Raw genomic sequence first — 143,370 nt, 5'->3', positions numbered from 1 at the left:
TAGATACACCTATATTATTAAAAAAAAAAAAAAGGAAAACCATATCACATAAAGGAAAATTAAGCATTACAGAGACCCGTGTCAACCCCCTGAGCCCTTGGACATGCTCAGAAGCCCCCTTCAGATCCCCTCTGGAGCCTCCATCTGCCAGCTCATTCTCATTAATTAAACGTGCTTTTCTCTAGCATCAGCACTCATAACAAATGATGACAGGGTTTCGGATCCCAAATCTTTTTTATTTATCATCCATGGTTGTAAGTCTTGCTTTCTGTTTTTTCATTTCAAAAATTCAGCATTTCCACTATATGACACATTAAATAAACATCTCTTAGCCTGGGAATTTGACAATTGAAAATTCCACTACCCTTTTCTCCACATGGGTAAAAAATGTGCTAAGTTCTAAACTGATTTACAAATGAATTTTTGGACCATAACCTATCTGTAAGCTATTTGGCGTATCTGTGTGTAACCACATATTTGTATGCGAATTTGCTTACCTCAAGTGGGGTTTTTTCCTCTCTTTCTTTTTCTTTGCTTCCATCCTTCCTCCCTCCCTTCCTCCCTCCCTCCCTCCCTCCCTCCCTCCCTCCCTCCTTCCTTCCACATGCAGCATCCGCTCATCTTGCTTCTTCTTCTTCTTCTTTTTTTTTTTTTAATTTTTGAGACAGAGTTTCATTCTTGTTGACCAGGCTGGAGTGCGATCTCGGCTCACCACAACCTCTGCCTCCTGGGTTCAAGCGATTCTCTGCCTTAGCCTCCTGAGTAGCTGGGATTTCAGGCATGCGCCACCAAGCCTGGCTAATTTTTTTGTATTTTTAGTAAAGACGGGGTTTCACCATGTTGGTCAGGCTGGTTTCGAACTCCTGACCTCAGGTGATCAGCCTCCCAAAGTGCTGGGATGACAGGCATGAGCCACCACACCCAGCCTCATCTTCCTTCTTATAATGCATCCCAATTTTGGTTTGAGGGCACTATCCCTTGCCTACTCAAAGTCCATGCAGTTGGGTGGTGTTGATCCAGTCACAAGTGTTGTGTGGGCCCAGGTCCAGCCCATCAATGCATCACATTTCTTTATGTCACTTTTGAGCCAAGTCAGGCCAGCTAGGGACAGTAGAACTCAATTAGTTGTTGGACTTATTGTACTTACCTTTTCCCTTTTCCTGCGAGAGGGTAAGGTTTGGAGCTATGGCCACCATCTTGCAATGACAGGAAAGTGAAACCATTGTGCAGCAGAGCAGAGAGGGGAAGAAGAGACTTGATTCTTTGATGAAGCTGCCCCTGAAGATTGACTTTACTCTTAGGCTTGTCTGCTTTATGAGTGAATAAGTCCACTTTTTGCTTTAACCAAAAAAGTTTGGGTTGGATTTTCTGTCACTTGCAACCAAAAGAGCTCTCACTGGTTCTCTCTCTACTCCTGCATTAGTGAGTCCCATGGCAGACTCATGGATCCCCTGCTGTTGACCTAAATACCCTGCTCTTCTCCTCCTCTTTGGAAAATGAGCACTGCACACATGTCCTGCTGAAAGAAAAGGAACTGTTTTTAAACAGTCTGAGCTCCAGTCTTTTCTGTACCTCCAAATAGGCAAGTCACATATGTTCTCAGAGTTCTAGCAGACACTGTAGCTGTCATCTGGCACCATCCTGAAACTCAGAGCAGTTCTCCTGCGGGGAAACGTAGCCAGCCCCAGGTAGAACCAAAGTGACAGCGAATTCAGAGTGTTCTGAGTCTCCTGATGGCCAAATTGACCAAACCTGCCTCTCCTGGCCGATCTCCAGAGGCACGGAGAATTCATGTCATGTTTGAAAGAATAGTAAACCTGGCAGGCAAGGTGGGGAGAGAAGTGGTTAAAGACAAGGGCATAGGCATCAGCCAGACCTGGGTCTAAATCCTCATCTCATCACTCACAAGCTGGGTGCTGGTGGCAAGTTACTGAGCCTCCTGGGCCTCAGTTATCTCATCTGTAAAATGGGGATAGCAGCATCTACTTCACAAAGCATTTGCAAGGACTGACTGACATAATGAGGCGACAATGCCTGCAGTAAGTGCTCAAAATATGGGAAAAAACAACAATATTATTGTCATTCGATAGCTCCAAGCCTGGCATAACTTACAAGCATGCTAAAGCTTCTTGTTTCCTGGAAGGATCCTAAAATGGAGAGGGCAAAAGCTAGCTATGGCTTGGGTACCCCTCAGTCAGAACCATGGCATGAAGGACACAGGCTTTAGCTTCAGGTAGACTTAGGTTCAAGTCAGGCTGTCACTTATAAGTTGTGTGACCTTGAACAAGCCAGGAGAGACCTTCTGAGCCGTTATTGCTCCATCTGTAAAGTAGGCAAATGAAAACTGACTTCAGAGATTTGTGGTGAGAATGTCATGATGTTAAAAGCTCAGTAAGTGGGCGAGCCGCAGTGGCTCACATCTGTAATCTCGACACTTTGGAAAGCTGAGGCGGGTGGATCACTAGGTCAGGAGTTCAAGATCAGCCTGGCCAACATGGTGAAACTCCGTCTCTACTGGAAGTATTTTCTCTACTGAAAAATTAGCCGGGTGTGATGGCGGGTGCCTGTAATCCCAGGTACTCGGGAGGCTGAGGCAAGAGAATCATTTGAACCCAGGAGGCGGAGGTTGCAGTGAGCCAAGATTGCGCCACTGCACTCCAGCCTGGGCGATAGAGTGAGACTCCGTCTCAGAAAAAAAAAAAAAGCTCAGTAAATGGTGGGTATGCCCTGGGTGTGTCCATGGCTGGCTGTGCAAGTGATGGCCCTCAATTAGCTGAGTGCAGGGGTGAGGCTGCTGTTATCTTTATTTAAGCAGAATTAATGTATTCCTTAGGCAAGCGATATAATTTATGGTGAGAGAAGAGGAAGAGGAAGAAAAAAGAGGAAGAATAATGAGCAAACGACATGTGCTACCGAGGAAGAGCTATGTGGAATGACATTGTCTTGAGATCTTTATGCACAGATGGTTTGCCACTCTGGGAGCCTTGCAATATGAGGGCAGGGCATTGGCAGTGGTGTCAGAAGAGCTGGGTTCTCCCTGGGAGGCGGAGGTTGCGGTGAGCCAAGATCATGCCACTGCACTTCAGCCTGGGTGACAAAGCGGGACCCTGTCTCCAATAAAAAATAAAAATAGGCCAGGCGCGGTGGCTCATGCCTGTAATCCCAGCACTTTGGAAAGCCGAGGCAAGTGGATCACCTAGGGTTAGGAGTTCGAGACCAGCCTGGCCAACACGGTGAAACGCTGTCTCTACTAAAAATACAAAAAATTAGCTGGGTGTGGTGGCAGGCTCCTGTAATCCCAGCTACCTGGGAGGCTGAGGCAGGAGAATCATTTGAACCTGGGAGGCAGAGGTTGCAGTGAGCCGAGATTGCACCATTGCACTCCAGCCTTGGCAACGAGAATTAAACTCTGTCTCAAAAAATATATAAATAAATACAAACAAAAGTAAAAAGAAGAGCTGGGTTCTCATCAGTAACTCTGAGCCACCCAGAAACTCACGCCCCTTTAGTTCTGGCTGAGCTGCTTTCCTTACCTGTGTGACCTCAGACCTGTGACAGCTTCTCTGAGCCTTGTGTCCTATTTGTAAAGTGGAACTATTAACACTTACATCTTTCCCAGGATGGATGTGGAGGTTAAATAAAACACAGACTGTGGAAACACTTTAAAAACTGTCTAGAATCTCCAGGCGCAGTGGCTCACGCCTATAATCCCAGCACTTTGGGAGGCCAAGGTGGGCAGATCACCTGAGATCAGGAGTTCGAGACCAGCCTGGCCAACTTGGTGAAACCCCGTCTCTACTAAAAATACAAAAACAAAAAAAAATTAGCCAGGCGTGGTGGCGCATGCCTGTAATCCCAGCTACTCATGAGACTGAGGAAGGAGAATCACTTGAACCTGGGAGGCGGAGGCTGCAGTGAGCCAAGATTGTGCCATTGTACTCCAGCCTGGGCAACAAGAGCAAGACTCAGTCTCAAAACAAAAACAAAAACAAAAACAAACAAACAAACAAACCAAAAAACTGTCTCGAATCCTCTTCTGGCCCTAGATAGCCTTAAGGATCTATGGTTTGGGTCCTGCAACTTTATAATATACATGACATATTTCCTTTTTTAAAAATTTAAAATATTTTATATATTTTTAAAAATAAAATTTAAAATAATTAAAATAATTTTTAACTTAAGACTGGGTCTCACTGCATTGCCCAGGCTGGTCTCAAACTCCTGGACTCAAATGATTCTCCTGCCTCAGCCTCCCAAAGTGCTGGGATTACAGGCATGAGCCACTGCACCTGGCCACATGATACATTTTCAGTGTACTTTTCCTATGTCGGTTTCATGCCCTGAAGGATGGACAGGGTAGGGACAGAGCAGGGAGGGTAGCAACACAGAATTTGGCATGGGCTGGCCTCCCTGATGGAGGAGGTGGTTGGGGTAGGGCTGTTAAATGGGGCAGAAATGAGGCGGCAGAAAGGCAGACAGCCTAGATGACCTGAACCTGAATCCTGGCCTCCAGCTGGGAGACCTTGCACAGGTCACTTATAAACTCTCCAGCCTCCCTTAATTCTTGAGGATGAGAATGTTATTGTGAGGATTAAAAAGAAATATGTTTAAAGCACTTAGCATGGTCCCGGACATGTTTTCAATCTCCATGAGTTTTATTTAATTATTAAATAGGAGAAACCAATTAGAAACTCAGGAATACCTGAATACAGTCTGGGTTCATTCAGAAATGAACATTTGATCCACTAAGGGAGTGTCTGATTTTCAAATGACTTGTCTTCATTTAATAATATTTAATTGGCTTAGAATGGCAGAGTATGGATTCTCTAGGTTGGAAAGGACATTAGGCAGGGCTTGCAGTGTGGCCCCAGGCTCAGCAGAGCTGCCTCAGTGCCAGGAAGGCCCAGTGGGCAGAGTTTCAGGGATTTGCCCCTGAAAGAAGTTTGTAAACCCCACAGTTCAATGCATAAACCCATTCTGATGTTCCTGGTACGAGACTGAGGCCCTTCTTTGAACAATTCTGTAACATTAGACATCACTACCTTTCTTTATTGGAACAGGAATCTACTGCCCTGTTATGGCCATCTGTGTCCAGCTTCTAGATCTGATTTCTAGAATTCTCTATTCTTTTTTATTTTAACTTTATTTTTTTGTAGCAATGGGGTCTTCCTATGTTGTCCAGGCTGATCTCAAACTCCTGGGCTCAAGCACTCCTCCTGCCACAGCCTCCCAAAGTGTTGGGATTACAGGCATGAGCCACCACACTTGGCTGAATTCTTCATTCTTAAGGAACAGCTTCCAGCATAACCCACAGGAACTGCAGGGCTCTGCCCCATGGGCCCTCCTGAGGAAGCTGGGGGACTGACGGCTCCTGCTGAGCCTCAGAAGAAGGAAGGAGCCCAGCATCCTTGAGAATCCATTTTTAGGCCAAGGTGGGTGGATCACTCAAGGCCAGGAGTTTGAGACCAGCCTAGCCAACATGGTGAAACCCTGTCTCTACTAAAAATACACAACTTAGCCAGGTGTAGTGGCACATGCCTGTAATCCCAGGTACTCTCAGGAGGCTGAGGCATGAGAATTTCTTGAACCCGGGAGGCAGAGGGTGCAGTGAGCTCAGATCATGCCACTGCACTCCAGCCTGGACAACGGAGGGAGACCCTGTCTCAAAAAAAGGGGGAAGTCAATTTTTTTTTAGAAATTCATATTGAAGTCCAATAACTCAGGGGCCAGAGGCCTTTGAGACAGTGAGCTCTGTCCTCTGTGAAACCATAGCTTGTTATACAACAGGCTGTAATTAATATCACCAGGAGTCTGAAAGACACCCCATCACTAATAAAAAATGAAAGCCATCTGGGCCCAGTGCCCAGAGCCTGCAGACTCATGCCAGGCCAGGATCCTCCAGCAGAGAGCGCTCACAGGGACAGGACACGTCAACCATGCCCCTACAGTCCCAGCCTCCAAATTGCAGAACACAGCCCTGCCCCATCTGGTTTTGCCCAGCCAGAGCAGGGCAGGCACCAGAAGACCTGCTTTTTCAAGGTGTGAGCCACTCAGAGGAGAGACGTGGGTGTGTTGGGGTCAGGTAGGGGAAGGGAGAACGGGGCACCTGCTTCAGGAGTGGATTTCCTTTGATTCCCAATTTGCACATCTGTTTGTTGCCCATTTTGCAAGGATTGGGCTTCCGCTCTGGTGTAGGGCACAAACTGCTGCTAGATTCACTTGCTGGAAACCCCTCTCAAATCACACCACTCTTTTGCTCAAGAACCTGTAACGACTCCCCATGTCCATGGTATCAGGTGGACTTCTCTGACTGGTGTCAAGGCCTTTGGTAATTTGCCTGCTCTGTTCCAATCTGCATCGTCTCTACATAGGCAGGCTGGTCTCCCTCTCTGGCTGCCCCAAACTGCCACCCAGTTTCTATTCCATAAAATGGCACCAGTAGTGCCCACCTCCTAGAGTTACCATCATGTGGCTTAAACAAGAGAACACATGTGAACCACACGCCTGGCATATAATAGGTACTTACAGTATGTTAAATGTTTGTGATGTCGCTGCTACTACTGAACTCATTCCTTCCTTTGTAACTTCCCCGTTCCCTTCCCCCAGCCAAAACGTTTCTGCCCTTTACAGCTCACTCAAAGCTCCTCTTCCTCTTGGAAGTCATCCAGGGTCATCACGTAACTGTGTTTCCAAACCCGGGGCACTTCAGAATCACCTGGGTTTTTTTAAAATTTCTTTCCTTTTTCTTTTTTTCGCTTGGTTAAACATTTTTTTAGTGGTAACAATTTTTTTATTTTTATTTTTTTACCATCGTAATCATTTTTAATGTAAAATTTACCATCTTAACAATTTTTTTTGTTTGTTTGTTTTTTTTTTGCGGACGGAGTTTTGCTCTTGTCACCCAGGCTGGAATGCAGTCGGCTCACTGCAACCTCTACCTCCCAGGTTCAAGCGATTCTCCTGCCTCAGCCTCCTGAGTAGCTGGGATTACAGGCACCCACCATCATGCCTGACTAATTTTTGTATTTTTAGTAGAGACGGGGTTTCACCATGTTGGCCAGGCTGGTCTCGAACTCCTGACCTCAAGTGATCCACTCGTCTCGACCTCCCAAAGTGCTGGGATTACAGGTGTGAGCCACCGTGCCCAGCCATTTTTTTTTTTTTTTTTTTTTTGAGATGGAGTTTTTGCTCTCTTGCCCAGGCTGGAGTACAGTGGTGCAATCTTGGCTCACTGCAACCTCTGCCTGCTGGGTTCAAGGGATTCTCCTGCCTCAGCCTTCAGAGTAGCTGGGATTACAGGTGCCCGCCACCACGCCTGGCTAATTTTTGTATTTTTTGTAGAGACCTGGTTTTACCCTGTTGGCCAGGCTTGTCTCAAACTCTTGAAGTGCTGGGATTACAGGAGTGAGCCACTGTGCCAGGCCGAGTTGTAACAGTTCTTTATACATTTTGGATACTAATTCCATTATCAGATATGTGGTTTGCAAATATTTTTCTCAGCCCATAGACTGCTTCCCATTTTGTCTTCTTTGCTGTGCAAAAGGTTTTTTTCTTTTATCTGGTTTCATTATTTATTTTTGCTTTTATAGCTTGACCTCTTGGTGTTATATTAAAAAATAATGGCGAAGACTAATGTCAAGGAGCTTTTCCCCCGTGTTCTTATCTAGGAGATTTATGGTTTCAAGTTTTACATTTAGGTCTTTTAGCCATTTCAATTTGATTGTTATGTATGGTGTATGATAAGGGTCCAATTTTGTTCTTCTGCATGTGAAAATAGTTTTCCCAGCACCATTTATTGTCTTCATTTCTGATTTTATTTTACTTATTTTATTTTATTTTTTGAGATAGGGTCTCACTCTGCTGCTCAGACTGGAGTGCAGTGGCGAAATCATGGCGCACTGCAGCCTCAACCTCCTGGGCTCAAGGGATCCTCCTGCCTCAGCCTTCTGATTAGATGAGGCTCTATCCATTAGATTAGATAGAGACAGGGTCTCGCCATGTTGCCCAGACTGGTCTCAAACTCCTGGGCTCAAGCAATCCTCCCACCTCAGCCTCCCAAAGTGCTGAGATTGCACCTAACCCATTTCTGATTTTAGTTGCTTGAATCTTCTCTCTTTTTTCTTTGTTAATCTAGCTAAGTGTTTGTCAATTTTGTTGATTTTTTCAACAAATCAACTTTTAGTTTAATTGATTTTTTTCTATTGTTTTTCTATTCTCTATTCCATTGATCTCTGTTCTGATCTTTATTTCATTCCTTTTGCTAGTTTTGTGTTTACTTTGTTCTTCTTTTTCTAGTTCCTTGAGGTGTAGAGTTAGGTTGTTGGTTTACGATCCTTCTTCTTCTTTTAAAAAATATATACACATTTTTTATATACATGTTTTTCATTTTCTTTTTTTAAACAGAAACAGGGTTTTGCCATGTTGTCCAGGTTCTGGTCTCAAACTCCTGGGCTCAGGTAATTCTTCTGCCTTGTCCTCTCAAAGTGCTGGAATTAAAGGCATAAACCACCATGCCTGGCTCTTTCTTCTTCTATTATTATTATTTATTTATTTTAAGACAGGGTCTCACTCTGTCACCCAGGCTGAGTGCGCAATCATGGCTCACTGCAACCTCAGCCTCCCAGGCCCAAATGATTCTCCTGCCTCAGCCTCCCAAGTAGCTGGAACTACAGGCCTGCTTCACCATGCCCTTTTTTTTTTTTTTTTTTTAGTGGAGATGAGGTCTCACTATGTTGCCCAGGCTGGTCTTGAACTCCTGGCCTCAAGCAATCCTCCCACCTCAGCCTACCAAAGTGCTGGGATTACAGGTGTGAGCCACCTCGCCCGACCTCTCCTCCTCCTCCTTCTTCTCCTCCTTCTCCTCCTCCTCCTCCCTCTCCTCCTCCTCCCCCTTCTCTGCCTCCTCCTCTTCTTCTTCCCTCTTCTTCTTTCTTCCTCTTCCTCTCCTCCTTCTCCTCCCCCTCCCCCTCCTTCCCCTTTCCCTTCTCCCCCTCCCCCTCCCCCTCCTCTGTCCTCCTCCTCCTTCTTCTCTCTTTCTCTGCCTCTTCTTTCTTCATCATCATCATCTTCTTCTTTTTTTTTTTCTGTTGCAACAGGCTCTCTTCATCGCCCAGGCTGGAGTGCAATGGCACAATCTCTCAGTTCATTGCAACCTCTCCCTCCTGGGTTCAGGCGATTTTTGTGCTTCAGCCTCCTGAGTAACTGGGATTGCAGATGTGCACCACCATGCTAATTCTTGTATTTTTAGTAGAAATGGAGTTTCACCATGTTGGCCAGGCTGGCCTCGAACTCCTGGCTTCAAGTGATCCACCCACCTTGGCTTCCCAAAGTGCTGGGATTACAGGCATGAGCCACCATGCCGGCCGCTTTCTTCTTCTTCTTTTCCTTTTTTTTTTTTTTTTTTTGAGACGGAGTCTTGCTCTGTCGCCCAGGCTGGAGTGCAATGATGAGATCTTGGCTCACTGCAACCTCTGCCTCCTTCTCCTGGGTTCAAGCAATTCTCCTTGCCTCAGCCTCCTGAGTAGCTGGGATTATAGGCTCCCGTCAACATGTCCAGCTAATTTTTGTATTTTTAGTAGCAACGGAGTTTCGTCATGTTGGCCAGGCTGGTCTCAAATTCCTGACCTCAGGTGATCCATCCCTCTTGGCCTCCCAAAGTGCTGGGATTATAGGCATGAGTCACCTCACCCAGCCTCTTCTTTTTTAATGTGAGCATTTACAGCTATAAATTTCCCTTACCCCATAAGTTTTGGTATGTTGTGTTTTGTTTTCATTTGTCTCAAGATATTTTCTAATTTTCCGTGTGATTTCTTATTTGACCCTTTGGTTATTTAAAAGTGTGTTGTTTTATTCCCACCAAATTATGGATTTTTCCAATTTTTCTTCTGCCTTTGATTTCTGGTTTCATTCCATTGTTTTGAGACGGAGTCTCACTCTGTCGCCCAGGCTGCAGTGCAGTGGCTGGATCCTGGCTTACTGCAACCTCCCCATCCTGAGTTCAAGCATTTCTCCTGCCTCAGCCTCCAGAGTAGCTGAGATTACAGGCATGCGCCACCACACCTGGCTAATTTTGTTTTGTTGTATTTTTAGTAGAGACACGGTTTCACCATATTGGCCAGACTGGTCTCAAATTCCTGACCTTGTGATCTGCCTGCCTCGACCTCCCCAAATGTGGGATTACAGGCATGAGCCACCGCGCCCAGCCTCATTCCATTGTTATTAGAACAGATGCTTTCTATGATTTCAATCTTTTAAAATTTATTAAGACTTGTTTTGTGGCCTAATATGTGGCATATCCTGGAGAATGTTTCGTGTGCACCTGGGAAGAATGTATATTCTGCTGTTGTTGGGGGAAGTTTTCTACAAATCAGTTAAGTTGAATTGCTCTACAGTATTGATCAATTATTTCCTTATTGATCTTCCATCTGGTTGTTCTATTTTTTCCTTTAAAAAATTATTCTATAAATTAAAAGATAATACATTGACATCAGCTGGGTGTGGTGACTCATGGCTATAATCCCAGCACTTGGAGGGGCCAAGTCATCCTCAGATCACTTGAGGTCAGGAGTTTGAGACCAGCCTGGCCAACATGGTGAAACTCCATCTCTACTAAAAATACAAAAATTAAGGCCGGGCGCAGTGGCTCACACCCATAATCCCAGCACTTTGGGAGTCCGAGGCGGGCGGATCACCTAAGGTCGGGAGTTCGACACCAGCCTGGCCAACATGGAGAAACCCTGTCTCTACTAAAAAATACAAAATTAGCCAGGCGTGGTGGCACATGCTTGTAATCCCAGCTATTTGGGAGGCTGAGGCAGGAGAATTGCTTGAACCCGGGAGGCAGTGGTTGCCGTGAGCCAAGATCATGCTATTGCACTCCAGCCTGGGCAATAAGAGCGAAACTCCGTCTCAAAAAAAAAAAAAAAAAAAAAAAAAAAAAAAAAAAAAGCCAGGTGTCACCTGTAATCCTAGCTACTCAGGAGGCTGAGGTATGAGAATTGCTTGAACCTGGGAGGCAGAGGTTGCAGTGGGCTGAGATCACACCACTGCACTCCAGCCTAAGCAGCAGAGCGAGACTGTCTCAAAACAAACAAACAAAACAAAACAAAGATAATTCATTGACATAACTCAGACTTTTTTTTTTTTTTTTGAGACAGAGTCTTACTCTGTCGCCTGGGCTGGAATGCAGGGGCGCCACCTTGGCTCACTGCAACCTCTGCCTCCCGGGTTCAAGCAATTCTCCTGCCTCAGCCTTCCGAGTAGCACCTGCCCAACTAATTTTTTGTATTTTTAGTAGAGATGGGGTTTCACCATGTTGGCCAGGCTGGTCTCGAACTCCTGACTTCATGATTCACCCACCTCGGCCTCCCAAAGTGCTGGGATTATGGGTGTGAGCCACTGCACCCAGCTGACTCAGACTTTTAAAAATACAAAAGGTCTTTCCATTTCTGTCTCCCAGCCGCCAGTTCTCCTCCTTAGAGGCGTCTAGTGTTACCTGTTTCTTAGGTCTATTCTTGAGCCCTTTACACAAAATACATATATCTGGTGTCCTTCCTAGAGTTTTTGATACAGTTAGGTCTGGGATGGGTTTGGAAAACTGTGTGTGTGTGTGTGTGTGTGTGTGTGGTATGTGTGTGTGTAGAAAATAGAGATGGGGTCTTTCTATGTTGCACAGGCTGGTCTTGATCTCCTGGACTCAAGCAATCCTCCTGCTTCAGCCTCCCAAATTGCTGATATTACAGGTATGAACCACGGCCTCCAGCTTCCTCTGTCATTTGTTTTTTTTAGAGACAGAGTCTCCCTATATTGTCCATGGTGACCGTGAACTCCTGGGCTCCCAAACTGTTGGGATTTCAGGTGTGAGCCACTGTGCCCGGCCCTCCCTTGTTATTTTTGATGGGAAAAGAAACTGGAAGCATTCTGAATTCTTTGTGAGGTGTGTTTTACTGTGGGTCAAGGCTGGAGACCTGTGGAACTGGTTTATCTTAGGAGAGGCATGACTTGGGGGGGTCACAATTGCTGACTTCTAACAGTCTGAGGAAGATGGTACAGGGTCTTTTAAGATCTTTGAGGTCCAGAGACACATTTATTTTTAGAGGCCCCACCCCAGGTCACATGAGGCATATTAAAATGCATCTGTACCCACAATTAAATAGAATTTATATCTAACAACATAATAGTCACATTGCCATTGCCTATTTGGCAAATGTTACATTTTGCAGACAGTTAACATTTATTGTGATTGTGCCATTTTTATTTTTCGGAGTCAATCTTTTCTGTCTTCTTGTTGGTTGTTTTTTAGGTTGCAAACGTTTTGTTAGACCTTGGCACTTTGCCACAGTGCCTGGTGGATGGAGCGCTGTGGGGTGTGCCAAGGCCAGTGGGTGGCACTTTAAGAGAGCCTGTGTTGGCTCGACAGAAGGAGCTTTCTAACCATGAGAGAGCTGCCTCTACCAGAAAAGCTTCCTGTTCCTGGAAATAATTTTATTTCAGGCCGGCTAACATCTACTTAGCACCTGGTGAATGCCAGGCCCTGTCCCACCATCAGAAATGCTGCAGGAAGAATTATTGTCCTCAACGGGAAGCAGGAAATGTGGTCTCTGGAGTCCCTTTCAGTCTAGTGATTTCATAGGTATGGGGGCATTGTCTAGCAGCTTGCCAGTCGAAGTGTGATTCCTGGGGCAGCAGCAGCAGCAGGATCAGTCAGGAGCTTGTTATAAATGTGAATCTCAGGCTTCACTCAGACCTACTAAATTAGAATCTGCATTTTTACAAGATCCTGCATAATCATGTGCATATTACAGTTTGAGAAACAGTACTCTCATTCCCAGACAAACTTTGTTGATCTTACCAGCAATGCCATTCCTGGGCTGAACACAGCTATAAGTTTGAGGGCTCATTTGTGATTTAGGGAGGAGCATTGCCCTAATATTAACTGATAACCACCAGCGCGTGTCCCACGGACAACTCAGGGCCCCAACAGAGCCCACTGAAGGCTCAGCCAGGGGCCCATATTCTGGGGTCTAGGGTCTGGGTAGGGAGGGGGCCTGCTGAGGGCTCACTGCCAGTCTCAGGGTACCCTCTGTGTTTGCAGAACCCCATTCTCTCCTGCACAAGAAGTCTCCTTGGCTGTCCTGGGGTTAGCATGGGGCAGTCCATGGCATTCTTTGATCTGTAGGCCAAGGGCAGTTGCTGCTATGAGAGGTCTGTTATTATGGGAGGGCAGAGCAGTGGGCACATGGAACCCGGGCAGGGTGGAATCCTGAATTTCTGTGCTACATTTTACATGCCATACTGGCAGGATGGAATGCCAGTCATAGTCACTTCCTCCCTAGACATCTGTTAACTGCCCTACTGTGTGCCCAGCACTTGGCAAACATCATCTGATTGATCTGCGCAACTAACCTCCCTAAAGTGGGATGGCAGCTGAGGCTCACATGGGTGAGGTGACTTGCTCAGGCTGCACAGGGGCCTGGACTGCAGGCCTGATTTGAAGATGCCCAGATGTGGAGCCTGGAGGGGCTCAAGGTGATCAGAGGCAAGCAATGGGGAAGTTATAGAACAAGCAGGAACTTGAGCATGTGGCAGCCCAGCACTGGCCCTCGAAGAGTTTGCGGTCCTCAGAGTATTAGGCAAATGCCCACGTGACTGAAATAGGGTGGAAGGACTCAGAAGGTGAAGCCTTGAGTGCTGGGTGCACACAAAGTTGCCAAAGAGCTGTGATCTCTCTCTCAGGGAACCCTGTGAAGGGCCCCGTGATGAAGAGAATGCTCCCGGGCCTTAGCCGGGGCCTCCTGTCTGCAAGGCCTGGGTAAGGCTCCCCACTTGTATGCTTTCTAGTGGTTTCTTTTTTTTTCTTTATTATTTGAGACAGGGTCTCATTCTGTTGCCCAGGCTGGAGTGCAGTGGCACGGGATCATAGCTCATTGCAACCTTGACCTCCTGGGCTCAAGTGATCCTTCCACTTCAGCCTCCTGAGTAGCTGGGACTACAGGCACACGCCACCATGCCCGGCTAATTTTTGTATTTTTTGTAGAGACACGGTTTTTCCACATTGCCCAAGCTGGTCTCAAACTCTCCTGGGCTCAAGCAATCCTCCTGCCTTGGCCTCCCAAACGTGCTGGGATTATAGGCATGAGCCACCATGCCTGCCTGTTTCTGGCTATTACTGTTAATATCTTAGCTGATTCTTTTATATTATTTTAGTATCTCTCTCTTTTTTTTTTTTTGAGATGGAGTTTTGCTCTTGTTGCCCAGGCTGGAGTGCAATGGCACAATCTCGGCTCACTGCAACCTCTGCCTCCCAGGTGCAAGTGATTCTCCTGCCTCATCCTTCCGAGTAGCTAGGATTACAGGCATGTGCCACCACGCCCGGCTAATTTTGTATTTTTAGTAGAGACGGGGTTTCTCCATGTTGGTCAGGCTGGTCTCGAACTCCCGACCTCAGGTGACCTGCCCGCCTCAGTCTCCCAAAGTGCTGGGATTACAGGCGTGAGCCACTGCGCCAAGCCTATTTTAGTATATCTTATCATTCTGATTTGTATTGTTCCCAATTATTTTTCCTTACTAAAAGGTTTCATTTTCTCGTTTATCCTTTCAAACCTTTCAAATTTTCTGGTTTCCTTTCACATATCCTTAATTATCTGTTTTCATTGTTATATTTTTCCTTTAATTAAAAAAATTGGCAGGCACAGTGGCTCACGCCTATAATCTTTGGTAGGCTGAGGTGGAAGGATTACTCAAGCCCAGGAATTGGAAACCAGCCTGGGCAACATAGCTAGATCCCATCTCTACAAAATATCAATTAGTTGGACATGGTGGCATGTGCCTGTAGTCTCAGTTACTCGGGAGGCTGAGGCAGGAGGGTCACTTGAGCCCAGGAGGGTGAGGCTGCAGTGAACCATGATCTTGCCACTGCACCCCAGCCTGGATGACAGAGTGAGATCCTGTCTCAAAGAAAAAAAAAAAAGTCATTTTTTCTGACTAGAAAAGTGTAATCTATTTTTATTTCTAATGTTTGAAAAATATAGGAAAGGGTAAAAAACAAAATTAAAATATAGGGATAACAACCACTGTTGTTTTATTCCATTCTCTTTGACTATTCTTTTCTTTTTCTTTTTCTCTTTTTTTTTTTTTTTTTTTTTGAGACGGAGTCTCTCTCTGTCGCCCAGGCTGGAATGCAGTGGCACGATCTCAGCTCACTGCAAGCTCCGCCTCCCGGGTTCATGCCATTCTCCTGCCTCAGCCTCCCCAGTTGCTGGGACTACAGGCACCTGCCACCATGCCTGGCTAATTTTTTGTATTTTTAGTAGAGACGGGGTTTCACTGTGTTAGCCAGGATGGTCTCGATCTCCTGACCTCATGATCCGCCTGCCTCGGCCTCCCAAAGAGCTGGGATTACAGGTGTGAGCCACTGTGCCCAGCCAACTATTTTTTTCTACTCATAAACACAGACATCACTTTAACACCTTGTCTGCAATATATGTTGTAAACAGTTTTCTGTGATTTGATGTTTGTAGAAAAAAATGTTTCGTTTGTTTGTTTTTGAGATAGAGTCTCGCTCTGTCACCCAGGCTGGAGTGCAATGGTGCAATCTCTGCTCACTTCAACCTCTGCCTCCCAGGTTCAAGCGAATCTTGTGCCCCAACCACCCATGTAGCTGGGACTACAGGTGTGTGCCACCACACCTGGCTAATTTTTGTATTTGTAGTAGAGACAGGGTTTCACCATGTTGGCCAGGCTGGTCTCGAACTCCTGACCTCAAGCGATCTGCCTGCATCAGCCTCCCAAAGTGCTGGGATTACAGGCGTAAGCCACTGCACCTGGCTGGAAAAAAAAACCTTTATTTATTTATTTGTTTGTTTATTTATTTATTTATTTTGAGACAGAATCTCACACTCTCTCCAGGGCTGGAGTGCAATGGCACCACCTCAGCTCACTGCAACCTCTGCCTCCCAGGCTCACGTGATTCTCCTGCCTCAGCCTCCCCAAGTAGCTGGTATTACAGGGGCACACCACCACACCCAGCTAATTTTTTGTATTTTTAGTAGAGACTGAAAATACCATGTTTCACCATGTTGGCCAGGCTGGTCTTGAACTTCTGACTTCGTGATCTCCCTCGGCCTCCCAAGGTGCTAGGATTACAGGCGTGAGCCACCGCACCTGGCCAAAAACTTTATTTTTAAAAATAAAGTTGCATGTGCTCTCTATGGAAACTTCAAACAATACTGATGGGTGTAAAGCAAACAGGAAAATATTTCCTCCTTCACACTCACACCTGGTTCCTGGAAAACCAGCCCCAAAGTAACTAAGCACTATGAACTAGAGTTTTATCCTCCAAATCCACAGATTCTGTAACCATGGCTTCAGCCAACGGTGGATCAGAAATATTCAGGTAAGAGCACTTTTCGAGGCAAAAGCAGCAGATCGCTTGAGACCAGGAGTTTGAGACCAACCTGGGCAATGTAATGGGAACCCATCTTCACAAAAAATACAAAAAATTAGCCAGGCATTGTAGTGCGTGCTTGTAGTCCTATCTACTTGGGAGGCTGAGGTGGGAGGATCGCTTGAGTCTGGGAGGTTGTGGCTGCGGTGAACTGTGATTGTGCCACTGCACTCCAGCCTGGGTGATAGAATGCGACCCTGTCTCAAAAAAAAAAGCCTATATAAATATATATATATTATAGTTATATAAATATATATGTTATATATATAACATATAAATATATATGTTATATATATAACATATAAATATATATGTTATGTATATAACTATATATAATATATATAACTATAACAATATATATGTACTTCAGAAAAAAAGAAAAATAATATAATTTTTAAAATGTAAAAATACAGTATAACAACTATTTACATAGCATTTACATTGTATTAGAGATAAGTAATCTAGAGATGATTCAAAGTATACAGTAGGTTGTGCATAGATTATATGCAAATAAGGGACTTGAATATCTGAGGATGAGGATTTTGGTATCCATGGAGGTCCTGAACCAATTCCCTGAGGATTCGGAGGGATGGCTGACTGTATGTAGCATACATCCTTCTAGACCAAAAATGCATTTTCATGTATGTTTTAAACACTAATTATATTAGACACATTGTTCTACCTTTTGCTTTTTCATTCAACAACACACGATGAGCATCTTTCTGGTTTGTTTGTTGTTGTTCTTGTTTTTTTCTTTTTCTTATTAAATGATGAGCATCTTTTCACGTTGGCCCTGCGCGGGGTGGAGGTGGGGTTTCAAAGGGACCACAGCTAGGATAAGGCTTTGGCCCTCAGCCAGGCAACCTTGGAAGGCTGCCCTTGCCAGTCTCCAGAAAGGTTCCCACAGGAGCCCATGTACGTGGATCAGCAGTCAGATGAGGATCAAAGCACAATTCATTTCATTATTAGCTGAGCAAATGCCTCACACCAGAGAGGCCTGGATTTGAGAACCAGCACAAAATGTGCCCCCTCCTGACACTTCCATCTCATTTTGGTTCCATTTGACTGCAATTAGTGCACAGGTGGCCGGGAGGCTGGCGTGTTAGAAAGTGGTTTCTTTAGGCCGGATGCGGTGGCTTACACCTGTAATCCCAGCACTTTGGGAGGCTGAGGCAGGCAGATGGAGTTTGAGACCAGTCTGGGCAACCTGGAGAAACCCCTTCTCTACTAAAAATAGAAAAATTTGCCAGGTGTGGTGGTGGAGGGCCTATTGTCCCAGCTACTCAGGAGGCTGAGGCAGGAGGCTCACCTGAGTCTGGGACGCAGAGGAGGTTGCAGTGAGCCTAGATTGCACCACATTACTGCATGCCAGCCTGCAGCCTGGGCCACAGAGCAAGACCTTGTTTCAAAAAAAAAAAAAAAAAGACAGTTTCTCCAGTTTCCTGGTTCTCGGTAAAAGTGCTAGGGCAGCCCGCCAGTCCACGGGGTGGAACTCTGCCTGGGAAGGGGTTTTCTGAGACTCTTTGATAACAACTAACGTACATAGATATGTGCCAGGCACAGTTCTAAGTATGCTTTAGGATATAGTCATAAGAGCTCTGGAAGGCAGATACTTTCATAATAGCGTTTTAGTATAATAGTATCTAACAGAGGAGAAAATGGAAACACAGAGTGGTTAAGTAACTTGTCAGAGCCATGTTCTGTAGTCCCAGCTACTCAAGAGGCTAAGCTGGGAGGATCACTTGAGGCCAGGAGTTTGAGGGTGTAGTGTGCTATGATTGCATCTATGCACAGCTACTGTGCTCCTTCCTGGACAACATAAAGGAGGTCCTGTCTCAAAAATTAAAAATTAAAAAAAGTTGAAAAGAAAAAAGATCACACAGCTAACTAGCAAACGTGGAACCTGGATTTGAACCCAGGCAGTTTAAAATCTGTTCTTTGTGTTTTTGTTGTTATTGTGGTTGTTTGAGACAGGGTCTTGCTCTGTCGCCTAAGCTGAAGGGCAAAGGCGCAATCACAGCTCACTACAGCCTCAACCATGGGAGTTCAAGCGATCGTCCCACCTCAACCTCCCAAGCAGCTGGGACTACAGGAATGTGCCACCATGGCTGGTTAATTATTGTATTTTTTGTAGAAATGGGGTCTTGCTATGTTGCCCAGGCTGGTCTTGAACTCCTGGCCTCAAGCTGTCCTCCCACCTTGGCCTCCCATAGTGCTGAGTTTATAGGTGTGAGCCACCATACCGGGCTTGTAGTGTCTTTTACTGTAAAGTGATGACTGGGCATTGCCTGTTGCAGTCGCGCTGCGACCATGAGTATATGCATTTTCATTTTTCTTCCGGGTCAGGAGGTCCTGGGCAGTCTGAGCTTGCAGGCCTGGCCATGTCTAACACGGCCTCCCCTCCGGACACCGGGATAGAAGCTGGATTGGAGCACTGAACCTGGGCTAAGCCTGGGAATCTGGCCAGCCCCGTGGTAAGGGAACTTGCAGCTGATCAGCAGTTCCCAGTGTGAAGGCAGGTGAGGCAAGGCCAGGCTTGCCCCAAGGCAGCCTGGGAGCTGCTGGAACAACAGGGCCAACAGGGCGAACAGGGCAAACAGGGCGGGGCAGCTTAGGGAGCATGGGCACGGGGTGTGTCCAACACAGTGACCCCACCGGCTGCCAAAGAGGACCCAATTAACGCTTAGCAACTCCTTCTCCTCCAGGCTTAAAGCATGTGGGAGGAAGGGGCAGAGAGGCCCTCCCAACAGGTAGAAGAGTGTGCACCAGTAATGCATTCTTTCAAATTACTGCACGTTGCTCAGTCAGAAGGGTTAACTTACTCATGAACATTTAAGTTCCCTTCCCTGCCCTTTAAAAAATATTAGCAAAGCTGCTGGGAGTCAGCCCTCCTACCCTCGACAAAGCTCTCCCTGTTTCTAGGTCTTCTTTTATGTCCTTCAGTAAAGTTGTATTGTTTTTGTCATATAGGCGGGCCACAGTTTTTGTTAAATTTATCCTAGGTATTTTACAACAGTTATTATTGTAAACTTTTTGCATGCACATATATTTATATTTTTATATTGTCGAATCTGTTACTTTGTGCCTGCCAACTTTGTTACCAGGCTTAGAAAGGCCTTCTCCACTCCAAGATTATGGAACTATTTGCTTATATTTTCTTTTAAAACTTTCATGTTTTTACTTAAAATACATGCAAGTTTTTTGTTTGCTTTTAAGGAATGTAGGGGCTTTTCTTAGCATCTGGTATGAGATGGAGCTCAACTTTCTCTTCCAAATGGTTGGCCAACTGAACCAACAAAATGTATCGAACTACCCATCTTTTCTCCATTGATTCAAAATCCCCCCTTTATCACACATCAAATTCTTATATCTATTGAATCTCTTTCTCAGTTTTCTATTCTGTTCTATCGATCTGTTGGCTTATTCCTGGGTTGATACTACAAAATGACTTTATTTCTTATTAGAAAAGCAATAAAGGCTTATTACAGAAAGATCAGAAATACATAGACACTAAAAAACAAACAAAAACACTTGTGCTTGCACCCAGGGATTACTACCATTTTACCTGGATGTTTATCACTCCAGATCATTTAATTTATATAAATGTATATAAATATATACATTCATAGAGTAAAATTGAGATCACACCATATAAATGGTTTTGTAAACTTTTTTCATTTCATGATGCTTCAGGAATATGCTTCCTTGCCAGTAAATAGTCTTCTTTTTAAAACTTCTTAATTGTAAGATATAACATGCATACAGAAAAGTACACAAAATAAACACATTTAGCTCAATGATTTATCATAAAGTGAACACCCATGTAACCACTACTCAAGTCAAGAAGTACAACATTGTCAGCACCCTGGAAGCCCATCCTCTGTGCTCTGTGCTCTCTCTCTCTCTCTTTTTTTTTCTTTTTTTCTTTTTTTTGAGACAGTATCTCACTCTGTCATCGAGGCTGGAGTGCAGTGGCGTGCTTGTGGCTCACTGCAGCCTCGACCTCCCAGGCTCAAGTGATCCTCCCACCTCAGCCTCTCAAGTAGCTGGGACTATAGGTGTGCGCCACCACACCTGGCTAATTTATATATTTTTTTTGTAGAGATGGGGGTCTCAACATGTTGCCCAGGCTGGTCTTGAACTCCTGGGCTTAAGCAATTCTCCCACCTTGGCCTCCCAAACTGCTAGGATTACAGGTATGAGCCACCACACCTGGCTTTGTCTATATCTCTTGATGTATATATGTAAATCCTTCTATTGATTGTGTACCTGGGAGTGGAATAGCCAGGTTATAAGGTTTGCCTATGTTCAGTTTTCATAGATACCAAAAACAGTTTTCTAAAATGATCGTATCCTTCTACCAGCTGTGTAAGAGAATTCTGGTTGTTAATTCTTGATATTGTCAAGAATTTTAATTTTAGCCATTCTGATGATGTCTCATTGTGGTTTTATCTTATTTTTTATGCACAGGCAAAATACTTTTTGTTTAAAAAGATGCCCCCCCATTTTAAACTTTTTTTTCCCCTTCCCAAATGACGTAATGACTTGTTAGCCTGATGCCTAATAAACAAAATCCAAGGTGGCTGCGTGGATTTCTACTTGGTAGCCTCAATACCGTTCTTGCAACCCAGCCTTCACACGTGTAATGAATTTTTTGAAAAATAGTCTGTTCTGGCCTGGGCGTGGTGGCTCACACCTGTAATCCCAGCACTTTGGGAGGCTGAGGCAGGCGGATCACAAGGTCAAGAGATCGAGACTATCCTGGCCAACATGGTGAAACCCTGTGTCTACTAAAAATAATAAAATTAACCGGAAGTGGTGGCATGCGCCTGTAGTCCCAGCTACTTGGGAGGCTGAGGCAGGAGAATCACTTGAACCTGGGAGGCAGAGGTTGCAGTGAGCTGAGAATCACGTCACTGCACTCCAGCCTGGCGACAGACTGTAAGACTCTATCTAAAAAAAAAAAGATCTGTTCTGCTTCTTCCTCTTTTGGGATGGGGGCTCAGAACCGGGGGTCCGGACCGTGTGGTCTGCAATCTAGAGGAACCCCTTTCCTACCCTCAGACCCCAGAGCCAGGTCTTCTGTCTTTTGTTAATTTTTCTTGTTGCTGACATCTGTTCAATTTTTTTTTTTTTTTTTGTACAGATGGGGGGTCTCCTGATATTGCCCAGGCTGGTCTCGAACTCCTGGACTCAAGTGATCCTCCCGCCTTGGCCTCCCAAAGTGCTGGGATTAGAAACATGAGCCACCTTGCCTGGCTTGGCCCCTGTTTAAGGCTGCCTGAAGGACTAAGGCCCGTGGAGCCTTACTACTGATAAGCTGTTTGCGTGACCGCTGGGGGCAGATTTACAGAGTTCTGTGAGTCTATTCTGATCTTGTTCTGTTTGGTCAGGAGCAGGAGCTTGTGTGTTTTCACTGATTGGGTGGAACCCGGAACCCCCAGGGTCTTTTAAGTTGTTTTCATGTGATTCTTCGTTCTTTTGGGAAGAGGCAAACTGATTGAAGTTTCCTTCTACCTTGGGATGCAGCGGTGCATTGAGCTGCGTTTCAAAAGATGACGGCAGCTGCATTACTCCTAAAAGTCCACCCACCTTTACATTGAGAATCTTCCTGGTAACAGCTTCATAGCAGAGTCCTGTAGCAATGCACATTCACCACTGTCCCTGATACATTCCTGCTCTGCTGGAGCTGCACGTCTGGACGCTGACATCTGCAATTTTGAGGGGCTTCTAGCGCTCTCACTATCACCACGTTCACATGTCCAAATTGGTCTCCCCCAACATACTTAAGACAAACCCCTGGAAGCCAGGCCTTTGTGCCAGAATTCTGCATCTACCGTGATTTTACAAACTAAGTATCAGGAGGTATTGACTCTGCTTCTCCTTTGGTGACATCTTCAACAAAGGACATAGAGGGCACACTGATGTTTGGGCTATCAAAGTCACAATAGGCACCAATTGCTGCTCGTAGGTTCCAGTTGGTCGTGTCCAGGAAGAAGGTGCCGTCATCAGGGTTGAGCTGGAAGCCAAGCAGCCTCTGGAATTCAGAGATGAGCACGTCCTTGCCGGCGGTGCCCAGGCAGCCAAACTTCTGCACAAGCCCTCGGTCCAGGCCCACCCAGCCGCTCACTTGCGCTCGTACTCCCTGCTTCCCCAGCATCACCATGCAGCTTCTGGCTTCTCATTGTGGCTTTTAGTACATATGTGGCTTAGTACACATTTCCATCACCAGTGTCAATATTGAGTACTTTTCACATGCTTATTGACCATTTAGAGATTCTCTTTTTGCAATACAGTCGGTGCTCTGAATCCACAGATCTGACCAACTGCAGATTGGAAATATTCAGAAAAAAAAACAATAAAAATGACAATACAACAATAAAAAATAATACAAATAAAAGACAATACAGTATAACAACTATTTACATAGCATTTACATTGTACTAGGTATTATAAGTAATCTAGAGATAACTTAATCTATGTGGGAGGATGTGTAAGTTATATGCAAATACTACATCATTTTACATAAGGGACTTGAGCATCCATGGATTTTGGTATCCACGGGTCCTGGAACCAATCCCTGGCAGATACCAAGGGATGATTGCACTTATTCAAGTCTTCTGTTTTTTTTTTTTCCTTTTTCTATGAGGTTGTCTTAATTTTTTCTTACTAACATTTAAAGTTCTTTATTTTTTGGCCCGGCACAGTGGCTCACACCTGTAATCCCATTACTTTGGGAGGCCGAGGCGGGTGGATCACCTGAGAGTTCAAGACCAGCCTGACCAATATGGTGAAACCCCATCTCTACTAAAAATACGAAAATTAGCCAGGTGTGATGGCAGGCGCCTATAATCCCAGCTGCTCTGGAGGCTGAGGCAAGAGGATTGCTTGAACCTGGGAGGCGGAGGTTGCAGTGAGCCAAGACTGTGCCACTGCACTCCAGCCTGGGTGACAGAGCGAGACTCCATCTCAAAAAATAAATAGATAAATAAAGTTCTTTATTTTTATTTTTTATTACTGTTTTCTGAGATATGGTCTCTCTGTGCCGGCCAGTCTGGAGGGCAGTGGTACAATCATGGCTCACTGCAGCCTTGACCTCTTGGGTTCAAGCTATTCTCCCACCTCAGCCTCCCAAGTACTACATGTACACCACCACACCCGGCTGATTTTTGTATTTTTTGTAAAGACGGGGTCTTGCCATGTGGCCTAGGCTTGAAGTTCTTTATGTTTTCTGAATATGAGTTCTGTTTTGATTATAGGTGTTGCAAATATTTTCTCCTATTCTGTGGTTTGCTTTCTAACTCATTTTTAAAACAGCTTTATTAAGATGTCATTCACATGCCAGACAATTCACTCATTTAAGTAAACAACTCAGTGGCTTCCAGTATATTCACTGTTAAGTGATCATCACCATCATCAATTTTAGAATGTTTTCATCACCCCCAAAACAAACCCCACACTCCTTAATCATCACCCACCCCCGACCCACACATTACTTCCAGGCCTAGGCAAACATGAATCTATTTTCTGGCTCTGTAGATTTACCTATTTTATTTTATAGACAAGTTCTCCCTCTGTCACCAGGCTGGAGTGCAGTGGCATGATCATGGCTCTCTGCAGTCTCCTGGGCTCAAGTGATCTTCTCACCCCAGCCTCCCAAGAAGCCGGGACTACAGGTGTGCACCACCATACTCAGTTAATTTTTTTTTTTTTTTTTTTTTTTTTTGCAGAGGCGGGGTCTCTCAATGTTGCCCAGGCTGATCTCAAACTCCTGGCCTCAAGTGATCCTCCTGCCTTGGCCTCCCAAAGTGCTAGGATTATAAACATGAGCCACAGCTCCGGCCTCTTTCCAGCTCCTCATCAGGACACACACTGTTACTTTAAACCTTATGAGCCTTGGAAAGACAGTTTTTTGGGAGGTGGGGAGGGAAGGTGTATCCATAGCAATCACTGGGACTGTTATGTCGTGGGGAGTATGTGCTCTTCATTTCACTAAGTACTGTCAGCCTTCTCTCCAGACGGCTGCACCACTTTGCACTTACACCAGCAGGACCTGAGGGCTCTCCACCGTATTTGCCAGAACTTGATAGCATCTGACTTCTGATTTTAGTGAAGTGGTATCTGCTGTTTTGATTTGCATTGTTGTCGTTGCTGGTGAGATCAAACCTCCCTTCGAATGCTCATTAGCCAGGTATGTTTCCCCTTCAGTGAGTTGTCTATGAAATCCTTTGCCCACTTAAAAATTGGGTTTTCTGGCCAGGAGCAGTGGCTCACACCTGTAATTCTAGCACTTTAGGAGGCTGAAGTGCTAGGTGGATCATCTGAGGTCAGGAGTTTGAGACCAGCCTGGCCAACATGATGAAACCCTGTCTCTACTAAAAATACAAAAAATTAGCTGGGCGTGGTGGCAGGTGCCTGTAATCCCAGCTACTTGAGAGGCTGAGGCAGGAGAATTGCTGAACCCAGGAGATGGAGGCTGCAGTGAGCTGAGACTGCACCACTGTACTTCAGCCTGGGCAACAGAGCGAGACTGTGTCTCAAAAAAAAAAAAAAAAAAAAAAAGTTGGGTTTCCTTTTCTTCTCTTGCTGATTTGCAGGAGTGCTTGAATGTTCCAGCTATGACTCTCTTCTTGGCTTTGCACAAGTTTCTCCCAGACTGTCACTAGTCTGCTTGCCTTGTCTATGGGGCACTCTATTGAACTAGTGTTTTCAATGCTTAAATCTATTGATTTAAAAAAAATGCCCTTAAGCATTTTTTAAAAATCTTGTTTAAGAGATCCTGCCTGTCCCCAAGGTTGTAATAGTAAGTGACTACATTTTCTCCCAGTAATTTGGACCCCAAAACCTTTCTTCGTATTCTCTGGACCCCAGGGTCTGTCATTAGCAGACTCCCCTGCATCTCCAACCCTTGCTTTGGATACTCCCTTCACCTTCACCTTCTTGCTCTAAAAGAATCCCAAGTCTCCCAGTGAGCGCTGCTCCTGTGGCAGTCCTGTCAAATGGCTGCTGCCTTTTCTGTCATGCCCTTGAACCCAGGACTACTGACTGCACTCTACAGCACCTTGAGGTAAATTAGGAAAAGGCGTCTCTTCTGGTTGGCCGACTCCCAAGCACAGGGGCAGTGAGGGGAGCATGGACTGGATTTCTGGCCCTCTCTCTGGGGCCCCCTGTGAAGGGCACATCCCTGCCTGTGTCCCTACCTGTACCTCTAGTCTGAGGACTGGGTTAGACACCCTACTTCCCTCCACACAGGGTTCCTTCCACTCCCCCACCACCCAACACACACACACACACACACACACACACACACACACACACACACCCTGCTCATCTGAAACACATTAGATCAAGGCCGGGCTCAGTGGCTTATGTGTGTAATCTCAGCACTTTTGGAGGCCGAGATGGGCTGATCACCTGAGGTCAGGAGTTTGAGACTAGCCTGGCCAACATGGTGAAACCCTGTCTCTACTAAAAATACAAAAATTAGCCAGGCATGGTGGTGGGTGCCTATAATCCCAGCTACCCGGGAGGCTGAGGCAGGAGAATCCCTTGAACCCAGGAGGCGTAGGTTGCAGTGAGCCGAGATTGTGCCACTGCACTCCAGCCTGAGTGACAAGAGGGAAACTCTGTCTCAAAAAAAAAAAAAAAAGGCCAGATGCGGTGGCTCACGCCTGTAATCCCAGCACTTTGGGATGCCAAGGAGAGTGGATCACCTGAGGTCAGGAGTTTGAGACCAGCCTGACCAACATGGAGAAACCCCGTCTCTACTAAAAATACAAAATTAGTCGGGCTTGGTGGCACGAGCCTGTAATCCCAGCTACTCGGGAGGCTGAGGCAGCAGAATCGCTTGAACCCAGGAGGCGGAGATTGCAGTAAACTGAGATCATGCCACTGCACACCAGCCTGGGTGACAGAGCGAAATTCCGTCTCAAAAAAAAAAAAAAAAAAAAGATCAGGCTAACTGCTCATTTCCTCTCCTTATTACCATCTACCATCCTCAAAGTACCTTTATTCGTTGAAACATTTAGCACCTCCTGTTGTACCATCTCTCTCTTTCTCCCTCCCGCTTCTCCAGTGTTAATCTTGGTGATTTCACTTCCCATGTAGATAAAACATTCAACATGCTGGCTTCTTAGTTCTTTGCCTTTTTTACTTCCAAGGATTTCTTCCTCCACTTCCACTTTAACCATTTTCTCCTGTGGTTTTATCCCAGCCCTTGTCATCTTTTACCTTAAAAGACTCCTTTTATAAGTTCTACACTCTCTGTAAAACTCATATTGTATTATAAATTTATATTAAAAATTACAGGCCTATACAGTTTTCTACTTAAACTTTCTGGGTAAGATTTTAAAGAATAACATTTCTCTGATGACTATTGATTATAATATTAATGTATTATATTTTAATGTTTACTTAATTTTATTTTTTTACAATCACATGCTTTGGGGATTTTGAACAAAAACAATACTGAATTTAAAAATTTATCTGTTTATCCAAAGACTTGTGAATAATTGAGGTTCAACAGAATATTATCTGTGATAAAAAATAAATATTTCATAGATAAATTAAATGTATACGTTAAACTGTTTAAAAAATGCATCCATATCTAGGTATAAAACCTAAAAAGCAAAGGGAAAATTTTGTCCATATCTCAAAAGTGTATAATTTTATATTCTCCAACCTGTTTTACTCATATAAAACTCTATCTACAAATAGGCATTTTCTCCTATGTTTCCCTAAGGGTATATTAAAACTTTTATTTTTTCTTTTTAAAACTACTAGTATTGTGTTAAATGATGCTAACAATGAAAAGGATCTAGACCTTTCTAGGTCTAGATCTTTCTAGATCTAGATCTAGACTGTAAATCAGTTCCAAGATATTTGAGCCTAAAAGAAAAGGAAAAAGAATGTATGGCTACTGCACAATGCCTACATGAACTCTATTTTTGTCTAATTGTAAAATACACTGATTCTTTCTCGAGCTCAAAATGTTATTAGTTACTAGTAAAATAACGTGTTATTGGTTTGGATCTTATAATTTTGCCATATGAGAGTGTAATTGTGTTTAAAATTAAGGTTTTTAAAGATCTAAATAAGATAATAATTTAATATATTTTGCTATAACAATCTCTCTTATACATATGTGTGTATATGTGTGTTTGTTTTATATGTGTAGAAAGAACTAACTTTAATTTTTGGAACCCTTTATTTTTAAATTTATGTCATAAACCACATTCATTTACAAAGTTTCACATCCCATGTTACGTATGTGTGATTGTGTACACATAGAAGAGGTATACAGGAATAGGTGGAGCAGGACTAAAAAGGAACAACAAACAAACAATGAACAGAAAAGCTCTGATAGTTCAGAAGTGGGGGAAAGATGAATGTAAAGTTTATTCTGTTTTTAACTGAGACGGAGTCTCACTCTGTCACCCAGGCTGGAGTGCAGTGGCGCAATCTCAGCTCACTACAACCTCCGCCTCCCGGGTTCAAGCATTCTGCTGCCTCTGCCTCCCGAGTAGCTGGGATTACAGGCACAAGCCACTGCACCCAGCCTGACATGGTTTGGCTGTGTCCCCACCCACATCACATCTTGAATTGTAACTCCCACAACTCCCATGTATTGTGGGAGGAATCTGGTGGGAAGTAATTGAATCACGGGGGCAGGTCTTTCCCGTGTTGTTCTCGTGATAGTGAATAGGTCTCACGAGATCTGATGGTTTTAAAACTGGGAGTTTCCCTGCACAAACTCTCTCTTTGCCTGCTGCCATCCACATAAGACGTGGCTTGCACTTCCTTGCCTTCCGCCATAATTGTGAGACTTCCCCAGCCACATGGAACTGTAAGTCCGTTAAACCTCTTTCTTTTACAAATTGCCCAATCCCAGGTATGTCTTTATCGGCAGTGTGAAAACGGACTAATACACAGCCTAACAAGAATTCTTATGTTTGAATCTTGCACATTTAACCAGCATTGAACCAGAGACGGGCTGATCCAAACTCATCCATGATTCTTGTACAGTATGGCCCGTGTTTTCCACCGTGTCATAAAGGAGATAGGTAAAGGAGATTTTTTTTTCACGTTTGCAACTAAACTTGTCTACCAAGTAAGGACTAGTAGCCAAAAACCTCTTCCAATATAAATTGTAGGTTATTGGAACTCTATCACCTTCAAACTGAAAATAAACTCAAGCACTTGGATCAAGCTACACAAGTGTTTCCGCAGTAGAATCAGGAATTATTACAAATATCTAGCACCAAGTAGAGATATGCATTAGAAGGCTACCCAGGACAGCTATAATATTACATTTCATTATAAACTCACCGGTTGTATTATCAGGGATGATATTATGTTTTATTTCAGGATAAAACAAGTAACTATAGTTTTAATCAAGAGTTTTAGTTAAGGCTTTATAAAAGGACTTTATGAAAGCAAAAGGATAACACAATTAGATGCTGTCAACAAAAGACTTTTGAAAGATTTCCATCCCCCAGTAGGGATGCATTTGTCCTTTGATGGTATCAGGGCCACAAACTTCACTGGCCACATTATAAAGGGGATCTACATCAGCAGGACCTTTGGAATACAAAGTAGGATTTTGATAAATAAACAGAACACATCTTTCACAGGAACCTAATTTGGATGGTCAGATGCTTTTTAGCTCAGTCAACAAAAAGATGGAATCCTCCTTCGGCAGGGTCAGAACCCCTTAGATATTCTCTGCAGATATTTATTAAATATAACCAGTTTAATTGATCTATTGAGCATACTCTTGCATGTGATTTTGAGCATACTAAAATGTTTTGTTTAAATATATTGATTATATTTGAATATGATCACTATATTCACAAGAGTCTTAAACCAGTCCGTGAGAACCCTGAGAGACACAATGTTCCTTAAAACAACACTGCAAATATATTCACTATATATTTTTTTTCTTACGCTAAAAAATGGAAGAATTTGGAAACCACAAATAATAAATAAAATGATTACCTATAGGAGAGGAAGGAGACAGGATGGAATGGATGGGGTAGAAGCTATACTTCCTGGAGTATACCTTGTTTTGTACATTTAACTCTAGAATTATGTGAATGTTTAACATAAGAGTTAACACTTAAATCAACATGTATCGGTAATTTGTGTCTTTCTTTTTTCTTGATCAGTCTATCTAGAGGTTTATCAATTTTATTGATCTTTTCAGAGAACCAGCTTTTGGCATTCATTGATTTTTCTCTAATGTTTGCTTGTTTCTTATTTTATTGATTTCCTCTCTTATCTTATTTCCTCCCCTCTACTTTCTTTGAGTTGAATTTGCCCTTCTTTTTCTAGTTACTTAAGGTGGAAAGTTAATTTTAAAAATTTCTTCTTTTCTAATGGTAATATTTGCACATCTATGAATTTCCCTCTAAGAATAGTTAGTCTCTATGTGTGTGTGTGCATGCTTGCTTGTGCGTGTATGTGAGTGTGTGTGTGTGTATTTGATAAGTTGTTTTTGGTTTTGGGTTTTTCTTTTTTCTTTTTTTTTTGAGACCAGGTCTGGCTCTATTGCCTAGCCAGGAATGCAGTGGTACAGTCTCTGCTCACTATAACCTCTGCCTCCTAGGCTCAAGGCATCCTTTCACCTCAACCTCCCGGGTAGCTGGGACTACAGGGGCACACCATGACGCCCGGCTACTTTTTGTAGAGATTGGGTTTCACCATGCTGTCCAGGCTGGTCTCGAACTCTTGAGCTCAAGCGATCCTCCCACCTCAGCCTCCCAAAGTGCTGGGATTACAGGTGTGAGCCACTGCATCCGGCCTGTTTTTTGTTTTTAAATTACAAATTCAGTTTCTTTAACAGATACACCAATATTCAGATTGCCTATTTCTTCTCAATCCCTTTGGGAATGTGTGTTTTTAAATGACTTTTCAAAGAATGCCAGGGTGTTTAAAGAGGTCTGTCTACTCTGGATGGCTGGAACTCAAGCATCCCTGAGCTCTCGTGAGCCTTGGGATAGTTAGGCTTATAGCTCACTGATAGTGGTTCTTTGCCTGCCTTCCATATCTGAAAACGACACATGTACATAGCTTTAAGGGCCTGCTTCTCCCAGGGCCTCTCAGTGGGCAAAGCTAGGGAATAAAGTGTATATCTATATATGCATATCTATATTCATTTTTATGTCTGTATTGAAAACCATGATTCACATAACACCTCCAGTTCCAATCCAGCCCCACAATGTACACTGTAGCTTTCCCCTTTCCATATTTGTAACTGCCTTCTCTGACAGTGAGAAACTCAGCTCTGTTGTCTTTGATATATTACATGATTTGATCAATTGCCTTATATGTAACCAGCCTCTGACTGCTGCTGCCTTCCTCCCCGCCCCCATGTGGATGCCTTCCTCTATCTCCCAGCAGAAGGATCACCTTCCCCACATGAAACTCTTCTCTCCCCTCACCTCATGCCAGGTTGTACTTGGCAGTCCCCTCACTCTGTTTAGACTCCAATGCCCCCCACCAAGCTGTCCCCAGTGGGTACATCTCCCTACCCTGCTCGTGCTCTCACTTTCCGTATACACTGCCTCACTCTTGTGGACTCTCAGCCCACTCCGGCTCTGATTCCCCAAGCCAAGCTGCCCCTCCACGAGCTCCCTGCTCTGCCCGTCCAAGTGTCAGCACTGAATTTTTCTGAAAGGGGAAGGCTGTTATAATGTTTGATATGATTGGGTGTTAAGTTTCTTCCACTATAGTTTTCAATTCATTATTTCCAATTAGTAAGTAATTTTTGTATCTTGATCTTGTATCCAATGATATTGGCAAACTCAACGTTACTAGTTTTGGTATCTTTTCTTGTTTTCTTTTTTTTTTTTTTTTTTGAGATGCAGTCTCACTCCGTCTCCCAGGCTAGACTGCAGTGGCATGATCTTGGCTCACTGCAACCTCCGCTTCCTGGGTTCAAGCGATTTTCCTGCCTCAGCCACCCGAGTAGTTGGGATGACAGGCATGTGCCACCATGCCTGGCTAATTTTTGTTTTATTTATTTATTTATTTATTTGAGACAGGGTCTTCCTCTGTGGCGTGGGCTGGAGTGCAGTAGCACGATCTCGGCTCACTGCAACCTCTAACTCCTGGGTTCAAGTGATTCTCCTGCCTCAGCCTCCTGAGTAGCTGGTATTATAGGCGTGTGCCACCACAGGCTGGCTAATTTTTGTATTTTTAGTAGAGATGGGGTTTCACCATATTGGTCAGGCTGGTCTTGAACTCCTGACATCAGGTGATCTGCCTGCCTCGGGCTCCCAAAGTGTTGGGATTACAGGCATGAGCCACTGCGCCTGGCCTAATTTTGGTATTTTTAGTAGAGACGGGGTTTCACCATGTTGGCCAGGCTGGTCTCAAACTCCTGACCTCAAGTGATCGTCCCACCTCAGCCTCCCAAAGTGCTGGGATTACAGGCGTGAGCCACTTCACCCAGTGGTATCTTTTCTTTCTACTACATTTTATTGGTGGCTGCTGGTGGTATATAGAAAACTATTCGTTTTTTCTTTTAATAGAGACGGGGGTCTTGCCATGTTGCCCAGGCTGGTCTTGAACTCCTGGGCTCAGGCAATTCTCTGGCCTTGGCCTCCCAAAGTGCTGGGATTACAGGCGTGAGCCACCGTGTCCGGCCTCTTTTTGATATTTCAACAAAATATTTATACCACAGAGCAGAGAAGAAGCAAAAAAACACAATAAGCAATGTGCGTAGGTCCTGGCCCCGTGTCAGGCATTGCAGGGAAACTGCTGTTAATGCATCTGGCCTGTACTTGCCATTTATGTCCTTTGTGGTCGTGCTTGGGTGGGGGAATCTGGACATGTAGGGAAAAGATATATCACAGCTGAAGGGGGCTGGGAGGACATTTTTTTCCATGGGGACACTGAATAAACTGTGTGCCTGTGTTTTTTATTGTGACACACAGGAGGGCAGGTGTGGAATTTTCCACTTGTAGTGTCATGTCGGTCCTTAAAAAGTTTCAAATTTTGGAGCATTTTAGATTTCCTATTTTCAGATTAGGGATGCTCGACTCATATTAAAAATGAATAGTGGGCCGGGCACGGTGGCTTATGCCTGTAATCCCAGCACTTTGGGAGGCCAACGCAGGTGGATCACCTGAGGTCAGGAGTTCGAGACCAGCCTGACAAATATAGTGAAACCCATCTCTACTAAAAATACAAAAATTAGCTGGGTGTGGTGGCAGTATGGTCCCCCCATACCAGAGAGCAGGGAACTGGTCTAATTCCTTGTTGTATTTCCAGCACCTAGGAGAAGGGACAGTTAAGTGCTCATAAATATGTTAAAATGAATTAATGGAGCAACAGTTGGCATGGGCCTTGAAGGATAAGAATACACAACAGAGCAAGACTGCAAAAAATAAATAAATAGAAAAAAAAGAAAGAAAGAAAATAAAAAGAAATCTGACACCACAACAAATGTATAATGCTGATGAAACATCATTGTTTTGGCCTATTATACCAGAAAGACAATGACTACAGCAGATGAGACAGCCTTTACAGAAATTAAGGATTTTAGGGCAGAATAGCTGTGTTGGGATGTGCTAATGCAGCAGGCATGCATAAATGTAAACTTGCTGTGAGAAGCAAAAGCTTGCATTCTCGTTGTTTTAAAGGAGTGAATTTTATTTTATTTTATTTTATTTTTTTGAGACAGGCTCTTACTCTGTCACCCAAGCTGGAGTGCAGTGGCACAATCTCAGCTCACTGCAACCTCTGCCTCTTGGGTTCAAGCGATTATCCCACCTCAACCTCCCTAGTAGCTGGGACTATAGGCACACGCCACCAGGCCTGGTTAATTTTTGTGTGTGTGTATTTTTGGTAGAGATGGGGTTTCACCATGTTGGCCAGGCTGGTCTCGAATTCCTGACCTCAAGTGATCCACCCCGCTTGGCCTCCCAAAGTGCTGGGATTGCAGGCATGAGCCACCTCGCCCAGCCAAAGGAGTGAATTTCTTACCAGTCCATTATTATGCTAACAAAATGGCATGGAAAGCTAGGCATAGCTGTACATGCATGTAGTCTCAGCTACTTGAGAGGCTGAGGTGGGAAAATCGCTTGAGCCCAGTTCGAATCCAGCGTAGGCAACATACTGAGACCCTTTCTCTTAAAAAACAGTAACGACAAGAGGCATGGCTCACCAAAGACATATTTTGTGATTGGTTTCACAAACATTTTGTACCAGTGGCTAGTGCTTATTGCAGGGAAGCTGGGCTAGATGATGATTGCAAGATTTTGTTATTCCCTGACAGCTGTTCTGCTTATCCTCTAGCTGAAGTTCTTATCAAAAATAGTATTTATCAGCCAGGCATGGTGGCTCATACGAAAAAAATAATTTTTTGTATTTTTTTGTAATCACAGCACTTTGGGAGGCCAAAGTGGGTGGATCACCTGAGGTCAGGAGTCCGAGACAAGCCTGGCCAACATGGTGAAACCCATCTCTACTAAAAATACACACTCACACACACAAATAGTGTTTATACCATGTACTTCCCCCCAAATGTGATTTAATCAATTCAGCCATGTGACCAGGATATCCTTAGATCAATGAAGAGTAATTATGAAAACACTTTCTTGAATAGTATGCTAGCAGCAGTAAACAGAGGCATGGAGAAGGAAAGTTTTCAAAAGGAGTTTAGCAGGAAGAATGCCATATATGCTATTGCCAGCGCTTGAAACAGTGACTAAAGACACAGCTGTGCATGCCTGGCAAAACCTCTGGCCTGTGACTATGTTCAGTGATGATGATGAACAAAGTGGTGACTTTGAAGGATTTTTTTTATGTCAAGTGAGAACAAAAATAATGTTTGACCTTCTTACATATGCCAAAAATATATCTTCAGAGTCTGTTAGTAACCTACAAGATGTGGCTATCAAGGAAATTTTTAACACTGCTAATGAACCTCCTGTTGTTCATTCATTGACCGATGATGAAATAGCTGAAGTGGTTCTGAATCAAGGTGATTGTGATAGCAGTGACGAGAAAGATGATGTTGGCTAGGCAGGGTGGCTCATGCCTGTAATCCCAGCACTTTGGGAGGCCAAGGGGGGTGGATCACCTGAGGACAGGAGTTTGAGACCAGCCTGGCCAACATGGTGAAATCCTGTCTCCTCTAAAAACACAAAAAATTAGCCAGGCATGGTGGCGGGTGCCTGTAATCCCAGCTATTGGGTAGGCTGAGGCAGGAAAATCGCTTGAAGCTGGGAGGTGGAGGTTGCAGTGAGGTGAAATTGTGCCATTCCATTCCAGCCTGGGCAACGAGAACAAAACTCCAACTCAAAAAAAAAAAAATGACTATAGACAACATAGTGAAAATATGCGGGGGGCTTATTGGACAACTAGAGCAGCGTACATTCATAACTGAACAAAAAATTGTGTGAGTTTGTAAAATCAAAGAGAGATTTCTAAGACAAAGAACTGTTGTTAATGAGGCAGATGACTCCAGAGGAAACATTTAAAAAAAGCCATCCAACAGAGTGCCTCCTTATCCCTAGAGGACCCACTTCCTGGTCCCTTAACTGCTTCTGATGTCCCTTCTCATCTAAAAAATAAAATGCGATGTACAATAACCTTTTTATCAAAACACAGCATTGTAGGTGGAGACTGAACGCTGTCGTTAGTTGCTGTTGTTTCACCGCTGATACAGATTCTGGTGATGCTATGATGCTGCCTAGTTACCGGGAACATGTTATTTTTTTTCATTGTATTAATAGTGTGTCATATATATTTTTTTTTACTGTTAAGTACTTTTGTGTGAATGAGAAAAGACTGCTTATGGGGAACATAAAAATTCAGTCAGGAATGGCAGTGATGCCAAACAACCACAGATTGTCCACATGGGTGGCTGAGAGAGTGACACCTTTGCTTTTTATGGTTGATCTTTAAGCCATGTGTATAAAGTGTATATGAAACATAAATGACTTTCATGTTTGGCCTTGGGTCCCATCCCTGATGCCGATATTCCAGAATCCAAAAAAACCCCACGAAAATCCAAAACACTTACGGAACCCAAGCATTTCAAATAAGGGATACTTAACCTACATACAATCCTGTATCTAGCTGCATTACTAGTTTTACTTATTACAGGGTTTTTTTTTCTTTTGTTTTTTTTTTTCTTTTGTTTGAGACAAAATCTCACCTTGTCACCCAGGCTGGAGTGTAGTGGCGTGATCATGGCTCACTGCAGCCTCTACCTCTCGGACTCAGGTGATCATCCCACCTCAGCCCTGCAAGTAGCTGAGACCACAGGTGTGCACCACCACGCCCGGATAATTTTTGTAGTTTTTATAGAGACGGCGTTTCGCCATGTCGCCCAGGCTGGTCTTGAACTCCTGGGCTCTAGTGATCCACCTGCCTCGGCCTCCCAAAGTGCTGGGATTATAGGGGTGAGCCACCACGCCCAACCTACAAAATTTTAAAGTTGTTTCTCTTGGAGTGATACAAATAATGACAGCTTTATCTCATCTTTTCTAGTATTTATACTTAAAAAATATTAATGAATTAGCTAGAATATCCAGTACAATGGTTGCTTTTTTTCACTGCTGTATCCCCAGCACCTAGAACAATGCATGGCATATAGTAGGTGTTCAGTGAATACTTATTGAATGAACAACAACAACAAAAAATAGATTTAGCTCATTCTTATTATACTATTCAAATCCTCATTTACTTTGGGTTGGAAGTTCTGAATAAGTTTTTCCTGACAGCTGGCATTCACCTTTCAGGTTTATATATCTAAGAGCATAAATCAGCTGTCTATGTGTCTCTGCCCACAAGCTTCATGCATTATTCACAAGTTACTGGAAAGGGGAAGATAAAGGGCGGTTTTTATTGTACCAACATTGCTAGTGCTCAGGAGCCTTAGGTTAGAGAACAGGTTTGGATAGAGAGCAGGAAGTGCTGTGCATAAGTAGGAGACTCTTGCACTGTGTAGGAAATCAAAATATGCCAGCACAAAATATGCCACTTTGGCATAAGGATTATTTTGAGCTGGAGGTAAATGAGAATCAACAGATGCAGAAAGAAGCCTTCCTGGAGCTTTCCTTATCTGACTAAAAGCAGAAGCTTCTGAGAAAAGAAGACTGCCATAAATTCCCTCTCCCAGGGAAGTTTTATGGCCATGAGAAAGAGGGGAAATTGGCGCTGAGATGGACTTGCACAAACAACCCTTATTCCATTAATTTCCCCCATATATTTACCTTCCCACAGTTTGCTGCCCAGGGAAGCCTAAAACCTGTCTCCTTCGTCATGTGACTTCTCTAGAAATTTATTGGTTTTTTTGCTAAGATGCTGTATAAGCCCAAGTTGTAACCACCGATTTGAGTTACTCATCACCGACGTTTCTTTCACATGATGTGCACAAGTCAATAAACTTGTTTGTTTTTCTCTTGTTAATCTGTCTTCTGTCAGTCTAGTTTTCAGGGTCCCAGCCAGAGAATCTAGGAGGGTAAAGGACAAAACACGTTTCTTCCCTTAGAACTCTAACATCCCAAAGTTTGGATTTGAATATTGAATCCAGCAGTTTACGTAGCCCTGCAAGACTTGTTGCGTTGCTGAGTGACAACCTTTGGCCACAGGCAGTGGGAAATTGTTAAAGTAGAAAGACGCCTCCCCCAAAGCAGGAAGTTTGTTAGGAGAAATGGTTGTCTTGAACTGGAGAAAAACTTCCGACAGAATGTTCATTTTTTGTTTTCTTGATATGATGATTTCTAAGGTTCTCCCACTGTAATGACAGTTTTATCTGCTATTTCTCAAATTTCTGTTTTTCATGTATATACTTGGTGGGGTTTTTCTTATTTTTTTAAATGCAATCCGTTTTGTTGTTGTTTTTGTTTTTGCTTTTTTTTGAGACAGGGTCTCTGTTGCCTAGGCCCTCGACCTCCCAAGGCTCAGGGAAACCTCCTGCCTCAGCCTCCAGAGTATCTAGGATTACAGGCATGGGCCACCACCCCCAGCTAATTTATTATTATTTTATTTTTTGAGATGGAGTCTCGCTCTGTCGCCAGGCTGGAGTGCAGTGACGCAATCTCGGCTCGCTGCAACCTCCACCTCCTGATTTTGAGCAATTCTCCTGTCTCAGCCTCCTGAGTAGCTGGGACTATAGGCACGTGCCACCACGCCCAGCTAATTTTTGTTTTTTAGTAGAGACAGGGTTTCACCATGTTGGCCAGGCTGGTCTCAAAGTCCTGACCTCAAGTGATCCGCCCCGCTCAGCCTCACAAAGTGCTGGGATTACAAGCATGTGCAGCTGCGCCCCGCCAAAAACGGTTGTTTTTAAGGATCATTTTTCTTGTTTCTTTTCCTATCATCTGCTGAATTTATCACATTTTCTTTGTCCCATTTTTTTTTTGCAGTTGTGGTTTGCAAGTTATATATGCTATTTTTGTTATTCTGCTAGTTATCCTTAATTTTTCAATGTTATGCATGTGCTTAGTGGAACAGCCAAATCATCGAATTAGTCTTGTTATGAGAAACAGAAGTCTCCTCCATCTTCCCTCTACCATCTCCTTCTCCCCAGAGGAAATCACTCTTATTCGTTTTTTCTCCCAGGTTGGAGAGCAGTGGCACGATCTCAGTGCACTGCAACCTCTACCTTCCAGGTTCAAGCAATTCTCCTGCCTCAGCCTCTTGAGTAGTTGGGATTACAGGCACCTGCCACCATGCCCGGCTAATTTTTGTATTGTTAGTAGAGATGGAGTTTCGCCATGTTGGCCAGGCTGGTCTTGACCTCCTGACCTTCAGTGATCCATCCATCTCGGCCTCCCAAAGTGCTAAGATTATAGGCGTGAACCACCATGCGTGGCCTCTTTTTTTTTTTGAGACAGTTTCGCTCTTGTCACCCAGGCTGGAGTGCAGTGGCGCCATCTCGGCTCAATGCAACCTCCACCTCCGGGTTCCAGCAATTTTCCTGCTTCAGCCTCCCAAGTAGCTGGGATTACAGGCAGGCGCTGCTATGCCTGGCTAATCTTTTGTATTTTAGTAGAGATGGGGTTTCACCATGTTGCCCAGGCTGGTCTAAAACTCCTGAGTTCAGGGAATCCGCCCGCCTCGGCCTCCCAAAATTTTGGGATTACAGGCGTGAGCCACTGCGCCCGACATAGGCCTCTTATTCCTTTTGATGATTCTTCTCATATTTACTCCTTTATCTCTAAATATTACACATATATTGCTACTTCTTGATCATTTTCAAATTTAGTTATCATCTATTGATTTTCCACCATAGAGGATGAAGATTGAACTCTTTCACTATCGGTGCACATTCACACACATACACACACACTCATGCACCTCCCCAATTCTCCCAAACTGGTAGGAGAATGAATGAATAAATTTTGGTACATTTGCACAATGGAATATTATACAGCTTTGAAAGTGAATGAATTAAAGAACCAGGGAACAGCAAGTGTGAATCTGGATGGTATCACAATGAGTGGAAAAAGCATGTCTCAGGTGACCACACAGAGTGATACCCTTTTTATAACATTCTAAACCAAGTGAAAGGAAACAATTCATTGTTCAGGCCCCCATATATATGATGAAGCTATTTTTAAAAACCAAAAGGGCCTGATGCTGTGTCCCACTTAACGCCATGAGTTCAAGACCAGTCTGGGCAATATAGCAAGATTCCTTCCTACGAAAAAAAATTTTTTTCAATTAGCTGTGCATGGTGGTGCACACCTGTAGTCCCAGCTACTCTGGAGGCTGAGGTGGGAGGATTGCTTAAGCCCAGGAGGTGGAGGCTGCAGTGAGCTATGATCACAGCACTGCGTTCCAGTCTGTGTGACAGAGTGAGACCCTGACTCATAAAATGAAATACTTAAAAAAAAAAAAAGAAGAAGAAACACCAAATTTAGGATGGTGGTTATCTTTAGTTGGGGGAGGCTGGGAGATGGGAAAGGCAGGAAGTCCATGGATATTATTGGCTAGTTGGGTTGTGGATTCAAATGAGGGTTCATTATATAAATAAATACATGCATAAATGCATACATAAGCAAATCAAAATAAACAAAACGAAAGAGATAAAGCATGAGCTAAACAATGATAATGTGTTCTTAACTACACAGACTTCACAGCAGTGCTGTGCATCATGGTAAAAATTCTGGAAATTTTTATCAAATTAAATTGCTTTGAAAATAAACTTCCCCACCTCCACTTCTCTGTTTCTTCTTTCTTAACTGCTTATTATTTGACCAGTGGACTTCCTGTATTGATTTTTTCTTTTTTTTTTTTTTTTTTGGCGAAGTCTTGCTCTGTCGCCCAAGCTGGAGTGCAATGACATGATCTTGGCCCACTGCAGCCTCTGCCTCCCAGGTTCAAATGATTCTCCTGCCTCAGCCTTCCAAGTAGCTGGGACTACAGGCGTGTGCCATTATGCCTGGCTATTTTTTTTTTTGAGATGGAGTCTCACTCTGTCGCCCAGGCTGGAATGCAGTGGCGTGACCTCAGCGGTGATCTCAGCCCACTGCAACCTCTACCTCCCAGGTTCAAGCGATTCTCCTGCCTCAGCCTCTTGAGTAACTGGGATTACAGGCATGTGCCACCACACCCAGCTAGTTTTTGTATTTTTAGTAGAGACGGAGTTTCACCATGTTGGCCATGCTGGTCTCGAACTCCTGACCTCAGGTGATTTGCCCACCTTGGCCTCCTAAAGTGCTGGGATTACAGGTGTGAGCTACCATGCCAGGCTTGATTTTATTTTCTATTTTCTCTTCTATTTTCATCTCTTTGTCTCTGTCTCTTTGCTCTATTTTCTGGGAGATTTCCTCCACTTCAATTCCAACTCTTCATTTCTACTGTCATGTTTTTAATTTCCAAAAACTCATTTTTGGAAAATTCCTGAATGTTCCTTTTCTATGGCATCCTTTCTTTGCAGTATATCTGCCTCCAACTCCTGCCCTAGGACTCAGTCTTCCTGGTCGTGCTGCATCATTTACCAGCCGTCCATCTATTTATTGTCTTACTATTGTCCTCTCCACCATTCTCCACTTCTTTATGGGTATATGTCTCTTAAACAATACCTTACCATAATTTAATTGTTTTTTCAGGAAGTCGTCTACCCTGAAATTTTTATATAAATATTTACAATTGGCTGCGTGCAGTGGCTCATGCCTGTAATCTCAGCATTTTGGGAGGCTGAGGTGAGCGGATCACTTGAGGTCACAAATTTGAGACCAGCCTGGCCAACACGGTGAAACCTCATCTCTACTAAATACCCAAAAATTAGCTGGGTGTGGTGGCATACGCCTGTAATCCCAGCAATTCGGGAGGCTGAGGCAGGAGAATTGCTTGAACCTGGGAGGCAGAGGTTGCAATGAGCCAAGATTGCACCATTGCACTCCAGCCTGGGTGACAGAGCAAGATTCTGTCTCAATAAATAAATAAATAAATAAATAAATATTTAGAATTATATTTGTATATCAACCTCTAGATTTTAATAAGAATCTATATCATACCTTCAAATAAAACAAGAAATCTTTTACTCTCTTTCTTCCCTCTTTCATTTATTCTCCTCTTCCCACCTCCCATGTTGAAATAATCAGAGACTCCCATTGCAGAGTTTTGTTTTGTTTATTTTTAGTCCACACCTTCTTGGACATCAAAAAGTTTTACTGGCTTCTTTACCCACCACTCCTTCTTATATCTCACATCTCCCTCTTGGATTCTGTATTATCTATTGCTACATTAAAAATTATCAATATTTGGCCGGGTGTGATGGCTCATGCCTGTAATCCCAGCACTTTGGGAGGCCGAGGTGGGTGGATCACAAGGTCAGGAGATCGAGACCATCCTGGCCAACATGGTGAAACCCCATCTCTATTAAAAGTACAAAAATTAGCTGGGCGTGGTGGCACATGCCTGTAATCTCAGCTACTCAGGAGGCTGAGGCAGGAGTATCGCTTGAACTAGGGAGTCAGAGGTTGCAGTGAGCCAAGATCGCACCACTGCACATCAGCCTGGGCGACAGAGTGAGACTCTGTCTCAAAAAAACAAAAACAAAACAAAACAAAAAATTATCAATATTTAGTGGCTTAAAACAAAATATGGCTGGGCGCTTTGGCTCCTTCCTGTAACCCCAGCACTTTCGGAGGCCGAGGCCAGTGGGTCGTTTGAGCTCAGGAGTTCAAGACCAGCCTGGGCAGCAAGGCAAAATGAAATCCCCGTCTCTACAAAAAATACAAAAATTAGCTGGGCATGGTGGTGTGCACCTGTAGTCCCAGCTACTCAGGAGGCTGAAGTGGAAGGATCGCTTGAGCCCAGGAGGCGGAGGTTGCAGTGAACTGTGATTGCACCACTCCACTCCAGCCTGGTTGACAGAGTGAGACTCTGTCTCAGGTAAAAAACAAACAAAAATAAACAACAAAGAAACATGTATTATTTCACAGTTTTCATGGGCCAGGATGCAAGCATAGCTTAGCTGGGTCCTCTGATTCAGAGTCTCTTGAGGCTGCAATCAAGTGCTGGGCTCTCCTCCGAAGGGTTGACTGAGGAAAGATTCAGAATTTAGTTTATTCAGGGCTGTTGGCCTCAAGGTCTCAGTTCCTAGCTGGATATTGGCTGGAGGCTTCCCTTGGGCCCTTGCAATATGGATATCTCCATAGGGTAGCTCACAACATGTCAGCTGGGTCCTCTGAGTAAGCAAAGGAGAAAATTTCCTAGCAAAATAGAAGCCAGGACTTTTGCTGTCTTCTATCGGCTAGAAGCAAGTCACAGACCCACCCGCACTCATAGAGAGGGCGTTACACAAGGGAGTGAACACTAACAGGTGGGGATCACTGGGGACCCTCTTAGTGTCTGTCTGCCACAAATTCCTAATTTTTCTTGTTGAAGTACATCTTCTAATAATTCTTTCATATGTGGTTCTTGGCTGGTAAAATGTTTTAGATTTATCTTGGCCGGGCGCAGTGGCTCATGCCTGTAATCCCAGCACTTTGGGAGGCCGAGGCGGGCGGATCACCTGAGGTTGGAAGTTCGAGACCAGCCTGACCAACATGGAGAAACCCCATCTCTACTAAAAATACAAAATTAGCCAGGTGTGGTGGTGTGCGCCTGAAGTCCCAGCTACTCACGAGGCTGAGGCAGAAGAATCGCTTGAACCCGGGGGGCGGAGATTGCGGTGAGCCAAGATCGCGCCACTGCACTCTAGCCTGGGCAGCAAGAGCGAGACTCTGTTTCAAAAAAAAAAAAAAGTTTTAGATCTCAAAGGTCTGAAATGGACCTGTTTTGTTCTCCCACTTGGTGGATAGTATATGTGGGGATAGATTTCTGGGCTCATAATGTTTTTCCCCCTTGGAAGGCCGAGGTGGGCAGATCACCCGAGGTCAGGAGTTTAAGACCAGCCTGGCCAATGTGGTGAAATTCTGTCTCTACTAAAAATACAAAAATTAACCGGGCATGGTGACAGACACCTGTAATTCCAGCTACTTGGAAGGCTGAGGCAGAAGAATTGCTTGAACCCAGGAGGTATAGGTTGCAGTGAGCCGTGATTGCACCATTGCACTCCAGCCTGGGCATCAAGAGTGAAACTCCATCTCAAAAAAGATAATAATAAAAATAAAAATAAACGTTTTTCCCCCTCAGACTTTGTCATTATATTCTTGCATCCAATGTTACCAAAAGAAGAGCTGATGCCAATCCAATTTTTTGTCCCTTTTTAGTTGATCTGTTTTTCCTCTCTTAAGGAATAATTTCTTTAAAAAAAATATTTTTAGAGATGGGTGTTTCACTATGTTGCCCAGGCTGGTCTTGAACTCCTGACCTCAAGTGGTCCTCCCGCCTCAGCCTCCCAAATAGCTTGGATTACAGGTGCATGCCGCCACAACCCACTCCAATACTTATCTTTTATCTCTGATATTGTGAGATGTCACCACACTGTCCCTGGGTACAGTTCATTTTTGTCTTTTTTTTTTAATTGACAAATAAAATTGTACATATATGGTGAGCAACATGATGTTTTCAGATATGTAAACACTGTGCAATAGCTATATCAAGCTAATTAATGTATGCATTACCTCACATACTTATTTGTACTGAGAACACTTAAAATCTTCTCTCTTAGCAATTTTCAAGTATATAGTACATTGTTTTCAACTACAGTCACCAGGTTGTACAATAGATCTCTTGCACTTATATTTTCTGTCTAACTGAAATTTTGTATCCTCTGACCAACATCTCCCCAGTCCCTGGCAAACACCATTCTATTCTCTGCTTCTATGAGCTTGATTTTTTTACAGTTCACATATAAGTGAGATCATGCAGTATTTGTCTTTCTGTATCTGGCTTATTTCACTTCACATAATGTCCTCCAAGTTCATCCATAGCAACATAGAAAGACTTCATCTCTACAAAAACATTTTTTTAATTAGTTTTTGCAAATGACAGGATTTCCTTCTCTTTAAAGGCTGACAGGTGCAGTGGTGCCTGTCTGTAATCCCAGCACTTTGGGAGGCCGAGGTGGGTGAATTGTTTGAGCTCAGGAGTTTGAGGCCAGCTTAGGCAACATGGTGAAACCCTGTGTCTACAAAAATCAGCTGGGCATGGTAGCACATGCCTGTAGTCCCAGCTCCCTGGGAGGCTGAGGTGGGAAGATTGCCTGAGCCTAGGAGGTCAAGGCTGCAGTGAACTGTGTTTGTGCCACTGCACTCAAGCCGGGGTGACAGAGTGAGACCCTATCTCAAAAAAGAAGAAAGAAAGAAAAGAAAGAGAGAGAGAGAAAGAAAGAAAGGAAAAGAAAGAGAGAGAGAAAGAAAGGCTGAATAGTTAGTATTCCGCTGTGTATGTATACCACCATTTTCTTTTTTTTTTTTTTTTTTTTTTTTTTTTTTTTTTTTTTTTTTTGAGACAGAGTCTCACTCTGTTGCCCAGGCTGGAGTGCAGTGGCACGATCTCAGCTCGCTACAACCTCCGCCTCCTGGGTTCAAGTGATTCTCCTGCCTCAACCTCCTGAGAAGCTGGGACTACAGGCACATGCCACCATGCCCAGCCAATTTTTTGCATTTTTAGTAGGGACAGGGTTTCACCATGTTAGCCAGGATGGTCTTGATCTCCCAACCTCAGGTGATCCGCCCACCTCGGCCTCCCAAAGTGCTGGGATTACAGGCGTGAGCCACCGCGCCCGGCCACCACCATTTTCTTTAACCATTCATCAATTGACAGTTAAGTTGATGACCTACCTTGGCTATTATGAATAGTGCTACAGGAAACATTGGAGTGCTGGTATCTATTTAACATACTGATTTCATTTCTTTGGGATATACAAATCATATGGTAGCTCTATTTTTAAATTTTTGAGGAAACTCCATGGGTTTTTTTTTGTGGGGGAGACAGGATCTCACACTGTCACCCGGGCCAGAGTATAGTGGCGTGATCATAGTTCACTGCAGCCATGGTCTCCTGTGCTCAAGAAATCTTCCCACCTCAGCCTCCTGAGTAGCTGGGTCCACAGGCACGTGACATCACACCTGGCAATTTTTTTTTTTTTTTTAGTAGAGACAAGGTCTCATTATGTTGCTCAGGGTGGTCTTGAACTCCTGAGCTCAAGCAATCCTCCTACTCGGCCGGGATTACAGGTGTGAGCCACGGAGCCTAGCCATCTATCTATATATACTGTATTGTAGTGTATATAATTAATTTAAAGTCTCCTTGATTTCTGTTTCCTGAGTTTGGTATCTCTGTTTTAAGGTTGTGTTTTTCCTCAAATATTTTTTGATTCCTGGATGTGCGACTGTCTTTTTATATTTGAGCATCCTTGTTAGCTTTCACAGAAGACCTTGACAATGGGCTAGTAATAGGTATTTCTCACTTCTTGCTTCCTAACGAGCAGAAAGTTAATTGAGTTTGGGCAATTGCATGTTCAGCCAGCTCAGGTAACAAATCATGATTGCTCTAAATCAATTGTTGTAATTCCAATTCTCCAATTCTCTTCCAATTTTTTCCAGCCTCTCTTGCAGCAGGGCTGATGTGTGACAAAGTTCTGACCAATGAGATGTAAGTGGAAGCCTACTTAGGAATTTCGGGGAAAACTTTTACTTTATCATAAAAGGGACACTTTTATGAGTGAGTACTCAGTGATACTACATCTTTCCCTTCTTCCTTCGACATGACGTTGTGTCCGGAGTTGGTTCCTTCCAGTGGGTTCGTGGTCTGGCTGACTTAAAGAATGCAGCAGCAGACTTGCGCGTTAAGTGTTAACAGCTCTTAAAGGTGGCACAGACCCAAACAGTGAGCAGCAGCCAAGATTTATAGTGAAGAGCAAAAGAATAAAGCTTCCACAGTGTGGAAGGGGACCTGAGCAGGTTGCCACTGCTGGCTGGAGTGGGGGGTGGGGGAGAGCGTTTATTCCCTTATTTGTCCCCACCCATGTCCTGCTGATTGGTCCATTTTACAGAGTGCTGATTGGTCCATTTTACAAACCTTTGGCTAGCTACAGAGCGCTGATTGGTGCATTTTTAGAGAGCACTGATTGGTGCATTTTACAATCCTAACTACAGAGTGCTGATTGGTGCATTTTACAATGCTCTTGTAAGACAGGAAAGTTCTCCAAGTCCCCACTCGACCCAGGCAGTCCAGCTGGCCTCACATCTCAATGTTATATCTGAAGTGCAGCAGCCATCACGTGACCATAAGGCAGCTGTATACTAAGGATGATGAAGGGGAAAGGTAGAAAATCTGTTTTCTGTATAGCTTCCTTGAGTCAGAGACACTAAACCCGAAACCACCTATCTCTAGACATCTCATGATGTGATTTAATTAAATGTCTTTTTTGCTTGAGTCATTATTAGTCAGATTTCTTATTATTTGCTAAACATTACTAACTAATGTGACCAGTGTGTGACACTGTGACTGTTTGCTACATCCTGAATCCAATTATTGTGGTAGAGGAATGGGATACTCTGCTGGGTGGGTTGAGCCAAGTAGCTTATGTTTTTATCGTGTTGGTGGTCTTCCAGAGCACTGCCCTACTTTTTGAGCTCAAGTGCTCACCCTGCTACTCCTTTTTTTTGTTGTTGTTACAAAATATTGAAAACTAATAAGATGTTTAGTGAAAGAACAGCAACACAAGCCAAAATAAACCTATAACAACAGACATAATGAAACAAAAACCAAAATTCACTGGGGAGGAAAAAGATTTAAACAAACATCCTGGGAATTCCTATCTAGGGCACTCCTTTGCGTGCCAGGTGCCCTTTATGTGTCAAACCTCCTCTGATAACGTCGGTGAAAAATCTTCATTCACACTTTCTTGGTGCAGAAGACATAGACCTGATGACGAAGTCACTGCGAAGTGGTTTCTGGATGTGTTTTCTTGTGGCGTCTTAAGGTCGCAGGCCGACCGAAGGCTCTTGGACACTTGGAACATTTGTAGGATTTCTCTCCGGCGTGGATGAGCTGGTGCTCCTTCAGATTCGCCTTGTAGGTGAAAACTTTCTTGCAGTCTTTACATTCGAAGGGCTTCTCCCCCGTGTGGCTTCTCTTGTGGCACTTCAAGTAGGACTTCTGGGTGAACTGCTTCTGGCAGATGTCACACGTGTAGGGTCTCTCACCAGTGTGGGTTTGCTGGTGAAATTGGAGGCCTATGCCCTGCATGAAGCGCTTCCCACAGAGATTACATTGAAAGAGTCTCTTTCCTGTGTGTGATCTCTTGTGGATGGCTAGCTTGCCACGATACTTAAAGCTCTTATTGCACACCTCACATGCAAAGGGCAGCAGTTCCTTAACTTCTTGGCCATCGGGGTGACTGACCGGGCCCGCAGGGCCTGGGGGATAAACTGAATTTATCTCAGCTTGTCCCTGTCACCCTGCTACTCCTGACCGCAGGCAGAGGCCTCTGCTGTCCTCCGTTTGGTACAAGCAGGGGAGGAAAGCAGGGAGCCAGACCCTTGTTCCTACTGTGATGCCAGAATTAACCACCTTCACGGTGCCCCAGAGCTTCCTTCTCTTCCCCGTATCTACCGTCTCCAAGCTTAGAGCCCCTAAGATGCTCTTGACTTGTAGAGCAATCTTTTCTTGCACATGGTTTAGGCTGTGGTTTCCTCCTGTAGTCCAGCCTCATTCTCCTTCTGCCTTTCAGGGGTTCCTGATCATTTGTGGTCTACTGAGAGCACTCTGTTTTCCAGTGTTGCCACTGTGTGTGTGTATGTGTCTGTGTGTATCTATGTGCCTACTTCACATCTGATCCCAAAACTGTGATTTGTATTCATGAAAAGAATAGGCCGGGTGCAGTGGCTCATGTCTGTAATCCCAGCACTTTGGGAGGCAGAGGCAAATAAATCGCTTGAGCTCAGGAGTTCGAGACTAGCTTGGCCAACATGGCAAAACCCATCTCTACAAAAAAATACGAATATCAGCCAGACATGGTGGCGTGTGCCTGTAGTCCAGGTACTTGGGAGGCTGAGGTGGGAGGATTGCTTGAGCATGGGAGGATTGCTTGAGCCTGGGAGGTGAAGGTTGCAGTGAGCTGAGATCATGCCACTGCACCCCGGTCTGGGCAATAGAACCAGGCCCTGTCTAAAAAAAACAAAAAAAAAACAAAACAAAAACAAAAACAAAAAAAAAGAAAGAATAGTCAGCCTTATTTTTAAATATCCAAACTCTTTCTTCTAGGACTCTATCTGAAGAAATAGCAGAATTGTAGTCAAAGTTTTATACTCAAAGATTTCCTTTCCAGCAGTATTTGTGTAATAGGATTAATATCTTACAAAGTATCAAAGAGCCTTTCCAAGTACAGGACCTTCTCTCTGTGTGGCTTGAAGCATCCAGCCTGCCTAGAGGCAGGAGAAGAGGTGTGGGAAGTAAAAGTATTAAGGTTTACTAGAATTCATTATTTCTTTGAAATTGATATGTGTCCCTAGAATCAATGTTTGCTGACAATAGCTGTTGGCCAGGCAGTAGTTTCGATATGGTTGTCATTGTCTGCATATATGAAAACTTGGCCTGAAAACCTTCTATTAACACCTTCTATAAGATTAAAAGAAGAAAAAAGGACAGGAGGTGCAGCATAAAAACCTGCAGAATGAGGCCGGGCGCAGTGGCTCAAGTCTGTAATCCCAGCACTTTGGGAGGCCAAGGCGGGTGGATCGCCTGAGGTCAGGAGTTTGAGACCAGTCTGGCCAACATGGTGAAACCCTATCTCTACCAAAAATACAACAAATTAGCCAGGTATGGTGGCGGGCACCTGTAATCCCAGCTACTTGGGAGGCTGAGTCAGGAGAATCGCTTGAACCCAGGAGGCAGAGGTTGCAGTGAGCCGAGATCGTACACACTGCACTCCAGCCTGGGCCACAGAACAAGACTCTTTCTTGAAAAATGAAAAACAAAAAAACTTGCAGAACGAGTGTCAACAGTTGGGAAGGCAATCCCAGAGGCAGTGGCGGAGCACTGGATGAAGAGATCCTGTAACAACAACTCTCTCAATGCACAGGCAGCAATGCTGTATAGAAAGACACGGTCATTATCGACTTTGATATGAAAAGGGGTTCAGAAGAATCAATGTCTACATCAGTCTCTTCTGTAAAGAAGTTATAGAAATACCTTCCAACTATTTCACTTAGATTTTCATTTTTACATATGCACAAGATGATATGTAAAAATATATGTCTAAATAAGTCTAAAAAGAGCTTTTTGAATGAGTGTAAACCAAAATTCTAAATAAGAACGCATTGTTCACAATTTAATTGGCAGTTTGTTTTTCTTTCTTAGGAGTACCTAAAATAACAGTGCATCTTACAACTGATGGTGCTAGTTGTGAAATGCAAAATTATAGAAAGTATGAGGAGAGAAGAAGGAATTAATATCTAGTTCTGACATTCAAAATAGATTATGCAGCAAGACATTAGCCTTGCAAAATAGGTGTATGTCTTAAGAGATCTTCTAAGTTATTTTCTTTCGATCCTACGCACAGATATCCTTTAGCATTTCAACAACCAACACCAGAGGACTTAGCCTGTAGAGTTGTCCCCTAAGTGGAAAAGAGAGGCCTTTCAGCCTAGATTGTGAGCTTTAAGGCTTGCCGCCTCGCTGGAGGGATGTGTGTGGCAGAGCAAGGTGGAAGCCTGCCTGTTTGAAGCCATGGGGAAAGTGGGAAGAAGAAAACAGTGAAGGGCCGGGCTCGGTGGCTCACTCCCAGCACTTTGGGAGCCCGAGGTGGGCGGATTGCTTGAGAGGTCAGGAGTTCGAGACCAGCCTGGCCAACATGGTGAAATCTCGTCTCTACTAAAAATACAAAAATTAGCTGGGCGTGGTGATGCACGTCTGTAATCCCAGCTACTTGGGAGGCTGAGGCACGAGAATAGCTTGAACCCGAGAGGCGGAGGTTGCAGTGAGCCGAGATTGCACCACTGTACTCCAGCCTGGGTGACAGAGCAAGACTCCATCTCAACAACAACAACAACAACAATAACAATAACAACAAAAGGCAGCAAAGGAGGAGAGGGATTCAGGCAGAAATGCAACCAGAGTTAGAGAAGTCAGTAAGTCAACGATACCCATGGTGAGGGGGGCTTTGCCTCTCTTCTGCTTGGAGCCCCTGAAGGAGGCTGCCTCAGAGGAAGCCCTGTAACTCTCTGAGGCACAGTCTCATCAATTAAGGCACAGTTTGAGCAGGCAGAGCAAGGATCTGAGCTTCAGCCTTCCTGAACTTTTGTACAGCCCCCGTGGGGTGAATGGGATCCTGATGTCGCTAGGGTGGGCTGTGAAGTTGCCAGAGGGGATCACCCTGGGTTCAGAAGAGGCCTGAGCAAACCCACAGCCAAAGGCCCCTCGGCCTCCCTCCCACTCCTGCCCCTGGGATCTCAGCAGCCACAGTCCTGCCCCTAATACTCCCCAGCTGCCACTTGGGACAGGAATGGAAGATGGACTGCTTTTCTTAGAGAGACCGAGACCTGTGTATAAGGATTATTGGATAGGACTAAGTTTTCAAGGTAACTTTTTTCCCCCCACACTAACCAGAGAAGAGAACTTGGGAAGACCAGAAAAAATAAAAGCACTGCATTTTTTTCTTTACATCCCAGATATAGTTGAGCTGCATTTTAAGACCCTGTTACATTTAGAAAAATGAAAGTGTGGAAACAAATATGTTGTGATAGGAGAATGATTTAACAAGTTACTACACATGCATAAGATGGATTTTTACACAGTTATTGAAATTATGTTTAATTTTGAATTTAATTTAATTTTTTAAAAAAACTAATTTAATTTAATGTTTAAAAAAACTAAATTATTTAATTTAATGTTTAAAAAAACTAAATTATTTAATTTAATGTTTAAAAAAACTAAATTATTTAATTTAATTTACTTAAAAAAGTAAATTAATTTAATTTACTTAAAAAACTAAATTAATTTAATTTGTTTAAAAAACTAAATTATTTAATTTAATTTATTTAAAAAACTAAATTATTTAATTTAATTTAAAAAACTAAATTATTTAATTTATTCAAAAGACTAAATTATTTAATTTAATTCTTTTTTTTTTCTTCAGATTTTAGAGACATGTATGTCTCTCTCTGTTGCTCAGGCTGGAGTGTGGTGGCACAATCACAGCTCACTGTAGCCTTGAACTCCCAGGTTCAAGTGATTCTTGTGTCTCAGCCTCCCGAGTAGCTGGGACTACAAACGCCCACCACCATGCCCGGCTATTTTTTGTATTTTTAGTAGAGGCGGGGTTTCACCATGTTGGCCAGGCTGGTCTCAAACTCCTGGCCTCAAGCGATCTTCCCACCTCTGCCTCCCATAGTGCTGGGATTACAGGCATGAGCCACCACACCCAGCCCTGGCTAATTTTTTAAATGTTTTGTAGAGACAAGGTCTAGCTATGCTGCCAAGGCTGATCTTGAACTTCTGGCCTCAAGCCGTCCTTGAGGATCAAAAAGATAGAGTCCTTCTACAAGACCACTAGCCTAGACTCTGAAAAAAATGTCGATGACATGAATGTTAAAACAAGGCTGTGGGCTCTGAGCTCGGAGATGGTAGGTACAGGGAACAGAAGGAAGCTCTAGGGCACCGTGAAGGTGGTTAATTCAGGCCTCACAGTAGGAATAAGGGTCTGGCTCCCTGCTTTCCTCTGCTGCTTGTACCAAACAGCATAGCAGAGGCCTCTGCCTGCAGTCAGGAGCAGCAGGGTGGGCCCCTGAGCTCAGAAGGTAGGGTAGTGCTCTGGAAGACCACCAACACTTAGGAGCAAAAAGAAGCTAAAAACATAAGCTACTGATTCAAGACATCTTGGTGGAGATGAGTGCTCCCAGACGATGAGGAAGACGACATTGAAGCAGCAATGCCAGAAAACAAATTGACATTAGACAATCTGGCAGAAAGCTTTCGATTATTTAAGACTGCCTTGACTTTTTTTATGACATGGACCCTTCTATGATACAGGCACTGAAACTAAAGCAAATGGTGGAAGAAGGATTGGGACCATATAGGAACATTTTTTAGACAAATAAAAAAGCAAAAAAGTCAGACGGAAATTCTGATGTATTTCTGCAAGTTGCACTGAGTGTGCCTGCCTGTTCTGCCTCCCCTTCCACCTCTTCCGCCTCTGCCACCCCTGAGACAGCAAGACCACCCCTCCTCTTCCTCCTCCACGGCCTAATCAATGTGAAGATGACAAGGATGAAGAACTTTATGATGATTTACTTAATAAATAGTAAATATATTTTCTCTTCCTTATGATTTTCCTAAAACATTTTTTTCTCTAGCTTATATTATTGTAAGAATACATCATATAATACATATAACATATAAAATAGGTAAAATGTTTATGCCATTGGTAAGGCTTCCAGTCAACAGCAGGCTATTAGTAGTAAAGCAATTTCTGCTGTTCCAATAAAAAGAAAGAAAGAAAAAAAGTAGTTAAGTATCTGGAGAGTGAAGAGTTATACACATATATTTTACTGCATTGGGGAAGGGGGGTGTCAACGGCCCCACCCCCCGCATTGTTCAAGGGTCAATTGTAAACTTTTTTTTTTTTTTTTAAAGAGATGAGGTCTTGCTGTGTTGCCCAGACTGGTCTCAAACTCGTAGGTTCAAATGATCCTCCTGCCTTGGCCTCCCAAACTGTTAGGATTGTAAGCATGATCCACCACGCCCAGGCTAAAACATAATTTCTTTCTTTTTTTTTTTTTTTGAGACAGAGTCTTGCTCTGTCACCCAGGCTGGGGTGCAGTGGCATGATCTCGGCTCACAGCAAACTCCGCCTCCTGGGTTCAAGCAATTCTCATGCCTCAGCTTCCCAATGTAGCTGGGATTATATTCTCACATCACCATGCCCGGTTAATTTTTGTATTTTTAGTAGAGACAGAATTTCACCATGTTGGCCAGGCTGGTCTCGAACTCCTGGCCTCAAGTGATCCACCTGCCTTGGCCTCCCAAAGCGTTGGGATTATAGGCATGAGCCACCATGCCTGGCCCATTCACATTGTTGTACAACCATCACCACCATCCATCCAGCCATGGAACTCATTTCATTTTGCAAAATGGAAACTCTGTGCCTGTTAAACAACATCCTCCTCTCCTCTTCCCTCTGCCCTGGCAACCACTGTCCTGCTCTCTGTTTCTATAAATTTGACTACCTTAAGTACCTTATGTAAGTGGAATCATAGAGTATTTATCCTTTTGCAACTGGCTTATTTCTCACTTTGTGGAATGTCCTCTAGGTTCATCCATGTTGTAACGTGTCAGAATTTCCTTTGTAAAGCTGAATGATATTCCATTCTATTGTGCATACCACCTTTTGTTTATTCAGTCATCTGTCAATGGATACTTGGGTTGCTTCTATGTTTTGGCTATTGCAAATAATGCCCACTATGAACGTACATAGACAAATACCTCTTTGAGCCCCTACTTTCAGTTCTTTTGGATATATACCCAAAAGTAGAATTGCTGGACATATGGTGGTTCTATTTTTAATTTTTGAGAAACTGCCATACTGTTTTCTATAGTAGCTGTACCATTTTACATTCCCACCAACAGTGCACAAGGGTTTCAATTTCTCCACATTCAGACTTGAAGACTGATATATACAAACTTGTCTGATGAACTGGAGTCTTCCCGCACATGCAGGAAAGAGAATGAAGCTCTGAAAGAAAATCATCATGTGTAAGGAAGATGCTGGCAGACAGGATACAGTAGCAGGGTCAGAGGGCACAAGGATTTCAGGGACCCCATGCGCCTGTGCAGGTCTACCCTGACTCAGACACCTTACGAAGTGCATGTGAGTAACTGCAAAGCCATTTTTGTATCTATGCATTGATCTTTCTCTTATTAATCAATAACAGCTTCTCATGTTTCCCAATTTGTCATTATATTCAGAACTAAATACAACCCTGAAAGTTTATTTGAAATGCCGTCTTTGTAATATCCTTTTTAAAAAAGATATGGATACTCCTTTTTTTTTTTTTTTTTTTTTTGAGATGGAGGTTTGCTCTTGTTGCCCAGGCTGGAGTGTAATGGTACAATTTGGGCTCACCGCAACCTCTGCCTCCTGGGTTCAAGCGATTCTTCTGCCTCAGCCTCCCGAGTAGCTGGGATTACAGGCATGTGCCAACATGCCTGGTTAACTTTGTATTTTTAGTAGAGATGGGGTTTCTCCATGTTGGTCAGGCTGGTCTCGAACTCCCGACCTCAGGTGATCCACCCGCCTCGGCCTGCCAAAGTGCTGGGATTACAGGTGTGCACCACCACACCTGGGTAACTTTTGTATTTTTAGTAGAGACAGTGTTTCACCATGTTGGCCAGGCTGGTCTGGAACTCCTGACCTTAATGATCTGCCCGCCTCAGCCTCCCAAAGCGTTGGGATTATAGGCGTGAGCCACCGCACCCGGCCAAGTGCCCTCTTTCAGTGGATCTCTACTGCTGCTCCACCCAATGCAGCGGATTGGACCAGAGCACCTGAAAAACTTCCCTGTTTCCAGGGACGAATTAAACCTTCTTTTCCCTTTGACTAGAGGTCTCCATACTGGGCACAGGTCTGTCAGTGAGTAGCTGTGGTTTCAGAGGTGCCTGAGATTCCTGTCTGCTGGTATTACATTTTGTTCTTTATCCCTGAAGCTATGTGCAAGACAGAGTTTTAGAAAATAATGCTCTCCGTAGTCAAAGTTGGAAACGTTTTAAGGCTGACTGTAAGGGAAACCCTTTGACAGAGCAGTGTGGCCAGTGTGATTTCTGTGGCCATTGATTCAGGGACCTTCTCCCAGCTCCTCTGCTCTAATTACTGGATATCGTTCTGCCTGATCAGACAGACAGGCTGTCTGCTTGGACATCTGGTCACATTTTGATGGTATTTAAATATTTATTTGTCTTATCTCTGAGGATTAGAATGTCAGAATCAGGGGTTTCTCCTAGAGCTTCCACGGCAAATATTGATCTAAATGAACAATTCCTCAATGTTCATAAAGACAAAGGCATTGCTAAATGGGAACAATCTTGGAGAAACTCTACCCTGGTATTTCTGCTTTGAGGGCTAGCGTTAGGGAGGTATCCTGTCAGCATTACCTCGCAAACTGTCATACTTGCACCAAATATCAGGGATCAGGGAGAAGTAATCATTTCCCACATTCTGTCCCTCAGCCAAGTCATCCACATCCTGTTGTAGTCAGGTTATGTTGACTGGGAAGAGTAAGGGTCTTCAGAATCCATCTGTAACATTTGCTATATGAAATTATGTTGGTTGGGCGGGGTGGCTCACACCTGAAATCCCAGCACTTTGGGAGGCTGAGGCGGGCAGATCACCTGAGGTCAGAAGTTCAAGACCAGCCTGGCCGACATGGTGAAACCCCGTCTCTACTAAAAACACAAAAACTAACCAGGCATGGTGGCAGGCACCTGTAGTCTCAGCTACTTGGGAAGCCGAGGTGGGAGAATCTCTTGAACTCAGGAGGTGGAGGTTGCAGTGAGCTGAGATGGTGCCACTGTACTCCAGTCTGGGAGGCTGAGGTGGGAGGATCACTTGAGCCCAGGGGTTCCAGACCAGCCTGGGCAACATAGTGAATCCTCATCTCTACAAAAAGTAGAAAAAATTAGCTGAACATGGTGGCGTGTGCCTGTAGTCCCAGCTACTCAGGAGGCTGAGACAGGAGGATTGCTTGAGCCCGAGGAAGTAGATGCTGCAGTGAGCCATGATCATGCCACTGCACTCTAGCCTGGATGAGAGCAAGACACTGTCTCAAAAATTTTAAAAATTGGCTGGGCTCAGTGGCTCATGCCTGTAATCGCAGCACTTTGGGAGGCTGAGGCAGGTGGATGACCTGAGGTCAGGAGTCGAGACCAGCCTGGCCAACTTGGCGAAACCCTGCCTCTATTAAAAATACAAAAATTAGCCGGGCGTGGTGGCAGGCACCTGTAATCCCAGCTACTTGGGAGGCGGAGTCAGGAAAATCGCTTGAACCCGGGAGATGGAGGTTGCAGTGAGCCGAGCTCATGCCATTGCCCTCCAACCTGGGCAACAGAGCAAGACTCTGTCTCAAAAATAAATAAATAAATAAATAAAATTAAATAATTAAAAAATTAGCCAGGAATGGTGGTGCACACCTATTGTCCTAGCTACTCGGGAGGCTGAAGCAGGAGGATTGCTTGAGCCCAGGAGTACGGGATTATAGTGAGCTATGATCACACCACTGCACTCCACACTGCACTCCAGCCTGGGTGACAGAATGAGACCCTGTGTCTAAAAAAAAATAAAAAATAAAAATGTGAATGCCTCAATGCCACATAAATGTACACTTAAAGATAGTAAAGATGGTAAATTTTGTTATGCATCTTTTACCACAATTGAAAAAATTAAAAATTGGCTAGGTGCGGTGGCTCACGCCTATAATCCCAGCACTTTGGGAGGCCGAGGCAGGCGGATCACGAGGTCAGGAGATCGAGACCATCCTGGCTAACATGGTGAAACCCCGTCTCTACTAAAAATACAAAAAAAAAAAAAATTAGCCGGGCGTGGTGGCAGGTGCACATAGTCCCAGCTACTCGGGAGGCTGAGGCAGGAGAATGGCGTGAACCTGGGAGGCGGAGTTTGCAGTGAGCCAAGATTGCGCCACTGCACTCCAGCCTGGGCGACAGAGTGAGACTCTGTCTCAAAAAAATAAATAAATAAAAATAAACAATAAAAAATAAAAAAAAGCAAGGGACTGATAAACACAAAATTAGGATGGTGGTTACTTTTAGTTGGGGGAGGATGGGGATGGAAAAGGCAAGAAGCCATGGATAGTTATTGGCAATAGTTATTAGCAGTGTTGTAGTTGGGTGGTGGAGAGTTTATTATAAAAAGTATTATTATTATTTATTAGTATTACAAAAATACTCAACCATGTATGGGGCAAATAATGATAGTGGGCTCTTTAAAAATTTTTTTCAATTTTTTAAAAATTATGCTTTAGGTTCTAAAAATTTTTTTAATTTAATATTATTTTTTTAGGCAGGGTCTCACTCTATTGCCCAGGCTGGAGTGCAATGGCACGATCATTGCTCACTACAGCCTTCACTCACTTGGTTCCCCTCCCACCTTCACCTCCCAGAGTGTTGGGATTTCAGGCATTCATTGCTGCACCCAGCCTATAATATGTTCTTAACTAAGAATTCCAGTCATTTTTTTTTTTTTTTTTTTGAGACAGAGTCTTGCCCTGTCACCCAGGCTGGAGTGCAGTGGCCCAGTCTTGGCTCACTGCAACCTCTGCCTCCTGGGTTCAAGCAATTCTTCTGCCTCAGCCTTGCAAGTAGCTAGTAGCTGGGATTACAGGCTCCCACCACTATGCCTGACCAATTTTTGTATTTTTAGTAGAGACAGGGTTTCACCATGTTGGCCAGGCTAGTCTCGAATTTCTGACCTCAGGTGATCCGCTCACCTCGGCCTCCCAAAGTGTTAGGATTATAGGAATGAGCCACCGCACCCAACCTACAGTCTATTAATTACATGCACTTGAGGCTCAAAAAGTAAAAGTCATTTATAAAATGTATGATAATAAAGAGACCATAAATCACCCATGATTTATTAGCTCTTGCTAATATTTTTGCGGTCTTTTTTTTTTTTAAAAGTGGAGATGGGATCTCACTGTTGCCCAAGCTGGTCTTAAACCCCTGGGCTCAAGCAATCCTCCTGCCTTGGCTTCCCAAAATATTGGGATTACAGATGTGAGCCACCATGACCGGGCTTTTTGTAGTCTTCATATGTGTGTGTGCTAAAATTGGAATATGGAACATTCTCTTTTTTTTTTTTTTTTTTTTTTGAGACGGAGTCTCGCTCTGTCACCTAGGCTGGAGTGCAGTGGCACGATCTCGGCTCACTGCAAGCTCCACCTCCCGGGTTCACGCCGTTCTCCTGCCTCAGCCTCTCCGAGTAGCTGGGACTACAGGCGCCCGCCACCGCGCCCGGCTAATTTTTTGTATTTTTAGTAGAGACGGGGTTTCACCGTGGTCTCAATCTCCTGACCTCGTGATCCACCCGCCTCGGCCTCCCAAAGTGCTGGGATTACAAGCGTGAGCCACCGCACCCGGCCGGAACATTCTCTTTTGTAACCGTGTTTTTCATCCAACAGCAAATTGATAATATTTTTGTATGCCATTAATATTCTTTGACAGCATTTAAAATATAGTCATACAATTCTATTACATGGATATACCATAGTTTATTTAAATAAATGACTAGTGTTAAAATTTAAATTGTTTCTATAATTTCCCTATTATAAACCTGCTGGAATGAATATCATTGTAGCTTGATCTTTGCATCTGTTTCTGATTCTTTGGGGAAATTCATGGGCATGGAAATAGTTAAGGCAAGGATATACTAAAAAAATTAAGGCCTTTGATACCAAAGTAGTCAAGTGATCCTCAGGAAAGTTTTGCCAATACTTATTCTGACAAATAAAATATACAAACAACACGAGTCCATTTTCTCATATCCTTATCAACGATGAGCATTATGAGTTTTTAAATCCTTCCTGAAAAATCTTATTTCCCTGATGTTTTAATTTGCATTTATCTGATTACAACTGAGATTGAATATTAAGATGTTTTCACAGTTTAAAAATTAACTAGTTTTTAATCGAAGAAGTAATTTATGTACATGTTAAAAATATCAAACAGCATAAAAAAGTACACTACGAAACATAAGTCTCCTTCCCGCCCTGGAGCCCCAGTCCCCCAGAGGCAGCCACCATAATCAGTTTCTTGTTTCTCCCTCCAGAAATATTATGTACATAAAGAAACAGGCCAGGCATGGTGGCTCACGGCTGTAATCCCAGCACTTTGGGAGGCCGAGGCAGGCGGATCATGAGGTCAGGAATTCGAGAGCAGCCTGGCCAACATGTTGAAACCCCATCTCTAAGAAAGATACAAAAAATTAGCCGTCACGGTGGCACATGCCTGTAATCCCAGCTACTCGGGAGGCTGAGGCAGGAGAATAGCTTGAACCCGGGAGGCAGAGGTTGTAGTGAGCTGAGATCGCGCCACTGCACTCCAGCCTGGGTGACAGGGCAAGACTCCATCTCAAAAAAAAAAAAAAAGCAGCAGCATATATGCAAGAATAAATGCATTTATGTACATATATACAGTTTTTTATGCACTGAGAACATGTTTTTAGAATAAAATACAAATTCTGAGCCCTGCCTACCACTGAGACCTCATCTGTGCTGGACTCCCTAAGAGTCACTGCGCTCCATCAACCTTATTTCTTTGTGCCCTCAACACTCTACATTCTCTCTTGCCCCCTGGCCTTTGTTCTTGCAGGTCCCAGTGCCTCAACTCAAAAGGCACCTTCTAGAGAAGTTTTCCCTGGCTACCTGTCTCCTGACCACCCCAGTGCACCCAGTCTCTCCCTTCCCCATCACTTTGTTGAGTTTTCTTCATAGCATCTACCACTGCCTGAACCTCTCTCATTTCTGGGTTGCTTGATTTGTTCATTGCCCCTCTCCTCTACCAGGATGTCTGCCTCATGACAGCTTGGATCTGACCTGTTCGGTTCACCTCTATATCTCCAGCACGTAGGACAGTTCTCAGTAGAGAGGAAGTCCTCTGTTAATATCTTTTTTTTTTTGAGATGGAGTTTCACTGTTGTCGCCCAGGTTGGACTGCACGGCGCGATCTCGGTTCACTGCAACCTGCGCCTCCCAGGTTCAAGCAATTCTCCTGCCTCAGCCTCCCGAGTAGCTGGGATTACAGGTGCATGTCCCCACTCCCAGCTAATTTTTGTATATTTAGTATGGGGTTTCACCATATTGGCAAGGCTGGTCTCGAACTCCTGACCTCAGATGATCCGCCCACCTCAGCCTCCCAAAGTTTTGGGATTACAGGCAGGAGCCTCTGTGCCAGGCCAATATCAATTAAATGAGTGGCTGCTGAGTGCACTGTACTGTACTTTGCTGCTTTCACTTAACAGTAAGTGAAATCATTTAATATTGTGTGTGCACACACACACATACAGTATGCCATGTATGCACATGCTTCATTCTTTTTTATGGTTGCATAGCATCTCTTTGAATTGATATTTCATTATTTATTTAGCCAGTCCCCCATTGATGGACATTTAAGTTGTTTCTAGTATTTTGCTATTTCAAACAATATTCACATACATGTCATTTCACATTCAGATATTTCTTTTTTAAATAAATTAAATTAAATTAATTATTTTTATTTTTATTTTTTTTTTTGAGCCAGAGTCCCAATCTGTTGCCCAGACTGGAGTGCAGTGGCACAATCTCGGCTCACTGCAAGCTCTGCCTCCCGGTTTCACGCCATTCTCCTGCCTCAGCCTCTCCGAGTAGCTGGGACTACAGGCGCCCACCACCACGCCCGGCTAATTTTTTGTATTTTTAATAGAGACGGGGTTTCACCGTGGTCTCGATCTCCTGACCTCGGGATCCGCCCCCCTTGGCCTCCCAGAGTGCTGGGATTACAAGCGTGAGCCACCGCGCCCGGCCTAAACTTTTTTCTTTCCTTATTTCTTTCTTTTTTTTTTTTTTTTTTTTTAGTATTTTTACAGTTCTTTTAAATTTGTATCAGTTATCTGAGATTGTCGTGACACCCTTTGGACCAACTGAAATAGAATTGGATCAAAACTCCATTCACTGCTTAACTTCCATATTCCTTTATTAAGAATGCCATGATGGCATTTCAGGTTTCCTGGTATCAGCATCAGCTCAGACCCATATTTAGCAATCCTTTAAAATTATGGGCCAGGCGCAGTGTCTCAGCCTGTAATTCCATCACTTTGGGAGGCCAACCAGTCAGATCACTTGAGTCCAGAAGTTTGAGACCCGCTTGGGCAACATGGCGAAACCTCATCTCTACAAAAAATACAAAAAAAATTAGCTGGGTGTGGTGGCATGCGCTTATAGTCCCAGCTACTTGGGAGGCTGAGGTGGGGGGATCACCCGAGCCTAGGAGGTTGATGCTGCAGTGAGCTATGATTATGCCACTGCACTGCAGTCTGGGCGGCAGAGTGAGACTCTGTCTCCAAAAAAAAAAAAAAAACATTGGGCTGATGGCTCATGCCTGTAATTTCAGAACTTTATGGGAGGCCAAGACGAGGACTGCTGAGCTCAGGAGTTCAAGACCAGCCTGAACAACATAGTAAGACCTTGTCTCTATTTAAAAAATTAATAATAAATAAAATTCTGGGTAGTCTCTTTTTCCCTTGTGCAGTTATTTGATTAAATGACCACGACCCCTCTAGGGGCAAGTCTAGAGAACTTTTTTTTTTTTTTTTTTGGAGACGGAGTCTCTGTCATCTAGGCTGGAGTACAATGGTGCAACCTCGGCTCACTGCAACCTCCGCCTCCCGGGTTCAAGCAATTCTCCTGCCTCAGCCTCCCAAGTAGCTGGGACTACAGGTGCATGTCGCCACACCCAGCTAAGTTTTTGTGTTTTAGTAGAGACAGGGTTTTACTGTGCTGCCCAGGCTGGTCCCGATCTCCTGAGCTCAGGTAATCCACCCGCCTCAGCCTCCCAAAGTGCTGGGATTACAGACGTGAGACACCGTGCCCAGTGAGGACTATTTACATATATACATGTGATGGTGTTCCTCGAGGGGGCACAGCCTCTCCTTCAATCAGTGGACTCTATGTCTGAAAACTGACTCAGGCCTGGAAATGGATGAGGGAGTATAATTTTCTATTGTAGTGAGCATCAGTCTTTTACCTATCAGGTCTAGTTTTTGTTTTTATTTTTATTGAGACCAAGTTTCACTCTATTGCCCAGGCTGGAACACAGTGGCATGATCTCAGCTCACTGCAACCTCTGCCTCCTGGGTTCAAGCAATTCTCGTGCCTCAACCTCCCGAGTAGCTGTAACTACAGGCGTGCACCACCACACCTGGGTAATTTTTATATTTTTAGTAGAGACGGGGTTTCATCACATTGGCCAGGCTGTCTCAAACACATGACCTCAGAAGAGCTGCCCGCCTCAGCCTCCCAAAGTGCTCAGATCACAAGCATGAGCCACCATGCCCAGCCTGTTTTTATTTTTTAATACAAATTGAACATCATGCTCAGAGGCAGTCCATCTATCTTGACCCTAGTACCATAAAGCTTGTCCAGGCATCCTAATTGCCTACACTAGCCTGGCTGCTCCTTCTGACAATTACATCTACCTTGCCTGGTAGGTAAGTGTGGCCACCAGGCCCCTGCCGTTCCCAAATCCCATCATCTCCTTTTACTTGGGAGTCTAGTTCCATGGTAGTATCTATTCTATCAACCCCACAGGGCATCTCAAAGATACCTGACTTACCTTGTTGCCTCTAGGCTGTCTGGACATAGTCAGATGGTGGGTCCTCAGGTCCTAGACAGTAAATCCATTCTAACATTGCTCTCTCCCTGAGTCTCATAACCTCTTCTTCAATACTGTCAAAGAAGTTCTGGCGTCTCCACCTAATTGTTGTGTGCAAGTTCATATTCAAGTTTTCCAGTTCAGGCTTTTCAAGGTTTTCAAGCTCATCCACCCCATGTCCCCAGCCCAGGGTCTCACTCTTTTCCTAGAGGGGCCATGATTTGACAGGAGACCTATCAAGGCTGCACACTCAGGCTTCTTTGACAGCTCTGTCGTCATCAGATACTGAGCCCGATTTTTAGCAGTTGTCCCTGAAGCTTCAGGAAATGAGAGTCTCCTTAAAAACTGCCACAAAGCTCCCCATGGCTTTTTTTTTTTTTTTTTTGAGACAAGGTCTTGCTCTCTCATCCAGGCTAAGGTGCAGTGGGATAATCAGGGCTCACTGCAGCCTCTACATCCCAGGCTCAACTGATCTTCCACCTCAGTCCCCGAAATAGCTGGGAACCACAGGTTTTTTAATTTTAGTAGATATGAAGTCTTGCTATGTTGCCCAGGCTAGTCTTGAACACCTGGGCTCAAGCAAGCCTCCTGCATCAGCCTCCCAAAGTGCTGTGATTACAGGCATGATCAACACCACGCCTGGCCCCTCTGGGCTCTCTTAGTCACTACTTCCCCTTCCACAAAGATAACTTCCTTGCTTTTCTTTTAGAATTTAACCACCCAAGCTTTTATTTCCAAACAATATAGTTTAGTCTTACCTAACTTTTTAACATTGCATAAATGAAACGATGTAATCTACAGCTCTATGGATTCTTTAGTGACTATCTTCTTTACTACAACATTCTATTTATGATAGTCCTCATGTTGTGAGTTGCAGTCATTCATTTTTATGGCTGTATCATATTCCATCATAGGACTACACCCCCAATTTATTTATAAATTCTACCTTCTCTAGACATTTGAATTGTTTCCAGTTTTGAACTGTTATGAAAAGTGTTGCTATAAATTTTCTTTCTTTCTTTCTTTCTTTCTTTCTTTCTTTTTTTTTTTTTGAGACAGAGACTCGCTCTGTCGCCAGGCTGGAGTGCAGTGGTGCAATCTCGGCTCACTGCGACTTCTGCCTCTCAGGTTCAAGCGATTCTCCTGCCTCAGCCTCTTGAGTAGCTGGGACTACAGGCAAGCGCCACCATGCCCAGCTAATTTTTGTATTTTTAGTAGAGACGGGGTTTCACCATGTTGGCCAGGTCATCTCTTGACCTCGTGATCCTCCTGTCTCCGCCTCCCAAAGTGCTGGGATTAAAGGTGTGAGCCACTGCACCCAGCCTCTATAAATTTTCTTGTATGTATCTTTTTTTTTTTTTTTTTTTTGAGGTGGAGTCTCGCTTTGTCCGCCCAGGCTGGAGTGCAATGGCACAATCTCGGCTCACTACAACCTCCACCTCCCAGGTTCAAGTGATTCTCCTGCCTCAGCCTACTGAGTAGCTGGGTTTACAGGCGTGTGCCACCATGCCCGGCTAATTTTTTATATTTTTGGTAGAGACGGGGTTTTACCATGTTGGCCAGGATGGTCTCAAACTCCTGACCTCAAGTGATCCTCCTTTTTTGAGATTTGGTCTTGCTCTGTCACCCAGACAGGCATGTAGTGATGCAACCAGAGCTCACTGCAACCTCCATTTCACAGGCTCGGGGTCCTCCTGTCCCAGCCTCCTAAGTAGGTGGGACTACAGGGATAATCTACCAGGCCCAGCCAATTTCTTTTATTTTTAGTAGAGACTAGATTTCATTATCTTCCCCAGGCTGGTCTCAAACTTCTGAGCTCAAAGGATTCTCCCACCTCGGCCTCCCAAAGTGTTGTGATTACAGGCGTGAGCCACTGCGCCTGGCCTTGTCTATATCTCTTGGTGTACATATGTAAATGTTTCTGTTGGTTGTATACCTGGGAGTGGAATAGCTGGGTCATAAGGTTTGCCTATGTTCAGTTTTCACAGATACCAAAATAGTTTTCTAGAAACTGATTTGAGTAATAAATAATAAGGCTCTGGTCTCCCGCAAAAAAAAAAAAAAAGTTTTCCAAAATGATCGTATCCTGTCCCCACACCCGGCCTCCCCATGGCTTGCACATATCTAAAGTTGGCTGTTAGTTATCCTGAGACTATCATTTTCTTTTTTGTAAGGTTTCAATGCTGTTAATAAAAGCTGGTCTACCCTACATTTCTTTTCTTTATTTTTTTGATACAGAGTCTCACTCTGTTGCCCAGACTGGAGTGCCATGGTACAATCCTAGCTTACTGCAGCCTCAAACTCCTGGGCTAAAATGGTCTCGAAACCCACCTCAGCCTCCTGAGTAGCTAGAACTACAGGCATATTTCACCATACCCAGCTAATTAAAAAAATTTTTTTTGTAAAATTACCAGTTTCAATAATAGCTAAAAGTGTTCAAAATGTTAATAAAGGTTTTTGTTGCATGGTTAAATAAATAAATAAATAAATTTTGTAGAGACAGGGTCTTACTATGTTGCGTGGGTTGATCTTGAATTCCTGGCCTCAAGTGATCCTACCTCCTTGACCTCCCAAAGCACTGGGATTACAGGCATGAGTCACCACACCTGGCCCAATAAAAGCTAGCCTACCCAACATTTCTTATAATGATCATTGCTCCATACCAATCAAATGCCACAGACACCCCATTTACCTGCCCAATTTCACTCTCCACCTACAGCTCACCCCCAATTAACTATAAATGAAAACCTTAATAATTTTGATGCCACTTCATGCCAAGGGCTATCATGAACCACTTACCACTAGTAACAATGTCCCTATTGCTGTCATGAGGGATTGTTTCCACGTGAAATCAGTGGGGCCCTAGGCAGAATTGATCACTACAGAGAGGTGAGGACAGAATAGGTCAAAGGCCTGGGAAGAATGTGAGGCCAAGAGGCTCTGATGTGGTATTAAGAGATGTTTGATCTAGGCCAGGCATGGTGGCTCAATGCCTGTAATCCCAGCACTTTGAGAAGCTGAGACGGGTGGATCACCTGAGGTCAGGAGTTTGAGACCAGCCTGGCCAACATGGTGAAACCCTGTCCCTACTAAAAATACAAAAATTAGCTGGGTGCGGTGCTGCACGCCTGTAATCCTAGCTGCTTGGGAGGCTGAGGCAGAATTGCTTGAACCTAGCTACTTGGGAGGCTGAGGCAGGAGAATTGCTTGAACCTGGGAGGTGGAGGTTACAGTGAGCTGAGATCACACCACTGCACTCCAGCCTGGGCGACAGAGCAATACTCTGTCTCAAAAAAAAAAAAAAAAAAAAAAAAAAAAAGAAATAGATGTCTGATCTAAAGGCATATCGTAGATTTTCTTTCCAAACTAGGCTTACTCCATTTGCATTTATTGATGTGATGTGATGGATAGGTTTGGTCTTCATTCTGGCATCATGTTATGCTTTCTCTCTTGAGTGACTTCTTTGTTTTTCTTTCGCTCTGTGGTGTGTATGTAATTTCTTCAGGCTTTTTTTTCACTGCCTTGGTGGCAATTTGGCATGCTGTTTCTTCTGGAACCACCAGACTTTGTCAGGACAAGATGTGTCAGATATGCTAAGATGTGATCTGATGCATACAATCTAAGACTCCACACACAAATGCACTTTCTGTTTGTTTTACTGCTAGACATTTGTGTCCTACACAGGAATCCTGATAAATTCGATTTTGTCCGATGCCCATCAAAAGACAGGGAGAAAAATGGTTGGTATGTTTACAATTACATGCACAGCTTTAGGGAAGACATTCCTGAGAGAACTTTGATTTTGACTACAGTTAAGGAGAATCTTCTGCTTATAATTTCATCTGTCTGATAACTGGAAGAATTTTCTTTCCTTTTCTTTTTTTTTGAGACAGAGACTCACTCTGTGCCCCAGGCTGGAGTGCAGGGTGCAATCTGAGCTTACTGCAACCTCTGTCTCCCCAGGTTCAAGTGATTCTCGTGCCTCAGCCTCCCAAGTAGCTGGGATTACAGGTGTGCACCATGACATCCGGCTAATTTTTGTATTTTTAGTAGAGTCAGGGTTTCACCATGTTGGGCAGGCTGGTCTCGAACTCCCAACCTCAAGTGATCCGCCCACCTCAACCTCCCAAAAGTGCTGGGATTACAGGCGTGAGCCACTGCGCCCCACCCAAAGAATTTTCTACACACCAGCTTCTGGCATGTTATGATTCATACTTTGTTCCTTCTCCAGCACCCACAAAGTCTCAGTGCCAGGCACTGTAGGGCACATTTCTACTGTGATGTGACCTCTGGCCCTGCTCCTTCATGTCACCCACTTTGTGGTCTGTGCCAGATGAGTTGGCACAGAGGGAAGTAGGATATTTCTACGCCCGGATGGATGGCTATAATTTAATTATAGGTGGAAAAGAGTACAGACCACATAAATGTATTCCACTAAACCCAAACTAAATGTATTCCATGTCAGCTTCCCCTCATTCATATTTTACACCACCATCACTTGACATTAGGCAAAAGAGAATTCTGAGCAAAAAAGTAGTCTCTGCTAGAAGCAAAATTGCCTTATCTATGAAAATTTTACAAAAGCGGATACCCATGTGAACACATTATGAGAGCCTTCCAATACTGGCCTCAATAGGGGCTCATGGAACTGACAGGCCCAAAGCTTTGGTGTCTATAGCTGTAAATTTGCTTCTGCTAACAATTAAAAAAAAAAAAAAAAAAAAAAAAAAGAGGGCCGGGCACCCTGGCTCACGCCTGTAATCCCAGCACTTTGGGAGGCTGAGACAGGCGGATCACCTGAGGTCAGGAGATCGAGACCATCCTGGCCAACATAGTGAAACGTCGTCTCTACTAAAAATACAAAAATTAGTGGGGCACGATGGCACATGCCTGTAATCCCAGCTACTGGAGAGGCTGAGGCACGAGAATCGCTTGAACCCAGGAGCAGAGGTTGCAGTGAGCCAAGACTGCGCCATTGTATTCCAGCCTGGTGACAGAGCAAGACTCCATCTCAAAAAAAAAAAAAAAAAAAAAAAAAAAAATTAGCTGCACGTGGTGGTGCATGCTTGCAATCCCAGCTACTTGGGAGGCTGAGGTGGGAGAATTGCAGCGGTTGCAGTGAACCAAGATTGCACCACTGCACTCTAGCCTGGGTGACAGAGTGAGACTCTGCCTCAAGAAAACAAACAACAACAAAAAACTGGACATTTTAGAAAGTTTGATGACGAGGAGGAAATCAAAGCAAGGGGAGTTAGTGTAGGAATCAAATGTTGAATGGTGTTAATCGAAGATAACTTGATACTGTCTCCATGGTACCTTGTGGTTTATAATTTAATGTAGAGACATTATTAAACTGCAAAATACATGTAAGAAAGTCCAACAAAATTCTGGGGTTTTTTCCCATGATGACTGATGCTTTTTAGGAAATAAATGTCAAAAGCTTTCCAAAAATTTTTCTTTTGTTCTTTTGGGTTCCTCTGTCTTGCTGGTGCCTGGCCTGCAGACTGTGCTGATGGGGTGAAGTTGCAGAGCCTAATAAGCAGATGTCTCTTCCTGAGAGGATTTAGAGCAGCCCTGTCCAATAGAACTTTCTGCAACGAAGAAGTGTTCTGTGTCTTGTAGTCGCTAAACACACGTTGCTATTGAGCACTTAAAAATGTGGCTAGTGAAAGTGAGGAATTGAGTTTTACATTTTATTTAGGTTTAATCAATTAGAATCTAAATTTAAGTAGCCATATGTGGCTAGTGGCTACCATAGACGGCTGTGCAGAGTTGGAGCCACAGTGAGGGGGAGCATGACACAGGAAAGGGAAAGAGGAGGAGGACATGCCAGCCAGGTGGCTGTGAGCAGCTGGAGGGTTTTGAGCAGAGAGGGCCAAAGGACAGTTCTGCCCAGAGGGGCTTTCCAGTAGGGCTTTTCTATATTTTTCCTTCTCAGACATATGCCAGGCAGCCAGGTAGGCCAGATAGGAGTGGGGCTGAGTCATTCATTAGGCCCATGATAACTTTTAGCGGTCCACAAAATGTTTTTATTCTTTTGAAATTTAAATTTAATTTCATAAAATTTTTTTAATAGACAGGGTTTTGCTATGTTGCCTAGGCTGGACTCAAACTCCTGGGCTCAAGTGATCCTCCCACTTCAGCCTCCTGAGTAGCTGAGACTACAGGTGCTCTTTCTTCCTAAAAATATGTTTAGTAATGAATGATTGGATGCAGAAAAAATATATGTATGTTTAGGTTGAAGAAAATCCTTTGACCGAGAGCAGTGGCTCAGGCCTGTAATCCTAGCTCTTTGGGAGGCAGAGGCAGGCGGATCACATGAAGTCAGGAATCTGAGACCAGCCTGGCCAACATGGTGAAACCCCATCTCTACTAAAAATACAAAAATTAGTCAGGTGTGGTGGCGAGTGCCTGTAATCCCAGCTACTCAGGAGGCTGAGGCAGGAGAATCACTAGAACCCGGGAGGCAGAGGTTACAGTCAGCCAAGATTGCACCACTGCACTCCAACCTGGGCAACATAGCAAGACTCTGTCTGAAAAAAAAGAATAAATAAAATACATCAAATTCATATATTCATCTTTATGCCAACCCAGTGGTAAGATATAATTTTAAAAAAAATTTTTAATGGAGAAAGGGTTCCTTGAAAACCAAAGTGCCTAAGACCCAAGAAAGTCATTGTGTGTGTGTGTGTGTGTGTGTGTAGCAGGGAAGGGAGAGGGTGCTTGCTTCTTCCAACACTGACAGCTTATGCTGGACTCCTAGGCATCAGCCTGGCCACCGCCCCTTTAAATGCCCCCCCCCCCCACCCAGGGTACACCTGGTGGCCTCCCTGAATGGGCCCACCTGCCCCAAGGCATGGCACGAAGAAGCCAAACAAAAGAACAAAGATTCCTCAATAATCCCAGGGGCAAAAGAATCTTCTGTACCAGGCTTGGAAAATGCACCTATGGACTATGACATACTTGGGCAAAGGGCATTGTGGGGCCTGGGAGGAGTTCAGGAGCTGGGCGGGAAGAAGGAGGGAGGGCAATGCTATGTTGTAGAAAGGGTGAGCTCGTTAAACTTTACAATCCCCCTGATACTGACCCAATTTTACAGAGGAAGAAGCATGGGCTCAGGTTGAGGAGCTTGCGCAAGCTCACAGCTGGGATTCAAACTTAGGCGTCTTTGATCTGACACCCATGCCCTAGCTCCCTTATCACAGATCCCTGGGATGCCTGACTCAGCCATTGTAGGGCTGCGGGCGGGGCATAATGGACAACTTCTAAGCTGACCACCAATCTTCCCCAGCGGCTGTTCTCCATTCCTGCTTCCCAGAAACCCATCCTTCCCGGGCTGATCTTACAAAGGATCTTCTATAATAGGATCTTGGGGCCTCAATTTCTCTTTTGTGCGTGTGCTGGGGCAGGGATCTTCCTCTAGGAATGCGGAAGAGAGAGAGGCAAGAGAAAAGCATGGCCTTTCTGCCCCACTGTGCTAAGCCCCCAGGCCGGGGCCTCCCGGAAGCCCAACCCCTGCCGCGCGCGGCCTGGCGTGCAGGAATGGAGCTCGGTCCCTTTAAATCCCGCCGAGGAACACCTGAGGGCTGGGCCGCGCCATTCCCGGATCCGCCGGCTGGGAATCGCGGGTCCCCGCGCGTCCTGCAGCGCTTCCCGCGCTGCGCGCCCAGCCCAGTGCGCCGGCTCTGTGCGGGGGTGCCCGGGCAGTCGGGAGAATGAGCCGCATCTACCACGACGGCGAACTCCGGAACAAGGCGGTGCAGAGCGTCCGGCTGCCAGGGGCCTGGGACCCCGCCGCCCACCAGGGGTAGGCCTGGGCGCACGGCCTCGGGTCGGCCTCCCCTGCCCCGGCTCGAACCCCGCTCCGGGATCGGGGGGTGGGATGCGGGTGGAGGAAAACTGGGGTTGCCAAAGCCGCCTCTCCGCCTTCAGTCCGCCCCTCCCGGCGCCCCTGCCGCCGCGCCCGCCCAGCGACCCCATGACACAGATCGGCTTAAAGCTCCCCGCCTGTCCGCCTGCCCTCGAGAGAGGGTCCCGACCCCCAGACAGGTCTCCGAAGGCTGTGCTTCGCCTCACGCCGACCTCCGGCCCCACCCCACCCCCATAACTATAAACTCCAGCTACTTGCCGCGCTGCTTTTGCACAGGCTCATGCCCTGCCCCAGAAGGGACAGTGGCCGTGCTGTGGCGGGAACAGCGGGCGGGCTGGTCCAGAGCAGGGCCTGCCTGGGTGAGGAGGATTTGGAGGGACAGGCCCTGTCGTGGTTATGAGGCCGAACGGACCATTCCATTTACAATTGCACTGAAGAATTGTGCTAAGTGAAATAAGCCAGACACAGAAAGACAAATACTGCATAATCTCGTATATGGAATCTATAAAAGCATAGAAACAGCAGAACAGGCTGGGCGCTGTGGTTCACGCCTGTAATCCCAGCGCTTTGAGAGGCCGAGGCGCGTGGATCACTTGAGGTTAGGAGTTTGAGACCAGCCTGACGGTGAAACCCTGTCTCTACTAAAAATACAAAAATTAGTTGGGCGTGGTGGCAGGTACCTGTAATCCCAGCTATTTGGGAGGCTGAGAATGAGATTCATGAGAATCGCTTGAACCCGGGAGGTGGAGGTTGCAGTGAGCCGAGATTGTGCCACTGCACTCCAGCCTGGGCGACGGAGCAAGACTGTGTCAAAAGAAAAGAAACAGTAGAACAGTGAACAGTGATTGCCAGGGGATAGTGGATGAGGATGGGGTAATGATATAAGGTACAAACTTTCAGTTATAGAATAAACAATTTCTGGGGATCTAATGTACAGCATGGGGTCTGGTGGGTGTGTTCATTAACTTGTGGCAATCATTACATAGTGTGTACTTAAATCATCACGTGTGCACCTTGAATATATACAGTCTTTTGTCAGTTAAATATTTAGAAAAATAATTGCGGGGGGTGGGGATGGATTGGATAGAGACAAGCTAGGTAGAGTTTTCACTTCCCACTCCCATCCTTCTTCCACTGTCATCTTCAGCTGTCCCCACGCTTCTCCATTTCTGTGGATGCAAAAAAGGAAGCCTCCAGGTTCTGCTTTTATGGAAACCAGAGTCGAGAAGCCAGGGGTCCACTTCCCCTCAGTGAAGGACCCTGTGATCTTGGACTAGTCTCAGACTTCTGAGTTTTGGTTTCTTCACCTCTCAGTAATAACCATTTCCTCGGGTTAATGACCACCTGGATATGAATGAGAAGAGGAATATGAGAGTGTTTAAAAACAGGTGGAAAGGGAAAATAGTTTATTGCAGCTTAGATACCTACCCCCACATTTGGCCCAATAAAAAAGTAAAATCTTTTATATTTAGTAATCACTTAATAGCTTACAAAACACCTTCACACACATGATCTTGTGTCAACATCAGAGGAGCAGAGTGAGGCGGCTGTTTTCCTCCCCATTTTGTAGATAAGACTGAGGCTCTGGTTCCAGTAACTCCCGGTGGCCTTGTAGGAGGGGGCCATAGCTTGATCTTAGGGCCGCCTGACAAGGTTCCTCCTGGCATCTGGGCAATGCCCCAGCCTTTGGGACCCTTGCAGTGTTGGAGACCCCTATGTAGGAAGCACGGGGAAAGGAGCTGCTCAATACTCAGCCTGCTCAGGGCTGGGTAAATAGGAGACACGGGTGAGATTTGCTGAGGACTGACAGAACCCGCTATCCTTTCTTTCCCTTTCATCCCCAGGGGAAACGGTGTCCTGCTGGAGGGAGAACTGATCGATGTATCTCGGCACAGCATCTTGGATGCTCATGGCAGGAAGGTGAGGATGCTTCCTCGGTGCTAGCTAGAGGGCACTGACTTCACGGTCGTCACCCACTGTGGCATCTCCTTGTGCTGGGTCCTTCCAGTGCCATGAGTTGGGATTCTTGATGGGCTTAGAAAGCAAGTGGGAAGTAGGTCAGGAGATTTACAGCCAAATGGGACCACCAGCTGGAAGAATAGTTTAAGGCTGTGTTGGGCAGCAGACAGGTGGGAGGGCCTGTGTTCTTGCCAGAAAAGCCTGGGTCATGGCTGAGAAGGCAGACCAGGCCCTAAACCCCAGTCTTGCCTGAATGTAAACTCTGGGGCTTCAGTTCTCATGTTGATGTCCTGGCTGCCTTTGCCCTCTCAGCCTCCTGGAGTCATGCCCTGTATCACCACCCCATCTCAGGTGTCTGTGGGTACACCTGGCATTCACCATCCAGTATTAGCCTGTGTCTTTTTTCTGAGCGCTAGTTCTGACTTTGCACTCCCTCTTCAAATAGCCCCACCTAGATGTGCTGACCACCTTATCTCCTTGGTCTCTACAACTGAGCTTGGTCTCTAAAAATGCCCCCTCCAGTAGGGCCAGAGGCCTGGTGCTACATGGAGCCTGCATGTCCCTCCTGTACCCCACGAGAACAGCTCAGCACTATTTTCATGTCAGGCAGTATTTTGCTGCACCCTCCCCTCCTTAGCACACAGTCGGCAGGTGGCAACACCCATCAGAGCCCCTAGCCAGCCTGCCCAGGAGAGCCCAGCAGCGTCTCCATGCTGATGTGGGGCTTGCTTGCCTCAGCTGCCCTCAGGCAGGGCCTTCTCCTAGCCCCTCTTAAAACTTGCCTCCTCTGAGTTCCATTCCTGGTGATGGTGCATCCCAGCCACCACGCTGCAAACTCTCACTGTCTCCTCCCCGGGTAAGCAATGCCAGGTCCTGCTGGGCTCCTCCCTTGTACATTCCTCCCCCTCCCCTGCCTTCCCTTCCTCTTTCCATGGCTGCTTACCTCAGATGGACCCTCGGCCTGTCCTGATAAAACCTTGCACCTATCCCCCTGCCTTCTGGCTGTCCCCAGAGCTCATCCCTGCCCTGCTGCCAACAGGACAAATGTCTTTGCAGAAATACATCTCTGAGGGTCTCACTGCTGCTCAGAAACCTTTCAGGATTCCTTGTCCAGTAGATAAAATCCAAACTCCGAATGCCAACTCAAGGCCTGTCCTGGGAGGCCGCCTGGGCTCCCAGAAGGCCTCCAGGTTGCCCTGCATGGCTTGAACATTCACAAGGGCCTCTTGACTTTTATTTCCTATACTGTCCCAGGCTTTTAATATTCTTCCTACAGCTTCTTATTCCCACAGTTGGCAGATCTCCCCACCCTCCAAGACTTCATCTTTCTTGATTCTACCAGGAAGTGGCCTCCTATTCTTCAGGCCCTGGGAGCATTTCACCCACCTGCATTGAACAACTGGCAAACATCATTTACAGCACACTTCACGCTTGGCACTGTGCTTGCCCCTCTGTTATCTCGTTGAACCTTCATAATATATATATATGTTTTTTTGAGACAGAGTCTCACTCTGTCGCCCAGGCTGGAGTGCAGTGGTGTGATCTCGGCTCACTGCAAGCTCCGCCTCCCAGGCCCACGCCATTCTCCCGCCTCAGCCCCCTGAGTAGCTGGGACTACAGGTGCCCACCACCATGCCTGGAGACTTCTTTGTATTTTTAGTGGAGACAGGGTTTCACCATGTTGGCCAGGATGGCCTCGATCTCCTGACCTTGTGATCCGCCCACCTTGGCCTCCCAAAGTGCTGGGATTACAGGCATGAGCCACCACGCCCGGCCGAACCCTCATAATATTCTTAAACACAGACATCACGTTATCCCCATGCGATGGGGAAACTGAGTGGTTTGTCCCAGGCTGTTGGAAGGGGCAGAGTGGCTGCCCTCACCCAGGTATCCTTTTCAGTGCCCTTTCCATTGCACCTTGGCAGCGCCCATTCCTGCTCCATGGTATTTGGGGTCCTCGGGCTTGGGTTATGGTTTTGTTTTGTTATGTTTTGTTTTGTTTTTTTTTGAGATGGAGTCTCATTCTGTCTCCCCGGCTGGAGTACAGTGGCATGATCTCGGCTTACAGCAACCTCCGCCTCCTGGGCTCAAGCGATTCTCCTGCCTTAGCCTCCTGAGTAGCTGGGATTACAGGCACACGCCGCCACACCTGGCTAATTTTTTGTATTTTTGATGGAGGCAGGGTTTCACCATGCTGGCCCGGCTGGTCTCGAACTCCTGACCTCAAGTGACCCACCCGCCTCGGCCTCCCAGAGTGCTGGGATGACAGACGTGAGCCACCTCGCCTGGCCGAGTTATGATTTTCTTTCTTTCTTTCTTTTGAGACGGAATCTCGCTCTGTTGCCCAGGCTGGAGTGCAATGGCACGATCTGGGCTCACTGCAACCTCCGCCTCCCAGGTTCAAGCGATTCTCCTGCCTCAGCCTCCCGAGTAGCTGGAATTACAGGTGCCTGCCACTACGCCCGCTAATTTTTTGTAGTTTTAGTAGAGATGGGGTTTCACCATGCTGGTCAGGCTGGTCTTGAACTCCTGACCTCGTGATCCACCCTCCACTGCCTCCCAAAGTGCTGGGATTACAGGCGTGAGCCACTGCGCCCAGCCCAAGTTATGGTTTTCTATATATACTTTTTGTCTCTGGCTGTGTGGAAGCCCTGGGCTTGCCCTGTTAGGAACTTCTAGCAGGGCTCATTATGTGTGACAAGTGCTCTTGTGAACCCATGAATGAATAAATTATTTGGGGGTGGGGGGAGCATCTGCCTAGCTTGAACATCTTTTGGAGCTGAGGTGGGCTTCTAGGGTAGATGTGAGGTTGGCGGGGCTGCAGCCAGAGCCCAGAGTGTGTGTGTTGTGGGATGAGGCCGCCTCCCTCACTATCTGTCTGCCTGGCCCCAGGAGCGCTACTACGTGCTGTATATCCAGCCCAGTCACATCCATCGCCGTAAATTCGACGCCAAGGGAAATGAAATCGAGCCCAACTTCAGCGCCACCAGGAAGGTGAACACGGGCTTCCTCATGTCGTCCTACAGTAGGTATCCTATCCTCTGCCCTCCCTCAGGGCCCTCCTGCAGTGTGGCGGCCTTTGTCTTCTGAGCCTCTAGGCCCCCGGAAAGTGTCTTTTCAGCCTGCTTGACGCTGAAGCCCTGTGTGTGGCCTGAGGCTTCCACACCCACCCCTGGGGCTGGACTCCTTCCTGCCTCCCATTCACTCAGAGGATCCCCGTTCCCTCCCCTCCATCCCAGGGGCCAGGCTGGCCTTCCCACCTCCTGCCATTTCCTGTATCTGGCGGAATCATCCACAAACCTGGCTTTGGGCTCTAACTGCCTTTGTGCAGAGCCCAGGCCAGGCCCTAGGCGGTCTCCGTTTTACTGCCCAAATCCTCATTTTGTTCTGGTGTCTTAGTCCATGCATGCTATATAACAAAATACCTTAGGCTGGGTGATTTATTAACAATAGAAATGTGTTTGTTTATTTTATTTTTAATTTTTAAAAGTTTTATTTCTTTGTTCATTTTTAGTGGCTGGGCTTTGCTATGTAGCCCAGGCTGGAGTGTAGTGGCTATTCTCAGGTGCAATCATCGCGCACTACAGTCTTCAAGTGATCCTCCCTCCTCAGCCTCCAGAACAGCTGGGACTGTAGGTGTGTGCCACAGCACCTGCTTAAGAACAAAAATGTCTGGCTTATAGTTCTGGAGGTGGGGAAGTCCAAGGTCAAGGTGCCAGCAGATTCAGTGACTGGTGAGGGCTTGCTTTGCGCTTCAGAGATGGCGCCTTCTTGCTGAGTCCTCACATGGCAGAAGGCAAGGCAGCTCTCTCTTCAACCTCTTCTATAAAGGCACTCATCCCACTCATATGCCATGACCTACTCACCTCCTAAAGGTCCCACCTCTTAATACTATCACATTGGTGATTGTTTCAACATATGATTTTTTTCTTTTTTAAAAAAATTTTAGGGTGAGTGCAGTGGCTCACACCTGTAATCCCAGCACTTTGGGAGGCCGAGGTGGGTGGATTACTTGAGGTCAGGAGTTCGAGACCAGCCTGGTGAACATGGTGAAACCCCATCTCTACTAAAAATACAAAAATTAGCTGGGCGTGGTGGTGTGCACCTGTAATACCAGCTATTTGGGAGGCTGAGGCAGGAGAATCACTTGAACCCAGGAGGCGGAGGTGCAGTGAGCCGAGATTGCACCACTGCACTCTAGCCTAGGCGACAGAGTGAGACTCTGTCTCAAAAAAAAAAAATAGTAATAATAATAATAATACTTTTTGATGGCCACTTTACTTCTAGGCATTATGTCCATACTCCATCAGTGGAGGAAAGACAGCTGAGTTTGACTTTTTTTTTTTTCCTTTTCTTTTTCTGTCTGAGACAAAGTCTGGCTCTGTCCCCCAGGCTAGAGTGCAGTGGCTCTATCTTGGCTCACTGCAACCTCCGCCTCCCGGGCTCAAGCGATTCTCCTGCCTCAGCCTCCTGTCAACATACGAATTTTGGGGGATACATTCCAACCATAGCAGGCCCTCCATGATCTTGTTCTTCTTCCTAATTTTGTCTCTGGTAGGGCCTCTTTGCTGTCTGCCCCTGGGTGAGAAGGTTTTGAGGTTGAGTGGGACTCTATCACTTTATTCATTCATACCTTCGGTTACTCATTGACTCTCTGAACATTAGGGACCATCTGTATCATGTGCCAGCCCTTGTGCCACATACTGAGGGGTCCAGGGGTGAACAAGACCCAGTCATATACTTGAAATGTTCTCAGTCCAGTAGAGGAGATGGACAGGCCCGGGCCTGGATCCCGTGAAAGGTGCTGAGCCCAAGCAGGCATGGCTGGGGACGCCCTGGAGCAGGGAATAACAGGACGGAATCCTGAAAGATAAGCAGAGGTTAGCCAGGTGCCAGGGATTTGCAGGGTGTTCAGAGAGGCAGAGGGTGCCCAATGCCTGGAAGCTGAAGAGTTCCTGACCGAGGTATGAGAAGCCATGCAGGGCAGGCAGCAGGAGGGGCGGGCACTGAAGAGCTCAACTCTAACCGAGGGTGCAGGGCAGCCCTGTAGTGAGTGGTTTTAAGTAGGCAGGTGATGTGATCAGGTCTGTGTTTGAAAATCTCCAGGGAGGCAAATAGCCTGGAGCCCAGCGAGGCCTGTGAAAAAGCTGTTAGGGTCACCTAGGACCGAGATAAGAAGGCCAGGATTAAGGACCTGTCAGGGGGGGTGCAGAGACTGGAGCAGCTCAAGCTAGAGGAGGCACAGTGGCCTCGGTGTTGGCTTGGCTACTGGGGAGGAAGAGGAAGGAGTCATGATGATGCCAGGGGTTGGGCATGGATGCCAGGCTCTGGGGAATGGAGGGGCGAGAGGTTTGTGGGGAGGAGGTCTGTTTGGAACACACTGAGTTTGAGTTGCCAGGAGCACTGCTGGGTAGAGGTCCACTGAGGCCTTGGAGGACAGTTCGAGAACTTGGGGAGAGAACTGGGCTGCAGCACATTGAGAGTATTGAAGCTACGGAAGTGGACCAAGTTACCCAGAGGAGAAAAGAAGTGGGCCCAGGAGGTTGTCTTGGGAAACAGCAACAATAGGAGGTGGATGGAGAAGGAAGAGCAGGAGATGGAGCCAATGAAAGGTCCGAGGGATGGGGAAGGTGTCATGTCTCTAAAGCCCCGCGAAGCCAAGGGGAACAGGCGTGAGGAGCTAGCAGTGGGGTCAGGCACTGCCCAAGGGTTAGTTAGGTCTGAGATATGGAGCATCCAAGTGGTTTGCAGGTTAAGAGCTCACCAGTGACTCTGGTGGGGGTACACGGGGTCTGGAGCAGTAGGTATCAAAGCCAGAACGCAGGAAGGCCTTGAGGAAAGGTCAAGGAGAGGGGAGAGAGAGACAGGTCCTCAGGAGGTGGGAAGGGGTCTGTCTGCAGCCCAGATGGAGGAGCTGGCTTGAGGCAGGAGGAGAGGCCTCCTATCCTTTGAGACAAAAGGAAAGAGGAGATGTTTTGTGTGGTCAGAAGTGAGTTGACGGCTGGGTGTGGTGGCTCATGCCTGTAATCCCAGCACTTTGGGAGGCTGAGGTGGGTGGATCACCTGAGGTCAGGAGTTTGAGACCAGCCTGGCCAACATGGTGAAACCCCGTTTCTACCAAAAATACAAAAATTAGCCGGGTGTAGTGGTGCATGCCTGTAATCCCAGCTACTCAGGAGGCTGAGGCAGGAGAATTGCTCAAACCCAGGAGGTGGAGCTTGCAATGAGCCGAGATTGCACCACTGCACTCCAGCCTGGGTGACAAAGCGAGACCCCATCTCAAAAAAAAAAAACAAAAAAAGTGAGTTGACAGGTAAGTGGTCAGGAAAGTGGGAAGTGACAGGCCCCACTTGATGGCTTCTGTTACCTTGCAAAGAAAGTGAGATGCTCTGTCTAGAGGGTGTCGGGGCAGAGGGCTGAGGAGAATGGAGCAGTCGTGTGGGAGCAGCCACCTCTGCAGTCCCAGAAGGCATCCCTGACAGAGGTTGGCTGAGGTCGTACGCCATGAATGGAATGTGCTCCATGAAATGTGTTCATGGGTTGGCTGGGATGTTCTCCAGCGAAGTGCAGCCACCTGGGCTTGGTGTGGCGCAGGCAGCCTGTGGGACAAGCTCTGGGGTTGCTGTGCTGGGGTGTGGCCTTGTGAACACCCAGCCCTGGGAGGCTGGGCCCACTTCACAGTCCGGGAGTGCCCCTTCCCTAATCCAGCACCTGGATTTAGGACTCCTCCCTTAGCCCATGAACTCTGCCAGGGCCAGGAGAGAGGAGGGGGACTACCAGAGTTTACTCCTGGTTCCAGTAGACCTCACCCCAGCCAGGTAGACCCTGAGAGCCTGGAGAGAACCCTGCGTGGCCACCGGGGTCTCAAGATGGAATTGTGCTGGGGTGCTTTGAATCCTGCCTCCTCTACTACTGTGTGACCTTGAGCTAATTACTGAACTTCTCTAAGCCTTAGTTTTCTCATCTGTAAGATGGGAATAGTGAAAACATATGAACGCCCACCGAGGGGTCCATGTGCCAGGCGCTGTGCTACATACTTTATTTCCTTTATACATCACGTCAGTCCTGTCAGGTAGGTTCTGATTTTATCCTATTTTTCGGGTACAGAGAGGTGATGTAACTTGCCTAAGTTATTGTGGAGCCCAGATCTGCACCAGGCTGCCTGTCCCCAGCCCATGCCTGTCCGCCTCTGCTGTGGAGTTCCTTGATGAGGACTTGCAGAATGGGCACTGAGTCCCAGCCTCCGGGTGACTGAGCTTGGAAACACTCAGCCCTCACTTGGCTCCTGAGAGGCCCTCCGGAAGTGCTTGCCGCCACAGTGATAATGACCCTCCTGTGCTCTGTGCCTGCAGAGGTGGAAGCCAAGGGGGACACTGACAGGCTTACGCCCGAGGCGCTGAAGGGGCTGGTCAACAAGCCAGAGCTGCTGGCGCTGACAGAGAGCCTCACCCCTGACCACACAGTGGCATTCTGGATGCCCGAGTCGGAGATGGAGGCGATGGAGCTCGAGCTGGGGGCCGGGGTACGGCTGAAGACTCGGGGCGATGGTCCCTTCCTGGGTGAGCAGTGCAACCCTCCCTGTGGCCCACCGTTCCTGTGGCCCATAGGGGTTCTCGGCCTCCCTTCTGCCTAGAGCTCATGGGAGCAGGCAAAGGCTGGCCTCCACGGGGACACGACCAAGCCTTCGAGATTTACTCCTAAATCCCTGCACAAGTGCCCTAGGACCATTAGGCTCGACAGCCTGGATCCTCGGGTGCCACCCAATCCCATGGTTCCTGTGAGCGACTCTCCCCACCATACCTTGGGAGTCCCACCCAGGGGCTCACTGACCACATCTAGGCCTGGAGAAAACAGTAGTTTAACCCAGGCCTAGGGGACCCCACCATAATGGGCCCAGCCCTCACTGTGTTTCCGCCACAGGCACAGAGGACATTCAACTTCATCTCTTCTTTCAGATTCATTGGCCAAACTTGAGGCTGGAACAGTGACCAAGTGTAATTTCGCTGGTGATGGAAAGACAGGGGCATCCTGGACAGACAACATCATGGCCCAAAAGTGTTCGGAGGGGGCTGCAGTGGAGATCCGAGAGCAGGGGGATGGGGCAGAGGACGAGGAGTGGGTAGGTACCTGGTGTTGGTGCGGATGTATCTCCTGGCAGGAGCGTGGTACATACTGGTTGAGGTTGTGGGTAGGATGAGAAGACGACAGGATGAATCTTACCCCCAGCTTTAGTGGAATTCTGTGAAACACCTGGGAGTGTGTTAGCTTCAGGAAAATTCCTCTAAGGTATGAAGAATGACAACCTTGGACCTTTCTTGTAGGTGGCTCTGAACCTCACTATTCCCCAAAGATTCCCAAGTGGTAGGAAGGACGGGGTGCAGAGGGATATTAATGATGGTCATTAAGTCTCAAAACATTTCTACTTCGGGTGAATACATTAACCATGCTGAGGCAGTTGAACAACTGAACGCGTAGTTTTTCCTCCTTTGGTTTGGGCTCCTTGCCTGAAGTGTCTGGAGAATGGCTGACTTGGTCCTTACTGGTTTTTGTTTTGCTGAGAGTCAGTCCCCTCGTTGATCCTCAGCCTATTCACAGTTGCTTTTCTTTTCATTTCTTTTCTTTTTTTTTTTTTGGAGATGGAGCCTCATTCTGTTGCCCAGGCTGGAGCGCAATGGCACGATCATGGCTCACTGCAGCCTCCAACTCCTGGGCTCAAATGATCCTCCCAAGTAGCTGGGACTATAGGCGTGCATCACCACGCCTGGCTAATTTTTTTATTTTTTGTAGAGACGAGGTCTTGCCATGTTGCCCAGGTTCACAGTTGTTTTTCTGAAGTATATTTTACCCAAAGACTTGAACTGATGTCAAAAGGCCCCAAAATGAACATTTATTATTTTATTTTTTTGAGATGGAGTTTCACTCTTATTGCCCAGGCTGGAGTGCAATGGTGCCATCTCAGGTCACTGCAACCTTTGCCTCCCAGGTTCAAGCGATTCTCCTGCCTCAGCCTCCCAAAGTGCTAGGATTACAGGCATGCGCCACCATGCCTGGCTAATTTTGTATTTTTAGTAGAGACGGGGTTTCTCCATGTTGGTCTGGCTGGTCTCGAATTCCCGACCTCAGGTGATCTACCTGCCTCAGGCTCCCAAAGTGCTGGGATTACGGGCTTGAGCCACTGCACCTGGCCTCAAAATGAACATTTAAAGCAAAGAAGTCACAGAAAAATGCACTATTTATCTAGGTGATGGAGATGATGTCTTTTGCCAGAGAAAGCAGGGGCACGCAGATGAGAGTGTCTGGATTCCTTTTTGTCTTCATAAAGTGAGTCTTGGACTGAAAAACGGTCCAAGAGCTGTTGGAGCTGCCGGGCCAGCTCTAATGAGGTGAGGCCCAGGCAAGCACTCATGGGCCCCACAGGTAGCATGCGATTGAACCCTTGTTTGTCTGATAACTTGCAGTGACGTTTATGACATGTGCTGTCTCCACATCTCTCCCCTTGGATTTCTCTAGGATGACTGAGGGACATGGCTGCCTCCGGGGGCACCAGCACCTTCTGTAGCATTGTGGAAAATTTCTTCCGTGAACTTCTACTCTGGAGCTGGAGAGAACAGTCTGCCAAGTCTTACCTGGTTCTTCCCCATAGCCACCTTGGAATACTCTTCGAACAAGTTCTGCTAAAACCAAACCCATGACCACTGTGTTGGTGGGAGGGCCCCATGCTGTGGCTCATGGAGGGCCCCTCCCTGCATGTGAGTCTAGCCTTCCTAGGCATTACATGATGACCCTGAAAAAAATATTAGAGATGGAGGTCTCACTATGTTGCCCAGGCTGATCTCAAACTCCTGGACTCAAGCGATCCACCCACCTCCGCCTCCCAAGGTGTTGGGATTACAGGCATGAGCCACCACACCCGGCCTCATGTTGACGCTGGCCCTGGATAGCAGCCTTGTTTTTGGAGGCAGGTGGTGGGAGAGACCCTAGGACAGCCTGAGAGTAACTGGACCTGGTATTGGTGCGGAGTGGGGAATATCCCTTGCCTAAACGCAGAGCAGCTGAGAGAAGTTAGCGGGGCTCTTCCTCTGTTCTCATTGTTTCCTGCTTTCCTTCCCCACCCACCCCTTCCTCAGCACTCTGTGTTGTAGCCTGTACTATCCTGCTTCAAGCCTCCATGTCCCTTGTACCTTCCTCCCACCTTGAGTTGCCAGTTCTTTATTCCCACAATGATCCCATGCCACCTCGGGGGTTTCTGTCATCTGACATCCCTGGCTGCTTTCCTGGTAGATGCCATTCTCAGAGAGGCCAACAGCATTCCCAGGTGTGGCTGGCTGGTCCGCATCTCTCAGACTCACTCTGCCAGGCTACAGTTACGAGAATCCCTTTTCTGTTGTTGTTTTGTACCTGGAGAACTTTTTATGAATGAGTAAATCTTCAGAAAGGAATTCCTCCACCCTTACTGGGTTATTGTCAGGTGTAAACGGCCTTTCAGCTGAGCAATGTTCCTATGAGAAGGAAGCCATTTCTCTTGGGTCATGAACATTGCCTTTTGGGTAGTATACCCACACCCAGATCTGTGAAGAGACCTGGAGTTGAAGTCTCCATATTGTCAGGACTTGGTGGCATGTGGATATTGCTTGACTTGGGAAAAGAGAGGGTGGTGGTGAACTAATAATTACGGAGTCCCCCTAATGTGTCGAACACAGTGCTAGATGATTTCCATGATAATAATTACTCATACTTGTGCTAAGCACTTACAATATCTTACTTGTCACAACAGTCCATGAGGTACTGATTATTATCCCCATTTTTTCATGAGACTAAAGCTCAGAGCTCTAGGATAGTATACAGTGGCAAGAGGAATTTACACCCAAGCACTCAGATTTCAAAGCCCACATTCTTAACTACAGGACTCTTCATATTACAGAGCAGGAAAAGGGTCTCAGAGAGGTTAAGCAACCTGCCCAGAATCACACAGCTAATGAGTAGCAGAATCAGGATTCAAACCCAGAGCTGTCAAAAGCAAACCTTATGTTCCTTCCACTGTCCCCTGCTTCCTTGCCCTTCAGAAAGGTCTTGGAAACGGGCCAGAGGATGTGGTAGCCACTTCACTGGTGTTCTGTGTCTGAATGGGACTTTCTCACAGGCAGGCCATGCTGGGACCTCAGCCATGGGGGTGGCCAGGGAGGTGGTTAAGCAGAAGGATAGCTGGGGACACTGACTGGGGGTAGAGTCACCCAGTGTCTTTAGACTTCCTGCTATCTAAAGCACTGTGCCCAAAGGGTATGACAAACTTATATGGACAGGTCACCATTCCAAACAAGGAGGCTCAGTGTGTCAATAGGAGAGGTCCTAACGCAACAAAAAGGGCGGGGTGTCTTGGAGGGGCTTCAGGAAGGGAAAGACCATTGTGTCTGGAGCTCAGAGAATGGGGACTGGTGTTTGAGATGAGGCTGGAGATTGGGCATGGCATCCTCACGCATGTTAAGGAATTGGGGACTTTATCCTTAACATCCTGGAAGCCAGTGATCCCATGGTGAGAAGATCTGATCTGTGTTTCAGAGGTCACTTGACTGCAGAGCAACTGGAGGTGAGGAGCTCCTTTAGGAGACTGCTGCAGTTGCCTGGGTGAGAGGCTAGAGGGGTTTGGTCTATAGCAGTGGAAGGGCAGATGGAAAGAAGAGAATGGTTTGAGGGGTATTCAGGGGGCAAAATCAATAGGACCTGGGGGGACATGAAGGGATCAAGAATGATGCCCAGATTCTGGGTGAGTGGCAGTGCTGTGGTGCACAAGTAGTGATGTTATGTTTCTGGGTGACCTGCTGTTTAGCAGGAGCCCAGCCTGTGGCTAAGAAGTATAGAGAACTGAAACTAGCTCCCTAGGGATGGGAAAACCAAGTGGGTTGAGGATAAACAGGGCCCCAGGGTCGGGTGCAGTTGCTCACGCCTATAATCTTAGCACTTTGGGAGGCCGAGGTGGGAGGATCACTTGAGGTCAGGAGTTCTAAACCAGTCTGATCAATGCAGTGAAACCCCATCTCTACCAAAAAATACAAAAATTAGCCGGACATGGTGGCACGTGCCTGTAGTTCCGGTGCCTTGGGAGGCTGAGGCACGAGAATTTCTTGAACCTGGGAGGTGGAGATTGCAGTGAGCTGAGATTGTCACTGCACTCCAGCCTGGGCAACAGAGTGAGACCCTGTCTCAAAAAAAAAAAAAAAAAAAAAAAAAAAGAATAAGGTCCCAGGCTCAGCAGGTAGGGAAATTGAGGCAAAATCCTTTTCCGTAGGAGTAGGGATTAGGAAGGGAGAAAATAGGAAGCTGCTGTGGCTCAGAGGCTACATGGGCATCTGCATGGGCAGATGGTGAGGCCAAAGCCCCTGATTTTGCCACACATCCTGCTCTGGTCAGGACTGGTTCAGGCATTAGGGCAGGCCCAGCCAGGGCAGAAGCCTTCCTAGATACACCTGTGGGGAGCTGAGGACATACAGCAGGGCTGAAACCCTGCTTTCAGGGGCCCCCATGTGGCCGGCAAGGGCAGCTTTCGGAAGCTAGACTGGATCCTATTACTCCCCAGATGAAAAGTTCAAATTCCTTAATACAACTCAGAGCTCATCACAATGTCACAACCCTCCTTTCTCGGCTCGCTTCCTCCTTAAGAGCTCTGGGGCGATCCTTTCAGACCAGCCCGAGGGATCTTCCACAGGTTGTTAATAGGGCTAGAAACAAAAAGTGGTGGTGTTTCTATGATCTAATTTGTTGGAACAAACATAATGTTAAACTCAAACATTTCTGTAGGATTTCTTGGAGCTTTAACTGTACTAACATTTACTGTAACTCTTCAGGACAGGGTATGATTACGTATTTCCCACATTTCTTTGGTCATAGAACCCATTTTTGTGAGGAGCACTTCATGGGACAGCTGTTCTGAGAAACAGTTTGGGAAGGGCTGTGTTGGTCCACAAATAGCAATGCGTTTAGGAAATATATTTAAAGGGGAAAAAAGACTCATAGTTTCACTCAGTCATGTTCATAATTTTTAGTGTTTGGGTTTTTTAGCATGTAATTTGTGTGCATAGTTTTTGGTTTTTGTAAATTTGCATAGGGGTTTTCTGGTACAAACAGGAAAACCTGCTAGACAAATTCTAAAACATCTGTAATGCTTGTACGTAGTTGTTGTTAACACTGCCCACATATAATCACTTTCCATATTGCTGCATAGTCTTTGTAGCCATTTTTCTTTCTTCCTTTTTTTGAGATGGAGTTTTGCTCTTGTTGCCCAAGCTGGAGTGCAATGGCGCGATCTTGGCTTACTGCAACCTCTGCCTCCCAGGTTCAAGCTATTCTGCTGCCTTAGCCTCCCGAATAGCTGGGATTACAGGCACACACCACCAAGCCCGGCTAGTTTTTGTATTTTTAGTAGAGACAGGGTTTCACCATGCCAGCCAGGCTTTTCTTGAACTCCTGATCTCAAGTGATCCTCCCGCCTCAGCCTCCCAAAGTGCTGGGATTACAGGTGTGAGCCACTGCGCCCACCTGTAACCATTATTTTTAAGATTGCTACCGTTGGATAGTTCTGTCATGGTCCAACTTCTGGATATTTAAAATTGATCCCTGTGTGGCTAACAGAATTAATGTTTCCAAAAATGTTGAAAATTATATAGTTCCCTTAATTCCCCACCTCTAACTATATTTTTGGGTTATTTCTTTAGGAACAGATGCCCAGGAGTCATATTACTGAGAATCTAGAAATCTTTTGTAAAGTTCTTGTTATATTGCCAAATTTCTTCCCAAAAGGGTTGTTCTAAACCATAATTTCACCAGCAATGTAGGGGAGAACCATTTTTATACTGCCCTTGTCAGAATTGGGTATGAAAACATTTTTAAAATGATTTTTGATGAGGTGAAAATAATATTTTAATATATTTTAATTTGCCTTTCCCTCACTTATAGTGAGCTTAAACATTTTTTCCTTTTCCTAACTGTATTTCTCCTTTTGTTATTCGTTCTTTTGTCCATTTATCTACTGGGGAATGTTATCTTTTTAGTCAATCAGTTATTTGTATTTTAAATATAACCATTTGCCATATTTTAACAACGATTTTTCCATTAAATAATTCTTTTTATAAAAAAAACTTTATATATCTGTTGATGTTTTGTGATTTTTATTGCTTCTAAGATAATACAGATTTTTGGATATTATTCAATTTCATTTTCTTCTATTTAGGTTATTATCTGGTTTTATACTTAACTACTTATTTTCAAATTGCTAACCAGTTATCCTAATAGTATTTACTGAATTCCTTCCCACTCCTACATCACATATTAAAATTATCTTGTGCCTAAATTATTTATAATATTTCAGTTAGTCTTTCTATAATTACAATTTGAACCATCAAAGTAGGTTTTCATAGTTGGCAGAGCTAGTTCTTCTTCATAATTCTGTTTCAGAATTTTCTTTGATATTCTTCCTCAACATTTTAAACATTTTGTCAAGTTGCAGTGCAACTGACTTTGGGTTTTTATTTATTTAAAAACTGGGCCATGCCGGGCGCAGTGGCTCATGCCTGTAATCCCAGCACTTCGGGAGGCTGAGACGGGTGAATCACTTGAGGTCAGGAGTTTGAGACCAGACTGGCCAATGTGGTGAAACCCCATCTCTACTAAAAATACAAAATACAAAAATTTGCTGGGCATGGTGGCATGTGCCTGTAATCCCAGCTACTGGGGAGGCTGAAGCAGGAGAATTGTTTGAACCCGGGAGATGGAGGTTGCAGTGAGCCAAGATCGTGCCACTGCACTCCAGCCTGGGCAACAGAGTGAGACTCCACCTCAAAAAAAAAAACAAACAAAACTGGACTAGGCATGGTGGCGGTTTGGGAGGCTGAGGCTGGAGGATCCCCTAAGGCCAGCAGTTTGAGGTTACGGTGAGGTATGACTGTGCCACTGCACTCCAACCTGGGTAAGACCCTGTCTCTGAAAAACAAACAAGCAAACCCCAAAACTCTGGCTGCAAAAGTAGTACATATTTCTTTGAAGGAAAAAAAGGAAAACTTGATAATCCTACCACCCAAAGATGTTTTTAAATCACTTATGTGGTACTCAGTTATGTGCCATGCACTGTTCCAAGTGCTTACAAATATTATACTAACTCCCTTGGTGTTTATAACAACTGTCTGCAGTCAGTAGACTCATTTTCCAGTTTAAGAAACTGATATTACACCTTTTCTACAGAAGGGGCAACTTGCCCAGGGTGCCCAGGCAGTCCGCAGAACCATGCTTTGAATCAGGGCAGTGTGGTTCCAGGGTCCTGTACAGATCAAACACCCTGACTCTGCTATTCCATCAGATACATTATTCATATTTTGGTGTATTTGCCTCCAATCTTGTGCAAAGTGGGTTGTCCCTGTACATACTTCGTGTAATCTTTTAGCTTAACAGATGTCATGAACACTTCTGTATCATAAATCTTTCCCAGCATGATTTTTATTATCTATTTAATATTTCTCATATTCATGTAGAACAATGCACTTAACCAATTTCTCATTTTTGTAATAATTTTCTTCCCATTTCCCCTGTAATAACACTGCTGAGATACATATTTTTTTCTTCTTCTTTTTTTTTTACTGTTCTGAAGATACTCTGGCAGAAATGTATGTTCCTGAGGCTACATCTTTTCACACATCCACAATCATTTTATCATAAATTCTAGAGCTGGAAACGCTAAGTCTAATGTTATATATATCTATGTTATATATCTGTCACCCAGGCTGGAGTGCAGTGGTGCTATCTCAGCTCACTGCAACCTCCGTCTCCTGGGTTCAAGCCATTCTCCTGCCTCAGTCTCCAAGTATCTGGGACTACAGGCGCGCGCCACCACACCCGGCTAATTTTTGTAATTTTAGTAGAGGCGGGGTTTCACCATGTTGGCCAGGCTGGTCTCGAACTCCTGACCTCAAGTGAGCCACCCGCCTCGGCCTCCCAAAGTGCGGGGATTACAGGCGTGAGCCACCGCGCCCGGACTGTTACATATTTTTAAGACTTCTGATCCATATTGCCAAACAGTCCTCTGGATCGATTTGCAGCTGTATCCGCTGCTCCATCTGCAGTATACGGACGTGTTCCACTTCACCCACACTGGGTCATTAAAAGAACAAACAAAAATAAGAACTTGATCGATTTGGGATTTTAAATGGAAATGCACTAAAAATTCCTTAATTCCACCATTCACCGTCTACCATGGAGGAACAGCCCATCTGCACGGAGAGACAGCTACGTAATTCACTGCAGCATTGTAATACTGAAAAATAAAAATGAACGAAATGTTCCTTAACCGAGGAACGGCCGAATGACCAAGGTCTCCACTCCGCGGAACGTTCTGCGAGCGCTAAGAGGATGGCGGGAGTGCAAGATTTGGAGCGGACGGTGAGAAAGACAAGCTTCCGCCGCCTCTCCGTTTTGGCAACCCGGCTGTTCGTCAAGTTTCGGCTTCTGGGGCCAGCCGTCGGTCTGGGTGAGGGACACAGATCCGGATTCGCATCCTGACCGGCCAACCGACGCTGGCCGAGGTGACCACGCTCCTCGGCATTCGCACCTGCCCTCCGCAGGGGACCCCGCAGCCCTCTCCAGGGCGTCAAAGAGGCCGGACCCTTGGGTGCTAGGGCTCCTGAGCGCCGGGGCCAAGTTTCCGAGTGCCGCTCTCAGCAGCGCACCAACCGGAAGTGGCCGTCTTGTGGCGGAAGGAGGCGCTTTCTGGGAGTAGCCGGTGCTGAGAGAACCGTGGCTGGCAAAGATGATTCAGGCGATTCTGGTTTTCAACAACCATGGGAAGCCGCGGCTAGTCCGCTTCTACCAGCGTTTCGTGAGTGCAGCCCGGCTTCACCACGCCCCTTCAGGGCGCCCACTATCTCTTCCTTCCTCTTTGGCCTCTCGGCGCCCGGGGGCACCGCTCCTTGGTCACCTGGGGCTCCTGCACCGAGCATGACCCTCACCCTACTTAAGCACTTAACTTAGGCGCAGGCCGGTGCCAGGCCTTCTGTCTCCCGCCCTAGTGCCTCCGCTCTCTCTGACCCTTTTCTTGATCCTGGCATTTCTGTGCCGTTTTGTGACATTTTCCCTTGGGTCTCTGGGAACGAGATAGAAGCGATAGTGGGGAGTGTGCCTCGATGAGAACTTGAATGATTGAAGTCACATTCTGTCATCTTTTTGGTTGTTGACCACAGTTTCATGAGGAAGAAATACTAAGTTTCTGAAAGTTTTTGTTATAGCCAGAGGGTCTGGAAAAGTTCTTTTTTTTGGAATTATTTTGCTTCAGTGTTGGCTGGGACTTTCCAGAGACTAGATACCCTTCACTCTGTAGGGTTGAAGAAAATCAGTTTAAAAGTGGAAAAATGATGAGAAATTATAAATGCTGCCGCATAAGGGCTCAATAAATGATTACGTAAATTTGAATTTCCCCAACACGTTCCTTTGCAAACACATAAACATCAGTATTTGCTTCCTGTCTTCCAAGATTGTATTTCTTCATGGCGGGGTTTCAAAATGTTACATAATTGGGGGACTGGTGAAACTGAAGAGGGGAAAGAGCCAGAAAACGTGTTCAGGCTTCAGCTCCACTTTTTCTACTCTTGCGTCTATTGACAAGTTAATAAACCCTTTTCAGACTTTTATTCTGTCTTTTGTCAATTAGAAATCAAAAAATAATTTTACTCATAAGATTTTTAAAGCTGGATTACATTTTATTAAGTAGATTACATCGAGGTAAAAATATGAGTATTCAGGCCGGGCGTGGTGGCTCACACCTGTAATCCCAGCACTTTGGGAGGCCGAGGCGGGCGGATCACGACGTCAGGAGATCGAGACCATCCTGGCTAACACGGTGAAACCCCGTCTCTACTAAAAATACAAAAAATTAGCCGGGCACGGTGGCGGGCACCTGCAAGTCCCAGCTACTCAGGAGGCTGAGGCAGGAGAATGACGTGAGCCCAGGAGGCGGAGCTTGCAGTGAGCCAAGATAGCACCACTGCACTCAGGCCTGGGCGAAAGAGCGAGACTCCCATCTCAAAAAAAAAAAAAAAAAAAAAAATATATATATATATATATATAAGTATTCAGCGTAACCATTTGTATTTACATTTGTGTGTATGCAAATTTCCCCCCTAGTTTTTTTCTAACAGGGTTATTGAGATAAAACTAACATGCTATACTGTTTACTTATTTATTTTATGTTATTTACTTACAGAGATGGGGTCTTTCTATGTTGCCCAGGCTGGTCTTGAACTCCTGGGCTCAAGCAATCCACCGGACTCAGCCTCTCAAAGTGCTGGGATTACAGGCATGAGCCACTGTGTCCGGCCCCAGTTTACCTATTTAAAGGGAACAATTCAGTGTTTTTTAGCATGTTCACAGAAGGTGTGTAACCATCACCGCAATCAATTTTAGATCATTTTCATCACCCCAAAAAGAAACCTGTGCCCATTAGCAGTCACTCCCTATTTCCTATTTCTCCATGACTCTCCCAGCCCCAGAGAGTCTCTTTCCCTCTAAATTTGCCAGTTCCAGAATGGCAGGAATTTGCCTATTCCGGAATGGCAAATGGAATTTGCCTATTCCGTTGCATATAAATGGAATAATAAATAAGTGGTTTTTTTGTGTCTGCCATGTTTCATGTAGTATAATGTTTTCAAGATTCATCCATGTTGTAGCATGTATCTGATGTTCTTCGTTTCTTTTATGGCTGAATAATATTCCATTATATGGATATGCCATATTTTGATTGTCAATTTATAAGTTGATATTCCTGCTTTTTGGCTCTTCTAACTAATGCTGCTATGAACATTCTTGTGCAAGTTTTTATGTGGACTTATGACTTCATTTCTCTTGGTTATATACCTAAGAGTAGAATTGCTGGGTCATATGGTAACTATGGTGAACATTTTGAGAAACTGCAAACTATTTGACAAATTTTCCAAGTGGCTGCACCATTTTACATTTCCATCAGCAATGTATAAAGATTCCAGTTTCTTCACATCCCTGCCTTCCTTTCTTTCTTTCTTTCTTTCTTTCTTTCTTTCTTTCTTTCTTTAAGACATTTTAGTGGGTGTAAAGTAGTATCTCATTGTGGCTTTTTTTTTTTCCCCGAGACTGAGTCTCGCTCTATCTCCCAGGCTGCAGTGGCGTGATCTCAGCTCACTGCCACCTCTGCGTCCCGGGTTCAAGTGATTCTCCTGCCTCAGCCTCCCGAGTAGCTGGGATTACAGGTGCCCGCCACCATGCCTGGCTAGTTTTTGTATTTTTAGTAGAGATGGGGTTTCGCTGTGTAGGCCAGGCTGGTCTGGAACTCCTGACCTCAAGTAATCTGCCCGTCTTGGCCTCCCAAAGTGCTGGGATTACAGGCGTGAGCCACCGCACCCAGCTCATTGTGGTTTTGATTTCAGTTTCCAAAATGACTAATGATGTTGAGCACTACATTTTGAAAACTACAGAGTACTAAAAAGATATGAGGGGTTATTAAAATCACTGAGGCATGTAAGCAATTGGTAGTTTACCTTTTTATTGAACTAGAAATTAGGTAGCCTCATCATTTCGTACCACTTCCCCACTGCTGCCACTTCCCCCAGAGTCAGATAAAAGGCTTTAGTTCAAAAGATGTGTTTGTCAGTTTTAAAAAGTGCTGATGCTTAGCATATTTTGTATTTTGCAGTATATAGAGTTAGTCTCTTACAGCATCCTGTCATCTGTGAGCTTTGTTCTTTAAATGTAAATGAGGAAAATCGTGATTGATTTACTCAAATTTGTAGTGACCAATGATTAGCAAGTTTTCATTCATTCAGTAAATACCCATTTGAGCCATTCCATACCCATGTGAGTCAAAGTAATTTCCCCACAATTACGTTTTCCCTGTTTTTTTTTTCCCCTCTCTGTTTCTTTTAAATAACTAACCATTTCAAAGCTAAATTCAGGGCTACAGAAAGAAAAGGATTAAAATTACTTGAACCTATTTTCTAACTCTTGGGGCAAGTCCAATTTGAAGGTTTTCTTATGCTTCGTTACTCAAAGTGTGGTCCCCAGACCAGCAGAAATGGTATTGCCTGGGTGTTTACTAGACTTGCATCTCAGGACTTAACCTATACCTGCTCAATCTAAATCTATTTTAATAGCATTCACAGCTGATTCATTGCAAATGAAGATTTGAGAAGCAATGCTCTAGAGTTTTAAATTATTTTCTGTCTTAATTGCTGATTTCTCCCTCTCTTAACCCTTTTTAACCATACTTCTTCTGAAACTCATATGTATAATTCTAAATCAAAGGTGAGTTATCAAAGTGATTTCATCAGAGTTGAGCTTTCTTATGCACGTAGTAAGTGAAAAAATAAGGCCAGACATGGTGGCTCACACCTGTAATCCCAGCACTTTGGGAGGCCAAGGCAGGTGGATCACTTGAGGTCAGGAGTTCAAGACCAGCCTGACCAACATGGTGAAACCCCATCTCTACTATAAATACAAAAATTAGCCAGGCATGGTGGCACATACCTGTAATCTCAGCCACTGGGGAGGCTGAGGCAGGACAATCGCTTGAACCCGGAGGTGGAGGTTGCAATGAGCTGTGTAACCTCTGCCTGGGCAACAGAACAAGACTCTGTCTAAAAATAATAATAATACATTTTATTTGTAGCTCTGTGTTCAAAATTTTAATCTGTAATCTATTTTTCTCAATAATACTTTGTTGGTGAGTAACATAGCATCTTATATGTAGTATCTATATTACCAGTACAAAAGATGGCAGCTGTATTTGCCAATACAACTTTTTAAAACATTTACATGATTACTTCTTGACCAGTTTTTTTTTCTTTTTTTTTTTTGAGATGGAGTCTCACTCTGTCGCTCAGGCTGGAGTGCAGTGGCGTGATCTCAGCTCATTGTAACCTCCACTTCCTGGGTTCAAGCAATTCTCCTGCCTCAGCCTCCCGAGTAGCTGGGATTACAGGCATGCGCCACCACGCCCAGCTAATTGTTTTTTTTTTTTTTTTTTTTTTTTTTGTATTTTTAGTAGAGACGGGGTTTCACCATATTGGTCAGGCTGGTCTCGAACTCCTGACCTTGTGATCACCCCCCCGCCCCCGGCTTGGCCTCCCAAAGTGCTAGAATTTCAGGCATGAGCCACTGTGCCTGGCCCACATCTTGACCTTCTTAAAATGTTAGACCTGTTGAGATTTATTACATCATTGTCAGAGATGTTTTCCAGGGGAAGACAAAATATTTCAGGATCAGGCCTTCTAGTTATTCTCTGACTTTGTATGAGAGTTTATCAATGCTCCTTTTCTTGTTTAAATATCAGCTTACCTATAGGACAGTAATGGTTAGTGACTTAGATATTTAGGTAAATATACCCTCTCTTAATTCCTGTGTCAGAGCATTGTTACCCGTTTTTCATAGATTCACTCTTATTTTTTCTCATCATTTTTATCATTTCTAGAAACGAGTATTAAATGTTTAGATGTTCCCAGCTTAGAAACACTTCTTCCCTTGTCCATCCCCATGGATGGAATGTAGTTTTTCAGGCTTGCCCACTGATTCACTTATCTTTTTGTTCCATAGCCAGAAGAAATTCAACAGCAGATTGTTCGAGAGACTTTCCATCTAGTCCTCAAGCGGGATGACAACATCTGTAACTTCTTGGAGGGTGGAAGGTAAACTGTCAGCTTCATTTTTCTCCCCATATACCCACTTGTGAGTGGCCTTCATTATTGCGTCTTCTGGCAGTACTCAATTGTCAGGTGGGTACTTGATGCAACTTTAACTGGTCTCACCATGATCTGCTCAGGGAGAGACACAATTCTCTTTGGGGCGCAGTTCAATTATTGTGCTTCTGATATTGCTCACTTAGATGATTGATCCCTGGGAGGATAGGCAGGAGAAGAGGTGAGGTAAGGTGGCTTTAGGTACCTCTGCCAAACTTGGTTGCCATTCACCTAGTAAGAATGGCCTGCTTCTAGCATTTGGCCTTCTCCTTTCCAGTGGGTCCTTTCTCATTCTTTGGTACAAGGTTTCTTTTTGATGTGTTTAATTAACCTGTGGGCATTTAAATGTTTCCCATCTTCTGCAGTTTGATTGGTGGCTCTGACTACAAACTGATCTACCGGCACTATGCTACCCTCTACTTTGTATTTTGTGTGGATTCGTCAGAGAGTGAACTTGGAATCTTGGACCTCATACAGGTATGTGTAGTCAGCTAATGATGGCAGCAGCTTTAGAGAGTTTCCACGGGATTTTTGAGTAACCAGCTTGTAGAACCTTGTGTCCATCTCTTTATTGATACTGGTAAAAGTTGCCAGATGTCCACCAGATGGTGCTCTGGGAGAGCTCCTGAGAAACCCTCAGCACTTTTAGATTTATTGGTTTCTGTCTAGCCCTTGCACTGCCCTTGGTTTTCATTTACAAATTTATACTTTTGGCCAGGTGTGGTGGCCCACAATCTGCTTACAGATTGTCTTTATTACCTTCATGAAAACTGAGATGTGGCCGGGCGCGGTGGCTCACGCTTGTAATCCCAGCACTTTGGGAGGCCGAGGCGGGCGGATCATGAGGTCAGGAGATCGAGACCACGGTGAAACCCCGTCTCTACTAAAAATACAAAAAATTAGCCGGGCGTGGTGGCGGGCGCCTGTAGTCCCAGCTACTCGGAGAGGCTGAGGCAGGAGAACGCCGTGAACCCGGGAGGCGGAGCTTGCAGTGAGCCGAGACTGCGCCACTGCACTCCAGCCTGGGCGACAGAGCGAGACTCCGTTTCAAAAAAAAAAAAAAAGAAAACTGAGATATGTAGGGACCCTAGCTTGGGAACTATTCATTTAGCATTATTTCATCATTTTATATGTGAGATTCTAGATGAGCTTCTTTTAAGTACTTGAATAAGCTCATAGGTAGAAAGCACTCAAATAGATGCTACATTGAAAACTTAAGTAACAACAATTGTGGAAAAGAAAATTCTATAGCTATAAAATTGTAAACTTTAAATGCTTACAACAGGCCAGACGTTTACATTTTACAGCTATAGAATTTTCTTTTCCACCTATGGGCTTATAGGCTCATGCCTATAATCCCAGCACTTTGGGAGGCCAAGGCGGGCGGATCACTTGAGGTCAGGATTTTGAGACCAACCTGGCCAATATGGTGAAAACCCATCTCTACTAAAAATACAAAAATTATCCAGGCATGGTGATGTGCACCTGTAGTCCCAGCTACTCCGGTGGCTGAAGCAGGAGAATCATTTGAACCTGGGATGTGGAGGTTGCAGTGAGCCGAGATCATGCCCCTGCACTCCAGCCTGGGCAACAGAGCGAGACTCCATCTCAAAAAAGTAATAAATTAAAAATAAATAGGCCGGGTGCGGTGGCTCATGCCTGTAATCCCAGCACTTTGGGAGGCTGAGGCGGATGGATCAAGAGTTCAAGACCAGCCTGATCAATGTGGTGAAACCCGGTCTCTACTAAAAATACAAAAATTAGCCAGGCATAGTGGCACGCGCCAGTAATCCCAGCTACTCAGGAGGCTGGGGCAGGAGACTTGCTTGAACCTGGGAGGCAGAGGTTGCAGTGAGCTGAGATCGCACCACTGCACTCCAGCCTGGGTGACAGGGCGAGACTCCATCTAAAAAAAAACAATAATAATAATAAATAAATAAATGCTTACAACAAAATTTGTTTTCTTAAGATAAAAGTTTAAAAGCTAAATATATCTTGGAACAAATAAATTGAAATTTTGAATATATAGTTTTGTAGGATAATTAAAAATTTCATACATCATATTCACTTATACATAAAAGTATAAATAAAGATGAACCCATCTAAAACAGATGCATCTCGGAGATAATTTTTGAATACTTTCTTAAAACCTGAGTCGGATTGGACATTGAGAATCAGCATAATAGAAAGAGCTCAAGGCGGGACGCAGTGGCTCACACCTGTAATCCCAGCACTTTGGGAGGCCAAGGTGGGTGGATCACTTGAGGCCAGGAATTTGAGACCAACGTGGTCAACATGGTGAAACCGTGTCTCTACTAAAAATACAAAAATTAGCCAGGCATGGTGGCACATACCTGCAGCTACTCAGGAGGCTGAGGCAGGAGAATCACCTGAACCCAGGAGGCTGAGGCTGCAGTGTTCTGAGATCACACCACAGCACTCCAGCCTGGGTGACAGAGTGAGACCTTGTCTCAAAAAAAAAAAAAAAGCCACAGAGAAATAAAATAAGACAAACATAAATGGGTGCTAAACAAAAACACTCACAACCTTGTTGCTCACACAAAATGAACAAAATGGTCTCTTAGAAATAATGAGAGGAAATGGAAACAAACAAAAACCCACTTCAATTGAAGTATTAGAAAATCAAGTTAAGCAATTGTCTCAGAATGGGCAGAGATGGAAAATGGGAGAGAAAAGATAAGAAAATAAGACAGAAACCGGGCACAGTGGCTCATGCCTGTAACCCCAGCACTTTGGTAGGCGAGACAGGGGGATCACTTGAGGTCATGAGTTCGAGATCAGCCTGGCCAACATGGTGAAACCTCGTCTCTAATAAAAATACAAAAATTAGCCAGGCATGGTGGTGCACACCTGTAATCCCAGCTACTCGGGAGGCTGAGGCAGGAGAATTGCTTGAACCCAGGAGGCAGAGGCTGCAGTGAGCCAAGATCATGGCACTGCACTCCAGCCTGGATGACAGAGCGAGACTTTGTCTCAAAAAAAAAAAAAAAAAAAAAGAAGAAGAAGACAGACAGAGGTCCAATACTTGAATATAAGCAGCTCCAAAAAGATTGATTAGGAATGTGGAAAGGAGGGAATTCTTAACAAAATAATTCGATAACATTTCCCAGAACTGAAGGACTTGAACTGCAGGATTATAAGGGCTTACCAAGTACCCAGCATAGTGATTGAGAAATAGACCCATTTAACCATGTGTCCTTATAGTGAAATATTCTGGCACTGTTAAAAATGTAAAGATTTATGAATAGCACTAATACGAAATTATTATATGTGGTTTTTGGCATACATGTATATATCTGTTAGATATGTTATCTGGGAGTAGAATTAACTAGATCATAGAGCATGCATACATAATGTCAAATAGTTTTCCAAAGCGGTTGGTATCTGGCAGAATACAGTGTACCAGTCTCAAGAAAGGAATCTAAATGCTTTTGCCCGTTGCATCTTGGTATCAGAGTTGGCAAGGAAAAAGTGCAAACACTGGATAAAGCTTTACTTACGTAGAGAAGAGACAGAGCAGGATCAGCTCCAATAGTGTGCATTGGTTCCTCATGGCAAGTGGGTCTGTCTCCCCAGCAGCCGCTGCAGGGTGGTTTGCCTACAAGCACCCATCTTGTGCTACAGTGGAATGGTGTGCCTGGTCTCCGTCACTTGCTGGCCTCAAGTAAGACCCATTTTCACGCAGTGCTGAACAATTCATGACACTGCTGACAATGAGATTGTTTAAATGAGGTCATTGTCTGAGAGAAATTAAACAGTTATGGACAGATACCTAGGTTGTAGTTACATGGTGTATTCATTCTGAAAATTCATTAAACTGTGCCCTTGTCGTTTGTACACTTTTCTGTTATGTTTTATTAAAAGTTAAAAGGTTCTATAGAGAAGTAAGCTCATGGTTTTTAAAAAAAATTTCAAGTTGTAAACACGTCAGTTAAATTTATTCATAGGAAGGTGTTTTGTAGGCTAAATAACTGACCAAAAAAATTTAAAAAGGAAGATGTTTTGAAGTTAATGTTAGCTGAAATTAAAACACAACTATGTTAACCCTGTAATAATGAAAAATTTTTTGTACATGTATTCATTGAGGACATAGTATTGTAAGTAGTTGGTTTTTTTAATTTGTTATTCTTTTATGTAACTTTTGTCTTTTTTTTTTTTTTTTTGAGAGACTGTCACTCTGTCGCTCAGGCTGGAGTGCAGTGGTACGATCTCTGCTTACTGCAACTTCCACCTCAAGCGATTCTCGTTCAAGCTATTCTCGTGCCTCAGCCTCCCAAGTAGCTGGGACTACAACAGGCTCATGCCACCATACCCAGATGATTTTTGTATTTTTAGTAGAGATGGGTTTTCGTCTTGTTAGCCAGGCTGGTCTAGAACTCTTGGTCTCAAGTGATCCGCCTGCCTTGGCCTCTCAAAGTGCTGAGATTGTAAGTATGAGCCACCATGCCCCACCATAAATTAGCATCTTATAAAGGGAGAAAGAGCCACATATGTCTGCTGTTTGTGTTGCTATGCTGAAAACAAGGTTTTCCTGTCCTAGATTATTCCCTCTAAATCGAGATAAGTAGGGTGATCAGCTAATGCTGGAGACAAAAGGTAGGTGTGTGTGTGTTTTTTTTTTTTTTTGAGATGTATCATAAAGTAAATAGTATTGTGACAGCCCCTTTTACTTTCAGATGTGACACTGATAAAGCTGTGAATATGTTCCTATTTCTCTTCTTTATCTATTTCTCCTTGTTTTCTAGGTTTTTGTGGAAACTCTGGATAAGTGTTTCGAAAATGTGTGTGAATTGGATTTGATCTTCCATATGGATAAGGTACATTCTCTTGCAATTCTCTTCCAAACTAGGGTTACTAGAAAACCAAGAGCCTTGGGCATCTCTAGCCACCTCTACATCTTCATATTGTTTCTTGTTTTTTTTTACTCTTAAGATAGTCCTAGAACCTGTTTTATTTAATAGGTTTAATAGTTTGGGTTTTGTTTTGTTTTTGCTAAGATCTACTAGCAGTTTTAACATGCATAAGATTATTACTAGGCCTATATCATGGTTCATCTGTTCACAGACTGACTTCTTGATATAGGAGAATGATGTCACTGGCTACTTGGCCAAAAGGTGAGATAAATTGTTTTATGTTGATTATAAAATTAGTTTCCTAGTCATAGGCCAGTGACAATGAAACTTTGGAATAATCATGACGCAGGGGCTTTGACTTAGATAATAAAATTTATATCTTTCCTAAAGAGTAATATAGTGACTAAGAGATCTGTAATGTAATTCAAGGTCAGGTGATATTCTGTAGGAAGGCAGACTATCAGAGGCAGAATTAAAATGGCCCCTGGTAGGTGTTCTCAGATTTGTTTTGCTAGCATAACTGTGACATGGCCTATGTCCTCATATGCCAAATTAAACTTGGGCGATAGCCGGCAAGGGGATAGGAATTGCCATGTTTATTTTATTCAACTTATCACATGCTGACCCCTGTGCACTTTACTGGTGCGTCTTTGGTTTGCTTGGTCCTGGTTTTTCTTCAACTGATTGTTGTCATTATGATCCCTGGCCCTTGGAGAGAGATGATTTTTTAGGAGACTGCTGCTCATTGCTAAGCCATGATCCTTTATTAACCTTTTCATCATGATGAAGTAAGAGTTTTTAGATCCATTATTGCTAGCATTGCTGTCTAAAGGACTTCTTTTTGTTTTTCAGTAGGGTCTTCAGTCTTAGTTGACTCTGTTGAGGTTAGCAGATCCCCACTTTACAGGCTAATGTAGTGAATGCATTCTTGAGTTTGGATGACATTAGAATGGAGTAAAGTTTTGTCTCTCACCATCTGACATGGCTCTGTGACTGTATCAGCATCCTAGTGCAGGAACATCATGGAACCCTTCTCCTTCTTTAGATACTTAACTTTGGACTCCCTGACAACCTCACGGGGCTTCCAGTATTTACTGATGCTTTTGGGTCACCCTCCCTTTCATATGAAAGGATTGTATACTTTTTGAAAACCTCAGCGATCTCTTAGCACCCTTTCTTTGCAAGCACTTAGAGTTGTTTTGTAGTTTTCATATGTTAAAGATCTGCTATTTTGCAACTTCTGTCAAGGAGAGCCATAGCTCAAATCTAGTTCCCTTTTGTACTAGAGGGACTAGAGTCCCTTTCAAGTATTAAAGAGACTTGAAAATATAGGGGGAATGGAGAGGTGCCTTCTACAGGCCTTACTGTTATGATTTTAAAATAATATTGTTAAATACAGGCCGGGCCTCGTGGCTCACATCTGTAATCCCAGCACTTTGGGAGGCTAAGGTGGGCAGATCACTTCAGGTCAGGAGTTTAAGACCAGCCTGGCCAACATGGCAAAACCTTGTCTCTACTAAAAGTACAAAAATTAGCCAGGCATGATGGTGCACGCCTGTAATCTCAGCTATTCAGGAGAATCGCTTGAACCCGGGAAGCGGAGGTTGCAGTGAGCTGAGGTCGCGCCACTGCACTCCAGCCTGGGCGACTGAGCAAGACTGTGTCTCAAAAAAAAAAAAAAAAAAAAAAAAACCAAATTGTTAAATACAAGGTGTTACTTTCAAAGTTACCACCTGGTGTGCAAAGTGGGTTCTTTGAAGATGCCACCTGTTGCTCACCAGGCTGCAGATGAATTTCTTAACATCTCAGGTGTAGATTCAGGGATAGATTTTACTAGGAAAGGGGGAGTTTTCAAAGCAAGAGAAGAGCCCATGGAGAGGTGTATTGAGGTGTCTCTGCTGGAATGACTCCCATCACCCCCCTCCTCCAATGCTGTCTTTTTTGTCAGGCACCTATGAGAGTAGCTTTGCTAGTGGAGAGGTAGGCAGAATGCTTAGACACCACGAAATCTGTATTTGTGTGCCAGCTGCTTATAGGTGTTGTCTGGGGGCTGGGCGCGGTGGCTGACGCCTGTAATCGCAGCACTTTGGGAGGCCTGAGGTCGGGAGTTCGAGACCAGCCTGACCAACATGGAGAAACCCCATCTCTACTAAAAATGCAAAATTAGCCGGGCGTGGTGGCGCATGCCTGTAATTCCAGCTACTCAGGAGGCTGAGACAGGAGAATCACTTGAACCCAGGAGGCAGAGGTTGCAGGGAGCCGAGATCATGCCATTGCACTTCAGCCTGGGCAACAAGAGCAAAACTCCATCTCAAAAAAAAAAAAAAGGAAGTTGTCTGGGAATGCCAGCTGCCCAACACCTGGAAACTTAGGGACCTGTGGGATAATACACACCTGGAGAAGACAGCTGCAGGTCCTGTGGGAAGTTGTGCTCGGGTGCAGCCCCTCTCACTGGGAGAAGGGGTAGCCTCCCAACCCCCTAGTCTAAGCTAGTTCATTGTCTAGGCAACCTGGAGTATACCTCCATGGTGACTTTTTTTTTTTTTTGAGATGGAGTCTCACTGTGTTGCCCAGGCTGGAGTGCAGTTGTGTGATCTTGGCTCACTGCAACCTCTGCCTCCTGTGTTCAAGTGATTTTCCTGTCTCAGCCTCCTGAGTAGCTGGGACTACAGGTGCCTGCCACCATGCCCGGCTAATTTTTGTATTTTTAGTAGAGACAGGGTTTCACCATATCTGTCAGGCTGGTCTCCAACTCCTGACCTCAGGTGATCCACCCACCTTAGTCTCCCAAAGTGCTGGAATTACAGGCATGAGTGAGCCACCGCGCCCAGCCTCCAAGGTTAACTTTGTAAGTCAACATTTGTTGTTTTGTGTTTTACCTTCTTTGCTCTGTGTTATTTGTAAGAATCACCCATTTTGTTACATGTAGCCTTAGGTAGTTTAATTTCATTGCTGCATAGGATTTCATTATATGAATTATCCATTCTACGACTGATGGAATTAGATTGTTTTGAGTTTGGAGCTTTTATGAAATATGTTGTCATGAATATTCTTGAAAATGGATGCTATTGTACATTTTTGCACATTTTCTTGAAACATCTATTTCTCTTAACAGTGCAATTCCTGGGTCATAGGTGAGGCCTCTAGAAGGAAGAAACAGGGGAAGCACAAAAGCACCAGCAGGCCTGCAGCACTGGCAAAAGAAGTCTGAGGCTCAAGGCCTCTGGACTGTAGGCCATAGTATCTGCCACTTTGTTAGATAATGCCAAACTTTCCAGAGTGATTGTATCCATTTATACTTCTACCAATGGGGGGTGAGTGTTCCCCGTGCTCTGTATGCTCACCAAAGGTTTATATTCTCAGTGTGGTAATCATTAGAACTGTTAACTAAATATTTACAGTTCTTTCCCCTTCAGGACACATGGTAAAATTATACTAATATGCCTTCCTGAAGTTAGGTGTAGCCATGTGACTTGCTTTAGCCAACGAAGTGTGAGTGGAAGTGCCATGTGTCACTTCTAGGCAAAACTTAGGCGCCAGTGCTAATATATATAATAATGGAATATATATATATATATATATATATATATATATATAAAATAATGGAATATATGTATATATATAATAATGGACTATATATATATATATATTCTATTTGTGGAAGCATGGACACACAGCCTCCCAGGGCCTGGGTTCCTAACTGAGGATGAGGTAGAGCAGTGCCACCAAGTGGACCCACAGTGGATGTGTGCATAGTATGAGAGAAATAAACTCATTACTTTAAGCCATGAAATGTTAAAATTGTTACTGTGGCTTAACCAAGCCTGTCCTGACTGACGGATATAGAACTTAATTTTTATCGAGCTAGTAGGTATGTACTGGCATTTCATTGTCATTCTAATTGCATTTCTCATGAAGATGAGCATCTTTTCTTGTTTATTGGCTATTAGGAGGTCCTCTCTAGTGAAATGTTTATTCAGGGTGTTTGTTCTTTCTTCTGTGAGGTTGTCTGCCTGTGTTTTAAAAATGTATTTGTAAGGGCCGGGCACAGTGGCTAATGCCTATAATCCCAGCACTTTGGGAGGCCGAGGCGAGCGGATCAACTTAGGTCAGGAGTTTGAGAACAGCCTGGACAACATGCTGAAACCTTGTCTCTACTAAAAATACAAAAATTAGCTGGGCGTGGTGGTGTGCCTGTAGTCCCAGCTACTTGAGAGGCTGAGGTAGGAGAATCACTTGAACCCGGCAGCTGAGATCACACCACTGCACTCCAACCTGGGTGACAGAGCGAGACTCCGTCTCAAAAAAAAAAAAGAATGTGTTGGTAGAAGTTGTATTGAATAGAAGTAGTGACAGTGGGCATCTGCTCTGATTCCTCGTTTCAAAGGGAAGCTTTCATCCTGTCACCATGAAGTAGAGTATTTGCTATAGGTTTTTTTGGTAAAGATTATCAGGTTAAGGATGTTTCTTCCTTTCTCTTCCTACTAAGGATTTTTAATCATAAAAGGATGTTAAAATTTATCAAAAGCTTTTTTTCCAGTTCCTGAGGTAATCATGATTTTTTTGCATCATCATTCTAATACTGCTTTGTAAACATCTGTAAGGATGCCTGCTAAAGCAGTAAAGTAATTCCAGTTCCAGCCGTTTTATTGGACGTGGCTTTTAGAAGGAAATAAAAGGCCATAAAAATGTTCTTCCTCATATGTCTTATCTTCAGATAAGTTCCATAAAGTATTTTGCTGCCACTGCAAATTTCTTTTACAATTTATGAAACTGTGTATTTTTGTTGTTCATGCGGTATTAGGAAATAACTGTTCATGTCTCCTGAGATTTTTGAAAACGAGTGATGCAAGGAATCAGAATCCTACCCTATTCAGCTTTAGAATGTCTGAGGCTTCCAATAGGTGGCTTCCTTTTCATAGGGTTTCAAGCTTATCTTTGCCCTCATAGAGAGCAGTTGCTAATTCAAGTATAGCTTCTTCTGTTGATAATAAAAAGTGATCTTTTTACTAAGATAGGCAAAAGCCTTGTCCTAAGACAATAGGAACATCACCTTGAACTCTGTTCTTTTTAACTAAAGAATCTCTTCACCTTGAGGTCAGAAACTCTCATCAGTTACTAGGTCTTTAAGATCTTCATTAGATAGTCATGGATAGATGTCCCATCACCTTAAGCAGATGCGGCCGGAGTAGTAGGCTTGTGTAAAGACCAGATACGACTGAATTCCTCGGCTCTGACAAGTTGTTTATTCCTAGTCTTGTGATTTCTTGTTTAACCTCCTAAGTTGTTTTTGTATACTCTTTTTATCGCTGCTTCTCTCTTTTTCACCTCCTCTCTCTCCTTTTCTTCCTGTGTTAAAGGAGGGTTCATTTCATTCCATTTCTAGAGCCAAGTTCTCTTTCTGTCTCTCCCCGACACACACCATAATGTCACTTCTTGCACTGGTCTCTAAGGTGTCCTTAGTGTTTGTTCTTCTGTGTCTACACAGAATGCCCTGGTCTCGGAGCGAATACAGCCCTTCCCATGGCTCTATTGCCTCCCTAACTGTAGTTCCATTTCCATTGTTCTCATGCAAGGTGAACTTGAATTAGTGGGTGATTTACGCCCAGTCTTTAATTCTACTTTCTCTGTTCTCTTTCTAGAGTCCCATAGCCTGGTTTGCACTCCTACCCAAAATTCACTGATGATTTCCTAATTTTCAAATCCTGTGGCCGTTTCCTAGTCATCACCTTCTTTATTGTTTCTGAGGTATCTGATACTGTTAACCCTTCAGTGGAGCACTCTCTTAATCTTTTTCCACCTTTCTTTCTGTCATATAGAACCCTCCTGATTTTTTTCCTATTCTTTCCCCACTCTATCAAGAAGTTATGTTGTCAGTCATCTCTCACCTCTCTCTTCTTCCTCTCATATTTCTAGCATAAATCTCATCCATTTTTCATGTTCTAGGTCTTGAAGCAAAACTTGGGTATTAAAAAAAACATTTTTCATGCTCAAACTATTATCTATGTAGGTAATTCCCAAATTGGTAATTCTAGTCTTGATGTATGGCTTGAGTCCTATTCCCGTATTTCCAACAGCCTGAAGGCATTTCTCCTTAATGTCATTCTCACATCTAAATTTCTTCTTGCCACTTATCCAGAGCCAGCTTCAGCATATGTCTTCTGAAAACCATTTCTCCCTGCAGCTTCCCTTTTCCAGGAGTGTTACTACCATCCTCTGTCATCTACATTCAAAACCTTTTCTCCCTCTTCCTCGCTCCCAAGATCCAGTCAATCACTAAACCTGTGGCTTTTTTCTGTAATGTCCGTCTTTATATCTTGTTCTTAGATTCACCAACTATTAACATTTGGCATACTTGCTTTTATCTCTATATACGTATATACTTTTTTCCTGAACGATTTTGAGAATTAGTTGCAGACATCATAACTTTTCATCCCTAAATATGTCAATAAATATCTCCTAAGAACAAGGATATTCTTACATAATACATTGTATGTAATTCTCTAATGATGCACAACACAATTAACATAGTTGGGAAATTTAACATTAATAAATACTGTTTTCCAATATATAGTTCATATTTAAGTTTCCCAATTGTCCCAGAAATGTCCTTTAGATCTTTTTTTAAATCCCAGTTTCAGTTATGAGTCAAACATTGTCTTTAGTTATCATGTCTCTTGATTGTTTCTGGCAGGTTTTCTAACCTTATTCTCTCTTCCTTCTTGTTGATCCCACATACTGAAATTAGTTTTTCTAATGTACTTCTTAGACTAGCCTTGACTCCTTGGGCAGACACATTCAAGGCTCTCCACAATTTGTCCCCATCCTATCTTGGCTTTACTTCCATAACTACTTGCCAGACACTTTCTGCTCCAGCCACAGTAGACCACTCTTACTTATTTTGTAATTCCTGCCTCAACTCTCTGCCTGAATTGCCTTTTCATGTACTAAATACTGCCTGTCATTCAAGTGCAGGTCAAATCCTACCACCCTAAAGCTTGCCCTCATGGTTTAGCCTATTGTGATCTCTTTGAACCAGGTATAGTATTATTTTTATCCTTCTGTGACCTTAATTTATATACCTTCCTATGTTTTCCCTGCTTGATTAGACTGCCTTATCTTTGTATTCCTCACTGAATCTAGTGTGGTACCTTTTACTGACTGGGGTAGTCTTCAGGTGAGTGTCACTAAAGAGTTCCCAGGACTCTAGTCTCATAAGGTTGCTCATGATTTAAACTGTTGGAGGCTGGGGTAGGGTCTGATTTCATAGTCTCTGTGGTAGCCATCAGCCCTCCTGGCTGTGCCATTTAGAGCCTAGGGCACTTGGTTCCCTTTTGCTTTCAGAAATTCTTAAACATAGCTCAACATCATGACTGAGCTGGGTGTTGGTGTTAATTATGGTAAATTGAATTTTGTTCAAAGAAAACTGTGGGTGACCTAACATTCTGATCTACCAGTATCTAATAGCAAAGCTGGATTTAGAATTCAATTGGGCTTTCAAGATTTGGTCATCAGAGTCACAATTCAATGGCTGTGTCAAGGGAATTTATCCAGCGCTTTATTTTTTTTTAAAATAGATTTCAATTTGCAGTGGACCCTCTCAAGAGAATTGAAACATATGCTTCTGAATGGTGCTGAACCCAAGAAAACCTCATAGTATGGAATTTTAAATCTCTGCTAAGCATAGGCTGCTGAAATGGAAAAATGCTGAGGGTTCAAAATTAACTCGTGAGCACTAAGATGAAAGTATCATAGACAGTAATATTGGGTTTTGTTTGCCAGATGTCCCTTCTGTGAACAGAGCTTGTGATAACAAAGCTCATGAATACCTGCCACACCCTATGATGTTGAAGCAGGTGTCCTGACTGCAGGTCTCCAGAAATAGAGAGACAAGTGAGGGACATACAGTTTGTGTTTTTGATGATGAAAGAGGAGCTATTTGGTCTAGAAGAATAAGATATTCTGTTTGAGTTTTAGTTCTTGTAAAAGGTATGAGTTAACATACCTGACTATCCCTGGCTGCCTCTATTTCTCTATCTGGATGTGCCTAAGAGAGAAGAGAGCTGAGACCAGCCTTGTGTTCCATTGCATCTATAAAGCCCTTCTTTACTGATGCTTGATAGGTAAGAATTTTGTGGTAGAATTTTTTTTTTTTGGCTTAAGTAATAAGGAAATTTATTATCTTACATACAGAAAGGCCAGTTGTAGGGCAGAGTTAAAGCATGGTTAATACAGACAGTTTTATGTGCAGTTTCACTTTCTGTAATTCCAGTTATGCACAGTCAACCATGGTCCAAAAATTATTAAATGGCAAATTCTAGAAATAATACGTTTTAAATTGCATGCCATTCTGAGCAGCATGATGAAATGTTGCTCTGTCCTGCTCCAGGATGGGAATCATCCCCTCATCCATTGTATCCATGCTATGTACACTAGCTGCCCATTGCTTACTTAGTAGCCATCTTGACTGTCACGGTGTCGCAGTGCTTGTGTTCAGGTAACCTTCAGTTTACTTCATAATGGCCCCAAAGTGCAAGAGTAATGATGCTGGCATATTGTCATAATTGTTTTTATTATTATCGTTGTTAATCTCTTACTGTGCCTAATTTACTAATTAGACTTTATCTTAGGTATGTGTGTATAGGAAACAATATCGCATCCACTGGGAGTCTTAGGACATATCCTAGGCAGGTAAGGGGGGACTACTGTGCTTTCTGTATGTTATCTTCAATTCTTAGTGTTGGCTGTAGAATATTTTTTTCAGAGGCCAAAATCTTATTCCCTCAGGGTAACATAAAGACAGAGATCGGCTGGTCATGATGGCTCATGCCTGTAATCCCAGCACTTTGGGAGGCCAAGGTGGATAGATCACGAGGTCAGGAGATCGAGACCAACCTGGCTAACATGGGGAAACCCCGTCTCTACTAAAAAATACAAAAAATTAGCTGGGCGTGGTGGCAGGTGCCTGTAGTCCCAGCTATTCTGGAGGCTGAGGCAGAAGAATGGCATGAACCTGGGAGGCGGAGCTTGCAGTGAGCCGAGATCGCGCCACTGCACTCCAGCCTGAGTGACAGAGCGAGACTCCATCTCAAACAAACAAACAAAAAAAGAGATCAGCAATAATGATTTCTTAAATTTCTAAAATCCATGTAATTTGTTTAGAAAAAAAAGAAAGAAGGGCCGGGCATGGTGACTCACGCCTGTAATCCTAGCACTTTGGGAGGTCAAGATCACCTGAGGTCAGGAGTTCGAGACCAGCCTGGCCAACATGGTGAAACTCCGTCTCTACTAAAAATACAAAAATTACCCAGATGTGGCGGCGTGCACCTTTAATCCCAGCTACTCGTGAGGCAGGAGAATGGCTTGAACCTGGGAAGTGGAGGTTGCAGTGAGCCGAGTTCACGCCACTGCACACCAGCCTGGGTGACAGAGCAGGACTCCATCTCAAAAAAAAAAAAAAAAGAAAGAAAGGAAAGGAAGGAAGGAACAAAAGGAAAGAAGGAAGGAAAGCAAGGAAGGAAAGAAAAGAAGAAAGGAAAGAAAGAAAGAGAAAGAAAGGAAACAAAGGAAACAAAGGAAAGGAAAGAAAGAAAGAAAAAAAGAAAAGAGAAAAGGAAGGAAGGAGGGAAAGAAAGAAGGAAGGAAAGAAGGTAAGAAAGAAAGAGAAAAGAAAGAAAGAAAAGAAAAGAGAAAAGAAAGAACACTGGGCTGGTTGTGGAGGCTCACGACTGTAATTCCCAGCACTTTGGGCGGCTGAGGCGAGAGGATTGCTTGAGCCCAGGAGTTTGAGAACAGCCTGAGCAATAAGTGAGACCCCATCTCTTTAAGTAAAAAAGAAAAAGAAAAGAAAAGAAAAACAAAAGCAAAGATTGTTCCAGACTATACTTAATATCTGCTGCCATGTATACACTCACTTTCCTTACTTGAACTTTGGACTGCCTCAGTGCACAATCTCATTGATTACCTGCTGCTTCAAGTTTGGTGTGTTAGTCATTCCTTATTACTGGTTAGTAGAATAACAGTGTACACAAAACAGCACAATTTGACCTTTAGAGATATTCATTTGATATCCAGCCATTTTCAGTAAAACCTAGTGTTTGTCAAGGTTGTAGTCAGTAAGCAAAGCTTATTACCCATGGTATTACTTGGATATGTTGCAGATAAAACAAATTGTATTTTGCTTTGGTTGCTGATTTATAGGCACCCTGAAAGGCTGGAATTGAGATTCAATTTTACTGTTCTTGCTATTATTTCTTATATTGCAGAAGAGGATTGGCCTACTCTAAGATAAGAAGCAGAGTTTCTTTCTTTCTTTTTTTTTTTTTTTTGAGACGGAGTTTCACTCTTGTTGCCCAGGTTGGAGTGCAATGATGCGATCTCGGCTCACTGCAACCTCCACCTCCTGGTTTCAAGCAATTCTCCTGCCTCATCCTCCTGCGTAGCTGGGATTATAGGCATGCGCCACCACACCCAGCTAGTTTTGTATTTTTTTTTTTTAGTAGAGATGGAGTTTCTCTGTGTTGGTCAGGCTGGTCTCAAACTCCCAACCTCAGGTGATCCGCCTGCCTCAGCCTCCCAAAGTGCTGGGATTACAGGTGTGAGCCACCACACCCTGCAAAGCAGAATTTCTTGATTCCTAAGAACCCTTTTCCAGGCTTGGTTTTTGTATCAATCAAGGTAGGCTAGGTAATGCATTACTCCAAAATCCCAATGGCTTACGACAACAAGGTTTATTTTTCACTCGTGCTATGTGGCTATTGTGGTGTCTTTGCTCACTGTAGTTCCTCTGAGGTCCAGGCTGATGGAAATCTCCTCAACATATGCTTCTACCTGGGCATGTGTGTGTGCCAGCTCTTGAAGTGACACATCCACGTACACTCACATTTCAGTGATCAAAATAAGTCACATGCTCCCACCCAAGGGATGGGGAAATTATCCTATTATGTGCCCAAGAGGGAGGAGAACCTGAACTAGTTGAATATTACCAATGACGACCATGGTTTTTTCATGTATTTTCTTAGAGGAAAAGCTGACATTTGATTTATTATCACTTTGTAGAAGGGAAGCTAGAAATTTTAGTAACAGAAAAATAGAGGAGTGCTCTAATCAGAAGGAAACATGGTTGAATCTTAGGAAAGGTATCCCACATAGCTGCTTTTCAGTTTCTCTGATTATTTGGTATTTATATCTTCTTTACTTCCCAAATGAATTTAAGATGACTTAAAATAAAATTTCTTAACAGAATAAATAGTTTTTATATGTGGGAGGCAAGTACTTCCCTCCTTAGAGGCTTTCTGCAAATCATTTGTCTTTACCTTGGCTCTCTAACCTTGATGAAGTACTGATGTCTGTTGAGAGTGTTTTTGTCTTTTCTCTGATTACCAAACAACCATTTATTAAGCATTCACTAGGAAAAAGACACTGTGCTAAATAAATAATTGTATAGAGATACAAAGATATAAAAGTCAAATTTTCTACCTGTAAGAAGCTCATAAGCTAGGCGTGGTGGCTCACACCTGTAATCCCAGCACTTTGGGAGGCCGAGGTGGATGGATCACTTGAGGTCAGGAGTTCAAGACCAGCCTGACCAACATGGTGAAACCCCGTTTCTATTCCACCGTGCCCAGCCCCAGCCCAGTTTTTACCTTTGATGAAGCTTTCTCTGAACTTCGGTATTGTAGTTCTCCAAACTGTTTGTCTTCTTGCTCATGCTCTCATGTTTTTAATTCTAATTGTTTCTAGTAGATTGTAAACGCCTTTGGAATAGTGTCAGTATGTAATACTTTGTTGGTTATCCAAACAATACAGGACAGTCAGAGTTGATGTGAAATAAAGATGTGTCCCAATTTTGTGGGTTTCTTTTTCTTTTCTTTTTTTTTTTTTTAGACAGAGTCTCACTCTGTTGCCCAGGCTGGAGTGCAGTGGCATGATCTTGGCTCACTGCAACCTCCGCCTCCTGGTTCAAGTGATTTCCAGCTAATTTTTGTATTTTTAGTAGAGACAGGGTTTCACCATGTTGTCCAGGCTAGTCTCAAACTCCTGACCTCAAGTGATCACCCGCCTCAGCCTCCCAAAGTGCAAGGATTACAGACATGAGCCACCACGCCTGGCCTTCTTTTCTTTTTTTTGAGACAGGGTCTTGGTCTGTTGCCCAGCATATAGTGCAATGGCACGATCTCAGCTCAATGCAACCTCTGCTTCTCAGAGCCTCTTCCACTTCAGCCTTCCAAATAGCTGGGACTACAGGCATGCACCACCATGCCTGGGTAATTTTTTTAATTTTTGTAGAAATAAGGTTTCTCCGTGTTGCCCAGGCTGGTCTTGGACTCCTGGGCTCAAGTGATCCGCCCATCTCAGCTTCCCAAAGTGTTGGAATTACAGGCATGAGCCATTTTACCCAGCCTGTTTTTTTTTTATTTTCAAGGCATACTTTTCAGGTATATTATCTAATTAGCACAGTTAGAGGTCCTTTTTTTTTTTTTTTTTTTTTTTTTTTTTTTTTAATTTTGAGACAGAAGTCTTCCTCTGTTGCCCAGGCTGGAGTGCAGTGGCTCAATCTTGGCTCACTGTAACCTCTGCCTCCCGGATTTAAGCAATTCTCATGCCTCAGCCTCCTGAGTAGCTGGGACTACAGGTGCGCACCACCACGCCTGGTTAATTTTTTTTTTTTTGAGATGGAGTCTCACTCTGTCATCCAGGCTGGAGTGCGGTGGCGCGATCTCGGCTCACTGCAACCTCTGCCTCCTGGGTTCAAGCAATTCTCCTGCCTCAGCCTTCTGAGTAGCTTGGATTACAGGTGCACGCCACCATGCCCAGCTAATTTTTTGTATTTTTTTAGTAGAGATGGGTTTGCACCATCTTGGCCAGGCCGGTCTTGAACTTCTGACCTCATGATCTGCCCACTTTGGCCTCCCAAAGTGCTGGGATTACAGGCGTGAGCCACCGCGCCTGGCCCTAATTTTTGTATTTTTTAGTAGAGACAGGGTTTCGCCATGTTGGCCAACCTGGTCTCGAATTCCTGACCTCTAGTGATCCACCTGCCTCGGCCTCCCAAAGTGCTAGGATTACAGGCGTGAGCCACTGCACCCAGCCAAGGCCCATTTTTTAAAACCAGATTCTAATTAGACCTTGCCTTTGAAGGTTATGACGTGCATACTGACTAGTTTCAGGGTGGGCTCACTTTTCACTTTGCCTTTGCTCCCTTGGGAGATAACCTCTGGGTGCACTCAGGAGGAACTAGGAACCCTGTGTTCCTCGAGTAGGATTCTGCATGAAGTGCCTTTGTGGGCTTCTGACTCTACCAGATTCTAACTGTGTAATTGATGCAACCCTCTTAAAGACCTCTTTGTGCCTCAATTTTCTTCAGTTGTAAAACAGGGATGATATCACATTTCACTGATTCTTAGACTCACTTTTTAGGTACTATTTATAATTTTAACATCTCAAATCAAGATTTTTCTTATAATCAATGGTATGTCATTTTTCTTTTTTAGTAGCACATAAAATAGTATGTTTTACAATCAGTGAAGTCTTAGATTTGATATAATACAGTAATATCCACCATTCAATTATTTGAGGATTGGAATTAGTGAATAATTGCTTAGTTCAATAAATGGTGAATTTGTCTTTATTTTTACTTTTTTCCTACTAGTCTCTCTGCCTCCTATATTGTGCTTTAAGACTATCCTTTACACACCTTCCTAATGATATATTTAAAAATGTATTTTTTACTAACTCCCTTGCTGATGTATACCCCCAGCTGCAGTGATTCTTAAGGAGGAGAAGGACATGCCTCACTCCCCTCCACCACCTTCCTCAAAACCTTATGATAGTTCAGTGACACTGAGTGATTGAGGGAAGTGTGTTATTTAAGTGAATTTTCATGAATTTTGTTTTAAAGTTGGGGACCACTGCCAAAAGGGTGAAGCTGCAGCCCCTTCTTATGTACAAAGACCTCCATGAGCATGCCCAGCCTGCCTCTCTAGCCTCACCTCTTGCTTTGAACTTTATGCTCCAGTGATACTGAACTATTTTTGTAACTTGTGTTTAGGGATGTTACAGCTTTGGAAGTCTTTGATCCAGCATGTAAAGGGTGAGCAGGTGGTGTGGGGCGCAGGGCTGTTCCATGGGCAGTGATTTAGAAGGAGAGGGAACTGTGGGGATGGAGATGGTCTCCTTAGAAACAGTTTTATGGGATCTAGGCATGGCATTTGGACTTTTTTTCTTTTTTTGTTTTACGGCCAAATTGTGCTTCACTTATCTGCCTGCCTATGTGGTTGCCTTAGGCAGAGTGATAGAATCCCAGGGTAGAGGGCAGGGACTTATTCTCTGTTGCTCCAGAGGACACAGGTAGAATCGGGGGTGGAAATTATTTGATGCTTGTTGTAGCTCAGTACAGTTAAAAACTCTCTGACAGTTGTTGCTGCTCAACAGCCCACTGAGCAGCTTGGAAACAGTAGTGAGTACTCTTCATGGAGGCGAAGGATCTGTCACCAGAGTGAAGGATCTATACTGTTGCAGGAGCCAAAGAACAGAATCCTGCACTGGGAAAGAGGTTGGTCAAGATGACTTTGATTCTAACTACCAAATTAACCAACATCCGAGTACTTACTAAGAACCAGGCACGTCATAGATAGCTAAGTGCTTTATATACAGTGTCTCATTTATTTCCTACATCATCTTTTTTAATTTTTAGAATAAGCCTGGCAGCTAAGAACTCTGGTTCTCCCCATTTTACAGATGAAGAAACTGAGGTTTATTGGTAGGAAGCCTCAGTTTCTCTAAGGTCACACAGCTGGTAAGTGATAGAGCCAGATTCAGATCCTGGACTCTGATTGTGGACCCGCTCCCTCTACACTCTGCAATGCTGCCTGTAGTATTCTCGCCTGCTTTGACATCCTAAATGTGGGGAAATGTGTTTGTGTCATGTTTTGTTAGCAGATAAGCAACCAAGGAAGGATGAAATTCAAAAGGACAAGGTCTGGATCTTTTTCTGTACTTAGCACTGTGCTTGGCATTTGGGATGAGCAGTGCAAACAGGTAGTAGCCAAAGGAGGATGAAACACTGGGTTAGAAAGAAAAAGTCCTGCTAGAACATTAAAAAAAAAAAATGATTCACAGAGAACCCTGACTCAAATAGGAATTGGTTTTTTTAAAAAGGAAGTAATAATATATAGTGAGTACACTTTACTGCAGTCAACTATATGTATTCAAAGATCATAAAACATGAAGCCAGTGAGTGAGTGATCCTTTTATTAATTAAAAAAGAAGATGAGTTGGGCGCGGTGGCTCATTCCTGTAATCCCAGCACTTTGGGAGGCCGAGTTGGGCAGATCACAAGGTCAGGAGTTCAAGATCAGCCTGGCCAACATAGTGAAACCCCATCTCTACTAAAAATAGAGAAATTAGCCAGGCGTGGTGGCACATGCCTGTAATCTTAGTTACTCAGGAGGCTGAGGCAGGAGAATTGCTTGAACCCAGGAGGCGGAGGTTGCAGTGAGCTGAGATCATACCACTGCACTCCAGCCTGGGCAACAGAGCGAGACTCTGTCTCAAAAAAAAAAAAAAAAAGAAGATGAATTAGTAGAGCATGAAGAATAATGAATGAGTTGCTAGGTAATTTGCCATTCCCTCTGCCTGGATGCCTTTTCCTCCAATTGCCAGTTAGTTTTAAGGCCACCCTTCTCTGAAATAACATAGCACTTTGTACTTGGGTCATGGTATTTATCACAGACTTCCTTTTATTATAGTTAATTCTGTACATGTTTAATCTTTCTTACTTGACGCTAAACTCTTTAAGGACAGGGTCCACATCTTATCTTCATTTCCTTCTTCCAGCTCTTAACATTCTGTGATGTTAAACATATTTGAAAATAGACATTGTTAGAGATTATGTTCTTTTAGTGAAAAATCGGCCAGGTGCTGTAATCCCAGCACTCTGGGAGGTTGAAGCAGAAGGACTGCTTGAGCCCAGGAGTTTGAGATCAGCCTGGGCAACATGGTGAAACCTTGTCTCTACAAAAAATACAAAAATTAGCTGGGCATGGTGATGCAGGTCTGTGGTCCCAGCTACTCTGGAGGCTGAGGTGGGATCACTTGAGCCTGGGAGGCCATGGCTGCAGTGAGCCATGATCACGCCTCTGCTCTGCAGCTTGAGTGATAGTGACAGAGCAAGACCCTGTCTCAAAAAAAAGAAAAGAAAAATCAGTGAATGCCTTGAACCTAACACACTGCCTTTTATGTGGTAGGTACAGTGGGCTCACTGAAACATTTAACTTGTTCAACTCTATCCATTTGTCCAAAAACAAAAAGGAAACGAAAAATTCTAAATACAGGATGAATCTGCCCTCAATTCTACTTAATTAGTGTATGTCCGGAATGAGTGTGACATGGAAGCTTTGAATCTGCTCTTCTTTGCCTCTGCTCTCATGTGCCTGTGCTCATGGGTATCTTAGAGTGCTTAGAGTGATTCTAATGCTTAAAACAAATTTTCAATCTCTGTGGCCCCTAAACCAGCCAGCCACTTCATCTGATGTGTAAGACAAGGCTCCACTGGATTCATTCATTGCCCATTGAAACAATGTATGATCATGTGAGTGAAAGAGAGAAAGAAATCAATGGCTAGGGATTGAATGTCTTGTAGAATTTTATGACAAGAAGACATCTAGAGAAAACTATGGAAATGTCCAGTCTGAAGATCAGACAGTTCATAAAAGTGATTCAGAAGACACTAAGAGCAGGTGAAAGGGAAAAACAGAACTTTACAAAGCAAAGTTGCTTTCTTGGCTTGCTTTCTTCAGAGCTGCTTAGGACCAGACAGCTCTATGTGCCTGAGAGTTCCTGAAGGAATCTTAGCATTAAAATACAATTTACCATGAAATACTATGCAGCCATAAAAAAGGATGAGTTCATGTCCTTTGCAGGGACATGGATGAAGCTGGAAACCACCATTCTCAGCAAACTAACACAAGAACAGAAAACCAAACACGACATGTTTTCACTCATAAATGGCAGTTGAACAATGAGAACACATGGGCACAGGGAGGGGGACCATTACACACCAGCACCTGTCGGGGGATAGGGGGATAGGAGAAAGGTAGCATTAGGAGAAATACCTAATGTAGATGACCAGTTGATGGGTGCAACAAACCACCATGGCACATGTATAGCTATGTAAAAACCTGCATGTTCTGCACATCTACCCCAGAACTTAAAAGTATAATAATTTTTTTAAAAAAGTACAATTCATAGGCTGGGCGCAGTGGCTCATGCCTGTAATCCCAGCACTTTGGGAGGCCAAGGCAGGCAGATCACTAGGTCAGGAGATCAAGACCATCCTGGCTAACACAGTGAAACCCCCGTCTCCACTAAAAATACAAAAAATTAGCCGGGCGTGGTGGCAGGTGCTTGTAGTTCCAGCTACCCAGGAATCTGAGGCAAGAGAATCGCTTGAACCTGGGAGGCAGAGGTTGCAGTAAGCCGAGATCGTGCCACTGCACTCCAGCCTGAGCGACAAAGTGAGACTCCGTCTAAAGAAAAAAAAAGATACAATTCATTACTTAGATGTTAACAATGAGCTGCAAAAAAAAGCACTCCCCCCCAAAAAAGCCCAATTACATTTAGAATATTCTTTTTTAGATGTCATGGGAGTGTGTAATATACTTTTGAAGCTTTCTGTTAAAATGATTTGATGGTGATTTAATGTCTGACTCTTTCATGCATATCGTTTTGTCTCCCTAGCTAGAAGTCAACTTTTCAGTGAAGTCAAGTATGCCTGGTACTTGTTAATGTGCTCCATGTTGTTCACTGTAGTTACACCTACATAGACATCCAGCCAACAGTCATTGAGTCTAATTACCATATGTTCATTTTTAGGTAAAAGAGATGTAAGGGAATGAGGATAGTCAGTCCTTTGCTTGTCTTAAAACACCGATAAAACATTGGACTTTAGAATGAAAGTACGAGTAAGAGAGAAAAAGGCATATGTACCAGGCCCTCAATACTACTCATAAAGATTTCTTCTTCTTTTCATTTCTTTCTAAAATGTATAATATGGGAACTAGAGTCTGACTCTGGGCCAAGATGGCTCTCAGATGATTTTCTCTTCCCGTCAGTGCTGAGTCACCTCAGAGCGTCGTTACCCTTTGGCTCATTAATAGCCACCATGCCCTCAAGTATAGACAAGAAAATGTTGCATTTCCCATCTCTCAACAATCTCTTCCCTACTTATTTTCTGAAGCCCTTTCCTAGGAATTAATGAAACCAGCTGTGCCATGAAGGAGTAGAAAAAGCTATCAGCCTGGGAGGCCAAGGCAGGCGGATCACGAGGTCAGGAGATCGAGACCATCCTGGCTAACACGGTGAAATCCCGTCTCTACTAAAAAATACAAAAAATTAGCCAGGCGTGGTGGTGGGCACCTGTAGTCCCAGCTACTCCGGAGGCTGAGGCAGGAGAATGGCGTGAACCCGGGAGGCGGAGCCTGCAGTGAGCCAAGATCACGCCACTGCACTCCAGCCTGGGCGACAGAGCGAGACTCCGTATCAAAAAAAAAGAAAAAGCTATCAGCACTCAGCTTTTTATATAGTAGACTAGATGTCTTGTCAGTGATTAACAATTCTTTTTCAAAACTTGAGTGTTGGAGTATTGGCATCCTCATGTTTTAATACAAGCACTGTGACCGTGCTCTTTTATATTTGATTAGTGTTTTTGTCTTCTGTGTATAACACAGTTATTTTGAGAAAGACTCCACAGTGGGAGTGTGAGCCTCTGTCTTTTGTGGCACAACAGGCATTTGCCCTCCAATGCAAGGGACCTGGAGAGGGATTGATCTAGATTACAGGTTTCTATGGATTCGATTAAGCTTGGGATATGGCGTGCATTAATGTGCTGCTAGTGTCTCAAAAGATTTTACTTATCCTCTCTGCCTGTGAAATTTTCTGTTAGATGGGATCCTGCCATCCCAATACAGAACTGCATTTTATTATAGAAACAGTATCGTTCATATTAAGTGTAGCGGCAGGGGTGCTCTCTGGTACCACATTTTGGGTAGCTTTATGGATTTAAGTCTGCTTTCATGAGCTGCTAGCCTTGAAAATCTTACTTATTACCTTTATAGAAAAATGCATTGTAAATTTAAATACTTAAACTTTTGGAACATGACCAATTTAAGGTTTGGAGACTGTGTTTTTACTAGAGTAAAAGGTAATTTAAATACCTTGCTTATGCCTTCTTGTTTATTATCTTCAGGTACCAGATCAGTCTGTTTTTAAGTGATCTCTGTTGACATGGGATTAGATTCAGAACTTTCTTTGATTTCAGTGAGAAACAACCAGGGATGGAACCCTTGAAGAGCATGGTATCCTCTGTACTTCCGGAGGGTTGTTGCAACTGACTTGTCCCCACCCCTAGTAGTTCTAGAGCTAGGTTCCTGAGGCACATCTGTATCCTTGAAGAAACACTTTTATTTTTCTTCTTAGATTCAATTCTGATATGAAACTAGCAGAATCATTTTAATCTACTTTTTTTTTTTTGTAACAGGGTTTCGCTCTGTCTCCCAGGCTGGAGTGCAATGGTGCAATCACTGCAGTCTTGACTTCCAGGCTCAAGTGATGCTCTTACCTCAGCCTACCGAGTAGCTGGAACTACAGGCTTGTGCCACTATGCCCAGCTAGTTTTTAAACGTTTTTTTTTTTTAGAGAGACAGAGGTCTCACTATGTTGCCCAGGTCTTGCACTCCTGGGCTCAAGCAATGCTCCCTCCTAGGCCTCCCAAAATGCTGGGATTACAGGCATGAGCTGCTATGCCTGGTCTTAATCTACTTTTGTCTGCAGAGGTTAACTTTGTGTTGCAGACAGTAAGTACGTCCAGTTATAGAAGCAAGTACCTTCAAGGGATGGAGGATGAAGTGATAGCATCCTAGAAAAGAAAAAATGAGGCCAGGCGAGGTGGCTCACACCTGTAATCCCAGCACTTTGGGAGGCTGAGGTGGGCAGATCACCTGAGGTCAGGAGTTTGAGACCAGCCTGGCCAACATGGTGAAACCCCATTTCTACTAAAAAATACAAAAATTAGCCAGGTGTGCTGGGCGCGGTCGCTCACACCTGTAATCCCAGCGCTTTGGGAGGCTGAGGCGGGCGGATCATGAGGTCAGGAGATCAAGACCATCCTGGCTAACACAGTGAAACCCTGTCTCTACTAAAAATACAAAAAATTAGCCGGGTGTGGTGGCACGCGCCTGTAGTCCCAGCTACTCGGGAGGCTGAGGCAGGAGAATCGCTTGAACCTAGGAGGCGGATGTTGCAGTGAGCCGAGATCGCACCACTGCACTCCAGCCTGGGCCACAGAGCGAGACTCTGTCTCAAGAAAAAAAAAAAAAGAAAAAACAATTAGCCAGGTGTGGTGGCATGTGGCCTGTAGTCCCAGCTACTGGGGAGGTTGAGGCTGTAGGATCGCTTGAATCTGGGAGGTGGAGGTTGCAATGAGCTGAGATTGTGCCACTGTATTCCATCCTGGGCAACAGAGTGAGACCATGTCTCAAGAAAAAAAAAAATAAAGAGACACAGATGTCCAGAGGTGTTGGGGGAGAGTGGAGAGACTCGATAACAGGTTAAATTGTCTTTAGAGGAATTGACATTTTGACTACAGTACTCATTCCTACTCTTGACTATTTTCAGGGGTTCCAAGAGAAAAATTTAAATAGGACAGAGCTAAAAACACCAACTTTCACTCACTAAAATGTGGTCATAAATGTATGTATCTTGATCTTGGAAAACATCAGTATCTATGTCTCATTTTACCTTTTAAGATTTCAGATTTATCACCCGAAGCATTTTCTCTATTGCCTTCCCCTTATATCAAGATATCCTGTTGGTTTATTGGGGTTATCCTAATCTTTATGTCAGATGAAACTCATCCTGGTTGTAATTATTTTTAGGTTAAATTACCATTGGATTTGCCAAGTACTGAAAAATCAGTGGCACTTTTGTTTAAACTCTGTTAATAAACACTTCTAAATGAATTTTGCTAGTGTCATTATTTCCTATGCTTGCTGAGTAGAAAGTTGAATTATTATTACTTGATAATTCATATTTGTTCAGTGCACACTGTGCGAAGCTGGGTTTAGGCCTCTCGAAGACTTAGCCTCTTTCTTTCTGTTCCTGTGGTTTCGAATGCCATTTACATGACTCACGTCTCAGATTTTCTTTCCCTACCAGCCTCCCTGTGTTGGTTTGTGACTTTATCTGTCAGTGTTCTCTCAGGTATTTACCTAGATTTCTGCAGGCATCCTCAAGGTCAGCCCATCAGCCAACTTCTGTTGTTTAACAGAACCCTTCTTTGTGCCCTGACTGTATCTCCAGTTCTTTAGGTACATGAGGTCAGTATTGATTCTTGACTGCTTGCTCCCACACCCATGCTTGGCAGTGTCCAACTTTCTCAAGTCCCGTCTGTCTCCAATCAGAGAAATGTTAGCCATCTTTCATGGTCAACTTCATATTCAGTGGACAAGGTCTGAACTGACTAGCAGGACTAACACGGGCGGCTGTTTGCTCATCCATTGCTCACTTACACTTGAGTCATTTTGCTTACCAAAGGTCAGTTGTGATGTTTCCAGATCTCTTTATGCCAGTAAACTAGTACTGTAATTATGTAATTTGATTAAATAATATACAGATTAAATTATGAGGGAGAAAAGAAAATTATTCTGGCTGTGCGTGGTGGCTCATGCCTGTAATCCTAGCACTTTGGGAGGCCGAGGTAGGCAGATTGCCTGAGCTCAGGAGTTTGAGACCAGCCTGGGCAACATGGTAAAACCTCGTCTCTACTAAAAATACAAAAAATAAGCTGGGCGTGGTGGCGGGCGCCTGTAGTCCCAGCTACTCAGGAGTCTGAGGCAAGAGAATCGCTTGAACCTGGGAGACAGAGGCTGCAGTGAGCCGAGATCGCGCCACTGCACTCCAGCTGGGCGGCAGAGTGAGACTTTCCAAAAAAAAAAAAAGAAAAAAAATTACTCTGTGAAAACTAAGAGGAATGTTTTGGAAGGACAAGTTACTTTAAAAAGGAAATGAAACTGAATTAGGTTTGGGCAAGATAACTATGGAAGAATGGAGGTGGAGGGATCCTAAAAATCTAGGATTCTTTACTTACTGTTTCACAGCAGTCTGAGTTCTAACTTTAGAGAAACTGGAAATTGTAGATGATGCATTCTGAGTGAGTTTTTTGCCATTATTGCAAAAAACTCTAATCAGCAGAAGAGATCCTTCTGGGTTGGGTACATTGGCTCACACCTGTAATCCCAATACTTTTGAAGGCTGAGGCGGGAGGATTCCTTGAGCTCAGGAGTTCAAGACCAGCCTGAGCAACATAGCAAGACCTCATCTCTACTTAAAAATTAAAAAAAAAAAAAAAAGCTGGGCATGGTGGCACGTGCCTATAGGCCCAGCTACTTAGGAGACTGAGGCAGGAGGATTGCTGGAGCCCAGGAGTTCAAGGCTGCAGTGAGCTATAATCATGGCACTGCACTCCAGCCTGGGTGAGAGAGCAAGACCCTGTCTCAAAAAAAAAAAAAAAAGAAAAAGAGTTTTTTGGCCCTAGCCAAAAGTTCAGTGGCTCTCAAAGTTTTGTTATTTATAACAATGACGGTAGGCTTGGTCATTCATGGGAAAAGTCACAGTAAAAGTCAGATTAACCATATCTTTATTACTTTAGTTTTAAATGCTATCCATGGACTCTTAGTTACTGAGGGTGAGGAAATCAGTGTTTGTATTCTACCTCCCTCCTTTTTCCCCTCTTCTCTTCCTAGTTTTTGCTAGCTGGAGTTTTATACATCATCAAAGCATATAGTATTGACGCTCTGTTGTTACCCTAATCCTATTTTAGTCTTAGACCTACAGTTAAGTAGTTTTCAGTGCTCACCGCAAGTTTTTGCCATAGTTTTTTGTTTTGTTTTTGTTTTTGAGTAGGAGTTTCACTCTTGTTGCCCAGGCTGGAGTGCAATGGCACGATCTTGGCTCACTGTAACCTCCTCCTCCTGGGTTCAGGTGGTTCTCCTGCTCCAGCCTCCCAAATAGCTGGAATTACAGGCACATGCCACTTCTACCCGGCTAACTTTTTTTTTGTTGTTGTTGTTGTTTTGTTTTCTGAGACAGAGTCTCGCTCCGTCACCAGGCTAGAGTACAATGGCACGATCTCAGCTCACTGCAGCCTCCACCTCCCGGGTTCAAGCGATTCTGCCTCAGCCTCCTGAGTAGCTGGGATTACAGGTGCGTGCCACCACACCTGGCTAATTTTTGTATTTTTAGTAGAGATGGAGTTTCACCATGTTGGCCAGGCTGGTCTTGAACTCCTGACCTCAAATGATCCACCCACCTTGGCCTCCCAAAGTGCTGGGATTACAGGCATGAGCCACCAGGTCTGGCCCTGCCATAGTTTTTCCAGTCACCTCTTAGTTGGCACAAGTGCTTCCTTTTGTAGATTCCTTAAGAAATACTTGGCCGGGTGTGGTGGCTCATGCTTGTAATCCCAGCACTTTGGGAGGCTGAGGCAGGCGGATCACCTGAGGTTGGGAGTTTGAGACTAGCCTGACCAACATGGAGAAACCCCATCTCTACGAAAAATACAAAATTAGCCAGGCGTGGTGGCACATGCCTGTAATCCCAGCTACTCAGGAGGCTGAAGCAGGAGAATCGCTTGAACCGGGGAGGCAGAGGTTGCGGTGAGTGGAGATCGCGCCATTGCACTCCAGTCTGGACAACAAGAGTGAAACCCTGTCTCAAAAAAAAAGAAAAAAAGAAATACTTGGGAACAATGGTCCCCATTCTGTTACGCTTGCTGGACAGTTGACTAGGTATAAAGTCCTTGAGTCTGCTGGGCACAGTGGCTCACGCCTGTAATCCCAGCACTTTGGGAGGCCAAGGTGGGCGGATCACAAGGTCAATAGATCCAGACCATCCTGGCCAACATGGTAAAACCCTGTTTCTACTAAAAATACAAAAATTAGCTGGGCATGGTGGCACGTGCCTATAGTCCCAGCTACTCGGGAGGCTGAGGCAAGAGAATCGCTTGAACCCAGGAGGTGGAGGTTGCACTGAGCCAAGATCGCGCCACTGCACTGCAGCCTGGCAACAGAGCGAGACTCTGTCTCAAAAATAAAAATAAAAATAAAGTCCTTGAGTCACACTTTCTGTCCTTGAGAATTTTGCAGGTGTTGTTCCATTTTCTGTTAGCATTAAATATTAATGTGGAAATTTTCATTATTTTGTTTCTCTTTTAAGTGATTTGATCTGTTTGCCTGGTTGCAGGAACCCAGAAACCTTACCTAAAGGTGTATCTTGGTGCTACCTATTCTGAATTTGTTTTCCTGGGATACAGTGTGACCTTTCAGTATGTAGGCCCCAATCCTCTTATAGTTCAGAAACATCTTAGATTCTATCTTTATGAACATATCTTTACATATTTTTCCCATTCATGTTAAACTTTCCTTTTATGCAAATATTACATCTCCTTTGCTGTCTTTTGTAACTGTTTCTTCTCTATTTCTTTTAGCCCTTTTTGGTTGCATTTTTTTTTTCCGTTTCTCTCCTTTTGTTCCTAGTGTGTTGGTAGCACTTTCTTCTCCCTTTGCTTCTTCCAGTTTCACCTTCATTTCTATAACAGTATTTTTCCTTTCACTTCTTTCCTCAGTTCTGCTAGTATACAGCTTGTCTTCTCTTCTCGTCTCCCTACCTCTGCTAAAGTTCTTGTATTTCTGCTTTGAGTTCTCATTTCATAGAGACAACTATTTTATCAAGTTTTTGTTGTGTAAAATATTTTATTACCATTGTATCTAGTCCATGGAGGCCCTTTTCCAGTCTGTAGTCTTAGTCTGCCATTTGGTTTTCCTATTTCTTTCCAATTTTTTCTTATTGTATATTTATATAGATCCTGTTTAGATTTTTTGTATACTTATCTTTAAATAGGCAAGCTTTTCAGGACCAGCTGTTTTGCAGGATGTTTGTTGGGGGAGCTACCAAAACGGTGGGCTGGCTACAGTTGTTCCCTTGATTTAGGGTTCTGGGTGAGTCCGTTTACCCTTAGTCTCTAGCCAGCCAATCGAGATAGGCAAGGCCTCTCTTAGCATCTCCACAATGCAAAGGATGTCTTCTCTACTACCACAGAGACCACCTCTGTGAGGCAATGCAGCTTGTGTGATTTCTCATTTAGCCTCAAAACTTCAGGTCCAAGGAAGTTCCTGCCTTCCAAAAACAAGGAATTAATTTGGTACTGGAGTGTGTCCTTTACCCGCAGGAAGAACATATTTTTGCAGATCTTTCTGAGATCACCAGCTCCCCTGTCCTCTCCCTGTAGCATCCTTTCTTCTTTTCCTTCTGTGAAGCAAAGGAGTCCCTGCCTGAGCTCCCTGCTTTTGACAGCTTTTTCACCTGTTTGGGGGTTTGCAATTTTGGATATCCTGTAGTTATAACAAAAATGGAGTTTGCATTTTTATTTCTTCTTTTTGCATTTGGAACATATTTTGAACAGCATTTGAAAATGCTGACTTTATGATGCAGTGTTAAATAAGAAGTTTTAACTGACTTTTTCTGTTAACCAGCCACTAGTCTCCACGACATCATGTGTTAGGCCTTTTACTATACCTTCTCCAGAAAGCCCCCACCACCACACTGTTGTCTATCTTCGAAGTCCCTAAAGCCCAAGGAATATGCTACTCAGATATATGGAAAGCCTTTCATTCATTTAGCATGCCTACTCTGAGCATTGTTCTAGGCCTTGGAGATAAAGCATGGAAGAATTAATACAAGATCTTGACACACCAAAGGCAAGTCTTAAATGATTTCATGTGGACTAGGGGTCAGGGATGAATAGAGTAGAAGACACAGTTTGGGATTCTGAGGAAGTATGATATAAAGGGTAGAACATGAGCTCTGGGATCAACACCATTCTGCTACTAATATACATGACATTGGGATCATTTTATTGCCTTTTCCTCATATATAAAATGTATCAATTTCTTCATATATAAAATGAAGGCAGGCCAGGCGTGGTGGTTCACGCCTGTAATCTCAGCACTTTGGGAGGCCAAGGCAGCAGGAGCATCTGAGGTCAGGAGTTCCAGACCAGCCTGGCCAACATGAGGAAACCCCAACTCTACTAAAAATATAAAAATTAGCTGGGCGTGGTGGCGGGTGCCTATAATCCCAGCTACTCAGGAGGCTGACTTGGGAGAATCGCTTGAACCCAGGAGGAGGAGGTTGCAGTGAGCCAAGTTCACACCACTGTACTCCAGCCTGGATGACAGAGCGAGACTCGGCCTCAAATAATAATAGTAATAATAATAATAAAGTGAAGGTTATATTACCTATCTTAGATGAATGTTGTAAAATTAAGGTAAGTTACATAAAGTACTTGGTTCATAATAGATACTCAACAAGTACTACTTTCTACCCACACAGGGATTGGCTAAACAAAAGGAATAAATACTGAAAGTGCAGGTAGAGAGGACTATTTCTCTCCTTTTTTATTAAATTGTGGTAAAATATGTAACATAAAGTTTCCTGTCTTCACCATTTTTAAGCTTACAGTTCTGTGGCATTAAGTATATCCACATTGTTGTGCAGTCGCCACCACCGTCCATCTCCAGAGCTCTTCATCTTGCAAAACAGCACCTCTGTGCACATTAAACAACAGCCACCACTGCCCTCTTCCCCCTGCCCATGGCAGCCCCCATGCCAGTTTCCGTCTCTGAATTTGACTACTCTGGGTACCTCACAGGAGTGGAATCACACAGTCCTCATCCTTTTGTGTGTAGGTTGTTTCACTTATAGTATCTTCAGGGTTCATCCGTGTTACACTGTGTCTCAGAATTCCCTTTCCTTTTACAGCATCTCAATTCAGATGAAAAAAAAAAGAATTCCTTTCCTTTTTAAGGCTGAATAATATTCTGTTGTATTTCTATGGCACATTTTGTTGATCCAGTCATCTGTTCATGGACACTTGGGCTGCTTCCACCTTTTGGCTGTTGTGAATAATACTGCTATGAACATGGGTGTACACATTCTCTTCAAGTCTTTACTTTCAGTTCTTTCGAGTGTATACCCAAAAGTGGAATTGCTGGGCCATATGGTAATTCTGTTTTTAATCTTTCTGAGGAACCACCATACTGTTTTCAGAGGCCTATTTCTTGATGGGGAAGTATAAACAGTGGAATTCCCCCAGGGAATAATTTTGAAACCAGTCTTGTTTAACATTTTGTAAATTATCTAAATATGAGACTTTTACCATTAAATCCTCATTTGCATATAGTGAATGAATAATTCATATTGTATAAAATGTAAGAACACCTCGTGAGACTGTGTGTGTGTAGACAGAACAGTGGTTAATAAGGCTCAATGTGGGCACACATGCAAGAGAACACATTTGATTTATTATACTCTGTCCTCAAGATCAGAAGTTCCCTGCACTTAGTGAGGGCAAAATACAGGGAGCCAATGCCAGAGAATTTCAGATGTCGGAAGTGCACAGTGCCCAGATATGCAGACACATCTTTCTTCTTGACTCTGCATTGCTGACAGAGTAAACTGGTGGTTGACTCTAGACTCTGGACCAGTGGTTCTCAGCTGGGGTGAGTTTGCCCCCTGGAACACATATGACAATTCTGGAGACATTTTTGATTGTCAGGCTGGAGGAGTAGAGACCAGGGATGCTAGAGAACAGGCCACAGTGACAGGACAGCCCCACAGCAGAGGATTATCTGGCCCCAGATGTCACTAGTACCCAGGCTAAGAAGCCCTGCTCCAGACCCAAATTACCTTCACAGCCTTGTCTTAGCCTCTCTCCTGCATAAAGTTGCCATCCCAGCCAGACCCCGGAGCTCCCCATACCTGCCCATACACCAGCTGAATTGCTCCTTCCAACATCTACCTGAAATTCTTTCTCCTGCCTCTCTAATGTCAGAGCCCAGCTTCCATCCTCCCACTGTCTCTGTGAAACTCTGATCTCTCTAGCCACTGTTCCCTTTCTTCTCTGACTTCCCCAGGACTATCTCAATCATTTGGCACTTAGTTAACAATAGAAGGTTGTACTTGCTATCTTCCCAACTTGGCCCAAAGCACCTTGAGGGCCATTTGATGTGATTTGGTTTGAAATATGGAGTACCACTTCTTATGAACCACAGTAGGCATCTCTGCTTTGACCCACTCAGGGCTTTCTGTGACAGCTTTCCTACCACGAAGGGGTACAGTAGTTGAGTCACCTCTGTCCCATCACAGCAGTTAGGTACACTGAGATTCAGCTTTGTTTAGATGACTGCTAGCTAGATGGAACCTAAGCCCAAATGTGAGCCTTATGCTTAGAAAGGTGTTTATGCTCAATCTGCTTTCTAATCTAAGCAGTAAGAAATGAGGTGAGGAGAGGTGCAAAGGAATTGGGCTCTATCTTGCTCTGATCACGTCCCTTCAGTGGAGCTCAGGCTGGAGGATCTGCCTTATAGAAGGTGGAAGACATTCATTTCAGTTGCTTGGATAGGGATTATTCTGTCATAGCTGGACCTACTTAATGACAGTCAGTGTTGATGATGGTAATATTAATAATGAAAGCCACCATTACTTACTTAGATCCCAGTGTGTCCTGGGCACCAGGCTTGGTGCTTTACACACATTTATCTCATCCAGTCCTCACTGCAATCCTGGAAGGAAGCTGAAGCACTTTAAAGGTAATTTGCCCAGGGCCACCCAGCTAGCAAGTAGCAGAGTCAGAATTTAAACAAGAGCTGTCTGACTTTGAAGCCTGTGCTCATAGCTACCACCTCGCTGCTGAGGGGAGAGATTCGTGATGCCATGTGCCAAGACCTGGGAGAGACCCCTCGTTGTGTCACTGGGCAAGGGGGCTTGAGTGTCTGAGTTGTGAGTCAGGACATGTCATCTCTGACCACTCTGCTGCTGCAGGAAAAGGAAACCTCGTGGGTTACACTCTGACCACCACAGAGTATTCTGACTCTTCTGATTTTTGCTTCCCCTTTAGGTGCACTACATCCTCCAGGAGGTGGTGATGGGTGGGATGGTGTTGGAAACAAACATGAATGAAATCGTGGCTCAGATTGAAGCTCAGAACAGGCTGGAGAAATCCGAGGTGAGTAAGCAGCTGTGCTCTAGCCCTGGCTGGGTAGAGAAAACCTGGGCAGAGGCAGGAGTGTGTACATGTGTTGGTTTGTGCTGCTGTGAAACCTCAGGAAATGATACTCATCTTCTTTCTTTCTTGAGTCCATTGAAACTCGTGGATTTGAAGGTCAACCAGCCCTGAAAATTAAACAGGTAACAAGGTTTGAAATCTCAGACTTTCAGGGTAGAAGAGCAAATAGAAAAGCCAGATGGCAGGGGAAGGCAAACAGCTTCTAGCTTGGGGGTTATGGCCCATGTTTGTGGTTTGTAATTCCTCCTTTGAAAGCCACTCGTTCCCTGGAGGGACCCAGAACCCTCTTCCCTAGTCCAGTGTGGTCTCCTAGTTTGTGTGCTCTAAGAGTCTGACCTCCCAGCAGCTGTTTCTCATGGTGTCTTTCAGACCTCAGAGTTGCCAATTTCCTTATTTCCAGTTAGCCTCATAAAAAACTACAGTAGAGTTTGGGCTAGGCTTGAAAATAACATACCCCAGTCCACCCCCACATGGTGCTGGGCTTGATACAGATGTTCACATAAATTCTGTCCTATCCCTCTGAGGTCTCTCCGTCCCCTTCCTCAGCCTTACCAGAGCACAGAGGTTACAGACGTATACTTTCACATGCAGAAATAGCAGAACAAATTACCTCTTTAATTATCTGAGTGTCTTAAAGAGCTTCTTTGCCTTGTATAACGGAACTTGATCTTGCGAAACCAGGAATTCTTCTTTCTGTGAGGACTGGCAGTCCTGTGGAAGAAGCTTTTCCAGACCACAGCTATTGTGGCAGCTATAGTTCTTTTAGAAATGTAGGCTGGGAAGATTCCAGGAATAGTAGGTGAGTCAGAGGCAAGGGGGTTGGAAATGAGAAGAAATGGAGACTTGCTAGGTGAGGGCAGAATCGGAGTTGGTATCCGGAAAGAAGGCAATAGGGGAAAAATGATTGTGAGAGAGTTTTCATCCACTTTTGCCATTCTCTCCACATGGGGGTGAGCCTGCCAGATGGGGGTTCACTGTAGATGTGCATACTCTTTGCGTTTTGTCACCAACCCTTCTTTATCTGTGATACCCCCCACCTTCTCCCAGCTTGTTGCCACATGACACTTCCAAAGCCAGCTCTTTTCATCTCACATTATTAGTTGGCAAGCAGCTGCCCTAGAGCTGTGACTGTCCTTTTCCTTTTAAGAACTTCCCTGTGACTTTGCACGTTTCAATAAGAGTCTTTAGTCTCTTGAGGAAAGGGTTTTGTTTTGTTTTGTAACCAGAAAAGTGCCCCTGACAAATCACCTTAGATTATTTCAGCATTTATTGGGTACCCACCATGTGCCAGGCACTGTGAGATGCTGGGGCTGTGAAACTGTATAGGCCACACCCCGCCTCTGAGGAGCTGGTAGTCTAGTAGGACTGCAGGCTTTGGATCCCTGTGCCAAACCCCATCTAACCTCAAGATTGTTTTGTTGGCTACTTTTGAGGAATAAGGGGGGAAAGTTAAAACTTCAGTTGTGTGTGCTCAGTTTGGAATTTTTCTAGGCATCCCTCACCTGTTAGTTTGTTTGTTTGAGACAGAGTCTCACTCTGTTGCCCAGGTTGGAGTGCAGTGGGGCGATCTCAGCTCACTGCAACCTCCGCCTCCCGGGTTCAAGCCTGCCTCAGCCTCCCTAGTAGCTGGTACTATAGGGGCCCGCCACCACACCTGGCCAGTTTTTGTATTTTTGGTAAAGATGGGGTTTCACCATGTTGGCCAGGCCGGTCTTGAACTCCTGACCTCAGGTGACCCACCCACCGCGGCCTCCCGAAGTGCTGGGATTATAGGCGTGAGCCACTGTGCCCATCCTGCTTGTTTGTTTTTGTTTTTGCTTTTTTTTTTTTTTTTTTTAGCATTAAGCAGATAACACTGAGAATTTGTCTCATACTCGCCTCTCATTTCTTCTCAGGGTGGCCTTTCAGCAGCCCCTGCGCGGGCTGTGTCTGCTGTGAAAAACATCAACCTGCCAGAGATTCCTCGGAACATCAACATTGGCGATCTCAACATCAAAGTTCCCAACCTGTCCCAGTTTGTCTGAGGGTCAAGGATTGGGCTGAAATAGAGTCCTTAAGACAAGCAAAGACAAGCACGTCTGGAAACAGAACCCATTTTGAGCCTTAGAAGAGTCAAGCCTCAGGACCCGGAACCTTTGTGTCTGGGGAAGACTGTTTGGCATGGAATAGGGAAGGGATTCCTATTGACACTGCTCGGGTGCACCCAGTTCTCACATGTGCAGCCATGCCGTTCTCTGATGCACACGGCCACTGCAGATGTGAGGGGCCCTGCCTTCCTCAGCAGGGAGTCAGCATGCCCAAGTCACTTGCACCTTTACCTCTCACATGGATGCTCCCAAGGGTTAGGGACTGCATTGAGCAGGCCCACCTGCTTCCCAGAACCTCCTCACCAGGGCTGAGCACCTTCTCCGACTAGAGTCTTCATCCTCAGCACCACAGACTTCTGAGGTCCTGTGCCCTTTACTTGCTGGTGAGGTGTCATAGGTAGAAAAGGGCTGGCCCTTCAGATTTGGGGGTGTGAGTGGCAAATAAGGGCAGAATTTTAGGAGAACCAGAGTCACCCGCTGGCTCTACTGAGATTGTTACACCCAGAATCCTTTTTTGTTTGTTTGTTTGTTTGTTTGTTTGTTTTTGAGATGGAGTCTTGCTCTGTCACCCAGGCTGGAGTGCAGTGGTGCAATCTCGGCTCACTGCAACCTCTCCTTCCCGGGTTCAAGCAATTCTCCTGTCTCAGCCTCCCCAGTAGCTGGGATTACAGGCGCCCACCACCATGCTCAGCTAATTGTTGTATGTTTAGTAGAGACAGGGTTTCACCATGTTGGCCAGGCTGGTCTCGAACTCCTGGACCTCAAGTGATCCACCCGCCTTGGCCTCCCAAAGTGCTGCCATTACAGGTGTGAGCCACAGTGCCCGGCCACCAGAATCCTTTTGTATAGCCAAGCCTTTTGGTTACCGCCTCATGAAGAATATGCTTCCCGCACTGTCCTAGTCCCAGTTGTATTCTTACAGGTGTTATGTGCAGGACACAATCCAAATCATAAACCTGGCTCATGCCCAACACATTTTTGCTAATAGGGAGAGGGACCCACCACACGCCCACACATGCCAGAGGTCCCTCCTCACAGAGGAGAGGCCCTGTGTCTATAGAAGGTTAAAGCTGGCAACATGTGAAACGTCCCAGAATTATGACTCTTTCCAAGTTTAAAATACATTCTCCTCATGAGAGCAGAAGGTTTGTTGCTGTGTTGTGAATGATGAGCTGCCTCCATAGGGAACCCACTGCCACCTGGGCCAGCTTCTGGAGCATGAGAACCTGAGCCAGGGTCACCCTTTTGGGGCCTGGACATGACGCACGCTGGCTGCAACTAGGAGCAGGGCTGCCTCTTCTCCCTCCCCGAGCTCTGCTTGTGGGCACGCCCTGTTCCCTCAGGTGCCATTCTCCCAGAGCTTAGGCACCCATAAATGTTCTTTCTGTGGTGGAGTAGGGCCTCCTGCTTCCATACTGTCGCATGGGCTAGATCTCAGGTATGGTGTTGAGCCACCTTAAGATGAGGGCTGCTTTGTGGCAAAGTTTCCAGCCTGGGCCCCTCTTGGGCCTTCTGGCTGGGGACTCTCAGCCTCCTGATGCTGTTGCAGGGCAGGTCTGAGAGGGTGCCCAGCAGCACCCGGTGTCGGGGCCACCTCGTTTTCCATTTTTGAACAGCGCTCCCTGTGGTTTGTGCCTGCTGCTCCATACAGCCTCTGATCCTCACTCTTGAAAGCTCCATGATAAGTGCAGAGATGGGCAGTGTGGGTCAGAAGGTGGGCCGCTTACTGTGGAAGAGGGAAGTGTAGGTGAATAGATGTCAAAACCCCTGATCTCATTCTTTTGAAGGGTTGGATTTTCTTTTTTCTGGCAGACATTTCAGTACATTCATATTTCTCTCACATTTGCTGAATGTGAAATCAGAATAAAGGAGATCAGTGTTTATTTTGTACCTTCTGTAAGTTGGCATGAGCAAGATCATTCAACAGTCCTTACAACAGACATTCTTCTCCTCATTTTGCAGATGAAGAAAGTAGACCCAGCTCCAGTAACCTTCCCTTAGATTACACAGGGCTGAGATTCGAGACTGCTCACTTGACTTCATTGTCCTTTTCTTTCCTCACTGCTGAAGATGGCTTCTCCCAATGTTATCATCTTCTTTTTCATAGGTAAGGAAACTGAGCCTCAGAGAGTCTGACTTCTCACAAACCGTGGTCTAGATAGGCTTGATTTTCTGAGGTGGCCAGTGATCATGTCATAGAGTATAAGAGCCAAAGAGTCTTCTGTGTCCCTCCATTTAACTGATGTTGAAGCCAAAGCCCAAGGTGGTACATGTTATGTTGAGGGTCACAAATCCACAGCCACATCCCTCTTCTTGAGTTTGTTTGTTACGTGGTTTAATGCATTACTGCAGGACTGCCCTTGTCCTAGATTTCCTGGGATAGCCTAGATTTTGAATGTTTTGCCTGCCAGAAACCAATGGTTTTAAAAAATCATGGAGTGGTCCTACAGATTCAAAGTGGGCATCCAGATATCCCTCACATGGCCTCTTACAATGGCATAAAACTGAAGCCCACTTTTTTATTTGGAAAACTCAATCCCTTTGGACAAGCCACAATAGTTTTTCATTAACTACTTGAGGTTGCCTGCACATTCAGCTAGCTTTCCAGCCTGCTATCAGCAAAGCCATAAACATCTTTTTAAAAAATAGGTTAAGGTTGGCCGGGTGTGGTAGCTCAAGCCTGTAATCCCAGCACTTTGAGAGGCCGAGGCGGGCGGATCACAAGGTCAGGAGATCGAGACCATCCTAGCTAACACAGTGGAACCCCGTCTTTACTAAAAATACAAAAAATTAGCCAGCTGTGGTGGTGGACGCCTGTAGTCCCAGCTACTCAGGAGGCTGAGGCAGGAGAATGGCGTGAACCCAGGAGGCAGAGCTTGCAGTGAGCTGAGATCGCACCACTACACTCCAGCCTGGGCGACACAGCAAGACTCCGTCTCAAAGAAAAAAAAAAATAGGTTAAGGTTGTATAGAATACTAGGCTTTCCTTTTTTTTGTGAGATGGGGGTCTCACACTGTGGCTCAGGCTGGAGTACAGTGGTGTGATCATGGCTCACTGTAGCCTTGAAGCCCCGGGGTCAAGTGATCCTCTCACCTCAGCCTGCTAAGTAGCTGGAACCACAGGCATGCAACCACCACTCCTGGCTAATTTTATTTTTTTAGTAGAATAAGGTCTCACTGTGTTGCACAGGCTGGTCTCTAACTCCTTACCTCAAGCCATCCTCCCACCTTGGCCTCCAAAACATGTTGGGATTACAGGTGTGAGCCACTGGACCTGGCCAAATACTGGGTTTTCAGTGCTCACTGCCACTAATAAAAATCTGAAATTCTTTCATTATGCAATTTCTAAGTGCCTGGTGAGGGCCAAGCTCAGTTCTAGGCTCTGAAGATTAAGAGAGAAACAAGGCTCTGTCTGCTCCTGTTGTCTCTGTGAGCATCTTTGGCAGAGTGCTCAGATTGTTGGGATATAGTGCATCGGACTGGCAGCCTGAATTTGTGGAGACTGCAGTCAGTAACTTTGTGATATATGGAATATTTAGAGGACAGTAACCCATTTCCCTACCCCCTACCTGATCACATAATGTCCTGCTGGGCCATACCCCAAATAGCCCACCTTCCTCTAGGCCTGGCCATGGCCCTGTGCCTGCCACATTGAGGATTAAGTCAGGATATCTTGAGCCCTCTCAAATCCCTGTTTATTCAGGCCTCTGCCACATATAGAGCCAGCCTTCTGTCCCCACCACTTCCACTACCATGGAGCCCACTTAGTAAAACCCCCTCTGGGCCCAGCTTCACCAGAAAAGACACCAGGGGAGCAAGGCTCAAACAAGGGGCAGCTAAATCTGATCTTGTGGACCAGTCTTTAGTAAGGGCTTTCAGCGTGGCTTTCAGTCTGTCCATTGCTTTCCAAATAGGATGCAGCAATGATTGGTACATGGGTATTAAGATTGGTAGTAGGGGCTAGTCCAAGTTTAGCAATAGCCAAACTGGAGAGCCTCTGAAGTATGAGAGTCCCAGAGGGATTTGTCAGCTCCTGGCAGACATCCTGATTTTCACCTTCCTGAGTCTACCCTACCCCAGAGGGTGCCAGTCTCACTGTGGTGATGGTTAGCCCAGTGTGCACTGCACTCACACACCAGCACGGGGTCAGTGCGTGCAGCCTGGTGGATGCTGTCCTCTGGGTTAAGACTGTCTCCCTTCTCGGGAGCATTGGAGGGTTCTCCATCTGCAATGTTTCAGTGGAAGTTGGCAGATATGAAAACAGGCCCCCTGGAGGGAAGTAGTTCCATGAAAATGATTAATTCTTTCCAAAGACTTAAAATTCTTTCCTATTTCAATTTTTCCTTTCAAAAAAGGAAATACATTCATGTAGTTCAAAACTTAAGAAAACAAAAGTCAGGCCGGGTGCGGTGGCTCACGCTTGTAATCCCAGCACTTTGGGAGGCCAAGGCGGGTGGATCACGAGGTCAGGAGATCGAGACCACGGTGAAACCCCGTCTCTACTAAAAATAAAGAAAATTAGCCGGGCGTGGTGGCGGGTGCCTGTAGTCCCAGCTACTCGGAGAGGCTGAGGCAGGAGAATGGCGTGAACCCGGGAGGCGGAGCTTGCAGTGGGCTGAGATTGCGCCACTGCACTCCAGCCTGGGTGACAGAGCAAGACTTCGTCTCAAAAAAAAAAAAAAAAAAAAAAAAGAAAACAAAAGTCTGTTCAGCAAAAGACTCCCACTCTGTTTCCCCAAACGCTGAGCCCCACCCCCTATCCCTGGTAACAAGAAGTGTTTCCAATTTTAAGGTTAAGAAACAAAGTCCCTGGATTTGTATTAGGGATGTCTTCCTGAGAGTCAGTTGTGTTCCATTTGACCCAGGCGGTTGACCTCAGCCCACCAGGATCATGCCGCCCTCTCCAGGGAGGAGGGCCTCCCCATCACCCTGTACAGTGGCACCCCGACCCTGGCACTGCCCACCCTTGCTCAGCGTACCTTTCCCATGGCACTCTGACGTACTGGATATTTGGTTTCTGAAGTTACTGGCTGTTTACCCTGCCGGGATGTAAGCCCCTCCAGAGCAGGGGCTTGTCTTGTGTTCAATGCTGCATCCCAGCTGCTGGGCACGGTGCCTGGTCCATGGCGTTCAATAAATAACTGTTGGATGAGTGAATGGTTGAGGCAAATGGCAGTTCATTCTAACAGTCTCAGCATGTGCTCTCCAGGTGCCTGTGCTCAGCACTTCGGAAGGAGAACCAGGATAGTGGTATTGGAGGCAGGAACTTGGAAGAACCCGATGTTGGCTCATGGAGGCTGAGGGAGAGGAGAATGGCAGAGCTGGTGTTGGCAGGTGGAGCCCATGTAACGAGGAGGCGTAAGGAGGGGGCTCTCGAGAGAGGGAGGGGGTTTGGGAGGGCGGCAATCAGGAGTTTAGATGTGGAACGCATTTGGTTGGGGTTGTCCAAGCATCTCTGGGGGCAGATGTTCACCAGCCAGCTGGGAAACTGAGTGGGCAGGAGAGGAAATGAATGTCCACCCAGAGATGATGATTGGAGGTGTGGGGGCGAGCACTGTGGCCGAGGGATGAGAGGATTGAGGACTGAGCCTGTGGGCAGGGGAGAGAGGAGCATCTGGGCAGTGGGCGACTTCAAGTCAAGGAAGCACTTTCAGTGGGGAGGGGGACCAGGAAGAGATGGCCTCTCTCAGGCTTCCATTGGCCCCAGCCCAGCCCCCCGAGTGAGAATTGTGAAGAGATGGCTCTAGCCTCATGGTGTGGCAGGTCCAAACTTAGTGTAGGTCACAGTCCAGCTCTGCAATGTGCAGTCTGAACCTTCGGAAGATCGGTTTCCTCATCTGAAAAAGAGGGTAATGATTCCTGCCTTGTAGGTTACTGTGCGGATTCACTGAGATCATTGATGCAGACGATGAAGGACTCAGTCAGCATCGGCTACTGTTATCACTGAGACTTGCAGAGGGAATGGGAGTTGAGGAGGTGGATGGAATAAGTTCAATGATGCTGGGAAGGAGAAAGAGCTCAGGTCCTGGCAGAAGGGGAAGAGGAAATGAGGGCAGCAGAAACCAAAGTGGGCCTTAAAGGAGGGCGCTGCACGGGGATGGTGACGCACAGTGGCCCTGGCCTGGCCTGCCATGGGGTCCCACACCCGTATGCAGAGGCACAGCTAGATAAAATGGTTGAGGAGGTGGTGGGGTCTGCAGAAAGTGAATCTTAAGATGGGGAAGGTCTGAAGACATAGAAGAGCAACTAGCAACTGGCAGGACCCACGGTATGGGGGTCAGAGGGGAGAGGAGCTTGGAACTTCCTTTCCCTGGAGTCAGGAGGGACATCTGGCAGTCCCAGCAAGCACGGCGGGAGCTCGAATCTGGGGGACCAATGAGAGGGCCTCTGACCTCGCAGGCCTGGATGAGAGTTGGGGCCCCTGCAGGGACTCCACGCTTCCCATGAGAAGTGGGTTCTTTGAGCCTTCTCAAGAGCAAACCTTACATTTTAGTACAGCTCTGACAGCCTGGCCTCCCGGGAGCACTTGGAAACGGGTGTCCCCTCCCCCAGCCTCCTAGGACCAGGCTGCAATTTCAGGAGAGACAAGCTGGAGGTTGCCTTCTGCATTGCTGAGATGAATGCCCTTTGCACACCGTGAAAGAAAGGCTAAGCTAAAATTGATAGACAGGAGTTCCAGGTAGTTTTCACAAATGAGTCCACTGGTCCCGCAGAATGAGGTGATGCGCAAAATATTTACCAACCGGCATGGCTCAGGCATTGACCAATCAGGATGGAGGTAGCTGATTTAGGGGTTGGGGGTTACTGGTGTCACATGTGGGCTCTGCTGCCAGGATCCCTTCCTCTTCCTTCCGAGGCAACATTCCTTCCGAGGCAGCAGTCACATCTGAGGGCTGCTGCAGTCTGCTCCTTTGCTTGCCTGGGAGAGTCAGAGATGAGGCCTGTGTGTTGCGTGTGTGGCTGCATGGGTCAGCGTGCCTCCTCCCACGTGGGCACTGTGGTGGGAGGGACAAGTCATCTCATACTTCATCTCTCTGGACACTCCCAGGCTGGCACTGAAACCGGGGGCCAAAGGACAGCCCCAAACCCAGGGCACTTTGCGCTGCCAAAGATCACCACCTTTGCCCTAGGCAGCCTGGAACCGAAGGTTTTCTCCAGCCTCTTGGTCCGGGGCACTTGACACGGACGCCCTTTCCCTGACCCCTGTCCAGCCCTGAGTGGCTCCCCAGCTGGGTGTGTGCTGGCTGGAGGGAGCTGCGGACCAAAGCCAGCAGCACCGAGGCAGGCCAGGATTTGAACTGTCCACTGCCGAGCCGGCTCCACCAGAACTTCCTTTGTGTGGCTGGACCTGCTCCCACAACACCGTCAGTTCACGCAGGGGGAGCTCCCGCAGGACTCAGCTCCTTGGGGGTGTTTTCTGCTGAGATTCCCCTTCTGAGTTCCCGGCCTCTAGCTGCCTCTTCTCCACCATTTGGGCCCTGCCTCAGCCCTAGAAACTGTCAAGCAGCCCAGTAGCTGTTTAAAGTACATGATGATATTACAGGGTTGGAAGGAAATCCCTGGGTCCAGACCCTGTGTCAACCAGGTGAGGGTTACGGTGACACTACCTGGCCTTGCAGCCTGAGCCTGGTACAGGTTGACACCCTGAAGCAAGTCCTCCTTGTCAGGTCCCGCCCAAGCCTTCTTGTCAGCCCAACTGGCTCAGCCTTAGCCCAGCCCTGCCCAACTGCCCTGGAGAGGCCACTGGCTGGGCCCTTTCTCTGGGTGTCACAGCTCCCCTTTGCTCTGGGCCCACAGTCCCTGGCATCCCCAGCCCCTGTCTTCTCATCCCTGACACGAGTTCCCCTCCCTGGGAACTCGCTGCCCACTAGCGCCAGATCCTGCACAACAGTCAGTGGTCCTGGAACCCACATGTCACCACTGTATCCTCCACCCCAGTGCCCCTGCCCGGACACCACCACAACCCCCCAGGCCCCTCAGCAGTGTCTCTGCCTCCCCCTGTCTCCTTGTAGCTCATGTTCACTCCGTCTCAGAGTGAACCGCCTCACACATTCATCAGACCCCCACTGCCCTGCAACCTTTAAAGCCTCCCAAAAGCTTCCCACCAGCCTCAAAGAAACCCAAGGCTCTGCTTAGCTGCCCCCACCCACCCCACGTCCTCATCTTGCACCCCTGCCTGGCCCCTCCTTCCAGCCACACTGGCCTTTATGCTTCTCAAACCTGCCGGGCTCATTCCCACGTGGGGCCTTTGCCTTGCCATCCCCTCTGCCTCTGTCTTCAGGTCCCCCTCGCTCCTCACTTCTCTCAGCCTTCACCTGCAGAGGACTTCCCAGTCCCACCTGGCTGAAGCAGCCGCTTCTCCCCTCACTCCCCATCCCTCACCCCACTTTGTCCTCCGTGACGCTTGTCACCCGATGTGACAGTGCGTGCCATGTCGACTCTGTCTTTTTCACTGTTGTTTTGCTGCTGCCTTGCTGGTGCCTGAGACAGAGCCTGACCCATATTCAGCTGTCAGTAAGTAGGAGATTGCTCAACAAATCAATGAATGCGTTCAACTCTTTCCATTTCCCTCTCAACATGCGTGAAGCTCCACGCTCTACTCAGCCTTGAGGGCAGGAGGTACTGTGTGGTGGGGGCACAGGCCCAGCTTCCTGTCTCACTGTGTGACCCTGAGCCAGTCCCTTATCTGCCCACTTCCAGGTGGTCAGAATGGTGCGTGAGAGGGCACTTTACTATGATACATAGTCCTAAAGCCCTGAAGGAGACGTGAACTTGGTTTGAATCCTGGCTCCGCCACTTCCAACTGTGTGACCTTGGGCAACACACCTAACCTCTCTCTGTTGTGTTTCCTCAGCTGGGAAATGGGAACACAGTGGGACGACCAAGGGACTCAGTGAATTATCCCTATTATACAGATGAGACAAATGAGGCTCTTTGGGATTAACTTACTTGCTGATGGTCACACAGCTGTTAAAGGTGAGGTCCAGAATGGGAGCCAGGTGTGCCTGAATCCAAACGCTGTGCTTTTTTTTTTTGAGACAGTCTCGCTCTGTCGCCCAGGCCGGGGTGCAGTGGTGTGATCTTGGCTCACTGCAACCTCTGCCTCCCGGGTTCAAGTGATTCTCCTGCCTCAGCTTCCTGAGTAGCTGGGACTATAGGCGCACGACACCACGCCTGGCTAGAAACCCTGTGCTTTTTAACCTTGGGTGGAAGGTGACTAGCAGACAAGGGGCCAGGAGTGAGGGTCCCTAGGATTGAACACGGGCTACACAGAGAAACCGAGAGATGGCCCCTGCTTAAACATGGTGTTCCAAAGAGTGACACCTGGGATGAAGAGAAGGCGGGCCGATGCCAGGCCCCACGGAGTTTTCAGAGCAGGTCCTGGTGCCCTGGGCGAGAGGGCACAGAACAGCACCGCAGGGGGCTGGGGCCAACTTGGACTTGCTTGGGAGAGCCAGCTGTCCACATTTCAGTAATGTCACAGGTCAGTCGTCAAGCATAGCCATCATTAAAAATTAAATTACATATGTTCACAAAGTATGTCAAAAGAGCAAAGGTAATATGCAACACTTACCACTTCCTGATTATGTTAACACGTTTGGCTATCATTTCTGCTTTTGAGGTGATCCACACCTCTTGTATCTGTGCGGTGGAGACGTCATACCCTGGTGTGCCACTGGGCATCTGTTCCCAACTCCACATCCACAGCAGCTTGAAATTGGACAGGGCAGGGTTGTTTATTTACACCATGGAAACTGGTAAATGCTAAAGTCAGGGCCAAACCCCTGCACCCTGCGCCCACTCTCTGCCAGTTGCTAAACACTTTTGTCATTACATCATTGAGCCCTAGGGTCTTGGGCCACCCCCATGGGGAGCAGGAGGCCTGGGACTGCAGCTGAAGGAGGGCGCATGGAGCCAGGGGCTATGAGGCCAGGGACTGCCTGGAATGATGGTGTAAGATGGCCGGGATGCACAGAGTCCTGCTGCCTGGCACGTTTCTCATGCATTCGCTCACTCCTCACTACCACCCTGAGAGGCAAAGCATCGTTACCATCTGCTGGTGGGGAAACTGAGGCACAGAGAAGTGACTTACCCAGGGCCACTCGGCTAATAAGTGTCACAGCCAAGATATGAAGCCTGATCCTTAACTGCCACACTCTGCCCCCTTCAAAGGTACCAGCGTTGGTCTGGGGGTCTGGCCTAACCCTTCCCTGAAACCTCCAGCTATGCGCAGGCCCCAGTCCCCAGAAGCCTGGAGTGAGTTTCAGTGACCACTCAGCCTGTGGCCCCGCTTCCCCTATAGGCAGCCAGTCCTGGGAGCCACGTTTCATGCAGATCTGAGGGCTAGGGAGGCCAAATGCAGGTGGGCCTCTTCCCAAGACAGTCCGGGTCCTTTCTCCAGGTGCCCTGGAACAATACGTGCCAAGTTGGGTGGGTGGAACCTCTACGGCCTCCTGAGGGCTTGGAAGTAGAGAAATTCTAGGAATGCAGCCACCTGAGGGACCGCTCAGGTGACAGAGCCCCCACGCCCCACCAGCCAGTCCTCAGCCCTCTTTTACTGGCAGTCTGCTTTATGCCGGTGCCGGGCACCCTCAGGAGGGAGCAGACTCCATGTGGGGGAGCCTGCCACCAGTCCCCCTCCCAGGGGAGAGAGGCAAGGGGGGCACTGCAGGTCCAGGGAAAGGCTGATGCATTGATGGTGGGAGAGGGGGCAGCGTGATGCTTTGCATGGAGTTTGACCTTGGCGTTGGTGGAGTCCTGAAGGATTTTCAACAATTTAGGGGAAAGAGAGGGAGACAGTGACATCTCCAAAAGGTCAATCCAGCGGCCAGTGGGGCAGAGGTTGTGGTGAGGGCAGGGGGACCACTCAGGAGGTTGCAGTGGCCAGTGAGGGGCTGCCGCGTCCTCCCCTAAGGCAGGGCACAGGGCAGTGGGTGCAGAATTGAGCAGAATTGGGGCCGATTGGATAGGGGACAGGGAGGCAAAGAGTCTGGTGGGGGTGGCACCCTTGGCCAAGATGTAGGGGCAGGATAGCAGGGGCAGGTTTGGAGGTATATTTGAGAGCCTCCAGGATGCCTGGTTCAGATGACTACAAGGAGCTGGTTCTGTGGAGGGGACTGGGCAGGACGTCTTAGGCCATGGATGAAAATGGGGGATGGTGTCCAGGGAGGTGGTGAACCCATGGGAGTGGGTGGGACATCTGTGATGGAGAAGAGGAGACCTCATGCCCAGAACAGATTGGAAGGCATGATGTCTCCTCTCCCACCCCCGCCCAACCCCCTCTGTAGAGGGGACAGCGTGGAGGTGTAAGCCACGCCACCTGGTCAAAGACTTCACTGAGACAATCCATGGGGGGCTCCTCTCCAAGGGCTTCTTAAGGGCTGGGCGTTGCTAAACGCTGTACAGGATTTTTTTCGTTTAATTCTTACAACAGCCCCAGAGATTGTCCCCATTTTATAGAGGAAGCTGATGGCTCAGGCGTGAGTAACCACCCCAGGCCAGTGCCCAGCTTGTGTCAGACCTTCTGAGGAAGCCAAGTCTGTCTGACCGCAAAGCTGCCTCCTACCCAGCATTCCTCTGCAGGGTCCCTGCCCTGCCCTGCCCTGGGGGACTCCTGGGAGAGCCACATCCGTGCTTGGGTGTGGCATCCAGGGGGCACTGGGGAGGGAGCCTGCCGAGGGGTGCCATGCGGGACTTTGCGTCCCCACCTGCCTGGCCCATTCCTCCCCCTACCCCACCCTGCCCCGCCCTGCTGCCACCTCAGGGACCTCCGTGGGCCCTAGGTCCTTTCCATCCCTTCCACAGCCCGGACAACAACAGGCCCTTTCCCACTTCCTGAGAAAGTTCCCAAGAAAGTTCATTGTAAAAGCTACTGTTTGTCTTTTTTTTTTTTTTTTCCAAAAAATGTGTTTTTAATCAATTTTATAATAAAACCCAAACTGAGTTCTTGAAAACAACAGCAATAAGAAATTGAAAAAAAAAAAAATCTCAGTGCCAGGAAATGCTGACTCTAGCACTGCCCTCCCCAGCCCCAGCAGCGGCCCTGGTGCCCCCTTCCCCTGACTCCCTCCCCTGCTGCTGGTCACCAGGCCTCCTGAAGCCACCTCCGGAATATCCCTGAACTGCTCTCCTTCTGTCTCTGGAGGGCACCCCACCCCCCCACCTGCCACCAACTGCTCTTCCTGCCTCCTACCTGGAACCCTTCCAATCTGGTCCCTAAACTGTCTCCAGGGGCTCTCTCTAAAAGGCAAATCTAATTCCATCAGTGTCCTTTTCTCCAGCTTCATCAGGGATTCAGCATCCCCAGGAATAGAGCTCCATTCCCTAGCTCGGCATTCAGGGCTCCACTGTCCCTGAGCACTCCAGCCTCCCACTCACCATGCACCGGACCCCCTGCTTTTGCAGATGTTGGTCTCTCTGCTACGGACACCCTCCCTCCACCTGTCCATCTGGCAATGCACCTCATTCCTCAACAGTGCCCCTTGGACACTCACCTTCTCCTGCCCTCCCTCGTCACAGTGTGGGGGTTTCTGTCATCTCACCATTCTATCCAGGCTGGCCTCGAAGGCCTGGGCTCCGGCGATCCTCCCACCTCAGCCTCCTGAGAAACTGGAATGACAGGTGCATACCACCATGCCCTGCTTTGGTTCTTTAGTTCACCCTATATGTGCCAAGTCCTGTGCTAAGTGCTGGCATACAGTGGAAAACAGTGCAGGCAGGAACCCTGTGCCCACGGAGCTTATTATCCCTGCTGTTGTTGCCCAGGTAGACCAGTAATTCTCGGTGCACAGGAGCCACGCATACACACAGCTGACCAAAGTGCCTGCAGGCAGCCTGTGCTGCTTAAGCTTGTGGGGAGAGGGAGGTTTAGAAACAGCTGCTCCTGTCCTCACCAAGGGACTCCAACCTAGAGAAGGGATCTTTGGGGAAAGTCCCCCACTAAGCTGCCACACCCTGAGATCATGCATCCTCTCCCGAGGGCTCTTCCGAGCACCACGTGGGGCTGAGGCACTGAGATGGAGGTGGCAGCAAGGGATGCCACGCAGGATGAACAGGGAGGCATCATTCCCAGTCCTGTCTTCCCCTCCCACTTCCACCTTTTCTTTTCTTTTTTTTTTTTTTTTGAGACAGAGTATTACTCTGTCGCCTGGGCTGGAGTGCAGTGGCATGATCTCAGCTCACTACAACTTCTGCCTCTTGTGTTCAAGCAACTCTTGTGCCTCAGCCTCCCAAAAAGCAGGAATTACAGGTGCATGTCACCATGTCCGGCTGATTTTTGTATTTTTAGTAGAGACAGGGTTTTGCCATGTTGGCCAAGCTGGTCTTGAACTCCTGGCCTCAAGCAATCCAACCTCCTTTGCCTCCTAAAGTGCTGGAATTACAGGTATGAGCCACCGCACCTCACCCTTTAAGCAGTATTTTAATGGTTTTGTAGTGGTGGGTGGTTGC

The 143,370-nt window shown here is 45.3% G+C and overlaps 2 protein-coding genes, 1 non-coding gene and 1 pseudogene across 4 annotated transcripts; 2 read left to right on the top strand and 2 right to left on the bottom strand.

Moving 5' to 3' along the window:
* Window positions 1-21,733: 21,733 nt before the first annotated feature.
* LOC100590302 lies at window positions 21,734-22,610 on the bottom strand (annotated as a pseudogene).
* Window positions 22,611-69,778: 47,168 nt separating this feature from the next.
* ARPIN (actin related protein 2/3 complex inhibitor) lies at window positions 69,779-82,769 on the top strand. Of its 2 annotated transcripts, none has more exons than XM_030815011.1 (6): window positions 69,779-70,025; window positions 71,933-72,008; window positions 74,940-75,072; window positions 79,400-79,606; window positions 80,003-80,166; window positions 81,558-82,769. In XM_030815011.1, the coding sequence occupies exons 1-6, from the start codon at window positions 69,934-69,936 to the stop codon at window positions 81,564-81,566; spliced, it is 681 nt and encodes a 226-aa protein (XP_030670871.1). In that variant the 5' UTR covers window positions 69,779-69,933; the 3' UTR covers window positions 81,567-82,769. The 2 variants fall into 2 exon arrangements, with proteins under 2 accessions (XP_030670871.1, XP_030670872.1); XM_030815012.1 differs by lacking the exon at window positions 69,779-70,025 and adding an exon at window positions 70,089-70,686 and having other exon boundaries at window positions 81,558-81,833.
* A 2,375-nt stretch (window positions 82,770-85,144) lies between these two features.
* Window positions 85,145-85,206, bottom strand: LOC115835636. The gene has a single exon (XR_004030666.1). It is a non-coding gene; the product is annotated as a U7 small nuclear RNA (small nuclear RNA).
* Window positions 85,207-88,042: 2,836 nt separating this feature from the next.
* Window positions 88,043-131,811, top strand: AP3S2 (adaptor related protein complex 3 subunit sigma 2). The gene is made up of 6 exons (XM_030815013.1): window positions 88,043-88,902; window positions 93,639-93,730; window positions 94,147-94,258; window positions 98,548-98,619; window positions 127,667-127,774; window positions 129,730-131,811. The coding sequence occupies exons 1-6, from the start codon at window positions 88,834-88,836 to the stop codon at window positions 129,856-129,858; spliced, it is 582 nt and encodes a 193-aa protein (XP_030670873.1). The 5' UTR covers window positions 88,043-88,833; the 3' UTR covers window positions 129,859-131,811.
* The last annotated feature ends 11,559 nt before the right edge of the window (window positions 131,812-143,370 follow it).

Source organism: Nomascus leucogenys, chromosome 6 (genome assembly GCF_006542625.1).
Source record: "Nomascus leucogenys isolate Asia chromosome 6, Asia_NLE_v1, whole genome shotgun sequence".
NCBI lineage: Eukaryota > Metazoa > Chordata > Mammalia > Primates > Hylobatidae > Nomascus > Nomascus leucogenys.
Note: the sequence above shows the minus strand (reverse complement) of the source record. Positions and strands in the feature narration are given on the sequence as shown.

Excerpts from the sequence above, each read along its gene's own strand:
- AP3S2 (XM_030815013.1), top strand. The coding sequence starts at position 88,834 with ATGATTCAGGCGATTCTGGTTTTCAACAACCATGGGAAGCCGCGGCTA. Across the intron at positions 94,259-98,547 it reads GAATCTTGGACCTCATACAG|GTTTTTGTGGAAACTCTGGA; the intron begins GTATGTGTAGTC and ends CTTGTTTTCTAG. Across the intron at positions 98,620-127,666 it reads TGATCTTCCATATGGATAAG|GTGCACTACATCCTCCAGGA; the intron begins GTACATTCTCTT and ends CTTCCCCTTTAG.
- ARPIN (XM_030815011.1), top strand. The coding sequence starts at position 69,934 with ATGAGCCGCATCTACCACGACGGCGAACTCCGGAACAAGGCGGTGCAG. Across the intron at positions 72,009-74,939 it reads TGGATGCTCATGGCAGGAAG|GAGCGCTACTACGTGCTGTA; the intron begins GTGAGGATGCTT and ends GCCTGGCCCCAG. Across the intron at positions 79,607-80,002 it reads GGGCGATGGTCCCTTCCTGG|ATTCATTGGCCAAACTTGAG; the intron begins GTGAGCAGTGCA and ends CTCTTCTTTCAG.